Source organism: Paramormyrops kingsleyae, chromosome 13 (assembly GCF_048594095.1).
Source record: "Paramormyrops kingsleyae isolate MSU_618 chromosome 13, PKINGS_0.4, whole genome shotgun sequence".
In the NCBI taxonomy this organism is placed as follows: Eukaryota; Metazoa; Chordata; class Actinopteri; order Osteoglossiformes; family Mormyridae; genus Paramormyrops; species Paramormyrops kingsleyae.
In genome coordinates this window covers 24,442,561-24,586,739 of record NC_132809.1, presented here as the reverse complement: position 1 = coordinate 24,586,739, position 144,179 = coordinate 24,442,561, and the positions used below count along the sequence as shown (strand labels likewise).

Here is a 144,179-nt window from a genome sequence, read left to right as displayed (position 1 = left end):
AAAGTAAGCAGTTGTAGCATATTAGCAATTTAGCATTTAAATATTTACCGTGTCAAATTTTACTGTGTTACTTACAACTGCAAATAGTTTAGTGAATATTACCTTTTAAAACACTTGTGGGGACATTTCATGAAACCAATCATGCTCCGTTCTAGTAAATGAAAGCTAACGTTAATCACAGGAGCTGAAGCTGGTAGACACTGAAGAACAGCCCAGCACAGTTACATACATCCACAGACTGGGCGGTAATTGGCTAATTGATATATTACACAAGTCTGTAGTGCGGTACAAAAATTTATTTAAAATAGTTATGAAACAAATGCTTCACAAGTTAGTCATTATGGCACTTCCGGCAATGGAGCAATGGAGGGTCTGTGGTTATGTTTCCACTTTGAGTTTAGGCTTGTTTACCCAAGGCTGTATGTGGAGGTTTTCTGGAGTTTGAGAGAAAGTTGTACACATGCAGAGGCACCAGAGAAAGCACTTTATTGTTTGGTGTGGCAAGGTATAGTAACAGCTTCACTTTCCTGCCCACGATCCCACCGCCACAGTCACGCCCTGATGCATCACTCATGGGTTTTATTCCTGGCTGACACAGTCCTCATTTGCATTTGGGGTAGAAAGGAGAATGACGACTCAAACAATGGGCACATTGAGGGGCACCGGAGAGGGCTGGGGCATTTGCAAAGGGCCATAATGACACCAGGGGCAAAGTACACGAAAGCTTCTCCTCAGCCCTCACCTGTAAAGATAAGCAGGGGAATTGTACATCACTGAATATGAGGATGTAAATAAGCTGTCTGACTCCATTGGCTGAGATACGGAAGGGGCGGGGAAAAGGATTCAGCTCAGGCCAATAGAGAGCTTGTGTTTTCATTGGAAACCTAGATGAGGCTAAAATATCCAATCAGAAAAAAAGGATGAACTGTCAGTCTTCTTCCCCAACCCAACAGTTTCACAAACGTAATAGGTGTGTGAAATAACCATAAAGTAATTTCATGAAGATAGCAAATAATCGTGTCGGTTGCTTAAGGTTTAACAAATAGGGAACAGTGTGTCACCCTCTTTTACAGATAACTGGCAAGGTGGATATATTTAATTATTAAAATGGGCAGCAAAATAAGGGAAAAATGAAAAATAAATCAAATCAAAAATGAAAGATGTTTTAATGTGCACATATTTTAATGTAAATTATAATCTACAATTTCTTTATAAATTTATATGTTTATATTAGTTTTTTTTTTTGTTTGTTTTTGCGTTTTTGTCTCAAAATAGTTTAAAAAATCCTAGTTTGGGTGACTGATAATTAAAAAGGGCCTTTTGTATGGACGGATCCATAATCTAAAACAGCATAAGACTTGCCTGCTTGTAGTGACTTACTGACTGGATGCCTCCACAACCACATTTACCTGGGCTCCTGTTATTCCTACAAGTCTGTATCAGAACCCCTATTTATTCTGTGCCTGATGCAGTAATAAGTGTTTATAGAACACAGGATGAGAGCTTGAGGGTTTGATGTGTCTGAGAAGAAAGCAACAGTTCTTTCTTCTTTTCTGGCTGGTTTTATCGTTGTCTGCATCAATCAGCAATAGGACATCAGTCAATGATAACAAACGGACTCAAACAAAAGGACATTCTAGTAATGTTTGCCTCCAGAAACAGGCTGATATGACACTTACAGTCATGGTCCTCGTTTGAAAGTAGATGGGCTATAAGTTATACTTAAAATACACATTACACATATAATTCAATCATTCAATACAACTCACCACTAGTAAACTTAAAATTATTTTGTCTGCTGCCAGTCTGCTACATGCTGTAGTTGTATAAGAGAAGCATTACACCTGATGATGAAAAACAATCTATTTCAAATCGTTGCTGTTTACCAAAGATGGACATGGAACTAGTTGACTAGGGTTGCCCACTTGTACTTCTGTTAAGTGTCTGTCTGAATATGGCCATAACATCTAATCACAATGACATGATTAATGTTTATACAGGGATATGAATGGTGTTCTCATGGACATGTTTTTATTTTTAATTTTAATTGATGATGATGACACCTACTTCCATTTCGCATGACCAGAGCATAACAATAATATTTTCGAAACATTTTAAGCAGCCTGTGTAACATGTAATCCACAGAAAGATATGACAGAACAACAGTATTATTTATTCGGGTCAACAGATTAATAAGTGCAAATTATGGTGTACATTTAGAGCAGAGTTTTTCCTGATGATAAATGACATGTTTGTGCTGCTGTCATAAAAACAGGGTTGGGCTTAGAGTGTGCAAATAAGTCACAGCAAGTTACGCATCCGTGATGCCTTCCCATTGCAAAATCATGCACTGAAGTCTAGTTGTGTTGTTATTGTACACTGGATGGAAATTATGAACTTCTTCATAGCTACATCTATAAGTAATCCTTTATTATAAATCTATCAACTAATAGAGTAAGCAGGATTTTATAAAAGCTGAATTCTATAACGAAAGGCTGAATTTTGCCTTGTCATTTCTGAAGTGTGTCTGTCTTAGGTTCACTTAAAAGGTTTGTGTTTTGTGCACACAGAACCGGCACTATCAATTAATGCTGCTGCCATCCGGTAGGGGATGGGGTCTAAAATATATATGTTAAGAAGCAAATGTCGCCATCAGTCTTATTTTCCTTTTCGGTTAATTATATAAACAGAGAAGATGCGCCACCACTTACTTCTCCCTCTTTCCTGTTGCAGATGTGTGTGATTTGCCAGTGGATGAAGGGCATGGAGCAGACTACTTAATCCGTCTTTATTTTGACAAGACAAAGGACCAGTGCGTTCCCTTCGCGTTTAAGGGGCAAGGAGGCAATGGAAACCGATTCATCACTGACAAGATGTGCATGAGAAACTGTTCTGTGAAGGCAGAAGAAATCTACCCCAAAAATGGTGAGGAAGTGCTGGGCTCCTTCATTCCAACTCTAGAACACCAGATTGCTGATCTCATTGTATAAACATGTTCAACACTAGACAACTAGACACCCTCCCAGCTCTCTGAGGCTAATTCCCTAGTTTAGCTTTGTGAAATTTTTGTTCCCAAGGCGTTGTTTACATGGGCTTTTTGCACATTACTGTGTCGGTCATTTTCCCCAGCTAGCTAGCCATAGCTTCACGGGATAGAGCTCAGTGTCATGTCTATGGTGATTATGTGCAAAGCTTGTTGTGGTTGGGTTGTACAGGTCTGCTGTTTAAATTACACAGTGTGGGATGGATATATTTTTGCTGACTTGTCAGGCATTTTCTTTCCTTCTAAGCAGCTATATTTTGCGGCAGTCTAAGACTCACTAAGTTATCACAGCCACGGCTAGATAAAATCTTTACCGGAGCTGTTACCAAGACTACAAATGATTGTACACAACCGTTAAATTGATCTCGTCTTGTTGAGTGTGGGAGTCTATGAGAAACAGAGAAGTGTAATGTTATCTGTTGTGTGCCGTATAGTAAGCTAGGAACTTTCACCTGTGTCAAGGACTGACTGAAATAAAGTTTAAGGTGAGCCAGTGTCCCAGGATAAATGCTCTTTGGCTGAAAAACATCAGGCACTTTTCTTGCCAGGGCACAAATACATAGTAGTAACTCTTCATGAACAAATATACTTGCTACTTGAGATAAAAGATGCATCATGATTTATTAATGATGAACAAACATGAGATTAATCTCACGTTATTCATGACTTGTTCCTTCATTAGTTCAAAAGGTTTACAGAATTAACAGATATACTAACAAACATAGTAACCACTTCAAATAAAAGGTGTCACAATTCATTAATGATGAATTAACATGAGGTAAGTATGTAACTAAGACTTAGTTTGTGGTTAATTAATACTTAAGTAATAGGCAAGGCAAGTTTATTTGTATAGAACCTTTCCTACCAGAGGCTACCCAAAGTGCTTTACATTAAAAAAATATATATATATAAATAAATATAACTAATAATTAAAATATAACAAAGGGCTTGACATTTTATTTTTAAAAATATAATATGATAAAATACAAATAAAAACAAAATGTAAAAGACAAAAGTTAACTCAAATATTACTTAGTGTAGTACTAACTAAAGTCATCAGCAAGTAGAAATTTCAATGTGTCAACGGATATAATTGTCTCTACAGATGGGGCATGTCTAACTTTTTCTGGAATATTGTTCCATCCATGCATAGCACACCCTGTTTGCTTTTAACTATTGGCAGTATCAGCTGACCAATTCCTAATGATGTAAGACATCTACAGCGTCTATATTCTACCAACATGTCTGCTATACATTTTGGGCCTAAGCCATTTAAGCACTTAAAAACAAGATACAAGAAGCAATATTTTAAAATGAATCCTGTAACTAACTGGAATCCAGTGTATTGTTTTTAGTACAGGAGTAATATGTTCTCTTTTCTTGGTTTTAGTGAGCATCCTAAATCTAAATCTAGGTGATAAGCTGTGATAAGATCATTGATTAAAAAGATTTCATTATAAGAGGTCTAACATTTAAAAAGGGGTATTTTGAAGCACTTATCTTGTAGAGTAACAGTTTGAACAGGTTGTTGTGGAACATGTATCAAGTTCAACCAATTTATCTTATTAGGATGAACTCGTTTTCTGCTATTATCAACCAAAACTGGAATAGATGATGAGCAGGGTGCCACCCTGTAGCATTAACAGAGCACGGGACCCTGAGGATATCAGCAGTCTGGAGTTGGAGAGAAGATAGATGATGTAATAATATATTTTTGCCTTTGTACTTGAGAACGAGGAGTCCTTGATAGAGGAGGAGAGGGACGGGTCATTTTCTCCAGATATGACTGTCCAGAGGGACAACCTTGTACGTGCAGATGCCAAATCCTTGGGAATGTCCATGTGACATATAGGTGAGAGAAAGAGTAGAACCTGACAAGGAAGAGTCAGTGTGCTTTGTCTGGATGACATCATCACAGCTATCGTGGTGCTCTCCCTGAAACACATCCTTGTGTTTTGGTTGTTTTGGCTGTGAAGAGACACTTTGAGCTTGAATCGACGGCAGTTCTTCGCTTTTATCAGCAGAGAAAAACTCACAGAAGACTTCCTCATGTCCCTTGCACCATGCTGTGTCTGAGAGTTCCAAATGTCGCTGAAAGGTGTCCTGATGATCGTTTACAGATCGACGTGTGGCCAGGTGTCGGGTATCGGTTCGTGTTTGTTCCTTGGGGCAGAAGAGTCAAGTATAGTGAAAAAAAAATCTGTCAAGTTTTCACTGCAGTTCTGTTTAGTTGATAGTTAAAATTGTCTATAAAATGTAACCACTTCAGTTTGCACACTTTATAGTGCCAGGTGTTTTTTAGCTGAGGAGGTGGGAGAACATATTGCTTCCTCACGCTAGTAATGGACTGCTAATGAATGATTGACTTTTTAACTGACTAAGTGTGCTAAAAAGTTTGGTGAAGTCCCCTTTCGCAAGCTTAGATTCCCCTTGGCGGGCATCAGTCAAGCCAACATGTACAATAACACGCGTAGGATATCTGTTACAATCTTTGGAATCTCCTTTGTAATGTTCAGCGCTGTTGCATTATTTATGGAACGTGTCAGACTAGCTTTCTAATCCACATTACTAACAGCGTGGTCCCCCACGATTAAAGTGCCCGATGCCTCATCATTCTCAGCGGAACGGCAGTGCCTGCTTTGCCCAGTTCCACGGTAGCTACTGTTCCATCTATTTCTTGGTGAAATGCCACGAGGACGTTCCCCATATACATGCACCGTTTGTCCGTCTGATAAAGTAACCGGGTCACGCGGAAATTCTTCTAAATGAGTGAGCAGATCAAACCGATTTGGTAAAAGCGGAAGAGGAAACCCGCTAGCGATGTTAGCATTGTGAGCTTATCTGGCTACTGTATTTTATCGGTGTGTGGCATTAGCAGCAGTGACTGAGCTTCACTTTGTTCCCTGTGGAGATTACAGAGTCTGAAACTGAGAGTATCCCATCCCCAGCGGTTTTTATTTAGCTCATGAGTCACCGACCACGAAAGTTCTGGCTATTCTATGGGATTCTTTAGCGTTAATCTGTTTAAGGGAGCAGTAGCTGAAGCAGTGAACTCACCCCCTGGTGGTGTAGGAACCACAGCCACAGACTGAGTGTTTCTTCCATAAAGTGTGAGATGAGAACAAAGTGCTGATAATATCCTGGAACCCAGAAGCTCAAATCTCTGAAGTAGCATAGAAGAATTTGAACAACAGGGAGACTGTTACCGAATTTTCTGATAAAAAATCGTTACATGGGCTTTGGTCTGTAATTAATGTCAATTAAACTAATAAACAATAAAGTATTTTTAACATCAAGAAGAACTGATTGCATAGCTTGATATCATTATGTCCAAATGAGCAAAAATATATATTCGACAAGAAACATTAGGCTGAGGGACACGGTGGATCTTGGCAGACTGTGGGAGGCATGGAGCTGTAGAAAGTCTTGCTGTTCTTTTGCTGGGAAGAGTGGATATTATATATATATACAAAGTGAGTCAAACGATAGAAATGAGCTAGATGTGCCTCTTCAGGATAAAACGGTAGAAGTGTCATAACCAGAGTGCATGGTTTTAATGCAAGTCTCAAAAATCAGGTATTCATAGGGCCTTGTCCATGAAAACTTTATTAAAATATGTGATATATTCATGCTATGCACTAAGTCCACTCCATTCCAGTTGTTATACACCAGAAAGTCTAGTTTATAGATCATTCCTCCTTCGGTATACTGTACATACTGTAATGACAAACCAATTCAGTATAAGCGATTGCACAATTAAGTAATAGGTCAGTTCTCTTTCGGTACACACAGTCACACAGCTGGGTTATAGCTTGGTTTTGTTTTGGTACACAGAATAACACAGCTAGGTAGGTTATAGGTTAATTCTATTTCGATACACACAATCACACAGCTGGGTTATAGGTAAATTCTGTTTTGGTATACTACAGTCACACTGCTGGGTTATATGTCAGTTATGTTTTGGTATACACAATCACACAGATGTTTTATAGGTCAATTCTTCTTCGATACACACAATCACACAGCTGGGTTATAGGTCAATTCTGTTTCGGTATACATAGTCGTACAGCTGCATTATACATCATCCCGGCTCTGTTATACACCACACAATATAGGTTACATACTGTTCTGTCGTATGATATATTCATCATAATACCTATGTAATATACCATTTTGGATGTATTTTTAATGCATCTTTCTATGTTTGGTCTATTCAGAAACTAAAGTCTGCCGCTTCCCAAAGAGTGTTGGAGAGTGCTTTAGTCATTACTTACTATGGTATTATGATCCCATCATTGGGAAATGCAAGAACTTCTATTATACTGGCTGTGGAGGCAATGGGAATCGATTCATTAATTCAACAATCTGCGAGAATACCTGTGCTGGGGTTCATGGTGAGTTGCCTTAAAGTGACAGTGACATGGATAAATACATAAAGCTGAAGGCAGATATCTGAGCAACATATTAGCCAACATCCTTAATATATGCTATATTAGTCCAATTGACATGTGCAAATACACAGAAAAAGTGAAAAAGGGACACATTGACTATTCATATATGATACTGTATGTATTATATACATCATATATACTGTACCAACTGTAAAAATCTTTTTATATTATATTAATACAAGGCTGCATGTTTTGACTGGAGACTTGTACCCTTTTTGTTATATGTAGATTTGTCCAGTTCTGACAATCTCAAGCCTGAGGATGATGAGAGTGACACACCAGTTGGTAAGCAGACATGTTCTTATGCCTAATATAGATACATTGAATGTTCTGAATCCAGTTAACGTGTAATTCATCTTATAAAGTTTGACTGCTAAATAACAGTTGTCTCCTTTCAGGGTTAATTATTGGAATCTTGCTGGGTGTTCTGGGAGCAATAATCATTATCATAGTGGTTGTAGTTTCTGTGAAAAAGAAGAAGTAAGTACAGAAGATTGTGCAAAGTTCAGAGAAATGTGCAATTTATTATTATTATTCAATCCTTATATATACGTATAAATAGTTATTTTATACACATACTGCATGTACTGCATACTGGAAACTGCAGCTTTATATATATATATATACTTATTTCATTTTTGGAAAGCTTAAAATGATAAAATGTATGATGTGCTTTTCTATAATCTTTTATTGTAGAGGCAATGGTGCGTCAAAGGTTAAAAAAGATTTAGACGTGCCTCTTAATGACAGACCTGTGGAAGTATCGTAGGCAGCGGCTGAAGTGCACGCAGAAGCGTCCCCCGTCATCCCTGCAGCCTTGCCACAGCACCAGTCGTACACTGCACCAGTGTCAGCAAGCAGCTTTTCTCTATTTTATTATCTGTATTTGGTCGTTATTATCTTGAAAACCAATAACAGGCAGCTAATTTAGCAGAAACTTTAGTAGTAAATCTAGCGAGTGATTTAGTAGTAATTAGCAGTAGTTTTAATTAATCATGCTTATAATCACATGTTATCTGTTTTCCATGTAAATGTTAATAGCTACAAGCAGTGGTCAAGGGTCGGGTCATGGTTCAGAAACAGAAACTGGACCTTTTCCTTATATCTGCACAGTCACAGGTTGATAGAAATGGTTTCATACCACATTTTCAAGAGTTACTCAACTGTATCTTCTCAATTAATCATTCAACTACCACTAATAACCAAGGTATACAGTGCTGCATGGAAAACAGTCCCCGACTGCCCCAGAATGTAATGCAGCAATTCAGCTCTGGATACAGGAGGCAGGTAGAATACTGTAAGGTGAACATTTTTTAATTAAACTGTCTTTTTTAAGATTAACTTTATTGATCTCTGTTTAACTTCATTGTCCCTGACTGTCTATCTGTGAAAACCTAGGTGTATGAATTTGGTCGTACAGAGGAGCCTTGGGAATAACTGCTGAAATACAGCTTGACAGGCTTATGATGCCATGCTAAAGAATACATCCACATTCTAGCCAGGGGCTTATAGGTGACATAGGCGATCGCCTAGGGCACTATTTCATCAGGGGGTGCAAAAGAGGGGGTGAAAAAAAAATCTAAAGATATAGCTCTGTTGCATTCTTTGAGATTACACAATTGAATATTTTTAAAATATTTTTCTTGTAAAACTGATATGAGGTATCTAGTTAGCAGCCAGATGCCCTGTGCTACTGTAATGTTTTTAATACAAATCAAATTACAACATTTATTTACTGCTGCTCCTGGGGGGGCAAAACACCCAAGGGTGTCCCTGACACATCGGCTATGGATTTTAGCATTGTAAACGCTAAGGCAATATTTTTATATTGAACAACATATAGGAATAATAAATAAGTTTAATAATGTGTAATGTGTTTTCCTTTGTTTTCGTGCAAAAATTGGAGGGGGTGTGTAATGAAATTTTTCTTTTCTCCTATTATATACAGTATCCAATCCTCCTCCTATACATTAATGTTGCTTAGCCTTAATTTCAGCCGAAGCACTTTAAAAATAACATCAAGGATCCATTTTCAGCCAGCATAGATTTTGCAGCGCACGTTCACTCACGCACATTAGCAAGTCAGGGATTCGCCTCTTTGGTCTGTCGGAGGATTCCTGCATATGATGGGGACCCCCTGCAAACTCCGCTCACATGGTGCGGGGTCAGGATTTGCACCCTGAACCGGGGAGGTGAGCGGCCGCAGTCTCCCACATCCCGTTGCATGGGGTGCATGGTCTCCCTGTGTTCGCTGCAGGTTTCTTCGCAAGCTGTAATGCAAAGTGGTGTCTCTGATTTGTCCATTGTGTGAGTGAGAGTGTGTCCGGTCCTGCGATGGACTGACACCCCTCCCCCCCCCGGGATAGGGTGCTACCTTTAACTGGATAACCACTATGGTAGATGTGTGAATAACATAAATGGGTTTACTTAGAAGTACTGCTAAGTCAGTGTTTGACATAGGCTCCCTCCCACCCCCAAAATCAATGGATTTTTATTCAAAACTTACTCACTTAAGGCCCCCTCCTTCTGGTTAAACCAAGACAAGACATTTTGATACAGTTGTTTTTTCCACTGCTCAACGGGTTTATACAATACTGCAGTTACACTAAGATTAAGATTCTAATGCAGTTCTTCCAAAAATGGCCTGTGATATACTAATAAATTGCTAAATAAATTACAATCCATGTTTGTCACTGAGACAGTAAAATGCTTATATTCCATCTCAGTACCAAAGAATAGCTGGTCTTTGGTTATGATTAAAATTGCAATGCTTCTGAATGCCACTGATAGCCTCCTTTTAGCTGAAAAATAACGCAAAACTTTTACCTTGATCAGAAAATGTATTAAATCCTGGCTGCTTATAAAGTCTTAAAGACAAATAATAAAACTGAAAATTTAAAAAGAGATCCCAGCCCTAAACTGAGTTTAATTTATTTTTTTCTCCCTACATTGTAGTAAGAAATGTCACTCCCTCCCAAAACTGTAAGTGGGGTGGGGGGGGGGGGGGGCATAACAATAGTAATGGAATAAACGCTGTTTAATTTGGGTAGGAAAGCTTTTGTTTCGGTGGCCTTTGGACACCGTGGTACATCTATGATGTGATTATAATTAGTGTTTTCTGGGCAGATCTGTGAAATTGCTGTTAAATTATAGTTTGTAGCTGAGAAATCTATGTGCTGTTAATGGGAAGGACAGGGCAGTTAAGGATCTCGTATCACTAATGTTTACCAACTATCAATATGCCAGGAACATGATCGCTTAGCTGTCACCACGAGATTAAATTACTTTCTATATTTGTCAACAGGAACATCATTTCTGCCACCCAGTAGTGTTCTGCCTCTATTCCAAGCTGGGCTGGAGACATAATTTAATAGAATATGAAGCTTCATATAGACAGAGTGCAATTAATTATGGTTCTGTCATGTATGTGTAATGGCTCCCTGATACAAGCTTAGTTTCAAATCCAGCTATGTTCAGTACAGTCCTAATAAATAAAAGGAACAGCACTCTGCTGCAGTGAAGGGTACATAATAAATGAAGTAGATATTATGCAAAATAAATGTGCTAATAATGGTGTAATGATAACTGATAATTATATTCTGAAATGAATAACCCCCATTGGAACGAATTATGAATGACAAAGACTTCAGACAGTGGTGGGCTCTCAAGATGTGGAAGCAGAGATAGATTGATGTGACAGAACCAGGATTCTATCAGCACTCTTGTGATTCCTTTTCCTTCCCCTACATGTGTTCTGTGGCTCTTGCCAGGCTTATGAATAACGTTCTTAACGTGTTGCCTGACTAAATGAAGGTTAAATGAAATGATAATGGTAGAAGACTCAAGAGTTCTTAATTATCGACACATTCATGTGCAAGCACGCAGTGCCAGGGGCATCGGATATAGGGGGAATATCCCCCAAAATATTGGCAGACCCCCCCCCCCCCCACTCTCTTCCCAAAAAATAAGTAAGTACACAAATAACAGCGAGTTCCTTATGTTTTAATACGAATATGCACATTACTGAGGCCAATTCGCTGTGCAGGACTGAAACATATAGACCGACTTGACAAAGACTGTACTTCTGTATCAGGCATTTCATCTCATGGATTAGTTATCTTTTATATATTTTTTTTGTGAAACTACTCAAAACGGTATTAGTCTTATTTAAAATGATAAAATCTTTATTATTCTAAAATTATTTTATAATCTTTCTTACATCGCATCCATTCGCGATATGACTATTGCATGTGTGCCCATTGGCCCATTGCAATATCACAAAATACATACTGCACCCCCACCCCCCGCCCCCGCTGCCACCATGGCGAATTCAGTCCCCACCAATTTCCTTTCAACGCCACTGCACAGTGCATTGAAATCCCGTTTCCCTTGGGCCCCCTATCGTGCTACAAAAATACGAATTCAATAAATAACAGCAAACACCAAGGGCAGCTATTATGGCTCAAACACAAAGACCAGGAAAATACGCAAGCCAGTCCTTCTCTGCCTCTTCCTCACAATAATAAAAGTCTGCTTTACATCGTAATCAGTTGTAACTGATAGCATGAGGGCGACAGGCCCTGTCCCTACTCCGAGATAATTCACACCCTCCCCCAGCCTCACATGGTACAACAAGAAACTCCCACCCTATCCAACTAGCAGTCACATGTCTGCATTAACCAAACAATAATTATAAAAACAGTAAAAATGATCGATTTCATTATTATTCACAATATTTAGATATATTCAAACCTGTTATGGGTTGTGCCCTAGCTTGTGGCTTCCCACAAAATAAACAGGAAAATTATTTTAAAAGGAGTTGAAGATGTTGTGCCACAAGATGAAAATACGAAAAGAAGATCCAATTCTTTTACAGCGTTACAATTTTGTATTGTGGCTCATGTCTGTCACCTGCTGGTCAATAAAATTAATGTTGTTTCTGCGTCAGGGAAGCCTCCATTTTTTGAAGATTTATCTGTAGCAGTGATGTCCTGAACATGAACATGCACTTTGTAGGTCCATAAAAAGTAGCGTCCGTCACAAACTCACTCATTAGGATTTTTCCAATAATTTCATACAACAGAGCTGAATCAGACTTACAAAATAACCGCTATAACACTTCACATATTCAGAACTTGTTAGTACATAGTCCAGGGAGGATTTACCAGAATGACCATCCTGACTGTTATCATGCTCAGACAGTTGGGACACCCAGAGTACACCTCTTCAGACCAAAGCAACTAAGCAGATAAACACTTAGGTTAGGGGGCAAAAGCAAGAATTTGTTCTGTGGAAATGTATTTACTCAAGTAATTTTACAACGTGATACTCAGCTCAATTATTATTGCACTCCTGAAAATGTGTGCTCCATTCATTTCACAATAAGAGTGCTTTTGTTAACATTATGCTTTAGCACAATGAAATTGTTTTGACACCTCTTCTTGTGCAGCACAATGACAGTACAAATGGAAAATAGAAAATCACTAGTTTAATACACAATAAAACAGGAAAATCCAAATAAAGCGCAGACAATGGAGAGCAGCGCTTGTGTCAGTTGCTATATTATGTACAAAGTGGCCTTATACAGAAGGAAAGCAATTAAAAATTAAATACAAATCTACAACAGCAGTGTGTGTGTATTGAGTGCCTGCAGGTTTGGTAAATGACAGTTCTAGGAGGGTCCAACTATGCGTGTAACACTACTTGAGAGGCCAGAAGGGTTTTTGGTTTGGAAGGGGTGGTGAAAGGCACAAATCTGGAGAATCCATTTCTCAGCCTGGATCTGAGTGCCCTGAACTGCTTTCTGGACGGCAGCGGGTCAAACAGATGATGACCTCGGTGAGTCACGTCTCTGATGAAGTTGATGGTTCTCTCCTTCATTCGCCTAGCATAAACAGTGTCCAGGTTTGGGAAGTCAGCCCCGATAATTCAATGGGCGGCCTTCATCACATGATGCAAGTCCTTATACTCTACAGCTGGGCTGCTAGCATACCACACTGTCAAGCCGCAGGACAGGATACCTTCAATGGTGCTGCAATAGAAGTTGATCAGAAGTTGATGAGGTATATGGGCCTCTCTCAGTTTCCTGAGAAAATATATGTTACATCTATTTACCTCGCAGGTCGGAATTTGGAACTGGGAATGACATCACACCCAAGTTAACCATCTTCCAGTACAAGAAAGCCACTTAGGAATACAATGGATCTGTTCCCAAAAGCAAGATTTCTTGCTGAGCTGGACCTGTCAGATTTAAGGTACTCCAGTATAAATGGCTTTTTTCTTCGTTCACTTACATCAGACTACCTTAAATCTGACACGTTATCCAGCTAAGCAAGAAATACTGGTTTCTGAAGCAGACCCCAGTTCTAGCCAGGCTCATTGTTAGCTATTGTTATTGTTATTGTTATCAGTTGATAGCAACACATTACACGGTGTTTTGCACATACAAACACCACAACATGGCCACAGATAGTGGTTGGGCAGTACTGGGTGTATGACCAGCTCAATGAAACCCAAGTAAGACATTATTGCTAATAAACAGAATATAATAGCTTTGCGTATTTTTTTGATGAAGGGCACAGCCATCTTGAATTCTGAGGTCAGGGTTGCAGAGGTTCCTTCAACTTTCCACGTTAGAATTCCAGCTTCAGGGAGCAGTTCAGTTGAAATGGAACGCAGTAACAGCCGTTGTTGGGCTTTTCCCACCAAGTGAGTGGTGTTAACCATGTCAGATCCTTTGCTATGTAGATTCTTAGGAACTTAACACTCTTCACACATTCCACTTTGTCATCATGAATGTGGAGGGGGAGACGACCTTTTTTATTTGTTGATAATTTGTTGATGTTTAGGACCAGTTTCTTTTCACTGTGCCCCTCAGCCAGGTGTGCAACCTCCTTCTTGCAGGCTGCCTCATCATCTGAGATCAGTCTGACTAGCTTTGTATGATCAGCAGATTTTACATGGGTATTTGATGGGTCATGGGTGAGAAGAGTAAAAAGCATCCGGCTCTGTACACCTCCCTGTGGGGAACCTGTGTTCTGGATCACATTGGATGAGGTGTGCATTTCAATACTGGTTTGGGGTCACATATACAGCCATTAATGGCATTTTAACATTAAAAATATCAAATCTAGAGAGCAGTGTGTGTCAACAATGTCCTTGGCTGAGCACCAGCTGTTATTAATGTAACACATGAGCCGCCTTTACTTCTCTTGGAAAATAATGATTATAATGCAAAAATCAAACCATCTGTGCTCATAATGAAAATATTAAACTCGTTAAAATAGTAGAAGCACAAGGCTATAGGGCTGTAAAGATACAGACAGTTAGGAGATAATGTGACGCGTGTGTGTGGCATTATTGACTAAGTCATATTGCATTATACCAAATAGGCTCTCTTGAAACTTCATCCAAAGAGGTTGCAGTATGTTCTTGATCAAGTTAATTATGGAAGATCTAGGCATATCTGGAGACTGTTCAGCTGTTTCACCACTCCATTATGAGAGATCATGTAAATCTGTGCTGCTACATTTTCATTCAGTAATGGCGGTATGTACCTACAGTATAATGCAGACACACGTCCCTTGCATAGTTAATGGTGAGTCACAACAGTAGTCACCGTAAGACCAAACGATTCCTGTTGACTCAGCTGTACTTGCCGGATAACGGCACATACGCAGTCGTGCCTTCTCTCATCTCAGGCCAAAACATGGGCCTTGAGTCTTAGCAAATCCTGGCTGAAAACATGGACCACCAGGAAAGTAATGACAAACATTTGTGGGGTGCTGGCCGCCCTTACGATTAGGGTAGTAAAGCTGTTCATTTGCTTGCAGCATCTGTGACTGCATATCGTCATGATCCTCTGTGAGAATGGCATGTCTGAGTTAGCGTCTTTGTTTTAAGGCACCATTGGTACAATGTTCAGGGAGAACACGTTTCTACTTGCTTCTGTGATTATAGCAAGGGAACACAAATTGCTCTGCCAGGTTTGGAAGCAGTTCCGTAATCAAACTGCTGAGCTCTCTCCATTACACTAGTCTGCCTGTCTGATTACGTCAGCCTGTCGACAGGACAGCATGCGAAAAAAAGTATGGTTCTTGTATTCTGTATTCCCCTACACTTAATTTTCTCCATCCCACCTACATTATTATTATTATTTCTGTATACCTTTGTTTTCTTTTTTCCTTTTTTTTTTTTCTTTCTCCCCCTCTCCCCAAGGTGATTAATGTCTGTTATTGTTACGATTGTTGTTTCTGTATCCCCCCCCCCCCTTTCTTATTTTTATTTTTTATAATCACGGTACTAGGACCGGTGAGTTCGGAGCGGCCACACTCTTTACTCTTGAATTTAATGTAAAATAAAGTTGTCCTCCAAAGAGAGGGGGTGGTGGTGGGCAATAAAAAAATTAAAAATAAAAAAAAAGTGTGGCTTGAGATCTCCCATAGTGAGCTTGTAACAATCTTTCTCACTGGCTCATTTTCGGCTATGGCTAGTCTTTTAAGACAATTTAATTCCAGCATTAAATAGGATTCCACAATAATATAAATGTCCCAGCCTACGTACATTTATTTCTAACATTCTGATGTTCCTAATGAATAAGTAATCTCATAGTAATCGCTAAGCGATCATGTTTCTGACATATAGGTTTCTATCGAGAGCATGTAAATGTCGGTTGTGAACAGTCTGCGTAACAAGAGTATTGGATCATTTACTTTAGCTCTCAAATCATTTGCTCTAAACACAATGTGACGCTACCAGTCCCTAAGGTTTGTATGACTCATAAAAAAAACAATATTTTTGCATGAAAACCTTCCATCCATAAATTCATCTTCTGTAGCTGCTTATCCTGTTCAGGCTCATGGGGGGTCTGGATCCTATATCCCGGAGGCGCCGGCCAAGAGGGAGTGAACAATCCAGGATGGGGCGCCAATCCACAGCAGTTGCATAAAATCTCAATTATTAAATGATTTTATTTGATCTGTCTCTCTAATACTTTAAATGCGGGAATATGATTATGATTTGGGATACTTCCTTTTTCCTCACAAGGAGAGAGTTCTGGTGTCTTTTCTGGTAGAACTTCAACTTCATGCTGTTTTCTTACTTCAGGGTCCCTCTTCTCTGTCTGACTCACTCTTGTCTTCACAGTACAGTTGCTCTGATTTGCTTTTTTTTTTAGCTTCACTTTGTCAGTCGTGAGTTCTACTCCAGAGGAAACTCCTGCCCACTGCCGTCCTCTGAATCTCACCTGACTGTTTTCGCTAAAGCTGGCGAATGATTCACAGACTGGTTTAAAGCCCCATGCCTGGGGTTTGTATTAGGGCACAGAGCTGAAAAGCAGCTAGTAGAGATTTACTGTAAATCCATCTGCAGGAAGCCTTCCAGCCAGGGAAATTGTACAGTGCTAGCATGCTTTCAGAGAGACTCTGAAAATGTGTAATTATAAACCGTTTGAAAGGTATGAGGTTCCATATAGGATAAAACCCCTTAAAAACAGAAATATTTCCCCTGGTGAAGTAGAAGATGCTCACCATCCTGACCTTTACAAGAGCTCTTAACAGCCTTTTATTCCCTGCTCTTCAAACACCTTAATCTTGGGCCCTGGAAGCGGGAAAGAAGAGCCACAATTTCCGGGCAGTCAAACAGCCACACCCTCACTGGAGCCAATCAGTGACGCAGATATGCACGTGCTATTTTAGACATGGCCCACTGACCTAAGATAGCACCAGCAGTTGTAGATGTGTGCTTACCCTGGTCAGGGTTACCTGCAGCTGACCCGTGCAGGCAGGGCCCAAGGCTGGGGTTACCCCCTGGGCAGGATGCCAGGCCGTCATCGGGCACATACTGTACACAATACAGGTAACACCAGTGAGCCTAACTGCATGTCTATGGACTTTGAGAGGACGCCTACAGGACATGGGGAGAACATGCAAACTCCACACATAGAGCACAGATGGGATTTAAAAGCCCTTTGCTGGTGGTGTACATTAGCAGCGTTACACCCCAAGCCAGAGTGCGGGAACAAGGTTTATTTTCATAAAATGATATTCTAAATTGATCAAAGTACATATTTTGAGGAATGCACATCTGCGCAATGTTTTGTTATAAACAATCTTTTGCACAGAACCGGGATTCTGCAATCCCCTGTCGGAGGAGAGACAGCTGTTGCCAGCCACCCACAGGGCCGGCGTAAGAGAATAAGGCAATCGTCATTTTCCCGTCGGTGTTAAATGTCCGTTACCGCTCTTAGCAGCACATGCGACTCACAGCTGCTCCGAAGAGCCATTAAACTGTGTAAACTACACTCACAGAATGAAAAATGGGCAAAAAATACTCCAAAGGTTAATTTGCGCCCAAAATATCTGTGGTTCATTCTAGGATGTTTGTGTCGGAATTTACCACACCACTTTCCGCTAAAAATCACTAACCGTCACATGTCTGGTTATGTGGGAGGTACCACTGCTGTGTCTTTAGGTTTGTTTTTTTGGGTGAAAATAAAATTAATTTGTGATGGCATTTTTCTACTACCAAAGTATATCAAGTTAAACTATTTCTAGTGGTGTCTTATAAACATTCGCATCACATTATTTATGCAGTCGCATTAGATTATTTAAAACATTCCAAACATGCAGCCAAAGTTATACGTAGGTCTGGGAAGCTGGGAGAAGCCCCTTGAACAGGAAAGATAATGCAAATAACTTTTTGGCAGGTATACCTACACATATGTTGAAGAGAAATCAACTTAAATGTGAATTGACATTTTGATGCTATCAAAATGTTTTTGAGGGTTTCCTCCCAGAGCATGAAAACATGCAGATATTCTTTCTGAAATGAAAAGCCCACTTCCCTTGAAAATCGCGGTCTTCTAAACATTTGCCCCTGCTGCTGCCCCCCCCTATCCTAACAAGCTCCTCCGGTGGGGCAGCTGAGACAGATTGCAGGGCCCTGTGTCTCACACATTTCCATTTTTGACTTGGCTGCCAGTTGTCCTCCAGGAATAGTCATCCTTCTCCCGGCCTTATATGTGCAGAGGGCTTCTCGGTGCTCCTCTGCTGGGATAACACAGCCAAACCACTCAACACAGACCGCTGACACGCTGCCGTACCGTCTGCCCAGGCCATCCTCCAGTCAGTACGACCACTACCTGCTCAGCATGCACATCACACAGCTTAACCGTGAATGCTTACTCCACCTCTTCTCCTTCCTGGACAAGGATAGTCGCCTGAGCTTGTCGCTGACGTGTCTCCACCTCAGAGATGTCTTTCTGGAACCAGGCCTGTGGCCCTTGCTGCGTTTCCACTCGCCGGGTGAGCTGAATAAGTGTAACTTTTTGTTGGGGGCCTCACTGCGCTACCTGTCCATATGCTGGTACTCCAGCAGGGTCAAGGTCTGCAACATCGAAGACTGGATGAAGACCACTTTTCAGAAGGACATCTGCAGCAGACATGAGGGGCTGGTCAGTGCATTCCTGGCTCGCGTATGCAAAACGTGAGTGCACACACCTCTCTAACCTTCACCCTGCTGTGTGAACTTCCTGTCTGGACATGCAGTTTGGTCCTCCTTCATTCATTCTGTTTTCAACTTCCTGTTTGATCATTTGCAGGTATTTTTACTTCATATTGTCTGCTTCATATATTATATTTTCATGCCTGCACATTCACAGCTTTTGTTGAAGCTACACTGCATACTTCAGTGTTATAGGGATGTAACTGTTCACTGGGGACAGCTATTCCCAGGTTCCTTCCATAGAAACTCACTGTCTTTGGCTGGGCAACTAGTGCTATTGATGTGGTGACATTCCTCTTCTTTTTGGGACACAACAGTTCTCTTCCTGCTTATTGCCCAGGTGCTGGGAAGAAATAACATAGTGAAGATATTTTATTTTTCACAGGCAGATGAAGCCAAGAGCAATTTTCTGATCTTCCATATTTAACATAAGTCCAGTTCATGCAACAAACGATGTGATTCAATTTTGTGTTGCAAATGTCCCCACAATGTGATAAAAAAAACCTGCCATTTTGACCTTGTGGGGACAATTTTTCAATTCTGTGAATGCAATAAAACACCAAAAATAGCCAAAAGTCTTGTATTTTGTTTGGTTACTTATGGTTAAAGTTAAGGCGGGGTAGGGGTTAAGGTCGTCATACTTGGGATTAGGATTTTGCCCGTAGAAATGAACGGATGGTCCCAACAGAGACAAAGATACCTAATTTGAAAGATTTACTCATGCTGATGTACCAAGGTAAAGCTAAGTGTCATAAATCTTCCTCTGTTGCCGAAAGCTGTGAAAAGCACGACTTCTTATCGATCATATAACATTTTACTGCCTCCCATTGCTTCATATACACATATAAACGTAAATGAACCTTGCACCAAAGGTTAAGGAGGGGCATTTTACACCATTCCTGTACAATTATCTTAAGCCTGTTAATCCGGTTTTGTTCAGGAGTGTAAATTCACCCACAAACGCTGACAGGCTCGTGTCAGCTGTTCTTGCAAAGCCAGCCCCACCCAATATCCTCAGAGAAAGGTGCTCTGATCCCTTCAGCAGACTCACGGTCCAGACCTGTGACTCTGTGTATCTGTCTCTGCAGCCATTGGCTTGGCACTGCTTTACGATTGAGTCCCCTGGGTATTGAATGAAATGAGCAGGATAATCATGCATCATGAGTTCTAGAGTAGTTTGCAACATTTCCTAATGGTTACTTCCTTGGTCCCCACCATGTTATAACTGGCAGTAATACCCCTGCCACCCCATGTTTTTCCATCAGTAGTAAAATGCTTTATCTAAACCAGAGCAGGAAGGTAGCATTCTGTTCAGACAGTCCTATTTCCCACCACTAGGTGGCAGCATTGCCACTGTGTGATCCTGCAGTACATGCATGCACCTGAAACAGACACACCCATTAAGCAGCACTGACTCATATTATACATTTGCAGACGTTTTTCCAGGGGGAGTTAAAACCTTTCCCAGTGTTTAAATAACGTTACAAAGGATGATTTAACAATTTTTTCTTAAATACTGATTACGCAGTTTTGCACTTGATCTTGGTGTTCTTTTTAAATGCGACCCGCTTGGTATAACTACTTATGTCCTGTTATGTGCTTCCAGGTGTCCAAACCTGACCTCTCTGACACTGGCAGGTTGTGGTCACATCACAGACGACGATGTGGTTGGCGTCCTACGGAGCTGCGCAGCCCTGCGCCGTCTGCGCCTGGAGAACTGCGTGCGCATCACCGACACTCTGCTGCATGGCATCGTCACCTACGGCTCTGCCCTGAGGACCGTACAGATCGACTTCTGTCGTAACGTGACCCAGGCAGGGTTACAGGTGGTGGCGTCACAGCGGCCTGCGATCCAGCTGAGCGCCGATAGAAGTGCAGGGATGATACCCGACTGTCTTCCTCAGGATAGCCCTCGGGACAGGCGACTGAGGCTCAGCCAGCTCCGGGAAGCTCCCAGGACAGTCAGAGGAACTCTCAGAGGGACAGGCAGCGGGACAGTGTGAAGGACAGTCCGAGTCATAGACAACAGGCTACAAATTCAGTGGCACAGTGAGGGGGACAGAGCAGAGGGACAGTACTAAGGACAGACACTGGGACAATGAGAAGTAAAGGCACTTTGAATGGGGAACCTTGAAAATATCCATGACAGACAAAACTAATACATACGCAGTGGGACAGGCACTAGGACAAGGGGAAGGATAGGTAGGGGGACAGTGAGAGGGACGGACAGGAAATGAGATAACCGCAGTGCCATAGGACACGGAGGAACACAAAGTCAACAAGCTGGAATATGGCCGATAGTGAGAATTATCCGTTTATGTTTGTGTGAAGCATATTTTTGGGGACCATGAAGAAAGAAAGCAAATTGATTAGAAAATGGATAATGTTGTCAATATACAGTTATAATTAATTGCCATATTTTTACATATTACTTCAGTTCTTTTTATTACTTTTGTATTTTAAATTGAATTCCAGGTTTGTTTTTCAGCTGTAGTATTACGTTGTGTTTAACTTTTTATAACATATAATTTTTTAAATAAATATTGAAAGCCTTCCACAAGCAGGTATAGGAAATTGATGGATGGATGGATGGATGGATGGAAGGACAGAATATGTCTTTTTCATGTTATTATTTTATCTGTGCCATTAATCTCATTGTTTTTGTCTGGAGATACATTTGTTTATTGACCTCTTGTTGCCCAATTATGGAAGTAATGTGTTAGGTTGTGTTGAGTCCTAATTTAACTGGGTGCAGTGGGCAGGACACTGTCCAGACGTAATTCCAGTAAAAACTATGGGCACTATCTGTTGGGTTTTACAGTGAGAAGTGATGCAACTCCAGTAAAAACTGGGGCACTGTCTATCAGGCTTTACTGTGAGCAGTGATGTAACTCCAGTAAAAACTGGGGCACTGTCTAGCTGGCTTTAGAGTAAGTAGTCATGTAATATCGATAAAAGCTAGGGTACTATCTGGTCGGTTTTACAGTGAGCAGTGATGTAATTCCAGTAAAAGCTGGGGCTCTGCCTAACTGGCTTTAAAACCTGGAGTTCTCTGAGGGTGCCAGACAGACCTGTGAATAGACACACTTCATGCAAGAGAGCAGCAAGTTTGAAAATAGCTGGGATGAGGTCTACTTTGCCAATTTTGGCTGCTTGTGCAAGCAGGGGTTCTCCAGTGTTTGGGCCTGCATGACATTCCTGCTTCCCAAAGCAAGGTCTGATCTTAACTGTGCCTGTTCCTTCAGAGACGCTCTTCATTAGGCTTCATTATCAGCTTTCAGTAGATACATATGTGAAGTTTCTGATCTGCAAGGGAAATAATAAGATATTATAGTTCTGAATAACTGGTAGTAACATAGGATAGATAGATAGATAGATAGATAGATAGATAGATAGATAGATAGATAGATAGATAGATATTTGAAATTCCATAATCAATTCAAATTACACTTGAAACATTTGAGTCAAATTCCCTGTTCTAAGCTGAATATGTAAAAGTCCAGATAGAATAACCAGTAGAACATGCTTAGCTACCATTGGCACTATTTGTGAATGAAAATGCACTTATTAATTATATCAATTTTTTAAATGATTTTGGAAATTGTCTACTCACAGTTTAAAGCCTTCCATGCAAGACAATGTATACCAATCACATAGATACAGCTATTGGTCTTTGCCAATGTATACCATTCTCATTGATACAGCTATTAGTTTTGTCAGTGTATACCAATCACATAGATACAGCTATTGGTCTTTGCCAGTGTATACCAATCACATAGATACAGCTATTGGTCTTTGCTAGTGTATACTAATCACATAGATAAAGCTATTGGTCTTTGCCAGTGAATACCAATCACATAGATATAGCTTTTGGTCTTTGTCAGTGTATACCAATCACATAGATATAGCATTTGGTCTTTGTCAGTGTATACCAATCACATAGATACAGCTATTAGTCTTTGCCAGTGTATACTAATCACATAGATACGACTTTTGGTCTTTGTCAGTGTATACCAATCACATAGATATAGCTTTTGGTCTTTGTCAGTGTATACCAATCACATAGATATAGCTTTTGGTCTTTGTCAGTATATACCAATCATATAGATATAGCTTTTGGTCTTTGTCAGTGTATACCAATCACATAGATATAGCTTTTGGTCTTTGTCAGTGTATACCAATCACATAGATACAGCTTTTGGTCTTTGCCAGTATATACCAATCACATAGATACAGCTTTTGGTCTTTGCCAGTATATACCAATCACATAGATATAGCTTTTGGTCTTTGTCAGTGTATACCAATCACATAGATACAGCTTTTGTTCTTTTTACTGAAATAAATACCATTGTACAGAAACTGTATTGGAGGGGTTCCTGCCGTGGGCCTCTATCCATTTAGGGTCAGTTTCTAGTAAAAAAACATTAAGAAGTGCAGTTACAGTCAAAGCACCTGTAATGTTTATCCAAAGCCAGGTGTAAACTTTTATTAGTCTGTACATTTTAATGTGCCAATTAATGTTAACCCTAACCTGACTACTCCTGTTACGGCCACACTGTGTCTTTCTCATGGTAAACTTACTAAGTATGTAAACTAGAGATCAACTAGATACCCTTTGACCCAGTTTCAGTTCAAATTCCATTCTTTAAAAAGTCACATAATGAACAAAGCCACCAGTTCCGCAGATTTCAAAACTCAATTGCTTAATTTGGAGATGCCGATTCTGCTGCAACAGCTTTAAACTTAAAGTTTAAAGTTGCAATTAATCAGTATTCAATGGAGTTAGAATTGCAGTCTGTACATTTGGTTAAAATGCGCAGATATGACATTGCAGTTACACTGACATGATTTATTTGTGGGCGTTGATCTGAAACTCGTTGTTATGGCATCTCACACACTCATTCCTCATTATAAAAGTTCAAAGGCCATGGAAGCTCCTGCCCAAACTCATAGCTGGTGATTGACAGGCAAGATTCACGTTTGATCTTATTTCCTGACCCTGTTTCTGTGGATTATATTTAAGCAACGTGAGTAATGCATGGCTGTCTTTGTGCACCAACACAGCAGTTGCATAGTGTGTGTGTGTGTGTGTGTGTGTGGGTGGGGGGGGGGGGGGGGGTCATGTATGTATTACATTGTGACATTGCATTATTTTAAAAAACTAAAAATGCCAAAAGACTTGTATTTTGTTTGATAACTTAGGGTTAACGTTAGGGCTGGATAGGGGTTAAGGTTGTCATTGTTGGGATTAGGATTTTGCCCATAGAAATGAATGGGTGGTCCCCACAAAGATATGAGTACAGGTCACTGTGTGTATGGTCATGTACAGTATATATTACATTATGGAATTGAATGTCTCCACAATGGGGTAAAAACCTGCTATTTTGACCTTGTTGGGACATTTTTTCCAGTTCATACAAGGGGGATCTCAATTTTATAAAAAAAAATCTGTGACTGCAATCAAAAAACTAAAAATGTCAAACATCTTGAATTTTGTTTGTTTATGGTTAAGGTTAGGGCTGGTTAAGGTTGTCATTGTTGGGATTAAGGTTATGCCCATAGAAATGAAAAGAGTGTCCCCACAAAAATAAGAAAACAACACTTGTGTATGTGTATATGTGTGTGTGCGTGTGTGTGTGTGTGTGTGCGTACCTGCATGCATGCCTGTGTGTGTCACAGCTTGGGGCCATGGCAGGTCGTGGTTCTGGTTCTGTGGCACCGCCAGCACAAGCTCTGTCACGTTGTGAATGGAGGGAGCCGTACATGTCATCAGCAAACCAGTGGGGATCTGGCAGCACAGCACAAGCACAATCATTGTAATTCTGATCAGACCTCAGGCGGAGAGATTCTTTTGCATTCACAAAGGGGAGGCTCGTCAAGCATCTATTTTGAGTCATAAAACCAGTCTGACTCATAAAAAATAGCCCACTCTCCTCTTATTAATTTTCATACGGGGGTCAGAAATTACTCGTCATTTTTCACACATGACAGCATTTGTGTTTTTCTGTGAACAAAAGCAGAGAAAACAAAATTGGCAAAATCCTTATTCCAACCTCTTAGTTTCAAACAAAGTCCTTCGACAGGAGCTGAGTGAACAGAAGCCGGAGCTGATGGTCTCCCTTTGGATGCCGAAAGGGGGGGGGGGAAAGGCACTTTGCAAACACAGCCAATCAATGTCATTGATTAGAATTTTTAGATTTGAATGATCTATCATGGATCAAACTGCCCATAGATGTGCACGTGTGAGTGGTTGGTGTGTGAGTGTGTCCTGCGATGGGTTGGCATCCCATCCTAGGTTGTTCCCTGCCTTGTGTCCATAGCCTCTAGGATAGGATCAGAACCCCCCACAACCCTGAATAGGACAAAGGGTGTCAGAAAATGGATGGATGGATGAATGGATGGAAATCAAGTTTAAGGAGACGCTCCCCCAGTCACTGCCTTTTCCTGAAGAATGGGCGTGTGTGACGGTCATCCAGAATTGGTTTCCAGATTACTGCAGTACTTGAAACTCAAGTTGAATTCAAAAGCTTGAACTAAGCAGATACGTTAAAACCATTTCAGTTATCATATTCATCACAGTCAACTGTGTTGAGCTTTCATGCATTAGGACAACTGCAATTAACCGATTTCCTTCTTCCACTTTGAATGGGGAACCTTGAAAATATCCATGACAGACAAAACTAATACATTTTGTTAGGGAAAGTGATACGTTTTGCATATGTGTCTGTCCAGTCTATAAATCCAGTCTATAAATCCAGTAAAAAATGGCGTCTGCGTTATTGTCCCTATGTACTTCCTAACTTTATTCAGTACACAGGTCAGTTATATTACTGATGGATTTGCAGACAGCATGCATAAAAAACAGCATTTTAAAGTAAATGTTCATTCCAGTTATGTATTAAAATGCTGCTTATTTTCAGCATCTACGAGTTTTCACAAAAGGGACGTGACAAGTCCAGTGATGAGAAGTGTGGAGAACTTCCATGATTTTTTTTATGAGAGTCTGTCGTGCAGTGAGAGCAGTGAGAGCAGTGAGAGGTGCCGGACGGAGGCGTAAATAACTGCATGATGGGCTGGCAAACACAGAGGAAATAGAACAGATGCTGTTTTCTACAGTATGTTTTCTATACGAATCTCGGAAGTGGACGGTAACCGGCCGTCGGTAGCAGGTGGTTAACAGCAGTAATCTGGGAGTCCTTGCCTCAGTGTTGAGGTACGAGCCAGTCAAGTAGACGGACATTAGAAACAAAAGGTCAAAATTAAAAAGCTAGTGAGGAACGATGTGTAAAAACATCAGAGCCCTTAACTTTAACATACAAGCTTGGCAGCGATATCCGGCCTGGTACCTATGCTTAACGCATCTGGCATCTGCCAACTCCTTAGCCTGAAGATCTGTGAGTGTAGAATTACAAGGAAATGCGGGCAACATTCTTCACACCCTCATAGCGTCAGGTTCCCCAGTTGAATACTTATGTTTCTGCATGTGGGGGGAGGGGAGGTGTTTATTTCATTGATGACAAATACAACAAGTAAGGTAAGAATAATGGTGTGACATAAAGCACAATTAAGTGAGCATGTGTATTCACAACATGTGCTACTCTGGGCCGTGCCTAGATGTTCTGAGCCCCCTGACAAAATGGGCCCTCCAACCTGATTTTATATATATTTTCACATATTCAAGTGCCCCTGTCAAGTGCTGACCCCCCCCCCCCCCCCCCCCAATCTGCTAGGGTATCTATGCCTCTCCAATGGCCCAGGCCAAATCAGATAGCCTTGGTCATTTGCATTTGATTCTTAGGTAAATCTACAACATTACCAAACACATAAATATTGTTCATCCATATTTTGTATTTTTGTGACCGTTTGTAACCTCGAAAGACAGAGATCAGGATACACCATGTAGAGGATCTTCTGAAGAGCTTCTGAAGACCCTGAGTGACTACGGTTCTCCAAAGGCTGTGGGCTGCTCAGGGTACTATAGGATCTACAGGCACTCAGAAAACAGAAGTTCATTGAAGGACCTAAGTCTTATATTAAAATAAAAGCAGGGAAACTGAGTGGAGATGTTAGGACTGGTCAAGTGCTCAGGGTGGGTTTCCTTGGCCTCTTGTTGCCCCAGTAGCAACCAAGATGGCTGAGAACAAACAGAAAGCCACTTTGTCCCTGTCATTAATGTTTGAGTATCTTGCACACACTATTCTGCAGTACAGTTATGTAACACTGTTCATGAATTAGTTATACCCCTTCATACCCTGTTTGGGTATCAAAATGAGAGATAGAAGCAATATGATATGATCGATGTTATCCAGAGTCTAGTCTATACAGGAGGTGGACAAAATGATGGAAACACTTAATAAAACATATCAGTATCAAGGAACTAATGAAAAGGGCTATCATTCCCGTAAATAGCTGATAACCCCCATGAGATGCCCTCCCCATCACGATTCATTGTGGAATGAGTGCATTCTTTAGTTTTCGCCCAAATGTAAACTTATCTAGAAGAAGGGTAAAAGATCAAATTATACAGTCTTTTTTTCGGGTTTTGTGCTCCTCATAGCCTCGTGAAACTCGTAATATGTAACATTTTTGTTTCGACTGGGTCACAGAGGTGCTGATTCAGTGATTCCACTCTGTTATGTTTAGTAGCTATTCTATTGTTGAATGTGTCCTTTTATCCACGTCAATGAGCTTTACTTTTCAGCTAAAACCTTTCCCTTTATTCGATACATCTTGTTCATGTTTGGCATATGCTGCCATGATGATAATATTAATATTCATATTAATAATATCACCGTTTTTGTCACTGTGATTTGGGCATTGAATTTTTGGCTTCTTTGGAACTCTTCGGATCACCTTGAAATGTTGCATTGCACGCTCACATATGGAAATGTTGACTGTCAGACCTCCTCTATAGCTGAGACATGCTGCTAAATGGCATTCAAGCCAATATGACTCAGCTGTTTGCAATTGTGCTTTAATTGCTTCAAAATATAAAGTCCTTTGTGGTGTGGTGCTTTTGCTGTTTTTCTCCACCACCAAATGTTCTGTTAGACTTGGACAATCGATCTCATCCCACATGAATCGAATAGCATATATGGATTAAAGAACATTATCTGCATTGAAATCCTAACCACATATCCTGGTCAGGGACATAGTGAGGCCTACAGCCTTCTCCCAGCTGTACAGAAGCTGTACACAAGGCTGGGGTGTAGGATACGGATCTATCACAGGTCACACACAGTCATGCATGTGTTTGGGCTGTGGGAACAAGCCAGTCTGACTCAGGGACAACATGCAAACATCATACACACTGTAGAGCTCGGATTCAAACCCTAACAGCTTTGTTTATATTGTTATATATGAACTGGCAATACATACAACTGATTTAAAGAAATCTTTTTCAGTTTTGAAGTGTGCCTTGGCTGCTTTTTCATTGCAACATAAAAATTTAATAATCTTCCAAGTTTTAAATGTGAGAAAAATCAGATTAATACTCAATAAGTAATAAAAGAGATGTATAATAGTGCAGAAACAGAAATTAACACTGAAAGACATCAATGATATTTAAATTACATTGTTATGATCATTGATGCTTTCAACAGTAAGAAGAAACACTGGCTCCAAGGAAACCTTTGACCCACTGCCGTGTTGCCTTGGCTCCCTGTCTTTGCCATGTCCAGCAAATATTTACAAAATGTCCCACACCTGAGATTTCTTCCATGAACTGCAATCCTTAGGGACACACATTGTAACTCACGAATGTTCCACACTGTCTACAAAGCTTTGTATTGTCAATTCATTAATTGTTTTGGGGAGCCCTTTTAACAAACAATATGATAATGATAACAATAAAGATGACAGGATTTTTTTCGTTTCCGCATATCCCATCTTGTCCTCCGCAGAGATACACACACATAAACAGGTGAGAACAACACTCGGGCTCTGAGCATTTATCTGGTGCCACTGGAGCAGTTTCCAAGGGCAAAAATCTTGCTTGAGGCCCCAGTGCTGATGCAAGTATTCTGCTGCCCACAGACACTGAGCCACACACCACCCAAAATGCATTTTTTTTTAAGTATGATATCATTTAAAAAACGGAAATCCCTTAAAAACGACCCAGTGCAATTTGAAACTTAAAAATAATTTCAGTACATAAATTTAACATTAATAAACTATAAATAAGAAAACTATCCACTGCCATGGTATCAATTTACAAACCCATCAGACCACATTCATTCTTCCAATCTGAATATAGTGACCTTCTTCCTGATTTTATTCTGCCAAAGTTGTCCTGATAGATAATATTAACAATGGAAGCAGTTTTTTCATCCCTGCTCATTCACCTGTGTGACATCAGGCGAATACAAAATAAATGCCCACTTCATTCAGTAATCAGAGATGAGGTGAGTTGCTGTGTTCTGATGATCGCATCGATGGAGGCAGGGCATGTTAAGAAAGTTGCATGTAGGAGACTGGATCAGGCCAAGATGTTGGATCCTATCTCTGGTACTGTCAAGAGTCATATGTCTAGATATAGTTGATGATCAGTCCAATTTTTTAATTTCCCAGTGGCTGGCAGTGGCTTGTTTTGGCCTGGGGCGCATCAGAGAGCAGAGAAGTGGGGCTACTGTTCCCTGTGGATGAAGGGAGGATCTATTTGTAGAGCTGTCTCTGTAACTGTCTTTCACAGCATCCATCGAGGCTAAAGGAAACCAGGAGAGAGAGGAAAACCAGAGGGCAGTGATTGCTTAATATGGCTGTCAAGACAATTAACAGACAGTGTCTTTGCACTGATTAGTTCCTTAACCATTAAACAAAGAGTATATACTGGTACTAAGCTGTGCTAATTTTAGAAGTACATTGATCAAGTGTGGGTGTGCCTCTCTGTGATCCAGCTATTAGTTAACCCTAAACCTTATTTCTTGTGAGCATTGCTATGGAAGGGTGTAGATTTGGGTTCGGATGGTACCAAATGCTACCAAAATTGTGGGAGTGCCATGTGAGTTTAGGGGTGTAGAGGGTTCAGGGCTGATTTGGTCCCTGCCAATGTTGTAAAACTGTGTCTTTGCTGTTTTGCCATGAAAACCAAGTTGTCATCAAAATAAAACCGAACAATGAGCTATAATGCTTAATGCTATGGTGATACATGCCAACCATTCTTCGTTGATGATCTTACAGAGTTCCGCTTCATTCAGTAAACAAAAAAAAAATGATCAAAACAAGGAATTGGGCTTGCAGTCAGCTAAGGAATGAAAACATTGGACACTGGAGGATTAAAAAAAACAATGTCTGGCCTAATGAATCCCAGTTCCTATAAATGCTCATGGGAGGGCTACAGCATCTCAAGTTTATGCATCCAGCACGCAGTGTGGTGCTGTGGACCAACTCATACACATGATACAAGTGGACTAAAGCTTGAATGCAACAGAACACCTGAAAATCATCACCAATCAAACACATCCCATCATAACAGTAATGGATATTTTTCGGCTAAATAAGTCCTGAATGGTTCCAAGGATAAGAAAATGGATTCAACTTAATGCAGTGGCCTTCTCTATCCAAATGAACATCTTCTGGGTGAGATGGAACAAGTTATTCAGGGTAGCGATAGACTACCAGCTAGTACAACTGTAGGAAGAATTTGAATCAACATGAGCCAGCATTTGACCCCTGTTGTCCATTCTCCTTAACCTGAGGACAATAGGTTACATGATGCTATGATGCCCCCTATTTTCTACACTCAGTGTACAACTCAACTTCTTCTTCACTATTACATATTTTGCAACAAAACATCTCCACAGCTGTTTTTACACAGATGATAGATAGACAGACAGACAGACAGATAGACAGATAGATAGGTGGATATTTGTCTCCAGTATCTCAGCTATACTGCTGTTAGACTACTACCAATCTACCCAGACCCACCCGCAGACAACTCACGCCCCCCCCCCCTTCATAAAAACCACTTGCCAGCCAGTTGGCAGACCTCACCAGCTAGGTAAGTTCTGGGTTTAGGGCAGATGTACAGAAGTCAGGGATCAATCTCATTCAATATCTCCATTTACATTAGAGTACATTAGAAGGGTTTGCCACACTATTGCAGATTATAACATAAAAATATATATTACTGTATTTAATTTATTTATTATTGTTTATAGAATTTTGTCTATTATTATACCACTTTTAACAGTACAAGTGCTTTACATAAAACTAGATGAGAGGAAAGATTTGCAGACTAACAGTGTTGGTCATCAGGGGCTCATTGAGGCCCTACCAGTATTAAAGTTTTCAGCTTTGGGAGCTTGAAATGAGTGTTTCCAGCATACGGCTCCACGTGTAAACACAGCAAGGCATTCCTGGGGCCTGCTGGCTCCTGGGCTCCTTCTGGGCTTGCAGAAATCCTCTGTGTGGTAATGCACACAGAAGGCCGCACAGCTGTGTGTTACCACCCTGTGCACAAACACTCTGAACTCACTGAACCCGCAGCAAGGGGGCCCACTGCAATTAGGCTCAATGGTTTGCCATGAATGTATGTTAACAGTGTCAGTGAGTGCAAACTGTCCTAAGGGTGACCTTTTTCACTGTGATACTTTGAAGAAGGTTGATATAAACAAGACAAGAGGCAGAAAAACCTCTAAAACATAAATGTTGAACAAGTTAATGAGTGTGCTATTGATGCAAAATAAAACAAATTCAGGTCAAATCCTGATCAGAGCAAAACCAGTATAACCTTAAATAGATCGCAAAAGACCCTAAACAAAATTTGAAACATGGGGATGTTTGTCAAGAGTATTTATTTGATTTATAATGAAAGGCAGTTGTTTATTTATACGTGGGATAACAAGAAGACTTGTATTCGACCATCTAAGTGGGGATTTTAAACATTAATCAATTCAGTTTATAAGGCAGGTGCTTGACCTTTGAGCTCATTACATCGGGGGTCTGGGCTGCCAGTCTATGGTCCGTATTCCACTGGGCCAGGGAATGCTGGAGGTTTGGGGAGGGCTTGGTTAACTTCCAAAAAGAAATATTTTCAAACCACGCCTTTTTTTCAAGGCCCCCTGACATTTGCTGTCCTGATATCATCTGAAAAGGAAAGGGAATGGCTGAACCTGGCCCACCAAACCCATCACCCCCCCACCCCACCCCCAATCCCCGGTCGACAAGTTTTACCAGTCTGTGAAACAATGTATGCCGCAGTTGGGAATCCCTACCTTATAAATTAAACAGGAGAACTTGGAAGTCAGTTCTCTACTTAACAGTGAAGGGAAGAAACTGCAGGGATTATATGTCCATACATCTACTCCTAGTAAGATTTCTAGCTGCTGCTTTTTGAATAATGTGCAGCGTTTGCTTGCTGACAGAGCATTACAGGAATCTAAACTACGGTACGCGAAGCATGTCGCTTCTCAGTGCCTTAAATACCAAAAGAAAAGTTAAAAAGCAAAAAAATTAAAAAAAGCCTTATCTTGGCAGTTTTTCACAGCCATAGATTCACACCTTTCTAAAAGATCACCAAGATCACGTGCCAAGCTAGGCAAAGGTTCAGACCCTCGGAGCTGAGGGCTGAAATTATAGCAGTGCTCCTGCCGCCAAACAAAAGGAATCTCAGATTTCTCCACAATAACTGGTAGAAAACTTTCACTCCTCTAAGTCTGGACTTCATTAAAGCAGTTGGCTAAAGTGACAATATATGAGGTGTCATTATTGTGTAACTGAAATCGATATGGGCAATCGATGCATGCAAGTTCCAAATAATCAGTGCATAATCTTAACAGCCTAAGGATCTCTTTCACATCATTGCCCATGCAAAGAGAAGATACTCCCTTCCCTATTATTTCACACATAGATGTTTCATCATAAATGGTATCATTTTGTTCATTTTGTTTGCATATCAGAGATGATGTTTTTTCTTGTTTTCCTGTGACAGATGGAGCTCAGTATGATCGGTGTGAATATGGTTAGTGCATAATACATAATTGCTGTACTGTGTGTTGACAGTTGATGGACAAACAATGGACTAAAAACTAAAAATCAGAGCTAGAAAAGACAATATAACATCAACAGAATAGAAACGTCTCAGCTCCATTTGCCTCTCAAAGCAGGAACGATACGATTTTTCTTGGTTAATTAATAAATAAATTGGTTAGGCAAGTAAAAAACAAAATATAAAATTTACAAAAAATTCTTGATTATCAGTAAAATAATGTCCACAAGGGATATATGAACAACCACGATGTTCTGGACTCAGCTATTAGGGAAAAATCTATGCTGAAAAACTTCAATGCAATAATAATAATAATGATAATTGCAATAATGCAAACCAGGCATCCTAAAACAGCATTTTCTGTCTTGTCAAACAGACAATGTTTCTGTTAGGGCTAGTGAATTCGACCTCTAACATAAAAGCAGTGCATGGAGCCCTCAGTTCACGGAGCCCTCAGTTCACGGAGCCCTCAGTGCATGGAGTCCTCAGTGCATGGAGTCCTCAGTGCACGGAGCCCTCAGTTCACGGAGCCCTCAGTTCACGGAGCCCTCAGTGCACGGAGCCCTCAGTGCACGGAGCCCTCAGTTCACGGAGCCCTCAGTTCACGGAGCCCTCAGTGCATGGAGCCCTCAGTTCACGGAGCCCTCAGTTCACGGAGCCCTCAGTGCACGGAGCCCTCAGTTCACGGAGCCCTCAGTTCACGGAGCCCTCAGTGCACGGAGTCCTCAGTGCACGGAGCCCTCAGTGCACGGAGCCCTCAGTGCATGGAGTCCTGCTCCATTGCTCCATAGTCTAGTTCCTATGCTACTGTGCCCATTGGAGGAGCTTTCAATGGTGGACTCGATGGGCTTGATGCCCTGTGTGTCGTGACACGTTACTCCTGTGATCAGCATCAAAATTATCTGCCATTTATACCACAGTAGCCCTTCTGTTGGTCTGTACCACTTAGGAAGCCTTCATTCACATCCCGCATCTCCGAGTCCTGTCCGCCCACCACCCAGTTCCAGGTTCGTGGTTGTTCCCTCCTCAGACCACTCTCAGCAGGCACACTCCACAAGCCTTGCCAGTTCAGAAATGCTCTGATCCAGTCATCTGGCTGTAATGGTATGACCCTTGTCAGAGTCATTCTGGTGGCGACCTCTGCTCATTGCTTCTGCATTCAACACGTCAACTACCAATTCCGATTGTCAGCTTACCGTGTAATACAGCCCAGACCTTGATTTAACTAGATAGTAACATTATTTGCTTCACATGGTGGTGGTCGTAATGTTTTTGCTCAATTGAGTATACTGTTAAAAATCTAATCTGTGTGTATACATGGGTGAACTGATTATTATGAAATACATTTGAAATGCACATATGATCCTGTTCTGTTTAATATGTGCACTGACCACTTCGAACTTTCATAAATTGTATGTAATCCATCATAACTTTTTGGTCACAATCAAACAGTCATACAAATCCAATCACAGGACACAGACTGATGTGATTTTTCTTGTGGTGGAAACAGACTAAAGGGTCTCTGTAAATGACATACTGTATACCCCAGTGCAAGAATTACGCAATATTTTGTTGTGTGTGGATTCCAGAGCATGCAGTTACATAACTCTGTTATAGTTTACCGCAGGTCACATGGCTGATTCAGCCCATAGTAATCCAGCTAAGCTTGTCTGCTAGCTTGCAGGTCCTGACCACAACTGCACTGTGCTGGCAGATGTCATCAGATGAGGTTTACGTCAAGGTATGTGAAGCGTCATGGCCAGCAGGGAACCAAACCCGGAATGGAGACAGAATAACAGAGTGAATAATTACGATAGATCAGGTAAATTACAAAAGTACCTGCATTACATTTTGACTAAAATGAAGAAACAAGCATATATGGAGCTGATCTGGAAATGGAAGTATTATGTAGCATGTTCATCAAAGGCACTATCACCTCCCACCTCCATGGGGTCAAACTCTGCCCCCATTCTTTATGTGCAGAGTTTGAATCCCCAGGGTTGATCAAGCCGTTTTACAAGGGTATCCTCCTCTAGGCCGAAACACGTGATTTGGCTGTGACTTGGTACAGTGAGTATATATGTTTGTGCTCTGCAATGGATTGGTGTCCCATCTAGGGTGACTTCAAGCCCTTTGCTTCCTGGGATAGTCTGCAGACTCACCATAACCCTGTACTGCACAGCATTCACAGAAACCTTATAATGCAGTTATGCCTGCTCTAACTAATGGAGAATAGACCAGATGTGCTGAATAGATGGCTGAACAGCAAACTATAAGCTGATTGTACATGTCAGATTCGGTATTAAAACTTCCTCCCTGAGCGAGTTCATAAATTATGCAGGAATGTTGAAGCAAAATACTGTATTGCTCAATTGGCATTTGAGTTCAGTTTAATACAGCATTGTGCAGCTGGGCAAAGTTTTCATTAGAGATGCCACATAATCATTTTTTCTGGTCCAGCCCAGATATAAAAATTTTGAGTGTTTGCCGATATCAATACAAATCCAATATTTTTTCTCCTTTATCAACCAATAAGCAGTAAATTAGGTATCTGTATCAATACATTTAAAATAACATGGCAAATTATCTGCATTTAATGTTGTGGTGGTATGAGTATGTTAGGGTTAGAAAAATATAATGGTCATCTTGCTCAAACAAAAAGCTTTGCCACAATGCTACAGGCACGTCACGCTAAGGCTACCAGCATTTTCGCAATTTTCAGGCTAGACCCATCTCTGGCGGACAGTGCTGGAGAGGCAACTCACAAAAGTAATCCATTAAAGACAGAGGTGGAAAGGTCAACCAATTGAGTATATCGAGTCACAGTCACAGAGTACTGAACTGGTTGGTTGAAACACAACCTTGGTCTGGACTTTTACTTTCTGGACCTGAACTGTCCACCTCTGTCTTAATGGATCACTTTTGTGAGTAACTTGCCCAAAACTGCTGATGGAAAAGGATTGGTTCCCCCTTCCATATCCAATCCCAGTTTTTTTTTGCTGGTATCGACCCGATACCGATAGTTGGTGTCGGATCGGTGCCGTCTCTAGTTTTTATGAAATACTTTAGAGCTTAATATCATTCCAGTGTTAGTGAAGATTGGTGAAATGAGGGTGGATTTGAGTGACTGAAGGCGATGGAAGCTACAGGGAGCCGCCCCAGAATGAGGACAGCGGCACTGACCTGTCTGCAGTAGAAAGGCACAGTTTCATCTGAAACAAGCTGCAAAGCCATCAGCCACTGGATGAGACACTGGCTGCCCCACTGCTTCCACCCACAGACACTTTTCCTCCAGCACTTTCATTCAGTGGCTCTCCCAGGTTGTGGCCTGTGACTCATTACAGTGCATATGTAGATTTTTGTATATGTAGATGTGAGATGATGGTAAAGATATGCCCTTTACGGGGTCACGCAGACACACACAGACACACACATGACTCAAGCATCATCTGTGCGAAAGACAGCATGGCTGAACAGTGTGAAATCCCCTCGTTTCATGAATGAGAACAAGGAGCCCTTTGGATCCAGTCAGGCTGTATGCTCTGAATCATTCATAATCTCCCGACTGAAACATCAAAGTGCAACTTCCATCTGTGCCTCTCTGCAGGCTGCGGCAGAGAGTGGAGACCGCATGCGGCGGGAACTGGGGTTTTGTATGGATATCGGGAGGTGGCGAGTTTACTTCAAATCCACCCCCACTCCACACAGCGTACAATTTCACTGTCTGTCAACAGCAAAAATGTGTCTGTGCTAAGACATGTGAACGTCTGCGCTGGCAAAGCGATGCTGCAGTGTCGGCCGTTATCTCAACCTTCAAACAACCTAGTTGCGAAACTGAATATATTTCCTCACAATTTAAACGCAAGCAGGTATGTGCCGCACTAAAATTTGAATTGCTTTTTGGACGTGCTTAAATACACTGAAATCGATCTAATCTATAAACATACATACACACACATACGCAGCATATATATTCATAAACATACATAGATATAGTGTGCATTTATTAGTAAAAGTGCGGGTAAAACCAATGGGGAGAACATATGACATTTGAAACTTATAGGTCAGATAGTAAAAACTACATGTGTCAAATATGACTCAATTTCCCAGAATCTTTAACAAGGGCATCCAAAGTGCTGAAGCTTAGCAGAAGGAGACAGGCGTGCAGTCATATCCCTCCACCAGCTGAGGGACTTCAAAGAGTGCAATAACCTGGTAAGGGTATCAAGCTGGGACCAAGTATCAAGCAGAATAATAGGTCTGTCAGAAATGCAGCGCCTGCAGTCACTAACAGCAGTAAGACCACTGCACTGAAAGAGCTGCAATATCTTTTCTGAGACAGGAATCAATCTATTCTCAAATATTTGTTTACAATTAACGGGAATGATATGACATAAAATGTTCTCAATTTTTGGCTTATGATCTAGCAAATGGGGGCCGAAGCTGGAGAAGCAGGTGCTGAGGTGGTTTGAGAGGTATCCTGCTAGGACCTGACTCATTAGTGCTGCACACGTCACTCTCGCGGGCCTCCCGCCGTGCCGGTTGCTCGCTAGCGTTTTCACACACTACCTGCTTTGCTGAAGACACCACATAGAGCCCAAGGAAATAAACCGTCTCCTGTCTTCGCTTTGATATGCGGCAGCTGCTCTGTGCCCGTTTGTCTGATGGCTTTTATGGCATCGCACGAGGGAAAAAAAACCTTGCACGTACATCAGATCAGTTCTAAAATAGGGCTGATTTCCGAGACCAGGAGAATGATATCACCTAACATAGGTAGATATTTATCATCAATTTTCTCTTTATGGAGCTTACTGTAAAACGATACCTGCATATAAGACAAATAGGATGTGAATGCAGTTTGTGCTTATTTGCAAATACAGGGAGAGGGAGAATAGTCTCTTTTTCCCGATTACATTTGCAGTTTCAGAGGCTAAGAGAGGGAAAGTGTTTGTATGAGGGTGTCTCCTACACACTGTCACGTTTTATTGCGATAAGGCGCTGACTAAACCCACCAGCCTTGCAGTGTCCGTCGCTCCTTTCACTTAAGTGCCACAGAGATGCAGCGGAGGTGGTCTGACTCATCAATGGTGTCCCCTTATACACTCTTTCCGCTGCGGCCATTCACCTTATCTTGGCACGCCGATCACAGAAGAGATGAGTGATAGGGAGATGCCAACTTCACTTCCTTTCCAGCTTCTTCAATTAAAAATAGAAAGCTCAGGGCTTTCAAATTACAAGCAAGCACACAGAGTGCCAAAAGGACTCCGTTCAGAAGGAGCACAATGATCAGACTTAGTCAAAAAAAGCAGGCCACAATTCTGTGCCTTGGAGAGACTGACAGAACCCCATATATAGTCAATACTTCTCTTATCTGTCATTCATATGTAGTGCAGCTTGTATTTCAGTCTTATTATGACATCACCCAGGGGAGTCAGCACTGAATTATTGAAGTTACTCCCATTCCTGGTTGGGAAATTATTTAGACTGGCACCAAATGCTTATGGTTTGGGGCCTGGAAGAGGCCCGCAAGATATGTTTGTGCTGTGACCCAGATACCTGAAAATGAAGCTTTTTCCTCTGCCTGTGCAGTGTCCCGGCGCTGGCTGTGAAACGTGAACACAAACAGCAGCCCCACTCTGGAAAGAAGTAAATAACTCCCTGTGCTGACTTCTTCAGCGTTTTTATGCACACTGGAGCCAATTTAATTTTTACAAGAGCAAAAAGTACGAGGGGCACATATGTTGGGATCAGCTTTCACTGGAATTTTACTGGTGATTTAAAAAGGAAATAAGGACATGCAATTTTTCTGAAACGGTTACCTGAGCTGTATCTGGCCATATCTTAAGGCAAAATCCATACTTTTCAATGAATTCTGGTGATCTTTTTGATCTATTCTTCCATCTTCCAACTACTTTGCAGCATAAGATTGATGTGAGGGACAATTCACATTAAACTTATTGAGCGGACACTTCATCCAAAGCAACATACTTTTCTGGGAATGCAGGGTCAGAACATCCCAGAACCGTTTCATTGACATCATGACTCTGACTCTGACTCTGCCTACCCCAGGAGCTGAGCCACTTAACCCTAATCCACTATGCCCCCCCCCAATTTAGTCCATACTGGAGTGTTTGATAAGCAGTGTGGAATTTTTTTCCATAGGCAGACATCAACTCTGGCTGGGATCCCAGTCTATTGCAGGGCACATGTACACATGCATGCACTCTAGGGCAAATTAGATACTTTAATTACCCTAAAGAGCATCTCTTTGGAGTGTCTGAGAAAATGTGCACAAATTCAGGGGTAACATACAAACTCCACACACAAAGTGCCAGATTGAAGCCCATATTCTTGGAGGTATGAGGTGACAGAGCTACAGTATCTGATGTGCCGCCCCAGTGCTTCATCCAGACATCATAAGGTACAAGGCAAGGGACCAGCATAACAATGCCAGTGTATTGCCAGAAAATTGATTACCAATATAAGTAATACAATACATAAGTTGAAAGTTCTATCTGCACCAGTTTTATCAATAAATAGTGTTATGTGATGCTAGGTAAATGTCTTGTCGTGTTAGAAAAAGTGGTCAAAATAATGAATTCTGTCAATAAACTATGTGCCCAAAAAGGAATTATTAAACCAAAGCTTATGGCCAAACTTCAGTGATGTTACATCACTTTAATGAGTGAATCACCAGTGGGGTATGAATAGCTTATTACAGTATGTAGCCAAGTTGGGCCTGGTTATACTATTTGGAATTTCTGTGATTCATGGGGCCATCTAAGTAGAAGGGAATCTAGAAAATTAGAGAATTGCTACTTGCGTTAGGAATTGTGAAATGACCCCTATGTTGCTTGACATTGTCAGTTTCTGGCTTACCTGAAAGGGCAAAGTTTCATGGTAAATTTGACCTCTCCATCAACCATCCTCCAATAGCCTTTCCTGGTCAGGGTCACAAGATCTGTTTACACATTTACTGTTACTGACTATTACTGTAATTACAGTATATGTACTAGTCGAAAATATGGACTATTTGTGATCTTGATTTATTTAGACAATAAACCCAGAGACGACTTTGATTAAAATTAAAATTACATGGACCAGAAACCTCTGTATTTAAATAAAAGCTAACAGACATTAGTTCCCTCTTTACTTTAATGTCATTATCTCTGGAGATCTGTTCTGAATTTGATCCAATTAGAAAAACGAACCTATGCAGCTATAGACTTGCTCTTCTTTGCTACTCCCTCAATCGGCAGCCCTGTTCCCCGACACTTTCCTGCTCAGATCCTTCCTAACCTTCCCTTTCTTTCCAGTCTTTCCAGTTCTGAAACGTCCCAGACTTCATGCCATTTTCACACCCCCTTTCTTCTCATCTATTGTAAAATATTTTTAATTACATCATATATCTTATTTTAAATTCAGTTTATATATATATATATACACACACACACACACACGCGCAGGCGCTCCTTTACTTACGAATGAGATACGTTCTGAACGGCCGTTCGTAACTTGAAATGTTCGTAAGTCGTTATTCAACATCATTTTAAGGGTATACACAAGTACAAAGAACTACGATGCTGGGAGTACGCACGCTACGCTGCTGCACGGAGGGAGTAGCGGCCAGAAGGCGTACTAGGCGGGAGCCCAATGAACACAATTTGGACTTACAGTCCTCTTCGTTCGTATGTCTGAAAGTTCGTAAGTAGAGGAGCATCTGTATATATATATACACACACCATGCTGCCTAAATACTAGTAACTCAGTTCATCTCCGGACTTTCTAATTAACATTTTCATATGACGTTATTTACCTTACTTACGCCTCTTTAGTACTCCTACATTTCCAATTACTTTTTTTCCAGTGAGGAAGCCACATAATACAGGAACAAGGCTGGGCTACACCGAGTCCATCACATAACATAATCATACACTATGGCCTGTCCTGAGACAACAATTAGCTTAACTACATGTGTTTGGTCTGAGGGAGGCACAGGGAGAACATGCAACTCCACACGGGCAAAGCAAAAGTAGGATCTGAACCCCCACGAACTCCACTCTTTGACTCCCATTGCCATTCCATTCATCTTCACAAGCTAAAAAAAGGAAAAGTTTTCTGGGGAATTCATTGGGACAGATCCCAAAGAGCAGTTAGCATTCGTGAGTAAAATGTTACGTGGGTTATGTTCTAGAATCTAGAAGCATCAGGTTCGCTGGACGGATGCCTGCAAATTGCCCAGTTGTTGTGATCATGTATGCATGCATGTACATTTGTAGGTATACATATATATATATATATATATGTATGTAGGTATGTTTTTAATATTCCCCAAATCTGGGTGTTAAACGTGATCATCTTCTCCCCTTTGTGTGGGTTCCATGCTCTCTGGTTTCCTCTCGTGGTCTGAAAACGTGCAGCCTGGTGAAATGTTGACTCTAAAATACGCATAATGTGTTACTGTGCGTGTGGGTGTTTGTACAGTACATCCCATCCAGGGGCTTAGGCTCCATACTCTACATGACCCTGTAAAGGATATAAAATTGGAATAATGGCAGATAGATGGAAAGTATACATATCCATCAATTATCATCCATAAATCCAGTAAAATTCAACAAGGACAAGGACCAAACAGTGTTGTTTCCTTTTATCTGGACCCCATTAGCTCTTCTGATAGCCTTTCTATTAAAATTACATAATTGCTACTTCAGACTACAAAAAACATTAAAGCAGCCAACATGCCATATGATGTACAGCATCTGCAAAAGTACTGATGGATCGGAAAGATTGTGCTTGGGGAATAACAAATTACATTAAACAAACAAACCATGTGTTTTGTATTGTCTTTAAATCAGCATTTTGCAATTTTTAAATACACTATGCCCGTCCGTGATAAAAAATACGTTATTGCGTGTTGTGTAACTCCTTATCTTATAAAAGTAACGAAGTAAATTGGACCTTCGATTTGCAGTCGCAGACTTGCAGCCGACCAGCTGCAGTTGAAACAGTTGCACAACGAAGCTTCTTGGAGCAAAGCCACTCCTTCCATCCACGTGCTTTTCTAATTTGCATAATATTCACATATACGTGACCACCCGCCCAATCACACTCAGTAGTGAATGCCATTTGTCAGATTCGTAGCTTAAGCGAGCGAATCGGAAGGCAGCTTGGGATTGTGCCCGCCCTCCCAGACACGTTGCCCTGGGAGAAGTGACACGGGTGCTCCAAAACTGGGCTACATCACCGAAACGGCCGCGCCGGTCATGATCAGTGTTTTACCCGAGAGCCCAGTGTTTTTGCGCTGAACAAAGGGAAGTGCGATTCACTCACTTCTGGTAAGGAATGACACCATTGAACTCTCATCCGCAGTCTTTTTTTCATCCGCAGCGCAGATTTGCTGTAGACACTTGTATTTAATAGGAAGAAAGCAGTCGGGGTTCATCTTATGTAACATTATTCTTATTTTAAATTCGGAGATTCGTTTTGACTTGACCCGGGATGTTCTCCTAAAGCAAGCGTGGCGAATAGAGAAAAAAAGCAGTGCAGCCCCGTGTTTATTGGTTTTATATGCCGTAACGTGTATAAGATGGTGTTGGATGCATGTTGAGAGGAATGTTGATACAGTTGTTTCGGAATTCCATTATAATATAGCTGATTGGGTTCAAGTTGCTGTGACCAACACGGCGTCTGTCCTTCCGCAAACACTGGACTACATTTCAGGACGCATTGCATTTATTCTTTGCGCGTTTAATATGGATATTGACTGAAGTCGTAACTTTCTTTGTTCTACATATTCAGAATGTTTGCATTCTTTGTATGTTTTACGGGATGTGGAGGAATCTGTTTAGGGCCTCATCCTCATTACTACTTAGTGTAGGTGTAAAACCCGTGATCATGACAAAATTAGCAAGTTGCACCGCATATCTACAGACGTGTTTGTGTCTTTTGAAATTGATATTATTATTATTATTATTATTATTATTAATACTGTTTTATCAATGTGTAAATTTTAGTTGATGCAGATAACAGTAATATCTACTAATTTTGTTCTGTGTAGTACAATTATTAAAACCATGAACATTACATGTTTGTGTCTTTTGAGTTTTTATTATAAATGTATTACATTATTGCATGGGTATTATTGCGTGTGTAGGTATACTTGGTTTGGTGTTTGGGCCATCTGTTGAAAATCAGGCCTTTTGGCATATTTGCAGATCTACGACCCATTCTGATTATAGCAGTTTCAGATCGTCTGACGGTTCCCCTTAATTAAAGCATTTTATTATTCATATTTAAAAGACGTTTAAACTAATCAATTATTCTATAAAAAATCAACGATACAATGCTATTCACGTTAAAATATTTCTGTAATAATTTTATGCATATTATTTGAATGGGAATTAGTATCATTTAGGCCTAGTAATTACGTCACTGTTTTATTTTAGTCTCCCCTTTCCTTTACTTGTTACCTTGTGGGTAAAGCGCTAATAAATGTTCATTCAATCGTCGTTACTATTAAGTAATATTACACGAGGCTTGCCAAAATCTCATGCAATCTGTAAACGTCACTAGGGCAATGAAGGAAACCGATCAAAAGTGCATTTGTTGCATTGCAAGGTATTTCTATAAAGACGTTTGATATTAATCCTTTATTGTGGCCCTCGATGAAACGGGAGGAATTAAGAACTTTAGAAATCGACAGGAAAAAGGATGCCTATACATCTAAGTGAATATTAAACACAAATGCATGCTGGGCTGCAGTGTGGAGATTCCACAAAGCAATTGTTTGACAACCTTCAGTTAATACGTTTCAGCAGTGAGTAGACTTTCTGCTGGATTAGTGTACAGTAAGTTAAACTGAGGGTTACGTTTGTAACTCCGTTACATTGCACATTAACAAGTGCTTGTGCGCCCTCTAGAGGATTCTGGTCCACTCAATTTGCACTTCAGTACGTGCAAATTTCAGTTTGCACGTACTGAAGAAGAGGATGCAACGAAGGTAACACGTTGGCTTGGACAAAAGAAATTCCATTCATATTTGCAGTATGTTTACATATTCTGAAACATACCTACCTATTACTTACAAATGAATTTATTATATGTAGCATAATACATAAAAGCTGAGTAGTTCATTAGGTGGCACTGTTGCTTCGTGTACCCAGGTTTGATGGATTTGAATCCTTCCCCAGCTGTGCATGTGGAGTTGAGTCCGTTTCTGCCTGATACTTCAGTCTCCTTCTATCATCCAAAGACATGTAATTAGACTAACTAACCTCTCTCAATTACATGGAATATGACAGTGTATGTGCCCTGTCATTGTTTCAAGGTGATCACGAACTGCATTTCACAAGAAACGCATTTGTGAGTATTAAGTCATTGCTATAATTAGAATAGGCAGTATGGACATAGGTATAAAGTACTGATTGAGTATGCATTGTGAATCATTGATTTGATGTGATATTCAGATCTTCATGGTTCTCGAGCAAATGTCCAGTCAAATTCCTTCTAAGTGAGACCTCACTTGTGCAATAAAAACCAATTCTGAATTGTAGTCAGTGTATAGGAGACTCAATATCCACTCTTCCCAGTTGTGTACTGCATCGGCTTGGCTCTTTTAACACAGGTAAATGACAAGTTGCAGTACATTTACTTTGATCTTTGCACATTTCACCAACAGTAGGTTTAAAAAAAAGCTATGAAATGTAAATTCGGTCATGCTGATGTCAAGCAGTTTAGGAGGTGCTCAGCATCTCAAAACGGAAGTTGAATCAAGTAATCTGTATTTCAGCGTCCAGCAAAACTGTATAATGGAGAACATCAGTATTCAATATGAAGTATTTCTTGCACACATGTGATTATCTGATCCAGTCTGTCTTATATATACATCAGTTTTTGAAAATGGCAAGTGTGTAAGAGTTATTTGGTCGAGTAGATAGAGATTCACTTATTCATTTGTTGGGAATGAAACATATGTCTTTCAAACATAAGTACCTCTAATTAATATAGCTACTGCATTCATTATATCAGCCATGTGCCTTTAAATTACACCTGAAGAAGTATTCCTTTCAGTATCATTCTTATTTTCCTTTTTTCCATTATAAGATTTGATTTCTTCATGTCAACACTGGCAACAAACTCAAAGATTTCAATATATTAGATTTAATTGTAGACATAAACATTTAGGATTATCTTTGCACTAAAATGTGCATCACCTTCCCAAATCCTACAATACCGAGTCAGGACTGCAGCTCAACGGGGAGTGAATTATGAGTTTCACAGATAGTGAAGTGAGATATGGATGATAACCCCTTAAATGAAAACCAAAGTATCACTCCAGATAACTGCATTTTATGGATGTTTAACATTTTCCAATTCAGTTTCCTCTTAACAATCAAGCTGTTTCAGGTCTCCCAGCCTTTAGAATTACATTTCAACAATATCTTCTAGTGAATGGGGGAAATTTGTATCTTTTCTTCCCAGTCTATTGTTTGTTTCTTTCAATTGTCGTCATGATCATGATGTTACGGTTTTCCAGTGAATGAGAGGATGCGTGTTTTTGTACTGCATCCTGTTATTGTGAAAATTAGTGACCCTAGAATTAGCTTTAAATCAAAATGTGTATCGTGAGCTTAATGCTGTCGCAAAAGCTGAGCGAACAGGCGACTGAAAACACACAGCTGAACAGCAGCAGTTTGCTAGGACCCGTTTATCCGTCTGCTTTTCAGAAAGGCAGAGGTGTACGCTGAGCAGAACTATGAGCTTCGAAGCAAATTCTTGACATCTTGAATGTTTGCGTTGAAGAAGCCCCATGTTTTTCAACCGCCTAGCATGCCTTACAGTGACGACTTGAAGGTTTTATATGCTCTACCCTGTCTATCAACGATCTTAGCTGATAAAGATCTTAGCTTCTCAGTGGAGAACTGACTGCTAACAAATGGTTTACTTGTACAGGTCAGTGATGGTCACCACAAGTTAGAAGCTGAAGCGAAAGATGTCCACTTCAGATTCTGACTGTTCCATTGACTGGCTGGCCAGTGACGAGGATGAGGATGAAGGTGCTGGCAGAGCTTTGCTTCCCCTTCCAGAGTCAGGGGGCAGCTGTGGGGCTCACAGCTTCAACCTGCGGCACGCGTCCGAAGGCAACTGCGACGCGGAAGGGAGCCCTCGCTGTGACTCACCCTCCAGCCATGCTGACTCCTTCCAAGCATGTGACTCACTGCCCCTGCCACACCAGGGAAAGCACCACTCCCTTTCCCCAAAGTGTCCAGAAAAGCCGTCGGGTATCCAGCCTCAGCTAGCGCGTAAGAGGCCCCGGACCGGTGACACGCTGGAGCCGGGGGGCCGCCAACCCCCTAACGGGACAGAAAGAGATGAGCTGTTTGCAGACAAGGTACGTCTCACTATTGAACAGGACTCACACCCTGTGGGAACAGCATCTAGGTCTAGCAGAAACAGAATCTCCTCAAAGCCCCCCTCTTCTCATCCCTCTATCCCCTTGAGTTTAACATGCATCCAGTCCCCCACCTACAGCAGAAGATGAATATGTATAAGGACTGTAGCCTGGAGGATGAAAAGGAGAGTACTTGATATTTCTGTCCTCATTAAGCATTCATTCTACCAGTGTGATTAAAAGAGTTATACAGAGATCAAAATGGCATTGTGAAATCATGATGAAGTCATTGAAACAGACTCCTGGTTTTACAGTGCAGAGACCTGCAGTGCTTTATTCGTCCGCTGTCTTCGATCCTGAATTCTCTGCGATGTGGAAGATACAGGGAACGTGAGTGATTCATCCATTTCTCCTGGCTAGTTAAGCTGCGATCCAGCTCCCACTCTTGCTTCCCCCGCCTCTCGCCCCCCCTTTAATATTCCACCACGCAGACGTCAATGATCTCAGGGCCTCCTTTGTGCGCTGAAAGCAGCGTCTAACAAAACAACATCCCAGATAACGTGAGTGAAGGGTCAACAAGGTGCCATCAGCTACATGGTGTTTGATGCGACGCCGTAAAATAACTAGCAGTGTTCACATTATCTTAATTGTCATTGTTGCACAGAAAATAGATGAGTGTCCCGTTAGTGTATTCAAGAAAAACTTTCAGAAATTCATTCAAGTCCCTGAACATTGTCTGATTGATGTAAGCTATTTAAATGTTTATTCATATTGTTGAGTTGTAAGAAGCAGTGTTCCCGGTACCATACATATTGTACCCAACCTATTGTCTAGAATAGCTTTCCATACCAGTGACCAGACCAAGTAAATGAAAGGAAATTCTAGGAGAGAGTTCAGTCTGGGACTGGACTCGCATCAAAACACTGCATGACGACTGGATGACATTTGACTATTGTAGTGCTTCTGGGAACCCATCTGGCTAATTGTCTTGACCACATAGAGTGGAATCGATGGGAGTGCAAAATTGCCGTCATTAAATTCAATCCTCCTTTGTAGGTCTCAGCAGTTTCCAGGAGAGCACTGCTATAGACAGGCTCCAGAGGATAATGGGGATTCTACAGAACCCAGCAATGGGGTAAATATTGTGTTCTCCTTCATCCACCACCTCACTCTGCAAGCTCCGTGAGCCATTTTACAGATTAGTGTTTGGATATGTAGCCGTTGGTTTTGGTTTGAATGTGATGGCTCCTTCCTCACTCCCCATGTCGGATGATGCATCGCAACACACTACTGTAGTTGACAGGGAACCAAACCAAGGCTCAGACACACTGAGATATTTAGTGCAGATGTTGCAAAGAGTGGAGGGTCTTCGTAAACATGTACTAACCTCTGATAGTCTGCATTCATTCTCTCAGTTGTTCTTATTGACACAAGACCGTCAAAATAGTCAGAAACAGTGTGCTGTAGTTGAGGTCACTTATGGTACTGCAAGTTAATGCAGGGATAAAAAGACAAGAACCTTCACTTGTATTTATTTTGGAAAGATGGGAGGTTCTGATTTCCAGTCTTGGTTTTGTTGGTAAAAAAATGTTTGAAATATTCCTTTTTCCTCAGTGAACGTTACATCAACATCCTACTGAAAGTGGAGGAGTTACTTAAGACCTGGTTCCCCAACATAAAACCTAGAAGTGAAGTCTTTGACCAACCTGAGCATACCTGTCTTCGGAAGAAGCAGAAGGTACCTGTTTCTGGGCTGTCATGCTGCACTTAAATAACAGGACATGGAAAGGGGGAGCAAACAGGAACCTCTGAATAATCTCTAAAATTAAAATACAAGTTATTTTCAGATTGTGTTCATAGAAGTAACCAAGTTCATTGAAGGTTTGAGATGAGTGACTTTTTTTTTTTGGAGCAGCCTCTGAAGAAAAAAGTCTAACATATTTAATTCTGTTTTGTTAAATTGCCCCTGTTCTGTGTGTGTGATGAGTTTGCATGTTCTCCCTTCGTTACGTGGGTTTCCTTCATGTAAAATGCAGATACATGCCTCTAAATTGCCCATTACTGCGTGCAGCCTGAGACAGACTGGTATCTGCTATGTCATGCCATATAACCAGACAATGATACAGTAATGATTTAAATTCATCCATCCATCTTCCATCCTGTTTATCCAGGACAAAGTCACAGGGATTTGGGGAATATACAGAGTGTGATGTCAGTCCATTGCAGAGCCTGTACAAACACATTATGTGCAATTCACCTAACTGCATGGCTTTCGGCGGTGGGAGGAACACAGAGTAACAGAGATCACTCCACACGGAGTGACACAGGGCGATTACAGTAAAATCCAGATGCATGACTATTAATAATCCCGACTACGTATCTGCGCTGGATATTACCGGAACGCCATGCACCTTGTAGGCGGAGCCTGCATGTCCGTTATAGCCGAACAAAACTACAGCTAAAAGCGGCCCTGGGGACCAAATTGTTTGTCCGCTATAAGCGAAATTCCGTTATATGCGAGTCCGTTATATCCGATGCTTTTTCTGCATGTTCTTAAAGGCGCACGGCCGGGACCAGCGGACCTCGTCTGTGATAGACGATATTCCGTTAAAGGCGAGTCCACTATAACGGGATTTTACTGTACTCCACACAGAGTGAACCAGGGTGATTACTCCCCACATAGCAGAGGGTAGGGTCCAAACCAAACTCTGGCAGTTTGAGGGTCCAGTGCTACTCACTGAGCCAATCAGCTTGCAGCATGCTGATGTTTGGTCTAATTCTGTAACTTCTTAAGAAGAATCCCAGTTTAAAACAATGAGGAAGAACATTAAACTCTGTTTTGATCTCGTACAGCTTGTCTCGACCAACACTGCCGTCGGCACCGCAGAGGCTCACTCCGCCTGTCAGTCCCTGAGCGTCCCAAATACCATGGCAAGCCCCTACTCTGCCACCAGCTTGAAATGGCTCCACGTGTCTCCCATTTGCTCGCCGGGCCTAGAGCCGGGCCTCATGGGGCTCCACCAGCGGCCGCCACGGCGGGACGATGACGCCACGCAAGACAACGCCGTCTCCTCCAGCAGCGACGCCAGGACGGAGTCGGCAGGCGGCCGGCCGCCCCAGGGCAAGATCAACGCGCCGTGCTTGGAAAGACTGCTGAAATCCACGGAGAGCATCATAATGAGCAAAGGTGCCGGAGGCTCGAAGAGCGGCAGCTGCTAGCACACGGGGAAGGTGGGAGTCTCCGTGCCGACCAAAACACTTCCAGTCTGTGGGACACGCCGGATGAAGAAGGACAGGAACGAGATCACTATGCACGAAGGCGCTGGTGAAAATGACAGACACTGAAGCTGATCCTGTCTTCAAAGTGCACATCTGGATCCCTTTAATAATTTTTTTTTCATATACACTCTCATTGTGCTCAAGACCATCTTGATAAGGATGAGAGGACTGCACGAGCCAATTTCCCAGCCTGGCTGCATGACTGCTAGCTGCATCACTGCATGCAGATGGGAACCTCTTAAATATAGGAGGATGAGCCTCATTATCTGTGACCAGGAAAAGGGAATCGTGAGCATGTAGTAGGAATGAATAGAACATTGGAGCACTTCTCTGATGCGTCCAAAATATTCATATAAATGTGATGTATGGAAGTTTTTTTAATTCATGCCGAAACTGCGGAGTGCCATGACTGTTACTTCATCAATACACCGCTACTTAAGATTCGGATGCAACACTTCTACCTCAGATTGACAAGGTGCCTCACGAGTACCTGTAGCAAACACCCGGTCATTGAATCGTTGGGTCTGAAAGTCCTGGGTGCGATCCCAGGTGATGGACCTTCCATTATCGTGGATGAAATATCTTCTTACCAAGTGTATGTAAAAAAAGCTGGTCAGTAGAGTACACCCATGCCTCAGTTGAAAATAAATGTTAAGGATACGATAAGGCTGCCATTTTGTGTACCACGAAAATGATTACATTCTTATCCGTCGCTATTTGTGGGCATGTGTCATAACACTAATTCTGTGTGACAGAACTAGGCAATGGCTTACTGAGCTAGAAGAGATGGTATATCACTTAGTGTAAATATGTGAACAATGTTCCAGGTTGTTAATTTACCCAACAAAGTGGCCTTCAGAGTGTGATATTTTTTACTTTGAGAATAAATGTTGTTTTGTTTTGGCGTACAAAGTGTTTCCTCGTTGTCTGTTGGTCTACTTTACGTCAACAGCCCGTCTCAGCAACCTTACATGGCATTAAATAGGAAATACTGTCACCTAATTCTATGGAAAATTTGGAATGCATTTGTGTCACAGAACTTAGCCTATAAACCCAATGTAAATGTTTCGTTCTCCCCAAGATACACTCTCAGACAAAAGGATACAAACTACAAACCTACAAGCTTGTCACTGGGGCTGTGCCCTCAACCGTCTGCCAATTGTCCCCTTAGCTGTATGTAATTGTACCTTTTAAGGTACAGAAATGGACTCTGAGGAAGATTTCTGTACTCTTGATGGTACATGTTGTTTGTACTTTTAGAATGTTTCTGAGTCAATTTCTGCTCCTTAAAAGTTACAATTACAAGGGTACTGCCCCAGTGACAAGCAAAGGTTCACATCTTTTCCCTTTTTTTCCCCTCAGAGTGTAGTGAATAACATAATTCATAATAAATATATTTGAATAAACCATTAAACACAATAAAAGAAGCATTATTTTCTGGTAAATATATTTTATTCATATTATTTCTGTGTATTTTTGTAGTGATTCAAATCGAATGTAAAAGCAGAACAAATCAGCAAAATCATTTCCCTTTAGTATTTTCTGACGTTATGTTGGCTATCCCCCACTGCGACGAATGTAAGAAAAATAATTCTAATAATACTGGATTCAGGTTTTACTGTTTAAAGCTAGGACAGCGTTCACCGCGTGCACTGTGTGCTAAATAAAATTCTTTGAATTACGTCAAACCATCCAATACATGTCATTTCCAATGAGAGTATATCTGGTGACCTCAAACGACAATGTTATGGCGTATTCTGTTTCTTTCATGTTGCATATTTCATGGAAACGATCGTGTTGATTTAACCCTCGTCTATGCACTCCTCAGACCTGAACATTAACATTAAATGTTTATTTAGATGTCAAATATAGTGAAGCTCCCCGTACATGTTAACGATATAAGCCTGTGTGAATCATCCCAAACGCACATGCCACCTTCCCATATTTTAAGCGAGGTTAGTTTTTCCTAAACCGCGTTGCCAGTGTTATTCTTGCATATAATCTACGGATGCAAGATTATTTTTTTTTATCTATTACACTACCTAGCATAATGTGCAAATAATTAATATTTATTATCTGATTTCCTAGGATATTTTGCTTAGGTTAATTTGAAAAGAAACGTGCACAAAGCTTTTTTTTTTTTTTTAAACAGTTAACATCCTACCTTTTAATGCATGTGTACAATGTGGCGCCGTTTGCGGAGAATTTCCGGAGTTACCGTAAAAACTGCACTGGCGTAGGATCATGAACATTACGAGTCTTATCCTTCCATCACCTCACGGTGCGCCGCGTGGTGGAAGTGTTGCAATGGCTCATCTATGAACAGAAAACAATAAGCCCACTGAAAAGGCAAGCTGTTTGTATATTTTAAAAAAGTACCATTTTATTCGGCTCTTAAAAATCCACGTTCATATAGCCTGGAAAATTGTGAATTGAACCACGCGTAAAAACTTTGCAATGCAAAGTCATATGGATTAAACGGGATGCTTATTAAAATCCATATTTATAAGAAACCCTAAAAAAGACTCCCTGACTGTGTAGTTAAGAAAATAATATTTGCAAAGATCTAATCGCGGCTGGTGATGGCCTCACATCAAACACGATAATTCTGATCAGTATCTCCTGAAAAATGCAGTGTGCTTGTGAATATGTTTTTCTTTGCACAGGAAGGAGTACACCATAGTTCTAAATAAAACCCTGCCATAAGACGAATGTTTTAAATGATTCTGTTAGACCGACACTTTATAAAATGTATTAACTGAGAGCATTTTTAAGTATTCTGGTATTGTGTCACGGTAACCATCACTGAAGTCAGTGGTGGTTCTAGCTTGTATGCAGCCCTGGGTGATGATTCCCCCCACCCTAAAGCCACCCCCACCCCCCCAAGCAAAAATGGTGTGTTTTTACTAATTGCATTAATACTGGAGAAAGGCAGCGGTGAGCTTTGTGATAGATTCTCCCGCTCACCCTACCTCGGGCTTCCAGTGGTGCGACCTGAGGTCAAGCCCCCCCCCCCCAACCCCTCCTTCTCAGTGGTAGCCTGCTTAGGTCTCAAACTATAATCAGGGCGCCCACTCCGACACGGTAAGTTGACCCTCACGGTGACATGATACCATTGACATGATGTGAAAATTAATGATAAAAACCAGTCACGCAAATGTCACCATTCCGTTTTTGTTTTTGCGGACACCCTGGGCAGCCACCCATGTCGCCCATACCTAAATCTGTCAGTGACTGAAGTCACATTTTAACACATTTACTTCTGACAGACTGTCGCAGCTACAGCTTTCTGTACCGATTTTAATTTAAAATACAAATTACCGATACAACAGAGGTTCGGTTTTATTTGGCGCTTTTAATAAAAATGTCATTGAGTCTTTTAAACTGTGATAGGTTGTATCCTTTAAATTTAAGAAATTGGGATTAATGACATTGCCCCCCCCCCTTTGAGGGAGGACTGCGTTGTCGGCTGGTGAATTTATTAGTCGTGTTGATGTTTTCAGCCCCTTTTGCAGAAACAGAACTGAAAAATACACGCTAAATACTTCCAATAAAACATCTGATACAAATGACTTGACCAAAAACATTACTGATTCACCTTTACCAGCAGAGGAAATACCACAACCAAATCAACCTTTGTATGAAACACCTGCTGAATCATCCATAAAAAAGTAGTGGCACAGGTACTGTTAACTATATAACATCATATATAACATCAAATCTAACCAGTTGGTCAGTGGGATCTACTGCAGTAAAGGAACAACACACTAATATTTGATTATGAACCACAATCAAATGTTAGTTCATAGTTTAGCACTTGTCTCGCATACATCTGTGTAGTTTTTTGTTCAAACCTCCCAGTTGTGATTAGAACTTTGATTAGAGCTTCCTCTTGTGTGTGTGTGTGTGTTTAATTTTTTCCATACATTCTGCTTCTGAATATCTTTAGGATTTGTACTTCTCATGTTTCTCACAAGTGTGGATATTTAGGTCAGGAAGAAATATGCTCGGATCCTTGAAGAATTTTTCTGATATGAACATTGGTGACACTTCATGAAATGGAGATTATACTTTGATATAATATGCGATTCGATTAGTAGTTATTGGAAGCTCCATCACACTATGGAGATGCAACACAAGCTAAGAATGACATTTCTCTCACCATAAGGCTGTTTTATGCTTCAGGTGATATATTACTGAGCCTCTTTCTGATGGGAACTTTGTTACAAAATGTCTTGATATATTTTTTAGAACATATCTCACGTATAGTAGTAATTCAGCTAAGTGTTTAGACTGTAATCACAGCATCTTTAAATCAGAATACTCACCGATGTGGTTCACGTGTTACAGGCCTGTGTCTGAAGTAAGTGACTAATTATCACCAGACTGTAGGTGGAGAAATGTCACTAAGACACTTTCCTGTTTTGATGTTACTTTGCTTCTTCACTGACATCTTGGGGTGACATGATGTTACAGATAGTCCCACATGTCCAAGTCTGGGGTTCCTCCCACTCTGCTCTGTGGGGGTGTGGAGTTTACGTGTGCTCCCTGTGTGTAAGTTCCCTACATGTGTTCTGTTTCCCCCCTGAATGGTAAAGCTAGGTTCACTGGTATGTCTAACTTACTCATTAGCAAACTGCCTGTGATAGACTGTAGTCCCATCTTGGCTGTACTTGTGCCCCGTGGGTTCAGAATAAGCTTTAGGGAACCCTAACCAGGATATATAAACTCCAAATACCTGAGTTGAAAGGCCTGATGAATCTGTTGCAGAATCAGCCCTAGTTTAATAAGGTTTACTGCTTCACAGTAAAATAAATCTAGTATCCATCCATTTTTGATACTATTCCATCCTATGCAGGGTGGCAGGGCTCTGGAGCCTGTCCTGGAAGCTACTGGCACAAGGCAGGAAATAACCCAGGATGAGTCACCTACCAATGGCGTAACTTTGTCTGGAACATTGGGGGGGTTGAGGTCTCCACCCATTACAGGGGAAACATGATTATTGGGGGGGGTTGTATTAGCTGTTTTGTTTTATTGGGGGGGGGGCTACAACCCCCCCATCCCCCCCGTAATTTACGCCCATGCCACCAACCCCTTTGTGGGGAACACACATGTAGCCACACCCACAAACAGTTTGACAAATTCAAATCACCTTATGTTTTTGGATTGTGAGGGGAAACCAGAGAACCTGGAGGAAACTGCACGACATCACATGGAGGACGACAGACACGTGACCGGCGTGGAGACTTGAACCATGGTTGGACACCGAGCCACTATGCCATCCTAAGTGTGCTATAATATAAACTGGTTTATTGCCAGCCTTCAACCCACAATGGTTGGAGTGCCTAGTTCTCTGGTGCACACTCAGTCCATTCAGCTACACAGTGACCCAGGGAGCCATGAGACTACAACAGGAACTGGGAAAGATGCTGCACCTTAGGAAACACAGAGAAAAGAACGAGATGACCAGCGACACCTGCTGGCCAAATGGTTTAATGATGGACGAGGCAGGGACTGATCCTGACAATAAACTATAAAAATGGATCATTCTGCATTCCAACAGCCACTGTATTTTGCACCTGATATGAAGTTTAGGGGCTGTCACTGAGCACAGAATGCTTCTGTTGTGGATTGGTCCCTTGAAGGTCTATATGACATATACAGATACAAACAGTGCTGCTGGATGGTGATGCGTGATGCGATTCTTGCAGAACTTTTTTGCTATTTGTTATAATTCAGCAAAGAATCCATCACAAACCAAAGGTAGAGCAGTATTTGAATATTTTACATGAAAATCTCAGATAAATGACGAACTCTTGCAAACTTTTTTTTTTAATGTGAAACATAAATTTTGTGCCCTCCAAAGTACTAGGAATTGTTTTTAACTAGAAGGGTATTATTTTGATTAGTAAAGTTCTTTCACTAAAAAAAATAGAGAGGTAGGTGGGTTTTTCCATTGCACCTTTTATGAGCCAATTTATCAGCCTGTAATATACATATATACAGTAGCCCCCCCCCCCATACACCTTCCAAGACCTACTGCAAATATCCAAAACGGTGGATAACTGATAAATTATGTACAGTATGACATTACCAAAAATAAATACGGTAATGATAATGTACATCTTACATTATTATGTAGTACTGTACAGTACTGCATAATACTGAAAGGGATTCTGACATTTTAGTGTAAATTAGTGTCAAGAAACAATAGAGAAAATGAAAAATGTCATGTATCAAGGGATGATGAGGGCAATTGAGATCGTGTTTCTTTACAATCCTTCAAAGGAGGAAGGAACAATGAAAAAACATTGTTACACATTTTACAATAATGTTTCTTTGGACTGTGGTGAACCGCAGATGACTAAAACCTAAACAATATATATATATATATAAACCACCTGCCTAATAGTGTGTAGGTTTCCCTTGTGCCACCAAAACAGCTCTGATCTGTTGAGACATAGACACCTCAAGACCTCTGAAGATGTCTTGTGCTGTCTGACACCAAGACGTTAGCAGCAGATCCTTTATGTTCTCTAAGTGGCCCGTGGGGCCCTCATGGATCAGGCTTGTTTCTCCAGCACGTCCCACAGATGCTCGATCAGATTGAGATCTGGGGAATTTAATGGCCAAATCAACACCTTGAACTCCTTTTCATGTTCTTCAAACCATTCCTAAACATTTTTTGCAGTGTGGCAGGACATATTATCCTGCTGTATGAGCCCCCTGCCATCGGCAAATAATGTGGCCATTACTTTCCTTCTTCCAACACATCAGCTTCACGAACTGACTGTTCACTTGCCTAATATGTACTGCCACCCTTGTTAAGTGCCATTGCAATAAGATAATAAATGTCATTCACTTCACCTGTCAGTGGTTTTAATGTTATGGCTGATCAGTGTATATTACAAAAATGTATATACACACAGACATGCACACAGACACACGCACACACGCAAGCACACACACAGACACACAGGTTTGTAATTATATCTTTGTGGGGACTATCAATTCATTTTTATGGGGAAAACTCTAATCCCAACAAGATGACCTACCCAGCCCTAACCTTAACCTTAAATAACCAAACAAAATATACTTTTGGCATTTCTAGTTTTTTGATTGCAGTCACAGATCTTTATGGGGACCTGAAAAAATGGTCTTTTATTAAAAAGGTATTTATTACATTGTGGGGAACATTTGGTCCCCACAATGTAATATAAACATAATCCACACACACACACACATGTACAGTACAAACACAGATATATAACAAAATACTTACATATTACATATTTTTGTTACGTACAAACATTACGTACAAAGATACTTTTCTTATATCATACTTTTCCAGGTCCCGTGCTGCGTGTTTTGTTACATGACGTAACAATGTGGTGAATCCAATGTGCAAAAACAACTAAGCAGTGATGGATTCAAAACCATGAGTCTAACGGGTCATTCAGGCTTTCACTCTCTAAACAAGCACGCAAACGAAAAAAACCATACAGTGGGTTTCCGCCGCCTGTACGGTTTCCTGTCAGTGAATCACATGTTGCCTGTGGAATAAAACTCTTGCAGATTTTTTTTTTCCCTTTCCACTCATCTCCAGGAAACTTTCTTTCGTATGCAAACATGATACATGTGTTCTGTCGTTACACAAGGACACCAATTTTCCGAGAACACGGAAAAGTAAATGTCACGCAAGTATATTACACAATTCTGAGCTGTACCTCAACAGAAAGCATTTCCACCCCTCTGAAGTACATCCGTGAAGAGGCGAATCATCACAACTTATTATTCGAACATCATCAAAATGAGATTATGGTCACATCATACATGCCGAAGACTCTCAAAAGGTATGTGTATCACCCGCTCGCGTTTCTTTAAACTGTAACACTGTTTTTATTATGCTGAAAAGGACCTGAGCATTTTTTCTTAAATGATGGTTGCAAAGTAAATTCATTATCTTTTTAGGAAAAGAAAATTTAAAAACGTTTTTTTTTATTTATTTAAATGTTTTCTTTGATTTCTTTGTAGCATTTTTACATATTCATGCTTGAATAATAGTAAGCAGTTTAAGATATGCAAGTATAAGATAAATTATACTATTAAGCTAGCCTATTAACTTATAAATTAAATCTATTACTGTATGTTCTTATTTTTATTTTCAGGACTTTTTCACAGTGTAGAACTTAAATTTGTTGTACTGTGTTGATCTATTAATACACATTGAATTTCGTACATTAATTGTAACATTATGAACCGAACTGTGTACGGCAACTACAGTATAACCAGTTTTTTTTTTAGTTTGATATCTTCAGGCTAGTGTCTGGCTTTATGTCTGTGGCTGCTGTCTAAGGGCTCGTAAAAAAATCTTTTATTTCTTTTCAAATGAAAATTTTAATATTTGACATTACATATTAAATATAAAATTTAAATATGGTTTGGTTGAATATATTATCTATAATAGGCAGGTACTGAAAGAAACTGAAAAAAAAATCTCACCATTATAACCATTTTATCAGCCTATTCATACTGCAAGAATACTATAGTACTTTATCATAGGTAAAGCAAGAGATCCCCTTATGGGTATTCATCACACAGTCTGTCCACCACGGACAGGGTCTTAGTTATTTGAGCACTTCTCCCCTGACGTTGCCTTTCTTTCCTTAGAGACTCCGCGCCTCAGTGGCTCCAGCCTGGGACTTCAACGTAGGCCTTTACCAGAGGAAATCCCGATGGATGAGAAGGGGCCAGTGGCTCAAACGTTTCGCAGGTGCCTGCTGTCCAATCTGAAGGTAATGTGCTTATAAGCGACACTAAGGGCTAAATACCAAAAGCTCACCTCTCTGCCTGTTGTTCACCAGTGATTTCATGTGTGTGGGTCCTTCAGACACACACAAAAGCAACTTAAGATTTCATAATTTCAATTGACTTTGAAGAATTTGATCGTGACTATTGCGTACTTGTGTCTAACATTATTTGTGTATTTTGATGATTGTGAGTTGACATATTTTGATGTCTATGTTATTTCATACTGCATCTTTTTATGTTTTATTGTTAACAATTTTTATTAATTCTAGTATTCTAAAATTGTCTTTTTATAAAGTATTTTGAGCTGCCTTTCTAAACTAAAGGAGCTATATACAAATAATAATAAACTGATTACTATAGTTTATAAATAAGCCATTTACTGCTTTTAGATTAGCTAATGATCAAGTACCCAATACCTCAGTATAAATAACCATGAACATATATCATGGATATATTATTTATTCATAATATTTATTTGTTTATTTACCACATGTTCATAACTACTTATAGTGCAAAATATATTAAACTATGTACGACCTGCAGGCAGTGTTCATAGGTACTGGTTCTCTTTCATGGACACATTAACTGACAACAAAGTTTAATTAAAGCCCAGTTTTTATTCCCTGTTGGTAATAAAATGATGGTAGTCAAAATCAAAAGGAACCTCAGACAAAGGAATATGAACCAGGAAAATTAGCTCATCGGAGGATCACCTGAACTATCCCCTAAAGATACATCAATGTGAGACGAATGTCGTAAGTAACTTCATTCTGATCTCTGCCTGCCGCACAGGAGAGCCGAGGGCCGACGGCACCAGCAGCGGCCGCCCTGTGTGGGGACACTGCTTCCAGACTCCAGCAACTGGCCCTGAACTGGTTTACGGGCACACACGCTCCTCTCCTCCTGCACGGCGACAGCTTCCCAGCCTGGTTCCAGGGGTTCATTAGCAGGAGGTAAGAGAAAAGAACTCCGCAGTGGATGGAAGAGCTCAGTTTGATGTTAGCAGTGTGAGAAACCCTCCGAGGTGCATTTTACTCAGTTTTATAAGTTACATCCTGAGACCCCTTGAATATTTCACATTCATTTTGCATGAGCATCACTGCAGTTATGATAATGAAAGGTCAATTCTCTGATGTACCATAAATATTTCTATTAAAATGACAAATACGCTTATCTATGCTATGATTAGGCCATAAATAATCATTTTAAATGGGATATTAAGGGGTATTCAGTGATGGGTTGGTGTCCCATACTGGGTTGTTCCTGGCCTTGCACCCATAGCCTCCTTGATAGGCTCCGAACTGAAGCGCTTTCCGAAAACAGATGGATGGATATTAATGGGTACTTAAAATAGATCAGTATATAATTTAAAATGCATTTTACACACCGGTAACAGCTTGTTATTTGTTTTATTTTAGCAGTACTTTCTTTGATTGACAAATATGTTTGGAAAATGTTACTTGCTTACTGGGAGAAAACAAATTTTTTTTATTATATTTGGTTCTTTATTTAGAATCAATGAACAGTCTCAGATAATAGTATAGAGCAGCGGTCACTACCTGGACCGGAACAACTGAATCCAAACTGTGCGATGTCTAATATTCTTGTATATAAATATTATTTTTAATGGTAGTTTTTTCTTTTTACCCGTTTAAAAAGATCATGTTATGGTTTTACTTAAACACACATAATTTAATGTGTGTATCCGCGTATTCATTGTAAAAGTTACATTAGGTTATAAAAGCATTTAACTTTCGGTGAGAACAGGACAGAAAACCACAGGAAACCACAGGATTCAAGACGGTTAATAAATATTTATGTTGAATGCTGAAAAACGCGAGTCAATGTATTTTTCACATAAGGCCATGAATAACATTCGCAGGCCTTCATTTCAGTACGACCTCCAAAATTAGCGATTGTTCTTGTTTTGGTGTTTAGATAGATATAGTGGAATTATTACCATGTTTCATATGTAATAATATTTGGTTAGTTACTGGGGTGTTTTTTTTTTTTAACCAGAGCAAACTGTGTAGTTTTTGCAATAAACATTCTTATTTAATAATATGTAATAGATTAAATGAAGGAATTAAAGTAGAGGACTGTGTATAAAGGAACATGACCTGGGTTAGAAGTCCAGATTTAGACCTGTATGTTACCATGGTTTTTAAAAATAATTTATTATTTTTATAGGGATGCTGAAAACCAGCTGAAAGACAAACCTGTGGGGTGTTTTCTCATCCGGCTCAGCGACAAGGCCGCCGGATACATTCTCTCCTATCGGTGAGTTCCATACTCTTTCTATCCCTCCAACCCACACAATCCTGCTTTTACTCTTTAAGTCTGTAACCGTCACCTATACAGTGATGGATCTTCGACACTTTCAGGTGTTGAAATATGTAAAGAAATACTCACTGGTGATTCATGCACTTGGAGACTTTTGACTTGGCTTGATCTGACTGTTCCAGAGGGCGCGATCGATGCCGTCACTGTGTCATCACCCAGAACGAAGTGGGGAAATTTATTGTTGTAGGAGACACCGAAACACACAGCACCCTGTCCGGCCTGATCAAGTACTACAGATCCCATCCGATTGAGCCTTTTTGGGAATATCTGACCTCGTCCTGCCACGAGGTGAGACGGCCTGTTCTTCACATACTTCTGAAGAATGAATGCAGTGTTTCGGGCTGCTAAGTTCCTAACAGTGAGTGTGACATCTACGCAGTGTTCCACTACTGATATTTACGACGTGGTCCAGCCCAGTGGACCGAACGACTTCCCCACTAACTGGGCTCCCACCGTGCCCCCCAGGAGCAACAGGAATCCTGCTTTAGCCTCTAGATATTCAGAACAGCCACAGGTAATTATTCCCTCATATATCTTTTGTTATTCAGGCCTTTGCTAGTTGCTGATATAAGTTCTTGCTCCAACACTGTGCTGTTTCTGTATCTCTGAAGCTGACGGGGAGCTCACCTGCAAAATCTCCAGTGGATGGTGCTCTGGAAGAGAGGTGTACTCGTAAGAATCAAGTTCCACACACTAAATTGGGGCAGAACCCGGCATCGGAAAGGATTCAGCCCCCATTGGCAATCAGCGGTGGTCCGCACAGAGTTGAAGCAGTGCAGAGGAGGGTTCGCAGAGGCCACCACGCAGGTGGTTCCAAGCAGACTGAGCAGTTCCAGTGTGGTACGGAGACTGTGTACTCAGAACTGCAGGTGGAGGACCACAGCCAGAAATGGGTACAAACCAAGCAGCGGCCTTACAAACATGGCAGCTCGCCCCGGGATCTATCTTTATTAGACAGAAACACAGGAAAAACAATGAACAAACTCTGCAACAGTCCAGTGTTTCAGAAGACCAGAGGACGTCTCGAACAAGGCCGGAGATGCACTGACACTCCCCTGGTCTGGCACGCACTCCAGCATGACAGTGTGATCTACTCCACAGTGTGTCACCACCTTACTCAAGGCAGTACTCATGCTCAACACACCTACGCGCAGGACTCAGAACCGGGCTACCACAGTGCTGCCATGGCAACGCAAATGAAACACAGGAGCACCTTTAGCCCAAACCCTTAGACTCCTGCTGGGAAAAATGAAGCTGGCATTTGGCAAAATGATACTGTGATTATGACCACGCTAGGGACTCATACTCTTTCCAGAGATAAAGTTTCTAGAGGACAATGTACACTTAGAATGAACTAACTAGTCTTGCATTTTTGTTCCTTCCTGCGTTGTTTTTTACACACTATTCCTACAGTTAAATTGAGTTTTGAAGATGCATATGTTGAATGAATGGAAAGTTTGAGTTTGTGTAAATGTAAAACTTTAGCAATATTTATTACATATTTATGCATGTAAATCATTAGGACAGCTGGGCTAGAACAGTCGTTGACACGTATATGTGAGGAATTTTCATATTTAGACTTTCCTTGTCATTGTAAACTTGGTGCTTTATTTGTAGAAATTTATGGACAATGTTTCACTAATTTATTTATTTTGTTTATCACTGTTAATGACTGTGAGCTATATTATATTTTGTCATGCAATCAGCGATTGTTTGTATTGTTACATATTACACATATTCTGAAGTTCAATTCTGAAATGAATTTGTCAAGTCAAAGCGTGCTGCAGTCCTCACATGCCGGGAAGGATGGAGGACACAAGAGCAGGATTATGGGGAAATGTAGGGACTTTACTGAAATCAGAAGAACCAGGGTAAGAAACAAAAGGGATCATGCAGGATCAAAAACACTAACACTGGGGAACAGGTCTGAACACAGACACAGCTGGGAGAGACATCAGTGACAGAACTAGGGAAGACAGGACTGGCAGGCACTTATACGCTGGGTTAATGAGGGAATAAATGGGGATCAACAGGAGGCAGCTGGAGTGAGTTAACAAGGGGGCAGTAACAAGAGGAAAGAAACACAGAACAGGAGCGGGTCCTTAGAGCCCTGCTGGGGGGGGGCAGGTATGCAGGGCGTGACAGGAGTAAACAAAATGTTTTTATACATAGATTACAGGACACACAGGATTCATGGCTGTAAAAATGTCCTGGGTTGGGATGGCAAAAAGAACCAGGTACATATAATGGTAATAAGAAAATCAAGGAGCTGAGGTGGGGGAAAAAAATTTATTTAAAACTGATGGGTTTTTGGACCAAAGGAATCAAATGAACTGGACTCGATTTCTGGTCTTGAAAATTGCATTTAATCTACACTGAAGTCGGTGTTATGGGTGTTGAGGCAAACGCACAGTAATACAGACACACAAGGAGCAGGCGGAGCCAAAGGATGCAGTTAAACACAGTAATCTGACTCTCCATCGCTCCTCCACAGTGGCTAAAAGGGCAGTCTGGTTTGCTGAAACAGCACATCATTTCTGATGATATCATGATAAGAAGGTTTCCATCTGTCGCTCAGCATGAACACAAGCATTGTTATCTCCATGATCATCTGAGTCAGCCCTAGTAGCATTCTAGATGCATATTCGAAATTTAATGGACGCTGAATGGTAGTTAAAAATAACAGCAGCTTGAATGGATGAACATAACACAGACCATCTGTGAAATTCCAGGGCTTCGTGGACATTTATCATTACATGTCAGGTGTGAGGGGAGCAGAGAAGTTTGGGGCGCCGAAAGAGCCTGCAGCAACTACTGATGGTTCAGCTTTATTTTACTTGTGGGAAAAATGTGTGAATATGTGATATTCTGCAAAAATCACAAGTCCTGTTCTCTATCTCAATATTTCAGAATCCGGAACATTGTCCCAAACATTGTCACAGTGCTACGGAAGTTTTGGCCATGTAGGGTGCAGACTTACACTTTAGGTATGCAATTAAGTGTTCTACTTCAGTGGAAGGGAATGTGTGTGTGTGTGTATATACTGTATATATATATTTTTTCTATCACACACACACACACACATATAAATAAAATGATCCATACTCCATACTATTGCAATATATTTAATATATATTATTAGATAATGATATATATTATTTGCAGAGAAAGTGGAACTGCAATGGACATGATCAGTATGGATTATTTTCCACTTACCGTACTTTTTATGTTTATTATCCATTCATTTTACATATCTGATTTTATCCCAGCAGAGAACCAAATTATAGACAGAAATCATCAATCTTATAACCACTAATCCAGTATAGGGTCAGAGAGAGTCTGTAGCCTATTCCAGGAAGCGTAGGTTTGAAGGGGATCGGCAGGGACAGGATGCCAGTCCATCATAGTGCTCACATACATCTACACACTATCGGTAGTTTAGAGACACCAGTTCAATGCGTGTCTTTGTACTGCTGCAGTAAACCTGCACATACAAAGAACAGGGGCAGGAAGTGTGAAGTAGTAATATAACAACATTGTTGGGGGTTTTATAAATGCAGACTGTGGTTTGTTATGACACCTTGTGTTTCATCTGGAGGTGCATCAAAAAAATCAGTGAATTGCCAACCACAGCCTTATTAAGGGCAACACCAAAAAAACTGAGGGTGTATGTAATTAAAGGCTCATTTACATGCTTCTAAACAACTGTAGAGAGAGCCCATGCTTTTTAGGGCTAGAGCGTCTTCCACTGAATGATACAGAAAGACATTTTAATTGTCACAGCCAAGAAGCCCTTTTCAATTTATTTACTGGATCTGGAACCATTGAACCATTTGGACCATAATAAAGCATGCAGATCATAAGGCTTATAAGTATGCATGCAGTTTTGTCTTTCTGAATAAACTGAATGGTGCTGCAATTTAAGTGGTCAAGTGTTTATTCCAGTGATGTCATAACTCCAGTGGTGCTTTCAAATCAAATCATTAAGCAAACAAGACTCATCATTCAAATAAGCAAAAACAAATTAGATTTATTGAAAGGTTAGCTAATTGTACTATATCACATCAAATGCTGAAAACGTGTTCATCACGGGCACGACTTTCGACTCGAGAGTCGAGACAGGCAAAAGTGGTAAGAGGTAATTCTAAAAATGGAATATAGACAATCGCTGAATGCATCAGAAAAACCTTCTTTTGAGTAGAGATCAGTTGATCGCTGTGATTGTCGTCATGTTACTGCACTTTAACGATACCGAAAATGACATCAGTCAGCAATTAGCAGTAGGAAAATGTAATGCAGTTCCCATACAGGAAACATCTTTGCATAGCTATCAAATAACAAAACGGTTACTTTGTATACTTCTGCTGTTTTGCTGTTATGTCCTTTATTAAGGTGTTAGCAGTAGAATCTCTAAGTTTCACTTTAACAGGTATTTCTGGAATCTCACAATTGTGGGACATGACAAACAAACAATTAGTTGTTATAGCAACTGAGAACACAGCAGCACAGCCACCTGGATTACCGTATGTGCCAACACTATGTATTAGAAATATGAAGTGACTCGGATACGGATGTCAGGTTTTGTTCAAGAACAAGAGCCTGAATAGCTACGCAAAACCAGATTGTCTGAGGGAAAAGCATGTAGCTTGTTGTTTTCCTACATTTTATTTCTAAATCCTCTTGGTGAATTATGCAATGAATGAATGTCTGTGCTTTGTTCAAAATGTATATTAAGAAAGACCAAAAAACCTGCAGATTCAAACTCTCTATATTTGGAATAAATTTTTACAAAAACATGGCAGCTGAGGTAAGAACTAGAGGAGTAGTGTTTCTTCAGTTCAGTGTAGTAGCTGGACTAGCTGGGCTGTATTGTGGCCCCACCTCTCAGTCACAGGCGACACAAGATCTCATCTGTCATGAGAGATGTGGGCTGAGATCCGTTTCAAAATCGTATGTGGAAGGTTCTGCAAACAAGTCAGAAACGTTAGTTGCATCTGATGTGGCTCACTGATATGTTTTAATCATTTAAGTTAACCTATTAAACATTATAACCTAATAAAAATGTCTGGCTGAGATTGTTTAGTTTCATGTTTAGTTTCATCTGTGTTTCATGTTTACATTAAAAAAAAACATCCAGTACCCTATTTAGCTTGTTGCAAGTATAACAAAATAACCTGTAGTACAGCATATACAGTATATACTCTGTTTAACGTAGACGCCTGAAAATACATTATGTCTCTGAATGTTGTATATCATTTCCTCATCAAAAGGAAACTTATACATCTACAGCGGGGAAAATGAGTATTGAATGTGTTAACGTTTTTCTCAGTAAATATATTTCTAATGGGCTATTGACATGAGACTTATTGATTTACAGAGGCCCCAGGAACCTTCAAGATTTCAAACCAGCCGCGTAATTTAATGACCAGATCAATTGTGAGTAAGTAAGCTTTTAACAGAACAGGCTTTGTTTCTTTTTTTCTGGAAATTCTGATAAATGGTATCAATCATAATGCTGTGAACAATGTCATTGGCTCGGCACTTATTGATGTCTGAACAGCATACATTCTACTTCATCGCAAGAGGTAATTAGCTCGTTTCAAAAGCCCAAAATGGGCTAGTAGTTTTAGAGATATTCCTGCCACATTTACCTCAAGAAGTCAGGAGCCCTAGAGATTATGTTCTCAAAGTCAGCAAAGGAGAGTTTGCTGTCTCCATCCAGGTCTGCTTCCTTGATGGCTTTTTCAGATACAAAGTTTATCTCCACAGGTATCAGATCGTCTCTGGTTAACTTAGTCAGTGTTTTCTCCAGGTCCTCTTTGCAGATGAAATCATCAGTGTTAAAATCTGCCCAAATCAAGAAAACAATGTTATGTAAACTTTTTGTGGATGCTTTTGGTTGACGTTTTTTAAAATATACCATTTCCACGTAGAAGGTACAGAGAAATACTTGATTAAGAAATGCAGCCTCAGTTGAGAATGAAAACTTTTCTTACCAGATATTTTGAAGGTGTAAATGGCCTTGAGTTGTCTGGGAGCCATTTCGCTGAGCACAGAAAACATGTCTACAAAGTCATTGAAGCTGAGGTTGCCTAATCCATCCTCAGAAAATGACTCCACGATACGATTTCGGAACGGGTTCGCCTCCAGAACATAACAAATGGAAGAGCCCCCATTCTGCTCACACTGCTCAGGGTCCAAAGATGAATGACAAGCTAGTGTAGAGTAATGGTAAGCCATTAAACAGCTCAGGGACACCTAGTAGAGCCACAGTGCTGGCCCACAAACCCTGAAATGCTATATTTTATAACTGCTAATGTACTGGTTCACTTAAACTAACCACTTAGTCCTCAGTGACCTGGGATGAGTTAGATCCAGTTTCAGTGAGCAGAGAAATAATCAGTCTGGCTGCTAAGAAGCGAACCTGATTGTTGGACCTGACATCATTACAGGAGAGTGATGACACTGAGAAGTAGCATTATATTAACCCATGCTGATTCACAGACTGATAGCTAGCGCTGTCTGCCATTCTGAATTATGTTTCATCGGCTACAGTTAATTACTTTTTGTCAATTGTTACGTGCCGTAAGTGTTACGTGCCGTAAGTTCAGGAGGATGCCTACAGGTTCTTCGGACGTCCTGCCCGCTCGCCAATTGGTCAACTGCTCCATCGACTCCGCCCTCTGGACCTGACCCCGCCTTCCTTGCCTTCGGAGCAGTTTCCGGTTCGTCGGCTGAAGAGATTCGTCCCTTCGTCTGCCCGCTACTTGCTTCTCGCCTGCTTGCTCGCTCTTCGTTCGCTTTGCTTTTGTATGACTGCTTTGTTCTTGACTTCCGATTTTCGCCTCATCCCTTATTGTACCTTCGCCCTGGTTTTGACTGTCTTCTTGGTTTTGAACTCTCGCCTGTACTTCGACTTCGCCTCTTTGATCTCCACTCTGGATACCTTCGTTTCGATTGTATGTTTGCGTGTTCCACTAGGTGTGTGTAAGGAGTGTCTGCCTTTTTGTTTAATCGTAAACGCGGAGATTATTATTTGTTTGGTTAGGGAGAAAGGTTTAGGCATTGTTGTTTCGTTTCACCCTTTTGTGTTCACTTAGGTAGCTTAGCTTTATACTCGGTAGATGTGTTTTGTTTGTTTCTTTGGCCTTTGTCACTCCTGACGTTCGTTACACCTAGTGTTTGTGAAAAACTATTAAAAAAAACTATATAAAAAGACTCCCTTTGTGTCCCGTGTTCCCTTCTCCTACTCCTGGTTGTCTTGTCCTTCCCAATCACTTTTTTAGGCTCCAACCCTAGACTGGAGCGTAACACAATATAAAAATGTGTTTCCGGCATACTTGACATAGAAAAAGGTTTTTTGGTTCTGAATCTACAAAGTATCCTGCTTTCAGTTACAGAAGCCAAAATCCATGTTTTCAATTCAATTACAACAATAAAATAATAATGAAGAATAATAATGAAATCCCAGATGTATGATACTGATAAATGTTCAGTTTATACGGAAGAGGATTAGGGCCACCATGAAAATATTATTTGAATTCTGACTTTAATCTCAGAATTCTGACTTTTTTCTCAGAATTCTGACTTTAATGTCAAAATTATGACTTTTTTTTTCTAAACTCAGAATTCTGAGAAAAAAGTCAGAATTCAAATAATATTTTCATGGTGGCCCTAATCCTCTTCCGTATAAATGGGACACAGTAAATGGATCGAAATTACATTTCTTTTTTTCTTTTTTCTTTTTTGCAATTCATTTGAATCTCCTAGTTATTTTGAACAATCTGTCCTGGGAAATTGAGTTGGTCTGATGAGTACTAGAAAGCACATGTCGCATATGTATCAACAAGTTTATTTCGTAAAATGGTAAGAGGTGAAAACTTATTTCCACCACTTTTTTTTGTGCTGGGTGAAGAAAGATTTTAGCAGGAGAGTTACCCTCAGTTCAGGCATCTTGATGATGACTGCAGAGGGCAGTTTAGCGTCTGGGTCATCGGTGTAGTCTAGCGGCATGACACGTGGAGCAAGCTTGTGGTATCATCCATGTAACCTGAACAACAGAGAGATGGTAATCAGCTGACTTTGGTTATGTCAATCCAAATGTCAGTTACAGAGCCGGAGGTTGGGTGGGTTTGCAGCTATCAAATAAAGAAAAGACATTTAGTGGTACGTAGGTTGTTAGTAGGTAAGTAGGATGTTACGGGTAAGTAGGATGTTCCAGAAAATATCCATAAGATTAAATGCAATAAGCCATTAACTGTGTATTGATTCAATGTTATATTGAAACAATGTTATTTCCTTAAAATGAAGTGGATGATGAACACAGAACATAAAAGTAAAGGGTCAAAATATAAAACAGAACAAAAATCTAAAACAGCAACAAACACATAGACTAACACAACAAAATAGAATGTTTTTCCTGTGTTCCATTACTAATTGGAACAGGCTGAAGGCTCTTTAGTCTGCTACATTAACTGTTTATAAACCAATATATTCTATATATGAGAACAAGGCTTTGACTACTGATGGTTATGTGTCATTAATTCATAGGAATTCCAAGGAGGGCCTGAATTGTAGCCCAAGGTGAGGAACTCTGTCAAGCTAATCAGGCGTTTTTTCCCTGAAAACTGACATAGTGCTGTGATCCACATGGTTATGCTTCAGTTTCTTGGAATGTATGCATTGGTCTCTATAGATTTCCAAGTCAGATTTCATCTCAGGATGTAATATGATTGTGAATCTAATCAATCAGTGTGTGTATAGTAGTCAATGTCATGTTTTACTCATTTAAATATGTTTATATTTTTATAAATACACACTACCATTCCAAAGATTTTGCACACAACAGGTTTTTGCTTCATTTCCATTTATTTCATAAACTGCAGAATAAAAAAGATTTTTTTAATTCTTGCTAAGCATTGGATAGTTGAGTGAATGACTATAAATGGAAAAATAATTAAAATAAAACAAGTTTCCTTTATAACATGGAAAGAGTATGTAACAGTGCATGTCTGACATGCTATTAACTGTTTGTGTGGTGATGGCATAGTCAAATTCTACGCTGTTCTTTAACTTTAAATGCACTAGTTAACCGTTACATCCTAAGAAACAGTGCAGAATTTAATGTCCCTTGTAGAAAGAATGCTTCAAATTTTCTCCGCTGTTGTAACTGCTAGAGGAGGTAACTTTGATGAATCAAAGATATGACATTTTCTAGCTAATAAAGGTACTCAGATGGTGAACATACTGTAAATATTTTTGTTAGCAAAGAATATTGAGTTTTCTTGGGTCCTTAAGAATGCTTCAAATTTTCTCTGCTGTTGTAACTGCTAGAGGAGGTAACTTTGATGAATCAAAGATATGACATTTTCTTGCTAATAAAGGTACTCAGATGGTGAACATACTGTAAATATTTTTGTTAGCAAAGAATATTGAGTTTTCTTGGGTCCTTTCCCAGTAGTCTGTCAAAATGGACGTATGTTGGAATTTGTATATACAGTACAATCTGACAACTTATAACATGAAATAATAGGTTTCAAAAAAGCTATTATATTATGCACTAAATTTAATGTAATGTAATCTCTTATCAGTAAAAGTTAATCAAAACATTATGCTGGTATTATAGTTAATGGCATGATGTTAAATGTGGAATTAAAAAGCTATACAAGAAAGGGAAGACAGAAGAAGGGAAAAGGAAGCAGATTATTATGTCAATGGCAGGAAAACAACAGCAGGCTGGAAAACAGGCTTATGAAAATGGACAGATAGCGGACGTGAGGAGGACAGGATGTCCAGCAGCCAACAGAGTGGGATGGGAACAGCAAGCTGGGTGGCAAAGAGGAGCGGCAAGGCAGCAACACATTAAAACAGAGCAGATGTCATCGGAGAGTGAGTAAGCCTGTTGGTGAGTGTGGGCGTTCCACAGTGGGGCTGAAATGAGAAATGAGTCATGCCCTAAAAAGTCATTTCAAGCAAAATGCCTGCAAGCAGAAGAGTAAAAAAAGGTCTTTAAGGAGAGTTTTTAGCCCCGTGACATTCCATGAACAGAGCAGACCTGAAGCTACGGTCCTACTACAAACCTTACTGTCTATTTTCAAAGTTACCCAGAAGTAACACAAATGTTGTGCACAGACACTCAGTTTGTCTCTCACCAAATGTAATTAAATTCCCCAGATGCCAATAATTTTGTCATGGTGTTTCTTAATTAACAATTGGACAAACAGAAGATCGGTTTGCGGTTTGCCAGTAGGCAGTACTCCTTTGATGTTCTCATCAGAATGTTACTTCAGAATAATTCAACACAATAACTCATTCGCTGCATGTATGGGGGGGCTGGGGAAGGGGTATGTTTGTCTGGGCTCTGTACTGGATGGGGCCCAGAATTAGTCATTTCTTAAAGTATAAAAAGCGAAATCTACCAGGGGGGTCTCCCTCTAGTAGGTAAAATCTATCACGGGGGACCCCCAATTTCGGTATCAGCCAAGGTCACCCCCCCCCTCCACCTCTGCTTGTGAGAATGTACTAAGGGGGGGCTTCTCCTCCCCCACCATCCACCTCAACACCAGGGTACAGGCCTCTGCTTTATTTACTCCACAGTCATGACTGTATCCATCCACAACGGTAACAGATACATACAGGAAGCATAATGACCCCTGATAGCATTAATAATGCCAGTTGCTCCCTAAATAAATAATACATAATCAATAAAGCAAAATGATTTAACTTACTATTCTGCATTAATAATCGGACTTTCCCAATGCAAATATTTTAGATGTATCCTGAGTTCATCCCAAATTGCACACTTATTTTATCAGCGCGTTCGCTTCGTGAACTTTCATGCCGATGCACCGATGCGAATCCGTGAATCTTACTATTTCTACTTATGACTAATTCTGGGAGCTTTGCTCTACAACTTTAACAAAGATACCAGGTACAATATTTAATAATATCAAGATATTTTGGACAATTATTTGGTTCCAACTTTGGGGAAGGCCCTTTTCTGTTTCAGCATGACTGTGCCCCAGTGCACAAAGCAAGGTCCATAAAGACATGGTTGGGAGAGTTTGGTGTGGAAGAACTTGATTGTGGCCCACACAGAGCCCTGACCTCAACCCCATCGAACACCTTTGAGATGAACTAGAACGGAGATTACAAGCCAGGCCTTCACGTTCAATATCAGTATCTGACCTCACAAATGCTTTTCTTGATGAATGGGGTAACATTCCCAGACGCACTCCAAAATCTTGTGGAAAGCCTTCCCAGAAGAGTGGCAGCTGCTATAGCTGCAAAGGGGAACCAACTCCATACTGATGCTTATGGATTTTGAATGGGATGCCAGAAAAGTACCTATAGGTGTGATGGCCAGGTGTCCCAATCCTTTTGTCCATATAGTGCATATATGACCAATACTCTGTAACACCAAAGAGTTAGCATTCAGCAATTTTCCCTACCTATCACAGACACTTGAATTGCTACTGCTATCCAAGCTATGCAGGAACAGACCTACAAATAGACACTCTGTGATAATAATCCATAAACGAGAACTATATGTTCTGCTCACTCCTCCAGATCATCTGACTCATCACTTGCAGATCCTAATCTGCAGATACGACACTGAGGCAGAAGTGAAGTGGCAGCACTCCCATGTCGGTCAAAGTTACTCACCCGAGTGGTCCTGCAGGTCTCATCCATTAGGCCTCCCATCCTGCTCCCCCACAAGTCACACCAACTTATTTGTTTACCCTTGTAAGCCAAGCTCCATACATTCTGACCTGATAAATAGGAGGACTATCCTCCATACGGTCATGCCAGTCCAGCAAATCAATGGGCAAGAATAATATCTTCACCCACAAAGCAGAATACAATACGACATGTTGGACATTGATACTTTTGAGAGATCTACCCGCCACCGGAGCCTTTGAAGTCCTTTCGGATCAGTGGCTGAGCTAGGAAATTTTCAGTGGGGTGGCCAGGGTGGGACCAGAGGTATGAATATAAGGTATGTAGACAATAAGGGAATATTTAAGGTACCTAATCACTATAACTCTACATTGCTTATAATTCAGGCAGTTGCAGAATTATCAAAAACACATTTAATATATCAGTTTCTAGCAGGTTAAGGTAACAAGCTCACACTAAGTACAAGATCCCCAAAATTCTGCCTTACTACTGTCCTGAGAGCACTTTTCCCATTAAAAAATAATTTTAAAACATTTTCTCGTTATATGAATTTGTCTAAACAAATTTCAAGAAACTATGAGTATAATTATGGGTCAGCATTATGTGGAATCAGATGACAGCATATTAGATAAACACACGGCAGAAGCCTGGGACATTTATACTTCATTACCTCCCCAGTTAAAGACGCCATTGTATATTATTCAAGTACATGCTAAACAATGGCCAATGAATGTAATTGTCAGATACTGTATCTCACAGTAAATTCAACAGAGTTCAGAACTGTAAAAAGTGAACCCGCTTGCAGCACTGTGATTGTACTGCATTACCAAATATCAGAAATCTTCTGCTTGGGACCCCGTGCTGCAGACCCCCATGAGAGCACAAAACGTGAATCATTTCAGGAGGTGACATGCTGGCATATTTTTAAAATGGCTTCTTGTTTCACTGTGACCTTTATATAAAGACGCTATATTAAGGCAGCAGCAACCTGTATATTTTTGTCAAGCTTGTTGGAGATTTTAATTCTAAACATTGCCCACCATTAGAAATTGTTATACAGTGTTAAATCAATTCCATAACTGCTTGCATTATTTTCTCAATGTGGCAATGACATATATGGCATTTATATATGTGATTATAAGTGTGCATACACAGGATTGTAATTATATCCTGTGGGGACTCTCCATTCTTTTCTATGGGGAAAACTCTAATCCCAACTAGACGACCAAACCCCTACCGAGCCCCAACCCTAACTATAAGTAACCAAACAAAATACGAGACTTTTGGCATTTTTAGTTTTTGTTAGCATTCACTGATCTTTGTGGGGACCTGAAAAATGGTCAAGTATCTGTCATACTATGAACGATTGATTTTAGCAGACAGTTAGACAGGAGCAGAAAGGGTGTATATTTAAATGACTGTTACAATCCCACTTGTTAGACCATTCATATGGCTCTTTAGTACTCCTGTACATTGAAGAAGGAACGTTTGGCTTACTCAAAAACAGAGTTGATCATCATTGTAGTTTTCAAAAGCAAAGTAAACGGTGCCTGCCGCAGCAATCTCGAGAAAGCAAAACCCATGGCTGGCTGTTCCGTCTTTGCCTTGGGCTTTCATTTACACTTATATTGTAGGCCATTTATCAGATACAGTGTACTCTGCATCCGAAGATGTGAAATGCAGTTACACACATCAAGTTCACAAATCCTTTACATAGCGGGCCTCGGATTTACTTTCTGATTTATTGACTGTGTGCGCGTTTGATCTTTAATGGCACTTCTGCAGTTTTTAGTGAATCATATTTAAATATTGTCATTTAAAGGTCAGGTATGCTTCAGGGTAAGTTACATACAGGTCACTGTACGTTTGGCACATTTCGGCTTCCTGTTTATTAGTCGTAAAAGGAAAATATTAACCATCTTCTTTTATATCCTGTATTACTCAAAATGAACGGCTGGTTAGATATTCTTGGCAACTTATCGATATCTGAAGTTTGCTCAAAAGCAGCATCTATCATAATACTTAGACATTCATATGATTGCTGACAAAAATGTTTATTCACACCTCGGTGTTTCTGTTTGTGTCATTTGTGGTAATTTCGGCTTACAGATACTTAACATTTAGCGCGATAATAATGGAGATAACTATTTCTATATTAAACTACAGTACAACTAATATCAAAAAATATTACTGAATAACAAGACTAGACAATGCATACATTTAAGGCAATAAATTATTAATCATCACATGAGTGGAACACATTACAAAATATTTTGAATTTAAACTCCTTGCCTTCTCTGAATGTGTTTAAAATTCTCTTAAACTCTGAACTTAAAGAACAGGTTCATTGTTTCGTATAAATAAATTTTATTATAGGCCTATGTATAGTTTGAGAATTTGTCTGTGTTTTAGTCTGTGTTCATATATTAATCATTTCTGTATGTATGTATATGAAACTTTTGTCTTATTTTTCTTATCTGCTACCATCTTGGCCAGGACTTCCTGGAAGAAATATTGTATCTCAATGGAACCTTCCTGGTAAAACAAAGGATAAATAAAATAAAATTAAATAAATTAACTGAGGATAACAATGGTTTAAACAGGACAATCTCCCCCTTATCTTAACTAGCTGATATAGGTCTAACTGTTCATCAGTAAATATGGTTGATTACCCGTCTTAATGGAGTTAATTTCTTCTTATTCAGATTCATCACATTGTTAGTGAGAGGCGTCCTTTGTATCTCAGGCATTTTTGTTGTATAGTTGGACAGAGAGAGAGAGAGAGAGAGAGAGAGAATTACAAACGTGTCTAGAAACAATTCGTCGGTACTTATGAAACAGTCGAAATCTGTAAGATACTACTGTAAATAGCCTACTAGGGGTGTAAATCATAGCTTTCCTGGCGATACAATATCGATTCCTTAAGCCAACGATTTGATTTTGTTTGATACCTCAGAAATTCCCACGATACGATACGATACGATTCGATTCAGTTCGATACTGGGGTTAATGGTCGAAATGATGAAATTTCACACAATCCTTTACGTTTCAATTAATTGAAAAAAGGCAAATATAATTAGCATTTTATCATATTTTATTGGGAACTGTAAACAAAATCTAGTGTAGTCAAGTATGTCCCATAAAACAAAGCAAAATAAAGTGCAATAAGGTAAAAATAATAATAAAAAAAAAAAACATTGCATGGAGAGACATGTAGAATGAGGAGGATTAGCATGACTGACTTCTGCGGTGAAACAAGTATGTCAGTAATCTTCTTTGAGAGGTTTTTTTAAGAAAAATGAAATGGTCATCGTGTTCAGGAGATTGTGTGTTCTGAGCGTAGCGTCCTATATGTTAACTGCCGTACTAAACACACGCTCTGAAGGTAGGCTAAGTCATAATGATCTACCTACTATAAAAATGCAAATCATATATTTATGTATAAAAATATTGAGTATTCTTTATTATTATTAGGCCTATTATACACTTCGAATATGACATGGTGAAGAAAAAAAAACCCTCCTTCCATTCCGTATGGAAGTGGTAGACTTTTGGCTTCTTACTTGGTCCATGCAGCTCCCCCATTCATTTTTATACCCTTCCTTAAGTTTAGTAGAAATAAATTGGAGGCTAACTAGGCGACTCGGTAGCTTTCTAGAGTTTTGCAGCAGCTGGCGCGGTTGAACGCGTCATCCATCCTCTATTTTTTATGCCATGCGATCTACCCACACTTCCTTTGCGATCGACCAGTAGATCGCGATCGACGTATTGGGCACCCCTGGTGTAGATCATGAATACGTCGGAGTGGATCATGAAAACAATATTGGAACCGGCGAGAAAAGAAAAACGCTTGCATCGACATTTACGTCACGTTGATGCAAATCGATGCATTTTTACACCTCTAGTAAATACACAACATTTTGCCGTCCCAGAAACAGTGAATGAATTTCCTGTGTGCAACCACAGCGCTGGGACTGGAAGCTGTCCAGTTCAGCAACGTCCTACCAATCACCATAGAGCCGTGCAATTCAGACCAAAACGCAGCCACAGGGCGGCGCCACTGCATCGTCTAACCCAAGACGTATCAAAATGCACATAAAGTGAGTGTAAATATATCTCATGCGCGCCGTTAATTATATCCCAAAAATAATTTATTACGGCAGCAAGCGAATAATTATGGAAGCCGAGAAACGCCATGAACTATTATTATGTAATTTCCTTGTAATAACGGAATCATTTTCTCGAAATCTCGAAAAAGCAAATGATTGGAGAAGCTCTTCAGAACAAGAACAAAATATCATAATGGTGCTGGCAAATAATGTCATCAGACTCATAATGTACAGAGTGTTAATATACCCATTATTGAACAGATTGAAGCAGAGAGGGCTATGTTCAGTTCTGCTTGAGAGGAACACAGAGTATGTGAAAGGTGTGCCACGTGCATATGTACAACTGAAAATCACTTTACAGCTCTCCATAAGTTGATGATGTCATTTCTTCCTCCAGCAATGTTTTACTGTGGGAACCAAAAACACAACAATGCTGTATCACTGGAATTTATGGAATATATCTTTCTGACAGCTTGGCTAACTGTTTTGCATCGGGTGGCTAACACGATGATCACACACAACTACATCTGTCTATTTTGACTAACAAGATAAAAGCAACTCAAAATTACGCCAAATAATGACAATTGTATGAAACCATTCGCATATATGAACTAAACATTTGGAAATTTGTGTGAAGCGATGAGAAACGAGAACAGACTCATTCAGAATCTTGGAGCTCAGGAGCAGACATACTGACAAGATATATAAGCATTTTGACTCTCATGGTTAAAATGATGCTTGTTGTACTTTTCATTTTTGTGGCGCTGACAAATTCTTTAGTGAATTGTTTTGGGCCCGTACAGTCTTTGGCAGCTAAACCATTGTGTTTTGCTGTATGCATAAATTATTTTGAGAAATGCTCTTTTTGTCTTGAGAAGTTAGGTATGTAGGTATGAAAACTCCAGCATCTCTTGTGGGCTGAGTCTTCTCCCTGAGCTATCAGCCATGCCATGACTTCTCAAAGCCTGGACATACTTCTCCGCACGTGGGCTGTGTTTGGGCATCCGCATGTGTAATCCAGACACTGAACCGGATGACACAAAAGAGGATCGGAGACTGGTGAAGGAAATAAATACGACGTGACAGAAAAGGCTGGTGAGCAGGGCTCAGACTGTGTCACTGGTGGGACTTGATGCAGGATGTCAGCAGAATCATCATCACTCTGACTGAGATCCTCGAGTAGGATCTTGCTGCACACATGGCTGGAATGAAAGGGGTTCCCTGGGGTTGCGTTAGTGGGGCATAGTAGTTTTCGTAAGTAATTGGAATATGGCCCCTTCCATCTTTTAAATCTCTTTCTTTGTCCTGAAAGGCCTCGCGTCGTATTCCTACGGCATCCTGCACCCGGCTGACCCCTGCTGGTTGCCACTGGGATGGGAGCAGTTGCAGTGGCAGAGGATGTGGTCAGGGGCTCAGATTCCGGCAGCCTGGTGCGGCATTTCCTCTGACGGCCTCCCTTACTGGTATTGGTTGTTCCTTTGGCATTACCAAGACAGGGCACGGCGCATTTAATTAAAGTGAATCCCTATGTAAGCGTACAACAAAACTATATTATGTATAGAATAAGAATCAAATGAGGAATAAAAATAATTGAATGACAGCAAAATTATACAAAATCAAAAAATCAAATGCAAAAATACAAAATATAAATTAAAAAATTGTTTTTCAATTGATGGCCATTAGTGACAAACAGATATCACACTTCGCAGTCAGAATTGCACATTGAGAAAAATACTGCTGTCTCACTGGACAGAAAACAAATGCTTGGGAGACTTATGCGCTGATCTTGGATTGGGCCATCTGTGTTTCAGGAGGGGAACTTGACCTATAAAAACACACTAGTCAGTGCACAGATTGCCTGATATCCAGAACATTGTTTGCAATAGTGAAAAACAACACTGGAAAGGTTCATGTGCACCAAATATAGCAGGAAACTCAGTCCAAACGCTGGCATCAACAACTGACTATTAAATCATTTATATATCTTATGCTTTTGATAAATTGCATTATTTCTTCACTCTCAAGGTACCTAAACTAAGATTTTTGCTTTTTGTGATTTACAATATGGGGACATATTCAGCTGTTATCTTACCATTTGATGATGGTTTTCTGTGAAACCACCAACACGCCTTCCAATGAGGAAGCAGAGTCTGGGGACTTGGGGGTGGACTCCCCTATCTCTGGGGAGTCCTTATATACTTTTTAGCAGCATTGAATGTAACAGCACAGATTTAAAAAAAATTGCAGTGATGTTGTTAAAAATTGTCAGCACTATAAACAGTCAGGTTGACATGTGAATACTTGTGGAAGTGTGGTGAGTTTATGGAATATGGAATAGATTAGTGATGCTTTATCCATCCTCATGGGGAAATTCTCTTTTCGCCTACTCCATCTGACTCAGACACAAAGACAGGTAAGAGCAAGGTTAATTAAGGGTCACAGTGTTGGGTCACCCAGCATGCAGTGGCCCTGGAGCGATTGGGGCCCAACAATGGCATCATTCTGTAGCCCTATGATTCCAATCAGCAACCTTCCAATCACAGGCACAAAATCCTTACACAACGAGCCACACTGCCGTGTTTGTTGTTTCTTGTTGTTTCCTGTAAGGCTGGGAGTTTATTTCCTGTGGTGAGATCTGCTGTTCTCAACATTCTTTGGAGAGCCTTCTGGTCATGGGTAAAGAAAATGCTGTAGCACACAGTAATACGCTCTCTGTTGTACACTCCTAAGTTACTTCTAACAACGATTTTTCAGAAAGAAATTTCTAATGAAAAACAAAAAGGTCTGATGGTAACTGCGGGTTCTTCAGTACATAGTTATAACACGTGCTGGTAAAACCATTTAAAACGTCAGTGTAGACGTCATAGGGCTTTCTTCCATGCGTCCCGCCTTCGTCATGAGATGACGGAAGGACGTGATGACGTAGGACGTAGTGACGGCACGTCCCTTTGTTGGCTCTGCGGTGACCGCTGTTTGTGTTGTTGTGTCTGTCTTGGGGGCTCTGCGCTAGCTGTCTGTTCTGTGCTTCGTTAGCTGCGTGTTCCGCGTTGGCGACCCATAGAAATCCTCCCGGTGATGGACTCCGACGAGGGTTACAACTACGAGTTTGACGACGACGACGAGGAGGAAGGCAGCGAAGAGAGTGCGGAGGGAGAACCCGAAGACGACTTGGAAGCTGAAGTCGATCCCGTTGTAGCTGGTGGTGACCGAGACGACTGCGGGGAGACCGGGGGGAGCGGTCTCAGCTCTGGTCAGGATGAGGAGGACTATCCGTTTGAAGTGTTAACCGCTGAACAGATACTACAGCATATGGTGGAATGTATCAGGGAGGTCAACGAGGTCATCCAGGTGAGGTGCCTTCGGGCAAGCTGGCTACAGGAAAGCCCGGGGATGCTGGGGAGTCAGTAGGCCACATTTTATGTTGTATTAAAAGCAGGAGGAATCGGAGCTGAAGCTTGATTAACGGTTAGCTGTCTGCACCCCATCTCTGTTTAATATTGAGAGATGTCACACGAAAATAACGCTCTGCCAGGTCCGAAGAGTTCTCCCAAGTCTCCTACCTGTAGAGTAGCTTTTTGGCATTGGTATGAGTAGCTTTTTAATCGGGTCTCTGTAATAGTTAATGTACCTGACTTACCTTAGACGTATCCACTACTTAACCAACGAACCATTTTCTAATACCTTAAAATAACTGCTCAAATCAACTTAATGCTTTTAACATGGCAACTTAAATTTCTGTTTTAGCGTCCGGTAATTACATGACTATCATGGCCAAGATTTGTTTGCTTATATTCACTTTTCCTTTTTTGCATTATAATAATTGTTTTATTTTCATTGGCCTGTTGCCAGCAGCTGTGGCCAAGAGTGAAACTTCATGTATTTTGAATCTTTAGACGGCATTTCAAAAATGATGTATTTTCACGTTTAACATTAAAGGAGGAATTTCTTATAAAACAAAGAAACCAACTAGATGAAGATCATCCATGTATTTTTTTTAAAAGTGTGAAACTATGTTGCAAGTCTAACTATATGATATTTGCACACCCTTTTCAGCACTGTAATTATGTGCCAGCAAGTACATTCAGTCCAAGCAGAGCAGTTTTGAAATAAGATGAAATGTTGTTCCAGTTGGGTCCTGTAGTGTCTTACCTCACACTAAGTAGTTAAGTGGTCATCCGGACTGTACCCCTTCCTTGTGCCTCACATAGATCCAGCTACCCTTGCAACAATGACTCTGCTTAGAATAAGATGTTGAAGCATAGATGGATAAAATACTCATACTCTTTTAAGGAATTACTCTTTACAAAGTCTGTGTACTGCATGGAGCCATGTCAAGAGTTGGGTCTGCCTAGGTAATCTTCATCGTGGTTGTGTGTGGTCACCATTTAATCTATATGTGCCAGGACTTGTGCTTTACTGAGCTGTTGATGCTGGCAACTTCTGGCTAACTCAAATGATATGCATAGTAAAGTTGTAGTTTATTGCAGCTTTGGAATATGAAAATCATGTTGCATATTGAGTAAATGCACTTAACTCTCTGGTTAATTGGGACAGTTGCAACAAATGAAATGAATGTTAACATTTTAATCTAAAACTTAAAAATATCTTCTTTCACATGCCGTAAGATGTCTCCTGTCTAAATGACTTGATCATGAGACACAGAAGTGAATTGGTGGCTCTCATTGTACTTGGATTTCTCTGATATTTACTCATGGCCACCCGATAAAAACTAAATGTGCATCCAGTATAATCCTGCTTTCCTTGGGATGGAGTCGCTAACACTAAACCTCCTGCTTATCCTAAATAATAATTATGTATATATTTTTTTACAGAATGATTAGTACAATTTCATGGAACATCCTTTGATCTAGGTGTCATCGTGGTGACATCGTGATGAGCGTGTGCAGAGAGTTCATCTCTCTGAAGTGTTGTGGGATTGGTCTGTGGTACTTAGAAATTTCTTCTTAGTTCTGTTGCTTATCTGTGTTTATGAGAGAAAGGATTTGATATAAACAGTTAACACTGGAATGGCTTAAATTTCAAACCTGCCTCAGGTTTGAAATTCGTGGTTATGGCGTTGAAAGAGGACAAGAGTCACCTTATGACTTTGTGACTCCTTAATGGTATGAGACTGTTAGGGTGGGCAGGTGATTAGCAGAAATCTGAGGAAAACAAGCACCACCTGTGATTTAAGCAGGCAGCATGTTGATCTGCAGGTTAGGAGTCTGTGCTCATTGAAATTCTATGACTGTCATACTGATGTCACTCTTGGTTCTTGAGCAAGGCACTTAACCCCAGCTGCTCTAGGGACACCCTGACCACGCTCTCTGATCTTCAATTGTAGGTCCCTTTGGACAAAGTACTCCGCCAGATATATTTAAATACAATTTCTATGGCTGTGAAAATGTACCATGATGTATCCACCTGGTAATGGTGATTTCAGTTGCATCGATTTTGGAGTGTTATAATCAATTATTAACCAATCACAGTTTTTTTAAATAAAGTGCAAGCACACCCAATTGCAAAATTTACCAGATAAAGTGATGAGTTATGTTTTCCCAAAATAGCTGTAGATCCCCAATCAGCTTCCACCGCACATGTCCTCTCTAGACTGAGGATTGAGATCTGTGTTTTGGTGATGTTACACCCTTAGGCAAATGTTTAGCCTAACGGCTGATGCCAGTGGTAACTCTTCGGTGGCTTATAATAGCGCAGTGAGTGGGAAATTATTTGATGCTCTTCACACCAAATTAGATGTTTGGATATTTGGATTCCGAATGGTGATACACTGGACTAAAAGGTAGCCATATTAAAAACATTTCAAGTAGAAATCAGTTACTTGGGTAAGATGATATGGCTAATCACATGAAACAGCGACATGATGTGTGACACAAGCTAGTGGGAATGCAGAAGCATGTTATTCAAGTTCTGTCAGAATCACTTTCTGTGTTTTGGTCTGCACCATTTTAATCTTAGTTGTTCAAACACACAGAAGAGGAATACGCCCCCATCCCTTTTATCTGAATGCTACCTTTAGCATGGGAGTGAATATAGGAGTTGAATTGGCTGTAGGTGTGGAAGTGTTTGAAGACTTTGTTCCATGTTATGGAGCCAAGGGGATAGCATGACACAATATGGATGTCGTGACTAAACCTAAAATTACTCAGACCCTACGTTTTTTTTTTTTTGGGATGTTAATGCCTCCATTCTGTGAAGGGTGTAGCGTTTCGGGACAATTATAAATGTCAGCTCACTTGGGAGGCTGCCACCGCTTAGCAGGCCTCCCCCAGACTTTGGCAGCATTAAGACATCAGCTAAGGGGGTGTAATTCCAGCCTCTCCACTTGCACAGGACAGTTACTTAAAAGCCAATCCTTTCAGCTGGCACTGGGTTGGTTTGCAGTGTTTTCAATAGCTGCGTCACTGGAACAAACTGAGCTGGGGGAGATGTGAAAATCATGCCCAGCTGGCTAAAAAAGCTTTAGGCTACCAACTTCTGACTGTGATGGTGTTGTGTTCTGCTATATAGAATCTTTTGTAAATAATGGAGACTGAACAGACTTTTTAGTTCATTGGTCTGAACTTTAACAATAATTGTTTTTCTAAATGCAAGTTGGTATTGAAGGTTAGGTTTTGTCCACCTATTGGCTGCTGCAGACAGATCTGACCCCGTGTGCCACCCCTTTGAGGACACTTGTAGCATGTTAGAGCTGGGCAGTCCCAGTACTGTAGGCCAAAGCACTATCTAACTGCATACTGCCGCATGCAGGACAGGGTGCGGCTTGCTACCAGCGTGTGGTGATTGTGATAAATGTGCCTGTGATAAACAGCACTTGGGAATATCGCTACAGGTTCTCTGTGTAAATTCTGACGTGTGAGTCTTGAAGACACTTACTGCCAGGTGCCAGATCCTGACGTCTGCTCCAGAAAGCCCAGAGAGAGGGTCGATTTAGCACTCCCTCCACGGCAGCTTCCTGAATTACTTCTGTAATGTTCATATGATTAAATGTCTTTAGCTCTCTGTTACTTATTTTGCTGTGTGTGTGCGTTTATAATGGGTGTTCAATGTATTCTTTCCTTAGACGTTATAGTGCTTCATACTCCATTATTACGTCAGCTGTGCAGTTTCTCATCTTAATTAATTGCACATTCAACTTGCTGAAGGACGCCCAAGTTTGTCTGTCTGTAAAATTTTTCATCCCTGCTGTTGGTTACAAAAAATTGCAGTGAAATTAAAGTACTTCTGCTACTGTATTTGAAGATCCATCCATCCGTTTTCTGAAACTGCTTGCCCTGTTCAGGGTCATGGGGGGTTTGGAGTCTATCCCTGAGGCTACAGGCACCAGGCAGGGAAGAACCCAAGATGGGGCACCAAACGATCGCAGGGCACACTCACACACCATTCACTCCCACATGCATATGCCTCAGTAGTTTTTGGACTGTGGGGGGAAACTGGAATACCCAGAGGAAATCCCACAATGACACGGGGAGAACATGCAATCTCCACACACATGGAAACCTGGCGGAGACTCAAACCCAAGTTCCAGAGGTGGGAGGCAACAGCACTAACCACTGCACCACCGCACCACCCCTATTTGAAGATCATAAACTCATTTCAGTTTTTGTTCCAAATGTAAACATATTTAAAAATATATGTGCTCTTTTTCCACCTGATTATTGTGGTTGAAAGCCTCATATTATATCATTGAGTTCGGACTTGCAAATGTGTGTCTGTGTTTTCTAGAATCCCGCAACAATAACGAGGATACTCCTTAGCCACTTCAACTGGGACAAAGAGAAGCTGATGGAAAGGCAAGTTGTCACCATATGGCTTCTTTTGTTTGTATGTTTTCAAGAAGAACTAAATCTGAGGGCTCAGTCACTTATTATAAATCTATGCTAAACTCGTCTCCTCCTGTCATCCTTTTTTGAACAGAATTATTTATTCATGTCTTGCTCAAAATCTTGTAGTACAGTCACCACATGTCACAAATGTCAGCCCTTTTCACAAATTCTGGTTGATGTGAATATTTGCTAATTGATAATGAAAGTGTTTTTAAAGGTTCTTTTGGGAAGACCAAATAACTTTTTTGTGAAAATTTTGCAGACTTTAGATCAGACTTAAGCAGCCATCCACTAACTTAGGAAATGGATAAATTCAGTGGTAAAATGTGTACAAAAGCCTGTGTTACAAGTGAAGGTAAAATACTTGAAATAAGATGGTTATTGCAAAAAGGTTGTTAAAGCAGTCATGTCAATCAGTTAAAGTCCTTGGATTTGTAGAAAATACAAAAAAAATGTTTTTGTCTTTGCTTATAGCTGGGCATTTTATATCACATCTCAATATTATATTCTGCTGCCTGTTGACCCATAGTACTATTGAGTCCTGATATGCTTCAATGCTTACTTTAAAGTCTTGTGCTAGTCATTCTGTGTGACAGCTCTAAGGCCCCATGGTGAAATTACTCTGCTGACCCTGCGATTTGAACATACAACCTGTTTCTCCTAACCTGTTGGCCAACCAGGCAGCTTGAGAGTTGTTAGTATATTACATTGAAAAACTATTGACCTATTAATCAGTTTACCAAATAAAAGTTCTATCTTTAAAGAAGATTAATATTACTGGTGACTATCGTGTCAAAATCAGTTTGTCATACACGAAGATGTGCATAGTGGGAGAAGGGAATATGATCCAGGATGGTTGAACAACAGCAAATCATGATGCTTAATTAACCAGAGAATTTTAGGTCGAATAATAAGCAAAGATGTCTAGGGAGGTCCAAGTTGGTAAACATGAAATCAAGGCACAACAGATGAGGAGGACAATAACGTAAGATGTTACAGATGGGATTTACTGCTTAGCTCCCAAAGTCATCTGTGGTCAGGATCCATTCTTCAAGACTAAAATTAAAAACCTTTAAATTGTACATAGTTCATCGGTAGCAGTATGTAGCGGCTTTTTTGTCACTGAAAATCCTTTGAATGATGTAATAGTACAGCAATTATGATGTGACCAAAAGATGAGGTTTGAACTGAAACAAGAAAGTGAACTGTGGATTCACCTAAATTCTAGTTATTAATCATTTGCCGATTGTATTCTAAAGAATTTGATCACTTATTTGATTTTGTAATGATTTGAAATGGATACAGAACTCTGAATGGTGACTTCCTCTCTCTGCAGGTACTTTGATGGGAACCTGGACAATCTGTTCTCAGAATGTCATGTTATAAACCCCAGTAAGAAATCTCGGACACGCCTGGTGAACACAAGATCCTCGGCACAGGACATGCCTTGTCAGATCTGCTACCTGAACTATCCCAATTCAGTCAGTACCTCCTGCTGGACATCTTTGTTGCTTGTGTGCTCCAGCCATCCTTGGTTTTAGTGCGGCTGTCACACGCCTTTGCTTAAATAAGAATCATATTTGTAGTAACCCCAGAAGACAGAGTCCAGACTGGGTATCTCTAGATTCACAGTCTTGCTGCCATACCCTGCTCATTTCAATTTCTGTATATTGTGTTGTGATATGTTGAAGAAAGGTTCATCTGTTATATTTACTGTGGGACATTAGAGAGTGACTTTTCATACAAATCAGCAGACTGATCTACCAAATCGGTGCATGACTAGCCTAAAGGCTTGTTCATCATCAGAGTGAATGTTATCAGTACTCTTAGTAATCCCATGCAGTTTACTGGGGTCCTGAATTATTTTTATGTGAATAGTCTCATTGGTTTTCATGTCAGTACTTTGTTTATATTCCAAGATTTAAACAGGGCTGTACTACATACCAGCTAAAGAACTGAGAGTATGCTGTTCATTTAAGCCTACTCTTTTCTGCACTTGTGTGGATGCACACGTTTATGTAATGGTTCCTTTACAACATGGCACCTTTGAAAGCATGCATGTCCTGGTCATCTGTTGCTTCAGTTTTAATCACTTTGAATGGCCTTGTAGTGTAGTGCAGTGTAGGGCTGCCACTAACGACTATTTTTTGATCTGTTGACTGATTTTTGATCTGTTGACTGATTGATCTAAATGATTAATTTTCCTCCAGAAAATCAGCTTGACCATTAAGTTCTTCCAACTGGAGTTGGAATTTAAATCTCCCTGAAATTCGAATTCAATTCCAATTCTGTTCTCCATAGTTTTTTTTCCAATTCCAACTCCAGTTCCATTTCCTGATTTGGACTGGAATTGTTGAATGCATTCCGGAATGGCCCCAACCCTGATGGACATTATTTTTGCCTACAATTCAATAAGCAGACAGTTTGCCTAAAATAGTAATATGCACATTGAACCGCCCAAAAGTTAGTCATCTGTATAAATTTGGCGTATCCTTATGCTTGTTACATTTGGTTAGTGGAGCACGCCATTCGCTACTGTTTTGGTAAATCATGGAAGCATTGAAGTGGCGATGGGGAAAAAAAACAGCTCAGTAGCCATATGTCACACCCCGCTCCGTCCGCTCCTACTGTGTGCCACGCCCACCTCATTACCTCCTGTTTTACCCTGATTGTTCTCACCTGTCGCCTGTTCCGTTTACCTAGTCTCTTGTATTTAGTCCACGTCTTGAGTAGTTTTCCCCAGATCTGTCATCGTCAAAGTCCCATGTGTGAGTCTCCGTCTGCTTTGTACCCCAATAAACCCCGTTTTGTCCGTCAAAAAAAAAAAAAAAAAATCTGTCACGCTTCGCGGGGAGGGCGAGCAGGAAGCAGGCGAGCGAAGCCAGGCAGTCAGGGTAACGGGGTTTATTCGGAGGCAGACGTACAGGTACGGACACTACACATGACAATACAATGACCAGTCTGGGGTACATCGACTAAGACACGGACTAAATACACAAGACTAGGCAAACGAAACAGGAAACAGCTGGGCACAATCGGGAAAGCACACGTGGATAATGAGGGGGCGTGGCACACACTAGGAGCGGACGGAGCAGGGTGTGACACCATAACTTTAAAAAGAGGAAATAATGCAGTTAAACAAGGTAGAAGACGTTGGTGGTGTGGTGATTTTGCAGATTAAAGGCCGTCACGTTTTTTTTTTTTTGTAAATGTAGTTTTATTTTAGTTCACAAATTTTCTTTTTATTGTCTGTTTCAGTTATAGCTTACAATAACACTAGTTCCAACAAGCTCAACGCACAAAGAACACACACACGCTTGCACAGGCAGTCCACATAGAATAAGCTCAGATTCTAGCCTAAACATTTTCACCAACAATTCAGTGGAAATTCTACGTAAGGTAGCAGGTAGGCAACTTTCTGGCTTTAATAATTAGAAATTACAATTGTTTGCTTCAACTATTGTTCACCTTATAGTAAAAGGCCTCGAGGAAGTAAAGTACATATCAAATATTGCAACAACCAAGAAAAGACTTCAACATTTTCTCAAATTTCACACTCTTCAAAATGATCCCTTTTGCTTTAATGTCAGCATTACAGACTCTTGACTTTCTTTCAACCAGCTTCCTGATGTTGCCACCTGGAGTGCTTCTCCAACAGTCCTGGAGGGGTTTCCAAGGCTATGTACAGTGCCAGTCAAAAGCCTGGACACACCTGCTTTTCCTTCAGTTGTCTGTATTTTAGTTATGTTTTTCACCTTAAAGTAAAAGGCCTTGAGGCAATGAAGTAATACGCATCAATCACTGCAATGACCAAAAGAAGTGCTCAACATCTCTAAAGTTTGTCAAGTTTTGGACTCTTCAAAATATAGCCCCTCTGCATCAATGATCGCATTGCAGACTCTTGGCATTCACTCAACCAGCTTCCAGATGTCACCTAAGGGCTCCTTAGCGGTTGGTACTGGACAAGATTCTGTAAATAAATAGGAGAAAACTCACAAATGTAACACGTTTCACAAACAGACAGGAATCAATCCACAAATATGCAAAACACGTTTACACAACACAATTTTAAAAATACATCTTTGTGGATAGTTAAATATTTGTGGGTCACGGTACATATTTGCAGATTGTCTTCTGTGGCGGCACAAATAATAAAGTCCAATAAAAACTTCCGTACAAGTGCCACATCCCATGTGGTGGCGTGTAACCTTGCAATCTGTCATCCAAATGATGAAAAAGTGTTGCCATAAATAGTATTTTTGCGACACCATGAAATAAACCATAGAGGATAACATGAAACGATAGACGTTTTTTTATTTCGTCATCCGACACATATCGTCATATCACACAGCCCTAGACACTGTTGTAAAGAAACTTTCCCCGTGTCTGTTGGTTTTTGTTATGATGGCTCTGAGTTTTCTGCTAGAGGGTAGAGGCTGGAAGAGATGGTGTCCTGAAAAGTCCTTAGTAGCTATAAAATGGGTGTGTTATATTCTGTCTAGCAGGAATTTGCAATGTAGTTTTGAGCAGAAAGTTGAATGCTGATGTGTCTTTTTTTAAATTCACTTCATAATGCTGTCCTAAAAATCAGGGAGACTGAAGAAGTTGTGATGTTGTCTCCCTGATTTCTTTTCTCAAAAACACAGCACTTCTGTTCTTGACTGGTGTTGCCTGGATACTCTCAAATGAGTGATTGGTCGTAAGAGTGCAGCAACAACATAAAACCTTTTTTTTTATTATTTTTGCCAAAAATGATGTTGAAGAAGAGGTGTGACTTGAAGACAAGCAAGCGGGATCGACCCTGGAGGCCATAAAAAGTATCAGGCCAACATTTTGAAGCGTGGGCAGCGAAGTGTTCCACATGGAGAAGTGTTTTGTTACTGGAGGCCCTTGGTGTTGGAGCGTTTGGGTGGATTGCCTGTTTGAAACCACCAACAGTTAGTGTCCCCCTTTTCTCACAGTATTTTACTGGCCTGGAGTGCGGACACAAGTTCTGCATGCAGTGTTGGAGCAATTACCTAACGACCAAAATCATCGAGGAGGGAATGGGCCAGGTATTTGCCTGTCTCTTCATTTTTTCCATATGTGTGCATAACTTTAGTAGAGTTAGGGTGAATCTTTTTGTGAAGAATCTGTGCACACTTAGTTCACTTTAAACCATTGTGCTATGTTTTTCAATAATCATTGCATGGTGAAAAAATCCTATTTCGTTTGCATCATAAATCGAACCATTATGTTGATTTACATTTGCCTGATACGTTTCTTAACAATTTCCCCCCTTTCAAAGACAATTTCCTGTCCTGCCCACAGCTGTGATATTTTGGTGGATGACAGCACTGTCATGTAAGTGCATCAGTTTTAGATTACTGTCACTGGGAGTTGATAATTCCTGCTAACTTTGCGGTAAACTCTTCAAGTCACCTAGGCTGTCTGTATTAGCGACACTAAATAAATTTGTACCCAGCTAATTGAATTTAACTTATGCCCAATATTCATACCCAATATACTGGTTTTTTTCCTTTCCATAAGTTTTCCTATTATGTTAAATGTCAGACTAAATATGCCATTTTAAACTGCACATGGAATATCTTACCTGTTGCTAAAGTGCTATTTTAGAGTTGAGCACAGACTGCATATTCCACATATGGAGGGCGTTCATGTTACTTTTCTGATATCTGCTTTTTGCTTGGTACTGGTGCTGTGTTTAATCGGCTTGACCCACTTTGGTCTAATCACACACTCAAGCATAATGGCGTCTTGTATTTGGTAGACTTCTTTATTTCCTTGAAGTAGACTAATTCATGTAATTTTCTGTAAAATCCATGGCCATTTGATAATTCTGGACGTGTGTTGGGTTTCTAAGTCTTAGTTTTTGAATTATACCTGCAAAACTTAGAAAGTAGATATTGTCATTTTTATGATAGTTGAGAATTGTCTGTTATTTTCTGAGATACATGGCCGCTGTGTTTGTATGCTGCTCTCTGCTAATCTGGAGGATTTCTGCATTACATGCAGTTTTTTAATGGAGAGTTGCACTAGGCCAGTGGTCTCCAACTCCGGTCCTGGAGAGCTACCGTCCAGTAGGTTTTCTATCCTACCTTCTGATGAGCCACACTAGTTCTCAGGTAAATACCAGGGCCAGGTGTAGCTCATCAGAAGCCAAGTAGGATAGAAGACCTACTGGTTAGTAGCTCTCCAGGACCGGAGTTGGAGACCCCTGCACTAGGCTGTATGTAATCTTAAACTGCAGAAGTCATTTTTCACTGAGGTGCATCTTTTTTTTTTTATAGGCGTCTTATAACAGATCCAAAAGTGAAGTTGAAATACCAACATTTAATTACCAATAGTTTTGTGGAGGTAAGGTTACTGTTCAATCATTAATGTGAATGAAAATTGGTAATATGTGTTGTTAGGCTGAGTGATGTTAGACTTATGGTTTATAGCAATAGATTACTTTTTCTGAAGTGCTCCTTTAAAACAGTCATGCTATTTTAATTGCTCTGTGTAATACATCGAAATAGTTGAGATGACTTTTGAGTAGTACCTTGTTGAAGGGTACCCCTGTGGGGACCTTCAACAGTCTTTGTCATTGACTTCTAAGCTGCCACAAACACACCTTCTGCTGTAGTCCGTCATGGAGCTCTCCTCTGTTCTCCAGTGTAATCGGCTGTTAAAGTGGTGTCCCGCACCAGACTGCCACCATGTGGTCAAAGTGCAGTATCCCGATGCCAAACCAGTAAGGTGCAACTGTGGACGTCAGTTCTGGTAAGCGATTTTCCATCTTGATTTGTGGCCATCGTTAAATTATAGCTTTTGAGGGCATGTGGAGCTCAGGCCACATTGGAATCGCCGGTAAACTCACCTGGTACTGCAGGAAAGATGCTGGAATAACACCAGTCAACATCTTATACAGCTGATTTACCTTAACCTACACAGTCCTGGGTACAGCAATGGCTCGTTTACATCAGTGCATTTGCCAAACGACTCCCTTCCATTTACATAAGTACAGGTATCCGTCGACTTGCGTCCATATTTGGGACCAGGTCCGCTGGACACAAGTCAGTTTGGGCATGTCTCAGTAGTTATAGGAGTGAGGCAAGGCATTAACTACTGCACTATAATATTCACACAGTGCTCTATAGCAAATAATGATGTAAATATAAAATCACAACACTTTATAATGAGAGTTGGCGCTTAAATTTCACAAAAAAAATTGCACTACAAAAATCAAAAGATACGCGAAGGTAGCAAACGTTGGAAGCTGAGAAAGTAGACGGCACCTGAAGCTGCAGCGAAATATTTTATTGTACAGTAAGTTTCTTTTTGTGTAGTGAAATGGCACAGTACAGGTGCTGTATCTTTATTCTATCTGCTTACTGTATGCATACTAGGGATGGAACGGTTCACGAAAAAAATCCGTCCCGTTTGGTTCGCTTATCTCTGTTCGGGACGTGTGTATCGTTCGGTTCAGCGCATGCTCAAAAAAGCTTTCGCCAATGATCTTATGAAGGGGGCCAGAGTGCAGCAGTCAGGTCAGTTGTGGGAATGGCAAGTGACAAATGCGGGATCATTTCGGATTTTGTACTAACTACGGTGACGGTGTTAAGAAAGTGCTGGATAAAACTGCGTCCATGTGCAGGCACCGTGCAACACGTGTTGCTTATGCTAGCGGCAACACGTCCAATATGTTGGCTCATCTACTCCCTGCTGCTTTTAAACAGCCTCTCAGTGAAAAGTCAAAAGCAGGGCAAAAGCCATAACTAAAGCGTTGGGATGTTTCGTAGCTAAAGATATGCAGCCTTATGCCGTTGTGAAGCATATGATTAAAGTACTCGAGCCGCGGTGTAATCTAACCTCCCGCCGACATTTCCGCAACACGGTAATTCCCAAGCTTTATCATGAGACATGACGAGGAATTATCAAAGAGTTGCTGTGGATGCAGATCCACTTGCATGGTGGAAATGCAACGAGCTTAAGTATCCTCACATTGCTAAGAGGGCACAACGGTACCTCGCTGTCCCACGTTTTCTCTACAGCAGGGGACATTGTCACTGCCAGTAGATCTCGTCTCTTGGTAGAGAATGTGGGCAAACTGATCTTCTTGCAAAAGAACATGAAAATAGAATGAACGGAGCAGTGTTGTGTTGAAACAGTGCAGTGTTTATTGGTTCGCTTTATGCTGCATGTTATATTAATGGTCTGCTAATTTGTTTTTTGTTTTATTTTTTAGACAACACAGTGTCACTTTAGATAAGAAACAGCTGTATTTCAAATACTGCACTTTAACTTCTTGTGAAAAAACATAAAAATCTTTCCATTAAAAACTGATAATCAAGGAATTTAAAATTTGTTATTTGTGTGTTGATTTTAAAGAAATGAATGTCTATTGCTGGTTGGTCTTATGCTTCACTTTATGGTGATGGCCTTTGCCTATATCGGTCACAAAAATAGTAAAGTCAGAGTTCTTTTGTTTGCACCAGTTTAGGGGTCAGAGCTTTAAGAGCCATTTTTCTCTTATTTTCTCAGACAACTTTTGTAAGAACCACAGCTATCCACAGTTTAAATAAGAAAACATATTCTTTTAGTTAAGATTTGACAGTGAATAACTATTTCTTCTGAGCAAGAATTTAAGGCAAACAATTAAAAAAATTTTTTGCCAAATAAATGAAAAGCATTTTGAAATCAGCAATGTCTCCCCATTTACTGTATAAAAATCGCTCCCAGCTTTAATCTAAGACTGTCAAAGTGACGCGCCTGATGCCAAACGGCCTCATTCTTTCAGTTTTTACAGGACTGCGTGACACGTCCTTGAGAATAACTGATATTTTATAATCCGTAAATGGTGGATTATCTACTGCTGATGTATGGTATTCTTGGAGTGTTGAGAAAATAGAAAAAAAAAGTGAACTGAACCGAACCTAAAACTGTGACCTGAAACCGTGACACGAACCGGAACGTGCATTTTGTGAACCGTTCCACCCCTAATGCATACTGTACTACAACTTAGATATGGACAGTGGGTCATTATACTACTGGCGGTGCTGCCCATTCTCTTGCATCTGTTATACTAAGCGATACACTGCTGACGTCCTACTGCGTCCGCTTTCGCGTGTATCTCAGTCAGTCTGTATTATTTACTATGGACCTCAGGGGTAAATGCGATCAGGTGATCCTCAGTAGGACATAAGCCGACAGATACCTGTACGTTATTGCCCATCTGTAAGGAGAGGTATGAGGTGGTGTGTGCATTTACTTGCATGAGAACGCTACTGAACTGTATATAGGTGATACTCTGTGTATGTGCCTTTCAACATGAATCTTTTGGCTTTTATTCCCTTATCGTAGCTTTAATTGTGGAGAGAATTGGCATGACCCTGTCAAGTGTAAGGTATGTAAAATGTGCTATGATTGGGTTACAGAATATTGCAGTTGGGTATGGCGCTAGCAATTTCCTATTGTAAGCAGTAAAAGCTGAGTCAGCTAAATGCTGCAGCCGTGGTGGACAGCTGACCATGATATTTTTATATTCCTGACTTTCGAGACACTGTCTTCACTTCAGCTTTGTTCTCAGAGAAGCATCAGTTTCTGTTTGAACAAAGATCCGCTACGCAGACAGCTGGCCCCTGAGACCTGCCTTGTTAAAGGAGGGCGCTGGACAGCTGACGGAACACTCTGAATTTCATGTTTCAACACATAAATTTACCTAGTTGGCTATTGCTTAACTCTTAGCCCTGTGGAATTATGCAGGTTTTAACCCTGTTTTAAATGTCCCTCTACATTAAGTTTGGTTTTGCGATTTGGTAGCCATGGAAAAGCATCTCAATCCTACCAAGCACTGTTACAAAAATATGCCACCTTTATTATAACATCAGCAATGGCAGCCATGCCTTGCACCTTGCTTATGTTTCTCTCTACTGCGCTTCAGCCATGGTGTCCTCCATTAGGAGCACAAATGTGCCGTTAGCTTACTCACCGCATTGGTCTACTGTTAGGCTGTTAATATTGGCGCTTTTCCACTGCCGCCAAGAACCGAGACATACCCGAGCTGTACCACATACTGCCGGCTTTCCGTTGCAAAGTACGCAGTTGTAACTGCACTGACATGACCCTGCTTACTAGTAGGGCCAAAAACATGACCAGACTGAGCTGACTGCATCACCACCATCTGACTTGTTGAAATGCAGGAAGAAAGGTATATTCTATATATCATTCAGTATTATTAGTATCGCATATTGCGATGTATTGATGCATTACCGATAATTCAGAATTTGAAAATTTCCAAACTCCTACTTTAAAAAGTACTACAGAACAGCTAAACAGAATGGATTCGTAATATAAACTTATGAATGCGAATGCTAATTCTGCTAGCGTCTGATGCTTGCATGACATGGCCATTCTCACAGGTGTGCTAGAACATTATGAAATTAGCACATAGTAAATCAGAATGTACACTGTGTTAACAGTATATAAGCATCACTTTGGTTTTAAGTCATTATCACTTTTCAAACCTGGCAATGCCTTTACGAGCTGGAACCGTGCTGTGGGGGGGGGGTCGGGTACGGCTCGCTTCCTGCATGCCAATGGAAAAGCGCCATATCGTTAATTTACTTTTATCAATAGGAAGTTTTAAAGTTGTGGATTTAACATGTTTAATTCATGAGCAGAGAACATCACCAGGTTTTCTTGTTCTTTATGATTTTACAAATTCAGGAATATATTGCTGGTCATGGCCTAGTTTTTATTTTAAATTGCATCACATAATACCTGATATTACCACATATGATTCTTTCTCAGTAAAGAATTGCAGTAATGTACTTGAACGACTGGTGATAGTCATCAATTTCAATTTTAGGTTTATTGATGCTGTCGCCGAAGTTCCCTGGCTTCAACCTCACCTCGAATATCTGGCAACCTGCAACTGGTGGATGCTTGTTAGATCTGCAGGCCGCATTGTGGCGGCCTGCCAGAATGCCTTGGCTCCTCCGTAGCATGATTTGAATTCCTGCTCCCGAATGCCAATGGTCAGACTGAATCTAGTCTGAATCGAGGGCCTATCTTTGTAGCTGTAGCCTGCCGTGGATCTAGGTGCTTTTTCAGTACTCTTAGCTGACATGTTAGCTTTTCAGTTGTCCCCTAGGGAGCTTCTGTGCTTCACTCACTGTGCAGGCCTTTTCTCTCCCGCATTTTTTCTGCAGTGGTTGAGGAAGTGGATTAAAAAGTGCGACGACGACAGCGAGACCTCCAACTGGATTGCAGCAAACACCAAGGTTCGTTGCCGCAGTGTTTTGAGGTTCCTGCCTTCCTGTGGCTGTGCGCCGCGGCCTCACTGGACCCCCTTCCTTTGTAGGAATGCCCCAAGTGCCATGTGACCATCGAGAAGGATGGGGGGTGCAACCACATGGTATGCCGAAACCAGAACTGCAAAGCAGAGTTCTGCTGGGTGTGTCTGGGTTCCTGGGAGCCTCATGGGTCAGCTTGGTGAGTGTCCGTTGACTCTCTGAACATCTTGTATTTAGATCTTACTTGTCAGTTGTGGCAGAAAAGTATGAGCAACTTATGAATGAAAATGAATACACCCTACTCCAATTATTTAGTTTTTTCTTATTTGCGGTCTGTACGTTTTATTAATTTAAAAGGCCTTTTGTCCTAATTTAAATCACACAGTAAACCATATGAATGCATCCATCCATTCTCTGTACCTGCTGGAGTGAAACCATTTTAATTTGAAAAAGTGTTTAAATGACAAAACTGAAATGTTTTCATTAATTAAGTATACACACCCCCTGTGTCAGCAGCAAATACAGCTGCCAGTCTTTTGGGGTAGATTTTTACAAGACTGGAATCCCTGGATTTTGGTATCTCCCCCCTACACCTCTTTGGAGATGCATTAGAACTGGCAGAACTAAGTTGGTTTTTGCTGATGCACTGCAACTTTCAGGTCATTCCAGAGGTTTTCAGTTGGATTTAGGCCAGGACTTTCTTGGACACTTTCAGAACATTCACCTTCTTCTTTGCAAGCCACTGTAGCTCTGGCCTTGTGCTTTGGGTCATTTCCCTGTTAATATATTTGTATCTGACCGTTTTTCACTCTTTCTGCAGACTGTCAGGTTCTTCTCCCAAATCTTCCTCTGCTTGGCTCCATTCATCCTCCCTTCGGTCCTGACACCTTCCCCTGTCTCTGCACATCCCCACAACATTATGCTGCCGTCACCATGCTTCACAGTCAGGATGCTGATGTTTCGATTATGGGCTGTCTTGAGTTTTCTCCAAACATATCATACATTTATGGTAAAGTTCTGGTTTTGTTTCATCTGAAACAAAGCCTTCTGAAATTTTGTTGCAAGATCCTTTAGGTATTTCTTGGCTAAAGCCAGTCGCGGCTCCAGGTGAACCCTTTTCAGATGGCTTTCTTCTTCCCAGATGCGTGCGATATCTTTGATGTTGTTGTGCAATGCACGTTTTGGCATGTGTTGGCATTTACACTCTGTAGGTCTTTAAGCGTTGTCACTGGATTCCAGGTGGCCTCTCGAACCAGTGATCTTCTGTCCCAGTCACTTAGCTTTGATGGATGCCTTGCTTTTGGCACAATGTGTGAGGTGCTATGCACTTTCCATTTCTTAATGATCGACTTAACAGGGTTTCTTAAAAGGGTATCTTTTCAGGGTATCTTAAAAGCCTTAGAAATCTTTTACATCCATCACACATGGAAGGTCTTTGGAATCCATGCTGTTTTCTTTGTGCGTGACTTGCCTTGCAGTCTGAAGGACCGTAGTAAACAGCTGCTTTTAAGTTTATTACAGTGATACAGGCGTTTGACTGTTAATATGTGATTTTTTAAGGCAATTTCCTATTTTTGTGATAGTGGTCCGAGGACGGAAAAATCACAAACCTGTAACGGTTTTGGCCGGGCAGGACTGCTCGATGCGGGATGTGAATGAAGGCTATCCTGTGTGGTGCAGACCAACAGAAGGGCCACTTTGGCACGAATGGCAGATAATTTGTTGCGTATGAGGCTGGGGGAAAGATTGTTTGTTAGGTTAAGAGCATTGTTAAAGTGGGAGTGTTTATTTTCCTGTTTACTGTGAATTAAACCCAAAATTGTGTTTGCGGGTGTGCTCTCCGTCGCAGTCTCTGTCTTCATTGTAGGCATGGAAATCCTCAAATCACTGTGAGGGCATGAAGCTACATGATAGACACCACTGATGCTTTTCAAAGGCAGATCCTTTAATTAATGTCCATAGACTGACGTTCTCTGTGTTGTAGACCGGTCATCCAGAAATTCTGAGGTCTCATCACCTTGGATCGGTCACATGCTCTCATATTATTTTCCCCATTTTTTTAGGTACAATTGTAATCGTTACAATGAAGATGATGCAAAGGCTGCGCGAGATGCACAAGAGGTACATTTTTAAATGGTACCATGGTGTCATGCAGCCCCTTGGGCCGCCTCAGTCGTGCATGTTTGCCAGTGTAGCTCCCAGTGACCGCATTGCTTCCCTAAGCCCCCATATGTCCTGCAGCGCTCCAGGGCCGCTCTGCAGAGGTACCTCTTCTACTGCAACCGCTACATGAACCACATGCAGAGCCTGCGCTTTGAACACAAGCTGTACGCTCAGGTCAAGCAAAAGATGGAGGGCATGCAGCAGCATAACATGTCGTGGATCGAGGTGCAGTTCCTGAAGAAGGCCGTGGACGTGCTGTGCCAGTGCCGCTCCACGCTCATGTTCACCTACGTCTTCGCGTTCTACCTCAAGAAGAACAACCAGTCCATCATCTTCGAGGTGAGTTGCAGCTCTTCCTGATGCTCGCTTCCTGGCACCCCTGTGTCAGTACTTCTCTGTGAACTATCGCCATCTACCGCACCAGACATTTTGTTCTTGAAAATTCCGTATCACTGTTTACTGCACCAGATACTCACCACCACAAAATTTTACATGCCCTCAACCATTGGCATAAAATTCAATGCACTGTATTGCTCTCGTCATGCTACTGTTACCATATGACATATCTTTAACATTTTGCATTCTACTTGTTTAAACTGATTTAAGAGGCCTCTCTGAATTTACTCTTTGTTGGTCATTGAAATTGCTGCTATTGGACTTGAAATCCTATCCTAGCCCATCTTCTACACAACTGATTTTTTTTAAATTGGAACAGAATTTCGCATCACCGTACTGTCTTGTGTAAGTGACATGACAATAAAATCCACTTGACCTGGACTAGTAGGCTTTTATGAATGAATGGGGAAAGGCCAAGTGGCAAGTTTATTTTTGGAGTTCAGTCCATCTCTCTCCTTTCCAAGTGCTAGTGTGTCGTGCGAGTACCTCCTGTTTTATTAACTGGACCAATGCGTTTGCTCAGTTATGTCGCTTGTTGATTTTTGTGGCGTCTTGAATGCAGCCACTGACTTCCACACTTGCTGTGCTGACACAGAACAACCAAGCAGACCTGGAGAATGCGACTGAGGTGCTGTCCGGCTACCTGGAGAGAGACATTTCACAGGATTCACTGCAGGACATCAAGCAAAAGGTGCAGGACAAATACAGGTCAGCACTGAGTGTGTTTATCGGGGCTGTGATGCTTCAGGGGCAGGATATCCTGCCCTCAGTGTCCTTCATATATCATGCGTGAGCTTCTTAGTTTTTTCATCCAAAAACAATATGATGAACCTGGTTCACACCAAGAACATTCCTGCAGAATTTAAAATGCACAGATTGGATTTCAGTGTCTGATGATTTTTCTCTGCAATTTGACTAAAGTCTACCCTGGCACTGCAAATGTTTTCAAGTCAAAACTGCAGATGAATTTGGAGTCTAGGGTTTACTGTTAAAAAGTCTTACAATGTTAGCTCCTTAATTTGAATTGGATGTTTAATATCCACCAGGTGTCTTCTAAAGCGAAATCTACGGTTGTGTTCAAAATAATAGCACTCTGTTTAAAAAAGTTGAAGTTCAAAATCCTTATAATAGCTTTTATTTCCATACATGCAAATGCATCTGGGAACACTGCACATTCTATTCCAAATCAAAACATGAAAAAAAAATTGATCAAATTTGTGTTATTCCTTTACAGAAAGTGAAGAAAAGGGAATTCTAGACTGTTCAAAAGAATAAGTGTCTGCATTCTTCTTTACAAACTCAAACATTCACTGTATAAACTGAAAAATGTTTTGACATTTTGCTTTCCTTTGAATCACTGAACTAATATTAAGTTGTATAACCACTGTTTATGAGAACTGCTGCACATCTGTGTTGCATTTAGTCGATTAACTTCTGGTACCTGTGAACAGGTATTCCAGCCCAGGATGATTGGACTACATTCTACAATTGTTCTGCATTTCTTGGTTTTACCTCAGAAACATATTTTTATTGTGAGCTGAAATCAAATTTTCTATTGACAAGAACCTCAATCTTGTTGGTCTGGAACCAAGATGTTGCTTGTTTACTGGTGTGTTTGGGGTCATCGTCTTGTTGAAGCACCCATTTCAAGGGCATTTCCTCTTCGGCATAAGGCAACATGACCTCTTCAAGTATTCTGAGGTATTCAAACTGATCCATGATCCCTGGTTTGCGATAAATAGGCCCGACACCGTAGTATGAGAAACATCCCCATAACATGATGCTTGCACCACCATGCTTCACTGTCTTCACAGTGTACTGTGGCTTGAATTCAGTGTTTGGGGGTCGTCTGACAAACTGCCTGCAGCCCCGAGACCCAAAAAGGACAATCCTGCTTTCATCAGTCCACAAAATGTTGTGCCAGTCAGTGTGTTCTTTGGCAAATGGTGTCCTCTTCAGCAGTGGGACTTTGCGGGGGCTTTTTGCAGTAGCTTGGCTTCACATAGGCATCATCTGATTGTAACCGTACTCACAGGTAACTTTAGACCTTCTTTGATCTACCTGGTGCTGATTATTGGCTGAGTCTTTGCCATTTTGGCTATTTGATCGATTCGAATGATTTTCCTTTTTCTTCCACATCTTTCAGTATTTGGTTGCTGTTTTAAAGCATTTGCGATCATTTTAGCTGAGCAGCCTATCATTTTCTGCACTTCTTTATATGTTTTCCCCTCTCCGATCAACTTTTTAGTCAAAGTACACTGTTCTTATGTACAATATCTGGAACGACTCATTTTACTCAAATTTTCAGTGAGAAGTGCACTATAACCAGCATGTCCCTTCCTTAAATAAGAGCTGTAATTGATAACTGTTTTTTCACAGAATGAATGACCTCACTAATTGAACTCCACACTATTATTTTGAACACGCCCCTTTCAATTAATGATTCAGTTACACCGAATCAGCAGCATGCTTATCATTACTGTTGGGTCTGTTGGCTTTCTTTTACTCTACTACACCTACTAGTATTTTATTTGCCATGTAGAAATATAAATTCTACCAAAACCAGTCATTGATCAGATTAGTGATTGGACTGCTGTTATTTTGAACACAACTGTATCTGCATAAGATGTTATCGTGTTATGTGTGACTTTCGAAGTGTGTTTCAGTCTCACAGCTGCCGCGTGTCTTTGGCCCTCAGATACTGCGAGAGCCGGCGTAGGGTGCTGCTCCAGCACGTCCACGAGGGGTACGAGAAGGACCTCTGGGAGTACATAGAGGACTGATCACGCTCCCCAAGTCGCAGGATCTCGTGAGCGACCAGCGTGCCGATGCCGTCTGTCGGGTGGGAACCGGCCCGCAGTGACGGAGGCAGGGCCACCAGCCAGACGCGGCTCCCAGAGCCCGTACGACGGGAACCTAAACTACGCTGAGATTAAGGCTAGAATATTCAAAATAAGAGTTGCAAGCACTATTGTTAACACCAGAGAGGACTTTATAGACATTATACAAAAAAATTTGGCCATTTAGGCTGGTATTTTAATATCTTCCTTTAAAACTCCCTTCCCATCCCCTCTACCCCCAAATGGGATTTAATCTGTTAGTTCCCAGGTTCACACCATTCAGACTAAGTGCGTTTTGTGTGAGGGAAGTGGACTTTTCCTGCAGAGCTTTAAGTGTCCCAGACACATCAGCTGTCCACGATGATGATTTTGTCTGGCCTGTTGAATGTTAACTGGTGTAGAGGCAATATCTCTCTTTTTTCTTGTTTAAAAGGGTGACATGGTGAAAAGTTAATCAAACCCATATTTTTCACTTTGTGTATAAACACAAATGCATGGGAGTCAAAAAGGTGAGCGTGCATTTTTAGATGAGAGGAAATGTGTTCTTTACTGAAAATGCTGTATGTTCACCATGTAGTTGAAATATTTGTCCCCAAGATGAGGCACCAGGAGCAGCTGACCTGCTGTCCTCATGGGCCAAGGGCTCTCCGGGCTGCCCGCTTGTCTGCCAGGCTGCCCGCTTGTCTGCCAGGCTCTGCCAGCGAGCAGTGGCTCCGCTCCTGGCAGCAGTCAGGATAAGCTGTCTCACAGCTTCTTGATTCGGTGCCCTGGCTGGCTGATGACAGTCAAATATTAAACTGTGATTTAAAAAGAATAAAACTTGTGCCCTTCCCTGATACTCTTTTAAAAAGTATGCGAGTTAAGAGATATACCAACTGTTTCAGGAGAGCCATACTGAGTGATATTCACTCCATATTTTCCCCTCAGAGAGTAGGTTTAACCCTTTATATCAGTGTTTCCCAACCCGGTCCTCAGGAACCCTCAGTCGGTCCATGTTTTTGCTCCCTTCCAGCTCCGGGTAAAATGTGGACTGTCTATGGGTCCTCAAGGACCGGATTGGGAAATACTGCTTTATATCTTTAAGGGTGTTTAAAAAAAATTTCAAGATGATGCAATTAAGCTGAACCTAAGTGACTTTGTGTGTTATGGGAAGAGGTATCAACAAATATTTTCATCATGGCGTGTTTTCTTGAACAGGATTTCTCAGAAATTAGGGGAGGTGTTTTTCATAATTCATAGAAACACACTAAAATTTAATTGATCATGTAGAAAATGTGCCAACTTGTGCTAAAGAGATCAAAATGTATATAAAAAAATAATTCGAATGACTTTTTATGCTGTAAAAAATGCTATTCCTTTCAGTTTGGGGTGATATGGAGCCCACCATTCGCTTAAATGGCGTTTCTCTTCAATTAGGAGCAGTGCTTGCGTTCATAATCCATAAAAAGAGCCTTAAATTTAATTGATCATGCAGAAAATGTCCTAGCTTGTCCTAAAGAGATCAACACACAGACACACACACACACATATATATATATAGATATGTGGCAGTGGTGGCTTGATGGTTAGGGAAGCGCACTTGTAATCGAAAGATTGCAGGTTCAAATCCCCCCCCAGCCAGTCACCACTGAGGTACCCTGAGCAAGGTACCGTCCCCAAGCACTGCTCCCCGGGCGCTGAATTAGCTGCCCCCTGCTATGTCACGAAAGTCACATATGGGTTAAATGCAGAGGACACACTTCGTTGTTGCGCACTGTGTGCTGTGCTGTGGTGTGTTAACAATGACCACTGATCACCAAATTCTAATATATATAAATATATATATATATATATATATATATATATATATATAAATATTTTCAATTGACATTTGTATCCTTTAAAAAATGTCGTGCCTTTCACACTGTTGGTGGCCAAATTGACCCCCCAGGAGTTTCTCTGCAGTTAGGGGTGGTGTTTGTGTTCATAATCCATAAAAACATCCTAAAATTTAATCGATCATGTAGAAAATGTGCCAACTTGTCCTAAATGGATCCAAATTTATGCAAAACAAAGATTTTCAACTGGCATATATATATTTTTTGTGCTCTAAATTTTTTTCTATCTTTGGTACTGTTGTCAAGGTAATCCCAGGTTATTGTAACATACTCCAGTAAGATTACAAAAAGAACTGATTTATTTATTAACAATGACAGTATGAAATCAAAATATGCAGTTATATTATTATTATTGACATTATTATTGAGGAGAGAACTTGCAACCTTTCTCAGGACATGGTTGCCAGAATAATCGCACTTCCCATTTCTGCATCCCAGACACTGCTAGTAGTTTCCTCTTTAGATATGAACACCCTGACAAAGATCACGCATCCGAGGTAGGCACTGAATTTGTTGCTGAATTCATGCAAGTTGCTGACAAACCTTTGTCTCCTCTCCAAATCAGTCATTTCTATAATTATGTTTTTAAATGATCTTGGAATAAAGAGCTGAAATGACGATGTAATGTTGGGTGCTTGAGAAATACACAGCCGCCTTGCCCCTAAAGTGGATTTTGAATATGTGCTCTGCTAGCAACTTGCCTGGACCCCCTTGCATCACTGGTTTTGAGGGCCGACATATTTCTCCATTTTTAGACAAAAATGTCTTCCTCCTCTTCATCAAAATCTTTGCTTTCTTAGTCTTCTACCTTGCTGTCCTCTGTCTCCAAACCGTCCACCTATTCAATTAATGCGCACTCCATACTTTCACTGGCCAGCAGATCAGCCACTTCTTCAGCCGTGTACCTTTCCATCTCCCCCACCAAGAATCAACTGAGGCTGTAGACAGGTTTGGCACTTGTATTGGACTCTGTGACCACACCTCTTTGCTTTTTGATACATGCCATATTTTGAAAACATGTTTATTCTGTTTTATCTGGAATTACAGGCCTGTCTGAGAGCAGTCTCATCTTTGGCCATGGATCTAAAATTTGCCTTGGCTTCCATGGCAATAGATAAATGTATTACGCTAAAAACAGTAACAATCTAACACTAATCACAGTAAATGAATAGTAAAAACTGACCCCAAAGGCAATTAAAGGTACAACAGCATGCCGCATATGGTCTTTTTTATTTTAATAAAATTCTCTTTAGGACAGGTTAGCACATTAAATTCTAAGGAGTTTATGGATTTGGAACAAACACACTACTGGTGTAGTGCACTAAATACAGAGAAAATGTATTCAAGTGAATGTGAGGGAGAGAGGCAAGGGAACCTGTGAGATGATTACAAAATTTATTACAGCTTTACAAAAGTATGTTATTTGAAAATGTTTGTCCTAAAGAGATCCAAACTTAATAAAAAAAAAAAAAGCACAAGTCATCACATTTTAAGCATGAAATTTTTATAGAGTGAAAACAGCTATTTTCATTTGAAGTGTTTGTATGGAGAGTAAAGGGCTGAAAATGGAGGGTTGACCTCATCCTATTGTCAAAAAAGGTGTTACGTAATGTGACAGCTCTTGGTTTTGAAATAAGATGCCATTATAAAACTTTTCAAATTGGGGTCAATAGGACCCCAAATGTTTGGAAAAACTGCTAGTTAAGACATCTGCTTTGCTGTTGCTCCTCTAGACAGTGGACGGCTCACGCAGTCTTGATCTGGGTAACCATTTGAGTCGGGAGTGCAGCTGGTTTGTTGCAAATCCGTTTATTTTATATTTTAAATTTTGCTGAGAAAAGATAAGTGCAGTATTTTAAACTCCTTTTCAATGGGACAGTTTTTTTCTTCCCCTTTCACTCTTATGCCCCAGTCCTTGTCCTTTGGTGTCTGATAAATGTTATGAACACAAAAGCGCCACAGAGGAATCATGCCAGAGGAATCAGCCCAGGTTATGAATGGGCTCTGACGGCTCCCACACCCCTCGTCTGACCCCCAGTGCAGTGGGGTCCTTGCATACGCAGCCGACAGGTTGGCCTGCATTTCAGCTGCATTCTGGGAGCTACTGATCTGTTGGCTTTCTTGTGTTTATAAGTGTTTTTACAAACAGCTGTTCTTACCAAAAAAAATGTATTATTTAAATAAACTATCATGGAAAACAACTAGTCTCTGCATGTTGTGAGTCATTGGAATAGCAGATGGTATTCTCTGTGATATTAAAGAGATATCACAGTGAAAACTTGCAAAAGAATCTGAGGTGATACCTTGGAATGATCAACCCTCTGCCTTTACGTGGAACTTGCTCTTCATCCTTTGGAAGATGTGCATTTTTAAAAGGTGTGTTTTTGAACGTTAACTGGTGTAGAGGAAATCTCCGCGAACAACTCTGCTCCTATCTCTCAGCGGCACATTGGGTCGGCAACCTGCCTGAAGCTCGAATCTAGTAACTAAACTGCATTAGACAAAGAGCTATCAGCTAGACATTATTACGCAGTGCTGCTCAACCCATAAGGCGAAAAGCAGCTGCCTGGATCGCCATCTTCTGATGCTGTATGTGGTCTTCATGCATGGGGTCCAGCTTGCCTTGGGATCTACACGGGCTTCAGCTGGCATTTGTATTAACGGCCCCTTTCTCCAACGTGTAGGAATTGATGTTAATGAGTGTTGATTTTTTTATTGTGAGTTGTTTTTGTAGTGCTGCTTCCCTCAATGGGGTTAAATGGCATGCGTCGTTTTGGGTCCCAGCAGAATGTCAGGCTTTCACCATCTGAAGCCAGTGGATTTTTATTTCTTTTTCCTTTTCATAGTGCTCCTCAAATTATATCACCCTCTATATAAGCACACTTTTTATTTAACTTTCGTTTACAGATCATACCAATTTAAAAAATTGATCTAAACATGGCAATTCGGTTTCCATTGCATGTGCTTTATTTGTGCCACTAGAGGGAGCATTTGAATTAAAAATGAGTGTTTGAAGGCAGTCAGCTTTTAAACCTAGAAGATCATTTGCTGAAGACCATTAATATAGTATTGTGTTTTAAGTCAAAACATGAACCATCTCTATTGATTATGGATGCATTAAATATGATCAGTTACAGTGGAGAAAGTATATAGCGAGCTAAATTTATACACACACAATGAATTAGAAACAAAGGTTTACAGGTATCCTTAGATGCTTCTCTGTTTCAAGTAGAATCCTGCATTTGTTACAATATTTGTAGTACTACTTTCAAAAAACTACACTGCTCAAAAAATTAGAGGAACACTTCTTTATCAGAGTATAGCATCAAGTCAATTGAGCTTCTGGAATATTGATCTAGTCAGTTAAGTAGCAGGGGGGTTGTTAATCAGTTTCAGCTGCTTTGGTCTTAATGAAATTAACAACAGGTGCACTAGAGGGGCAACAAAGAGACTCCCCCCAAAACAGGAATAGTTTAACAGGTCCCTTTTTCCCTCGTCATCTTTTCTGACTGTTTTTTCATTAGTTTTTGCATTTGGCTACGGTCAGTGTCACTACTGGTAGCATGAGGCGATACCTGGACCCTACAGAGGTTGCACAGGTAGTCCAACTCCTCCGCATCAGTACGTGTCATTGGCAGAAGGTTTGCTGTGTCTCCCAGCACAGACTCAAGGGCATGGAGGAGATTCCAGGAGACCGGCAGTTACTCTAGGAGAGCTGGACAGGGCCGTAGAAGGTCCTTAACTCATCAGCAGAACCGGTATCTGCTCCTTTGTGCAAGGAGGAAGAGGATGAGCACTGCCAGAGCCCTACAAAATGACCTCCAGCAGGCCACTGGTGTGAATGTCTCTGACCAAAGGATCAGAAACAGACTTCATGAGGGTGGCCTGAGGGCCCGACATCCTCTAGTGGGCCCTGTGCTCACAACATGGCACAGTGGAGCTCGACTGGCACTTGCTATGGAATACCAGGATTGGCAAGTCCGCCACGGGTGCTCTGTGCTTTTCACAGACGAGAGCAGGTTCACCCAGAGTACATGTGACAGACATGAATGGGTCTGGAGAAGCTGCAGAGAACGTTATGCTGCCTGTAACATTGTTCAGCATGACCGGTATGGTGGTGGGTCAGTGATGGTCTGGGGAGGCATATCCATGGATGGATGCACCTTGACTGCCATTAGGTATCGGGATGAAACCCTTGGACCCATTGTCAAACCCTATGCTGGTGCAGTGGGTCCTGGGTTCCTCCTGGTGCATGACAATACCCGGCCTGGTATGGCAAGACTATGCAGGTAGTTCCTGGAGGATGAAGGAACTGATACCACTCACTGGCCCCGACGTTCGCCTCACCTAAATCCAATAGAACACCTCTGGTACATTACGTTTCGGTCCATCTGACATTGCCAAGTTGCACCTCAGACTGTCCAGGAGCTCTGTGATGCCCTGGTCAAGATCTGGGAGGAGATCCCCCAGGACACCATCCGTCATCTCATTAGGAGCATGCCCAGATGTTGTCAAGCATGCCATACAAGCATGTGGGGACCATACAATCTACTGAGTACGATTTTGAGTTGCCGCAATGAAATTTTGGCAGAATGGACTAGCCTGCCGCATCATTTTTTTTATTTTCGGGGTATCTTTGAATTCAGCCCTCTGTAGGTTGATAATTTTCATTTCCATCAAATGATGTGGCATCCTTTCATTCCTAAGACATTACCCAGTCCATATCAGTTTAGATATCCAGCATGATTTTTTTCCCCCATTGAGATCTGATGCTTTTTTTTTTAAGCAATGTAATATTGCTCTAACAACAGTTGGCAGTTATAATGTTCTCCACCTTCAAAGTCAGTCTTTTATTGAAGTGTGAAGTCCACTTTGTGTAGTTGTGTTGGTATCATACTCGTTAGTCTGCAGGTCTGCCTTTAGTTTAGATGATAGAAAATCCTCTGTAAGTATCTGGTAAGAAGCCACATTTCAAAAAGCAGTTGACTATTTATTTTACCGGTATTCTCTATATATTCTCTTCCAAATCTGGATGTGAGACTAAAAGACAAGGCCTGTAAAAGTTCCTCTTCTTGGTTCAGTTCCTCTTTGAGATTAACAGGTTAACAGTCCACTGGGTGGCCAGAGAATCACTTCCCTGCCATGTTCATATTATTTGATGCTCACTCAATGAATTCTAAGGGGGGGAATTTCATGGGAGTTGGCTTTTTCCTAGGTTGGTAGAGATTTGTTGCAGGTTATCAAATTTCTGTTGTCTATACCTGTGTTTTGATTTTACACGATTTGAAAACATCTTTGTGGATTATATTGGGGTTCTTAAAGCACTTTTCTTCACACTTAACTCCCCTCAGTAAAGCAAACACTACTTCTGGTTTATAATGAAACTCTCATTATTCAGGGTATTGTTGACCCATCACAATGTGGACTGCAAGCAGATGACAAAAAAGGACTGTGCATCCAAGCACTGACGACTGGAATCTTATGAATGTGAGCCTAATGGCTTTGGATGAAGTAGCAGTTAGTGACGTATCTGACTGAAGGCATTTGGGGCAGCAATACACCCAGTAACTAACTCACTGGATTTCATAGTCCTTTCCCCCCATAAGCACCCAAATGGAACCTTTCTTTAGATATATTTCAGAGATTTAGTGTCTAGAATTGATGGCTGAGGGTGCGGGGTGCTGACTGAGCATATAATGAACTTCCCACCAATTTTCAGTACTTGCTCTGCTGTGATTGTTCTTTCCTAACAGTACAAATATCACTGAGTCAAAACACAAATGTCTGACAGTCACTGGGTAATAATCTGACTGCAGAATATCTCTCCGACCTTGTGTAAATGGTGCTTTATCTTGGAGATTCCTGTTTAATACCTCAGCATTACCACCTTGATTTTGCTTATTGAAGTGCAATTGTGGGTGGCAGAGTAGTTAAGGGCTGGCTAACACCCCCAGGGCTCTGTGTCTAAATCCTATCCCTGCTCTGTGTGTAAAGTTTGCATCTTCTCCCCATGTCACATAGGTCCACCGAGTCCTACAGACTTCTGTACTTTGCCACGAGTGTATGCTACAGTGTATGTGCCCTGTGATGGACTGGCATCCCATCCAGGATGTACCCCAGCCCTGTGCCCTGTGATGGACTGGCATCCCATCCAGGATGTACCGGCATCCCATCCAGGATGTACCCAGCCTCATGCCCTGTGATGGACTGGCATCCCATCCAGGATGTACCCAGCCTCATGCCCTGTGATGGACTGTCATCCCATCCAGGATGTACCCCAGCCTCAACGGGTTGGACCACTGTTCCTGTGATCAGAAGGTGGCAAGTTGAATCCCGTGTTTGGCAGAATTGCAATTTAGCCCTTGAGTAAGGCCCTTCACTCCCTGAAAAATTCTCCAAGGGTGCCAGATACAAGGCCTGACCCTGTGCTCAGACTACAAACTCCAAACCAATATTGAGTCTGTGTGTTTTGGAATTGAACAACTGTAAAAGAAACGTTAAAGAATAAGAAGGGTTAAAATCTGGAGAATGTGTCACGACTGTAGAATACAGTTTCTGGGTGCATTGTACAACTTATTGGCTGCCAAAACTGAAACATTTGTTTTCTGAGCTCATGATCATTCTTTTGTGAATAGAACCCTGTAGAATGTCTCTGTCTTGTGTCAGCATTAAAGAGATCCACCCAGTGATTCTGACCTGGGCGTACCTAATTTAGTCAAATATAAAAGCATGCAGAAAGGTAGGTGGCAGCACAATGACTCTGGCATTAGAGGTTCCAAGACTTTGCAAGTTCTCCCCATCCTTGTTCAGAATGCCCACAACGTGTGTGTCCTGTCATTAGACTTCCATCCCTCCCGCCACCCAATGGGTCCTGGGATAGGCTACATGCTCACCAGAATCCTGTACTGGATAAATGATACAAGATGGATGAAAATGTGCAGAAAAGTTCAGCACTTGTAAAAGAGTGAGGTCTTGCTGAATGAATTAAACTCAGATCACTGAACTACATTAGAGCGTGCATAAGGTAGTTGAGGGCGCTCCACAAAGAACTCATCCACAATTCACTTTGCATCTTTCTCCATTTATTAAACTCGTGAAGCAAATGTAAAATTTCTCAAAGTACTTAAAAAAAGGGCAGCTATAATGAGGTATTGAATGTTAGGATCCATTACTTTTACAGATCAAAATGTTTCCATTTTGTTTTATACTGTCATGCACAAACAATTTGAACCAAAGCAGAAAAAGACAACCAGCACCAGTACACAAACGACTGTTTCACAGAACTTCAAACAAAACATACACACGCCCCCAAAAATATAAATGGAACTCCTTAGTCCTCCACCTTAAGCCAGCCTTTCTTGTAGTCCATGAGCAGCTCCAGGTAGTACTGCCATTCTGGCTCACTATCATATTTCACTTCAAAGACTGTCTTTAGCGGGTTAGGGTGGGGCTCATGAATCCTCACCACCTGCCCCTTGTACCATACCTCCGATTTGTCCTTCTCCTCATACAAGTGGCAGATTCTCTTGCCCACCAGCTCAGGGTAGTGGTTCTTTATGGCTCGCCGTGCGGTTCGCACAGCTGAGCGCAGCACCCACCTCCTGTGCTGCTTGTTGTGCCCACTGGATAGGTAGGAACAGTACTTTACCTGCACTAGGGGCCGGCTCATGCACAGGGACTTTTTGGATCTGTGGTGCTGCATGGCCTTGGAGGAGCTGTATGTGTACCCTGTGGCTCCTGGGGGGAGTCCCCTCTCATCTTGGGCCTCCCCGGCTCTAATCCTTTGAGAGCGTTCTTGGTGTCGTCCTTGTTCACCTATTATCTTCCTCGCGTTGATTCCAGACTGTCCACAATGTCCCGTGTCACAAATGGGCTGGAACCCAGAATCATACTTACCAGAACCTGTATCAAATAGAACCTTCCTCAACTTCAGAATCATTCCAGAACGGACCCTTGAACTTGTTGATGGCTTAGTGGAATCAGAGGACTGGCTGCGCTCTGATATAGTGGAGGTTCTATCATTCTCCATGTCACTGTCTCCTGAAGAAACCTCATCGGACATCACGGGGCCCCATGCCTTGTCGGGCTTCCCCTCCACAGCCTGCTCCAGATCAGAGGATTCCTCCTCCACCTTGATCTGTATGTTCTCCATGCCTTCTTCACAGGTGCTCTGCGTGCTGTCCCCATTCTCACAGAAGGAGCTCACAATACTCCAGTTCTCAAATTTTCCAGAAGGTTCAGCATTATTCTTCTGTTGTATATTCTCCCCAGAGAACAGCCTTTTTGAGTCACTCATTCTCCTTCCATTTCTTTTCCGTTTTTTAAGAGAAGCTGAGTTGTTCAACTTCTCAGAAGAACTTGGTGTCCCGCAGCCTGTCCTGACATGGGACCGACAGGACATATCAGTATCTTTTCCCCGAGATGGCTCTTTTTTCATAGAGTCTCCGAGTTCTGTCCCTGAAAAACAAAAAAAAAAAATCATGTTACAAAATATTTAGCACCCTCAACATGTTGCGAATTACACACAAAAGTCGAGTTCAAGAAAAAGCAAAAGCAATCCGTGTTCACATAAAAGAATTTTTCCCAGGTAATGAACCAATTCAATAGAAGAAACATAGATTACTGCTTCATAAGACACAGTGGAAGCAAATTCCAGTCCTACAAATCAGATGCTTTTCAGGGAACAATCATGACAGGTTAATTCCTTGTACTAACACTGAATATTAAATGCAATTCAAAACTGCAGAACAAGTGCTGACGGCGGTGTAGCCTGGGCCCAAGTCGTGGCCACTTCAGCTTGACCGACAGGTTGCAGTGCTGTGAAACCACAAACATGCGCTTCTCCGGGTGATGTGAACTATGTCTAGTGCCACAGAAGCTGAATGCAAACAGGCAGTGTGCAGACTAATAAAAGAGAGGCTTAAAATTACTGGCTTTCAACTGACCAGGACACTGAGATTTAAGTGTTAGACAATTAGTAGTACGTAGTAAGAGAAGAGCTGAACAGAACTACACGTGGTTTACAGTTCAAAAACTGGAAAAACACTCAGAAGCAAACCCTCATTAATCACATCACATGTACAACTATATGCACTCAGTGACAAAAAAAAGTTAAGCACCCAGAAGTAATGGTCCGATTTAGATGTAATTTGGTACACGTGCAAACCAGCAATGGGTATGTAAATGATTCTATATGCAAGGAGCTGGCACGTCTAGTCACCAGACACAGAGGATGCCCCGTAGGTGCATTAGACAGCATTATCAGCTCTTGAGTTTGGTAGGGGTCGCATTGTGGGTTTGCATGAGGCCGGGCGGTCGTATAGTGCAATTGTCCAGCATGTGGAGCATGCAGATGTCAGTCACCCGATGTTGGAACCAATGAGCATGTGAGGGCACCCACAAACATTGTGAAGGTTCCGGTTGCCCAAGACAGATCACACCAAGGGAGGATCATCATATTATGTGCCAAGCATGAGAGAAACCCAAGACATCAGTGCCTGCCATCCAAACACAGGTCTCTCTACAACACCCCGCGTAATCCCACACGTGTCTCCATGACTGGCATCAGCTGGACTACAGGTTCACCGTCCCATGCATAGGCTGCTGTTAGCACCAGTGCAGAGACGGCTGCATTTGGAGTGGTGCTGTAACCGGGAGGCATGGACTGATGACACATGGCGTCGTACCATGTTCAGCGATGAGTCTCGGTTCTGCATTACCACGGATGATTTGTTGGCAGCACCCTGGTACAGTCTTTCAACAAGACAGCGCCCGTCCACACATGACATGTGTCTATGGACTGCCTGTGTCATGTTGAGGTCCTCCAATGGCCAGCCAGGTCCCCCGATCTTTCCCCAATCAAACATGTGTGGAATCAGCTCGGACGTCAACTCAGACCCAGTGCCAATCTGCAGGATCTCGAAGGCCAGTTACAACAGCTGTGGGTCGACTTTCCGCAGGAGAGGATACAACGGCTGTACGACTCCCTTCCGCACCGTATCGCCACATGTATCCAGGCCTGGGAAGGTGTCGCACCCTACTGACATGGGATCAGCAGTGTGCCCATACTGCCAACTCTGTTGTCTATTTGATCTGATACCACAATCATTGCAATACAATCATGACCTTTCACCACGTGCAGATTAATTTAATTTCGACCACTCTGTTTGGGTGCTTCACTTTTTTCTCACTGAGTATATGTAAATGTGTCAGTTCTGAGCTCAGCTCTGTGTCTGTGCAATTCCCATTCGCCCTACGTCTGCCCCCACAGTCCCAAAAACCAACACGCTGGGCGGACTGGGCTCATGGCCTGTGAAGAACAGACCTGCCATCCAGGGAGTCTCCTCCCTTAGAGCCTCTAGGACTACAGCTGCACATCCAGCTCTGGGCTGTGCTTTTCACCTCCCCGCCTAGCATTTGGCTTTAAGGTAACAGTGATCCGAACAGGATAAAAGGTAACAATACACACCATTTCTATTATAATGCAGTGTATTTATTAATCCAAAACAAACGTGTGTGCAAATCAATGTATTCATAAGATTTTCAGATGGGTATAGCAAGATGCTGGTACAGATTACAAAGGACAGCTACAGTGTAGACTTCAAGCAAGCACGTCTACTTCCAATGCCAGTGTAAATTACCACAGAAGTGCATTTTACCACAGGGAGATTCCATATTCAGTAACGTGATGCCACATGCCAGGAAAATGTAAAATACTGCTGTAACATCATCATCTATACCCACAAAACCGCATAGGACACCACAGACAATACAAAATAATGAATTAAGCAAATAACCATAACAATGTTAAAGAGTACAGAATAGGGAGAGAACCAAATGAGAACATTTTTGAGAACTTAGCTGTTTGAGGTCTAAATGCCTAACTGAAAATGGGAGTACAGCAGCTGTATTCCAAGGCAGGGACACTTCTGTGGACCCATGAACAGGAAACAGGATGGCAACGATGGAAAATGGGATCTAAAACTTGGGTGAATCACCAAGGAATGGTTTGATTTTTCCATCCGTGAACAGTGATGGCAGGTCCTTAGGTAGATAACAGGGTTCCCACCATTGCAGAATGAACTCGTTCATCATTAATGCTGTCTCCATCTCGTCGTCTTCTCAAATAATATTCCGCTGGCACTACATTTTGCTTCCTGGATTACTCATGTTAGTGTCTTTAAACTGTCTAAAAGAATGACAGAAATGAAAATTTCACAATATGAACACTTCAGCTCCTCCTACGTGTTTTTCGTACTGAAGCCAAGCGTTTTATTTGGGGGGGGAAAAAAAAAAAAACTGCCCATCCAATGTTAATCGTAGTGCTGACCACTCGCTAGGTAGTGGGCTGGTTTTTTTTTTAGCTTGCTATGGAAAGCGAGAGAACAGGAAGTAGATACCTGAGCTGTCTGTGGGGCACCAGCAGGTGTAGTAGAATCTGTAAGAAATAAATGGGATTTAAAGTAAAATTAAATTACATAATGGCTGTTTGACTAAGGGATTAGGAACAGCAACAGACTACATACAAGCAGCCTCTGTCCAAAGGTTTGACATACTTATCTGAAAGTTTACAAGCTTCATGCTTTTGGGGGATGATATGTATTCATCCCAAAAAAAGAACACAGCCGCTTGGAATACTCATGTCAGCTGTTGCTTGTAACAGTAAGGTGTTTATTTACATTACACCAATGTTAAACTGTCCCCTTATGCTGAAATGAATGAATGAACGTGTGCAGAGACATGATTTTGTTACGTGCTCATAAGCACAAGGCAGACATTCATAAATGCTTAAAACTACACTGAATTTGTCAAAGCCTGTGCAAGAAATGACTGAAAATGCAGATAAAATCTGGCAAGGCTGTTTAGATCCCAGATCAACATTTTTGAATGGTTGAAGGTTTCACACATTAATTATACAGACTGTATGCTTGTCCAGAGACAACAGATATATAAGGCACAAAAAAGCTGAAAGGCAATGATGCATGTTAAAAATAAAAGCATCAGGAAAAAAGCCATCCGAAATCTGCATATTACATAATAATAATAATAATTAGGAGCTTAGCTGAAAGAAAATCCAGAATTTCTCTATACATAAATTGTTGAAATTCTGAAACCTACACCTTGCTTGGAGAATTACAAATCTGAAATAATACATAAAAGAATATGTGGGATTGAAACTGCTGAATAATTTATGCACATGAAACATTGGGTGACTTTACATGTAAGCATTTTGAATGGTAAATGATCTGGCTTACTGCTTGGTGTCTTCTAGCAGTAAAATCTGATAATAGTGATCTTACCTCCCTGTTTTACATTAAGTCACACCATCACATTAACTGGAAAACTAAATTCTTTTAGGCAAGATGGATACAAGCAGTTGACTAAATGGGAATGTGGGGGTCCAAAGACTGTACATCCTGTACACAAAATGTGGTTTCCACGCAAACTGAATGAATCACGTAAATCTAATGAATGCTTATGTAAGAGAGGAAAAAGTGGGGCGATACTTCCAAAAACTACCGATACAGTGGTTGGGACCAACAAGTCAACACAGAAGGGCAACAGCAAATCATCACCAGAGTTCTGGTGTCATCAGAAGAGACCGAGATATCGAAAAGATCAGGGGCCTGGGGCTTGACTTTTTTTTTGAAGGAAGATTAGCATTGGGGCTAAAATACTCAGGGCTAGGTTTAAAATACCTGAAGCTACAGCCCCGAGCGATCAGATCTAACGATGCCCATGGTAAGGACATTTCAGACCTAGATTCTCCAGAAGAGCTGTGGTGCATAAACCACTAAAACCACATTAAAAAGCCCTTGCAAAAAGCAGTGAGCAAGAGCAATGTGGTCTGAACAGCTTCAAGATTTTATGGACATGTCCAAAATACAAAAGGTCCAATGTCCAATGCTGCCCTGCACATACTTTCCGCATAATCCCAGCTCCAAGACATCTGTTCCATTTAGTCTAGAAATTGGAGTCTGACTGGAGTCTGTTGTACATCAATACATACATATACTGCTGGCAAACACAATCATACTCCGTTCTACAGGCTAAGGAACATGAAGATAAAGTTACAGGTTCAGGTTTCCTCTTCAATCAGCATGAACACAATTTGTTCTACGCAATTTCTGCAATTTATTCCTGTAGCCACATATACTAATTACAAATGAAAATTACAGATAACAATGTAACAAAAAATTCAACAATAATGTGTGATTTCCACTGTAATATTCTTAAATTCTTTTTTAGAATTTTTTGGGACTTTTGAAGCATTTTCAGATTGCTACATGAAGATTCCATTCTATAAAACTTTCATATATTAACAATTACAATGTACATGAAAACAGGCATGTGAAAGTCCCAATCAAACCAATCCCAAAAACCATTTTTTTCTTACATATATTTCAGGCAGGTCACAGGGCATCACAAAAAGGGTTCCTTTATGCCAAATAAGGTGGTGTGAAATTCAGAAAGGCAGTAGGCCAGAAACACACTAACTTCTGCTTTCGGTCCATTTTAAAACCACGTTGACTTCTGTTTCAATAAAACCACAAAGAGATACAACCAAGGAAATGCTTTCCAGAATACATATAGGGAGAAAATATTTAACATCACAAATATTTTTTCTATACAAGTTAAATGGCAGGAATAATTCTTACCATCACCTCTATAAGATTCGTCTATGTTTGTAGAAAATTTACTTTGTATAATCTGTAAATAAAACACTACCTTTGGCTTGGATCTATTTGGGTTATGGCTGTAAGATGACCTAAACATTGGTTTATAGCACAAGGGAAAAACTGATGCAAGATGTGGGACGATGACTGCCACACACAGCCTACAAAGGAAGTAATAAAGATATGATTATAACTGTGATGGCTTACCCAAGCGTTTGCTGACACACACATGGTAGAAAAGGTTCAGCACGTCTGGGTAAACTTCAGGCAAGTGTTTGAGGGACAGAAGCCTTCGGAGCTTGGAGGAGCAGGCCCGCTTCTGGAGCTGGGCTAGGTGGCGCTCCTCCGAGAGTGTGGTGGGTCGCAGCTCAACCCGGCGCTCCTGCAGTACCTGGTCAATGAAGGCACCAGGCACCTGGGGGAAGAGGCTCTCCTTCACAATGAGCATGGGGATGAATAGCATCCCAGCTCGGACAACATGAGGAAAAGGACACCGGCAGTTCGAAACAAAGCTCTCCATGTGACGGATGACCTGGTGGAACACTGCAGCAGTGTCATTACACTTAAGCCATAAATCCCTGACTTCTACTCCCAGGAGACAGGAGACCCTCTGGGTCTTTGTGTGAGATGGAGCAGACAACCCTCGATCTTTATTGTCAAACCAGGCTCTGAGGTCCAGTTCTGGGGTATGGGAGACAGACCTGGAGATGAGCCTGCAGAGTGACTGATGCAGTTCCATAAAATGGTGGCGAGGGCGTCTGGAGCTGTCCAAATGGGAATTGGGCTTCGGTAGTGGCTTTGTGCCCTCAAGGCCCTTGGAGTCTGAGGGTAAGTCTGTGGTATTACTGCAAGGAGCCCTAAGTGTGTCTGGCACAACAATCTTGAAAGCAGATAGTTTAAGATATTCAGGTGGAATGTGCTGAAAGCGAAACTTTTTGTCTGAGGGGCTGAAGGGTGGCGTTGAAGGTTTTGGGGGCGTCTGCATAAGTGCAGGGTTTTTGTCCACCTCACAAGCACCTGCTGTTCCATGACCCTCTGAGGAGGGTCCCATATCCTCTGAACCACCGGTTAACGTTTGGAGCTTGCAAGAGGATTCATGGGAGTCACTCTTCTTCACACTTAGATCAAGCACATCATCATCTGGGGAGCTTGAGCTAGTCCGTACATCAGGTTCTTCTTTACAGATCTCCTGGAGCCCGCAATGCACTCCCTGATAACTAGTCTGATCGGTTTTAAACGAGTCATTTGTAACTTCCTCTTCATTTGGCTCAACTTTTATTTTTTTGGATTCCCTTATATTGACTGCCTCCTCTTGAGAAGACCATGAGTTACCAAAGGAAATTAATACATCTTTAGGCATTGAAGCTTGCTGTGCATCTCTCTCATTGATCTGTATATCAGGTTGTATTCTGCTTGTACCCAATTCTGGATCACCACGGTCAGGCACATTTGGTGCAGACAGCATTCCTGTTGCTTCCAGGTAAGCTTTATAAGGGGCCAAACTAAACACATTGTTAATAACCGGCATTGGAGGTGATGAAGGTCCATCTACGAGTTTCTGGTCATCTTCATCTGGTTTCCTAGGACTCTGCACATCAAACAAACCATTGTCCTCTTTCTGATTTAGGGTATGCGATTCAGAAGAGACAGCACGGCTTGTTTCAGATGACTGTTCATTGGTATAAACTCTGACACATGAAGGGTGAGGGCCTGAGTCACCATTAATCAAATCGGTTACAGCTCTCTCACCCCGATGCTGGCTAACAATGCTGTGAGGAGCCGTCACTTGTGCCCTACTCAGTCCACCATCCAGTACAACTATAGACTCCTGGCTGTCACTTCCATGATCAAACCGAGGCAGTACAGGATGGAACGCACTGGAGCCAAACCCTTGTCCACAAAGTGCCCTTGAGGGAGACTGTAGTTGTGCTTTTAGTAAAGAATAGTCCTCTAGCTGTTCAGCGAATGACACAGTAGAGCCTGGCCCATCAGAAAATGCTCTCTTCTGTCCTGGGCTTGTATGAGTTTTGTAAAGTTGATACGGTGGAACTTCACAATGTTGAACAAATGAATGACTTTGCTGAGTGATAGGACAAGGAGCTGGAATATTACTAAAAACTGAATGAGGTACACGATATGGCCCTGAAGGATTCTGGATGTGCTGCTTGCTTATGGAGCCCAAAGGGTCCTGCCGATTACTCCCACCCCTGTCAGAATATTGAGCACTGTTGGCAACTTTTGTTCCTCCCTGGGGATAATAAAAAGCAGGATGTGGGGGACATTGTGGATGGCTTGGAGCAGGAGGAGTGTGGTCTGGGTACAATTTGGAGGAGACACCAGAGTGTGGAAGGGCTGAGAGTTGCATCTCTTCATAGGTGCATGGAATAGACGATGGCAGGCTGTGGTACATTTTGGAAGGTAATCGATGATATGGCTGTCCGGGGGGGGCTAGCATAGAGTGGGCCGAGTCTGCATATGGAAAACGACTGTAGTTTTGTTCTGCAAAAGCTGGCATCCTAGTTGGGCCTGTGGGTCTCATGGGAAGGTAGCCATCTAACTGGGCTTCCTTTAATGATTGCCTCCGACTGTGTTCCAGCTCCAGGACCTTTCGCTGCATCAGTGCTTCCTGATCTTTCCTTTGCAGGATTGACAGAGGACTACACTGTAGCATCCACTCCTCGTCACAGAAAGGGGGATGGATCCTTGCATCTCCACGCTCCGTGCTGTAGGATGGTCCTGAAGAACATCCAAGTTCTGCACAGCAGACATTGCGACCATAAACAGGCTTAGGGATAGCTAGGCCAACGGAGGTTTCAGTTTGAGGAGAAACATTTGTACCTTCCACATTTGTCTTTTTCACAGCAACAGGCGTGTGGACCCTGGGTACACCTGGACTGAGCTTCTCAGGGCTTCTGTCATAAAATGGCATCTTTTGTTGTGCTGCAAGCTCTTTTTGTTCCATAGGAGGGCTTTTCTCCACAGGGAAGGCCATATGCTCGGTCCTATGAAGGATGTGATTGGGTAATGCCCTGTTTGCACTTGAAGGGAAAAATATAGGATTTCTGCCACTTTGCATACAAGTCCTTGAAGGATTCCAATGGGCTGAAAGGTCCCTCCTCTCTTGCCCACCGAGGCACATGGAATAGTAAGCCCCACTGTAGTTTGTAGGTTCCTCATGAGCATATCTGGGCAGACTTTGTGATGAGGGAAACCCAGGAAGAACTGGGTCCCCTACAGATTTCTGTAGCCTTGGCATCTTTCCATGGGCCACAAGGTCCCTGCAGTTGGAGGCTGGTTTGCTGCTCATCATGATTCTTTAAAATGTCCGCCACTGCTTACTGTGGTATCCTAGTCCCTCTTCTGGCAAATTCTGTAGTATTCTAGTAACTGTGGTGACAAACCAACAGTGGGGGGCAAGGAAGGGGAGACAGATGTTAAAAGAGAAGCATATCTACATTACCTACATAAGAACTATACAAACGAGAGGAGGTCATTTGGCCCATCGAGCTCGCTTGGGGAGAACTTAACTAATAGATCAGAGTTGTTAAAATCTTATCTAGCTCTAATTTAAAGTTTGCACTACGTTATCAGGAAGACTATTCCATACTCTGACTACACGCTGTGTAAAGAAGTGCTTCCTTAAATCCAGTTTGAAATGTTCTCCCACTAATTTCCACCTATGGCCACGAGTTCTTGTATTTGAACTAATGCTGAAGTAACTATTTGGTTGAACAGCATCCAAACCTGTTAGAATCTTATATATAAATATTACCCAAGCCTACTTCTAAACAGGTCATTTTAAAATGCGCACGATACAACACACAACAGAAAATGAGAAGTGGTGCAGGACACTGATATTGTTAATACTGACCAGAAGGCAGTCGGTTTTGGCAAGAAGACATTCGTATTGGATACTCGGTTCACTCCTAGGTGTTTTACAATTCTCAAGGCAACAGTTTCCAGCCCCTCCTAGTGGTCAAGCAGCATGATGTGCTAGTATTTATTTCAAAGTGCTTTTAACTTCATTCAGCTATAAAACACACTTTTAATATATGGGCACAGAGTGGGCTGGAAAAAAAAGTGAAGCGGCTGTCAGTTGCCCATCCCTGTCCCAGACTGTTCAGTTTCCAACCTACCTCCTCTATTCCAAAAGTTTTTAAGCTGTGTAACATGCTGTAATATACTAGTCATTTAGCAAAAACAATAGGATGTTTGAGTGAAAACACAGATAACCCACTTTGCTCCTTTACAGAGAACATACAATCAAAATGAATAGTTTAAAAACAGATTTGATTTGCAAAAAGCTAATTTCCAAATTACAGTACTCTCAAATAGCTTGAAACATTCTGCTAAAGATGTAGATCTCTTCAGATTGACCTCTAATCTATAATGAATTGTGATTCACTCATTCTAGAGCTAAACTTATGGAATTATTTCTTTATTCTTTCCATCCATTCATCTATCCATTTATTTTCCTGTACAGGTTCAAGCAGGACTTGGAGCCTATTGCAGGCACACACACATATACACAGCATGGGCAATATTAGACAGACCAATTCACCTATTTGCATGCAGGTGGAAACACATTATGGGGAGAACATGCAAAACACACACACACACACACACACAGAGAGAGAGAGAGAGAGAGAGAGAGCAGAGGTGGGATATGAGCCCCCAGCACCTTTATTTTCCATACATATTTTGTTAACTAACTTATTTTGTAAAACTAGAAAGTCATCAGTATATTAATTCTGCTTCGGCTTTAACGTACATATTTGTACCAGAAATACACTTTCAACACCAGTAAAATAAACATGTTAATTTATCATCCTGATGGGGTGTTCTTCACACCAAGTGCCCCTGGTGTTACTTCCTTTGCACAAGGGGACCCCTAACCACATACCCCACTCTAAAATAAGTCTCTAGTGTCCGTTGGATGAAGGAAGGTGGGGTAGTGGGGCCTCATATCACTTAACAGGTTTCATACGCCTGTATGTCAGCCAGAAGACCGTAGAGCACATGGCATTATTTTTCAACCACAAAACCCAAAGCACGACACCGAGGCCAACTACATACTCTGTCAGGTATATACTTAGGCCAAAGCTGGTCACACTAGCTTTAAGTACACACACGCACACACAAATGCAGTAATATTTAACTGCAGGTGGTACAAAGCTATTGAAAATATCTCCAATTTCATTTCAATAAACTGTGGCATGAAATAGTTCTGATTTGTCTCATTTATTTTCCACAAAGAATCTAATCAATCACTTTTCATATTATTTCACATATCTTGGCAATAATTATCGATGAAAACATACATAAAATAAAATTGCAGGTAGTTAAATGTACAAATTATTCATGTGAAACTCATTGCTTCAAGCAGAAGGTTGGACTTCCATGAGAGAGGAACTATTTAAACAAAGCAGCAAACAGACAGACAGATTAATCCAGGCCCATTAACAGTTTCACACAATGCCAACCGCTGACCGCGGCCCCTCACACCCACTCCTTTTTGCCTCCTAGTCACTTATCAGCATCCCCCTGCTGCATGTAGGTATAAACAGCATTTTCAGCTGGAGAAATTAAGCCACTTCCTGGAGGTTCTCTCTCAGTGGGCAGAAGAAACCTAGACTTGACGATTGTTCTCTTCCCAAACTCACATACAAAGGCTAACCTAAGGTCATTCCACAAGCAGACAACCTCAGAGCCGAGGAAGGTTTTCTCAGTATTACAACAGCCTTAACTGACATATGGAGGCAATTTAAATCATGGGCTACTACAGAGATTCACAAGGGATCTGAATATAGGCAACAAACTGTTTGCAAGTTTATGTCACTTACTTTTTCCACTACCACTGTGAATGCTGAATATGTCTGTATAATAAAGACATGAAAGAGTAGAACTTTCTGTGTATTACTGGCTTAAGCTCATTGTGTATATCAGTACCTGTGACTTAGATGAAGACCAGATCACTTTTTATGACCAATTCTTGCAGAAAACCACAAAATTCCAAGGGGTTCACACACTTTTTACTTTGACTATAATCTATAAAAGGAATAATAATTAAAATAGCTAAGCTAGCCAGATGGGCTATGACAGAATAAAAATGCTTCAGCGAAAGACTCCCTGCACCATAAGTCTGTACAGAACTGAAAATTAAAAAAGCCTGATCTTAATCCAGCTGACTAGCAATGTAAGAATTGCATGTGCATAACATGCGATCTTGGTATTAATATCACACATCCCTGACCCTTATAATATACTAATTTTTGTTTTAATTCAGTATAAAATGCCCCACCTCGCGTTGTGATGTTTAGTGCTGGTACCACTTTTTATACCAGCGGAAAACCAACACCTTGAAGTGCCGTACTTTTCGTACTTTCTCAAAGTATGAAAAGTACAGTACCTGGTGCAGTGGAAAAGTGACCCAAAACACTGCAACACTAGGTCTAGCAAAGAAAGCTAATGTGGTCCGGTACCACTGTGAACCTGGTCTCTTTGTGGAGAATTTTGCACGACTACAGCAAAACAGCTACTGTTGTGTATTCTTTCGTCCAAACCAATCAGGAGTCAGGACCCACTTGTGTAGATCTTCAGATTCAGTTTTTAATTTGCAACCACAAAGTTACAGTTAAGGCTGGACATCCTGCATGAGTGTCCAATGCCAGTTTATACACATCTTTTATATATATTCTTCTCTTTTTCTCTTAGCAGACAAATCTTTGTCAGGCAAGTCCTACAGCACCTTATCTTCGCTTCCCAGTCTCCCCGATTATTTTCTTCCCCAATTAAGCCCAGGTGATTCATGCCTCCGTGAGATAAGACTTGTGGTGCAACTGTCCTTGGAAAGTTTGTTTTATACGACAAAAGGCCTCGATGTCTCCTCGTGATTCCAAACAGGAGCACAGGTGGCTTCCTTCCATGGTTATACGTTATACTGTATATACTGTATATACTGTTATTAATGGCACACAAGGTTGTAATCATCAGATGTCATAAGATATAGTGGGGGCCAATACAATGCTCAGATACATCATATCTATATAAGCATGCAACGCAGTAGCATATGGCATGAACTCTTAAAAGGTTATATTCCTCTACAGGCTATACATTAAATCAATGTTTTCTAAGGTTACATTTTCTCTACGTATTACATGGCTAGTACTTATTGGGAAGTATGGATTATAAAGCTAACAAACTTTGTACTTCTCTCAGTGTAGATTTGTTCATCACAAATGAGCTAAATACATGAACTCTGCTACATAAGAACAAAAACTACATCATTACATATATATTTAACAGTACAAAAACCAACTATTGCTGTAACTATACATGTATTGTGTGCCTCAGTTACATTACTTTTTCGGTTTACTACACAATGAAACACGTGACTACACTAACACAGGCAGAACTGAAATTCACATGTAGATAGATATTCAGCAGAAAAAAACATTATGCTAATTGTTGCCATGAGCTAGTCATACCTAAAGCTGGATACAGTCAGTCATAATCAGCAGCTTGGGAACATTTTGGTTTCCCAATGAATTGCAGCAACACTGAAGAGAGAATGTGGAAAGAAAAACTGTTTCTGCTTTAAGTTGTTAGATGTAACAATGCTTGTGCTACAACTATATAATTACATGCTTGGTGGGAAAAGGAGTGTGGGTGACAGGTTCACCATGATGTCAACTGAAGGTCCTTGAGACTAGTAGATCTAGATGCCCAAACCTAGGACACTATGAAATGGGTTAAAAGGGAGCATCATCTGTACTTTGTTAAAGTTAGTTTCTTTCTTTGATGGACAGAGAACAAACATAGAAAGGACAAAGGGATGACTAGAAATTAACATATAAAGCATGCACGTATTTGGCCCACAGAGACGGAATTGACTACGAGAAAGAAAATGGATTTAGAAGAGCTTGCTATAAGACTAGAGAGATATCACTTATGCATGTATTCTTAGTACCAAGTCAATAGCCTATGTAGAGTGGATATAAAAAGTATATACACCCCTGCTAAATGCCAGGTTTTTGTGATGTAAAAATGACCATAATAAATCATTTCAAAACTTTTCCCACCTTTAATGTGACGTATAACCTGTACAATTCAATTGAAAAACAATATACATAAAGCTGGTTGCATAAGTGTGCACACCCTAAAATTACAATGTGTAAAAGGGATCTCATTGCTGAAAGGTATCAGTCAGGAGACGGTACAAAAAACAACTTCCACAGCATTAGGTATACCATGGAACACAGTGGAGACAGTCAAGAAGTGGAGATATGGGACAACAGTGACGTTACCAAGAACTGGACGTCTTTTCATCAAATTTGGTGGGACAAGTTGTCAGAGTGGCTGCAAAGAGGCCTACAGTAACACTGAAGGAGTTGCAGGAATTTCGGGCAAGTAATGGATGAGTACATGTGACAACAATCTCCCATATTTGCCATATGTCTGGGGTATGGGGTAGGGTTGCAAAATGGAAACCTATTCTTACAAAAAACATCCAGGCCCAGCTAAATTCTACAAAAACTTAGATCAAGTCTCCCAAAAGCGTGTGGAAACATGTGTTATGAACTGATGAAACCAAGGCCGAATTTTTTGCTCACAGTCCCAAAAGGTATGTTTGGCACAAAAACCACACTGTGCATCACCAAAAGAACACCATACCAGTGAAGCATGGTGTTGGCAGCATCATGCTTTGGGGTCGTTTTTCAAAAAAGCATTAGTTTAAGGGTGTGCAAGGGGTGTGTCTAGCTTATTCTACGTTTTTTATATTTTCCCCCCCAACAGATTTGTGTTTCCAATTGAATTGTTCAGGCTTTAGGTCATATTAAAGGCAGGAAACATTTTGAAATTATTTATTGTGGTCTCATTTTTTACACCAAAACAACCTGGCATTTTATCAGGGGTGTGTACATTTTTGTACCTACTGTATTATTGACACTCCTTGTAAAGATTTGTAAAAAGGGTTAGAAAAAAATCCACCTTTTGGTGAAGCAGCTTCATGTCACACTGAATTTTTTTTTAGAAAAATCCAACCTTTCATTAACATACATTTATTCCAAGAAAAAATAAATAAATAATTCTTTAACAAAAACACGTGCCATGACTATTGGCACCCCTGCTTTCAATACTCTGTACAACCTCTTTTTGCCAGTATAACACTGAGTCTTATGGAAATTTATAATATGGTTGGAGAATACCAAGCAGGGCATCTGAGTCCATTCCTCTTTACAGAATCTCTCCAGATCATCCAGGGTCCTAAGCCATCTCTTTTTTTTTTTTTTTTTTTTTAAACTAGTGTTAAAAAATAAAATAAAATAAGAGCTCTGGTATAAGATTGTTACTCATATCGGCTGATACCTTCTTCAGGTATCGGGATCATATCAGCACTGAAAAGGTGGGATCAGTGCACCTCCAAGGATTAATATTAAAAAAAGAGTTCTTGTATTTGAATCGGTATTGGCAGTTGTGTGTCTGAATCAGATCGTAACTGAAAAAAAATGTCCTTAAGTTTAGGAAGGCGACAGATTTAGTGACAAACACTTTCAGAAAAAAGGATTCCGCGGCAAACATTAGTTACGACATTTACAATTAACATAAATACATGAATACACGTACAAATTTGCACCATTTAAAGACACATGCAGTGTGGCTGCTGACTAACCCTACAGTGTCACATTGTGTGGAACAGTACATTATGTATGTTTCTAGTAGCCAGGTAATAAACTAAAATATATCCAAATAGATTTACATCTTTAAAATATAAACTAGATTTCAAATGGAAAAAAAAAAATTATAATAAGAAAAAAATTGTAATAAAATTGCCACAAAAACACACACAGGTATATGTTGTTGCAGTACAAATGTATTGAATTTTAGCTTGTAGCCATTTCAGAGTCTTCATAATCCTGTAGCGAGGAATCTTATAAATGGCGGTATTTCTGGACAATTCAGGTCAGCAATTCTTCAAATCTGCTAGCCAGGGTAGAAAAATTATTTATATTCAATCTTTGTCGGACTTCTTTTGGACTTTGTTACTTTTTCCCTAGCCAATGAATGCTTGAGGTTAGTTTGTGTCACTGAGTGGGCGCTCCACAAAACTGGGTTGGCGGTATATTGCCTGCAAAAGAACAAATGACTCCCTATACCTATCACCTTGCCAAATGTTTAATATTTATTGCAATTTTTGTTAACAGAGTCCATCTATACTTTCTGATTGTGTGGCTTTACTTATCATTTATTTTGAATATTTACCAATTCCAATGTCTGAATATTAAGAACAAAAGAACATAAGAAATTTACAAACGAGAGTAGGCCATTCAGCCCATATTCTTAAGAATTAAAAGTTGCTCTTTGAAAAGCTGTCTTTGCATTACTATAGTATTATCATTAGAGCAGTGGCATAAAATGATCTTACAATGACAATAATATTGTTTATCACAATTATTTCTGGGACAATTTATCATCCAACAGAAGTAGTAGTTATGACAGACCTAATGGCAGGTGAAAAATTTATTTTTCAAATTTTGCTATCAAAAGCAAAATTTATGCCCCATTATGCAAATTAGGGGCGGGTGATATAGCCTCAAAATATCACGATATTTCAAGGAAATCTGCGATAATAATATTTATGACGATATATAAAATAAAAATACTGAACGTTTTACTGGCGATTGAGCTTGAAAGCAGCAGCATTTATTAGTACAAACAAAACGAAGGGCACGTTCCATCCGTTTTTTTCCAATGAACTGCTGTCACTGATGACAGACAACTTAATTTGAAGTGTGAATCTATTGCTACAAGGTGCCAGCTGCACCATTATAGTGCAATAGTATTAACACAACATTATATACACTGACACAGCAACAAGTCAAATGTAAGCACAAAAGTAGCCTACAGTAGATAGTGTTTTCCCTGGAAATCTTAAGTAAAAGTATAACATAACTGCTTAACACTTTAGTTTAACAATAACTAAAGTAACTTAACCTTGTAACTCTCCAAGAGCATGCACGATATCACAGAAAAAAATTGACTTCAAACTGTAAGTACAAATGTAAACAAACAGCAGCAATCCAAACTTTCAGTCAAAATGTAAACACTCAGTGCTTATAAAAATAAAATAAAATGCTGTCAAAACTTAAAATCGCATCCATTTTTGGATTACCTTCAGATGAGATAGAATATCAGTGCTGGAACTGTTGTATTGCCTCTAATTTCTTGTGTAAACACAAGATGGATATACCCTGAAATGAGGCAAGTTAGAATGTCACTTTAAGTCTGGGCTGCACCAACATGGTTTAACTATTAAACCGGATTCAATCAAGAAATCAAGATTTATCTACTAATCCTATTCCACCAAACTTTTAACCTAGTTTCAATTTAGTTTACAATTAATTCTGGTTAAATCTAAACATTTGGTAATCTCAATTTAATTTCCACTTAAACCTAGATTAAATTCAAGTCTGACGCACCAGTGAATTTAAACCTAGTATACAGCTGGATTAGCAGTCATATTTAAACTATCCCTTGAGGAGGACTACATTACATCTGTTTCAGTTTTATTGATAACACAGTTACATTTCTTTGCTGAATGGGATTGAAGGAAAGAGTCCCTTGTAGGAAATGGGAAGGCTGGACTAGCTATCATGCACAGAACTGAGAGGAACTCTGCTGTACCTCCAGTTCTCCAGCTTTGCGTCTTTATGCTACAGGGAGTTTTCCGATGGGTGACAGGGATCTTTTCGGCATTCACAAGCCCACAGTCTGCCAGTGCTTTTATGTTGCAAGAAAATTTTTCTGGAATCAGAACTTCTTTCTAGAACCAGGTACTTCTGTCACATTCACACCACAGGAACTCAGCCCTATTGTAGTTCCTTGGAGGCAGTTCCAGAACCTTTTGTAGTACCTAGTCCAGATTTTGTACTTTCCCTTCGAACACATACTACTGGAGTGGCGATATACAGTCATAGCTTGCTGACTGGCTGCCTGCAAGCAACTTGGGAGTTTTTTTTGCTCGCATCTCCAAATTTCTGCATCTGAAAATTCGATCAAGAACCAATATACTGTTGTCTAATATCACTGGTGCCGGCAGTGAAACTTGCCAGCACAAGATAACTTGCTAAAAAGCAGGCTAATGTTACATCGTTTTTTTTATTCTGCGGAAAATGAAAGGCCGATCTCGCTGGGCAGATTTCATAAGAATCATGAACATGGCTGGGTCATACAAGTAAAATATGGATAACCGGCTGTATCCTGGTTTGATTGCGATTGATCGATTGCTTGGCGGTGCAGTTTCATATGAAATTGTGTGTGAAGTTTAACCTACAAAACTATATGTGTCTCCGATGCTAATTTAGCATAAAGGTCCCAGTTCCTTCCAAGGATCAGTACATTCATTTTGAATCAAGGAGGAAGAAAAAAGCTGAATTTTACAGGAGAGCAGGTTCTCCTGCAGTAACTGGAGCTATTGATTGCACCCACATTTTTATTACTAACCCAGACTACTTCTCAATTAATGTCCAAGTTGTGTGTGAAAAGTAAATCATCATAACTCAGAGTAAATGTGTGGTAAAAGTAGCAGTTTTTTTTGTTTTTTAAGTTAATCAGACATTTGTGTTAACCTTAGGGCCATATTCATTTAATCTAGGATGCATTGAATTTGACATTTAGTCAGAATCCATCATGGCGGACATAGTATCCAAATTATTCCTATTTTAATCATTTTTAAACTAGTTTAACTAATTCAGGTTTAAAATTGACATGCAATATGTCTCTAATTCTAAACCAGTTTAAACCTAGATTTACTAACCCTAGATTAAGTCTAAACCAGGATTAATTTAATCCATGCTGTTGCATTCCAGCCTAAGAGTTAACTAGCCATCCAGCGAGAATGTGCAATATTAAAATACAAATTTCTGAAGGATGTTAACTGTGTAAGACTTCCTTGATCCAACATCGTGACAGAGCGTGAAACTGGCTGTGCAGAGTGGCGAGCAAGCGGGCGTTGTGCAGACGTGAGCATGTAGGAAGGGTCAAGCGAGCGAGCCAGCGTCATTTAGACACAAGCACGTAGAGAGGGTCCAGCAAGAGCATTTTAGGTTTGCATGTTCTGAGACTAAAGGCTGGTTCACACTCCTCCACACAAGCGCAACACTCATGTATCCACTCTGCATATGTGTACACGGAAACGTTCATAGTTCTCCTGTCAAGCCACGAAATTTGCACATGTGCAAAACGTGTTGTATTATTATTAATATAATTGATTATTCTGATATTCCCTGCACACGTACCACAGAGAAACAATTCAAGTCTGCACACACATGCACAAGCATTTAGGTGTGACAGTTTTATTACCTTGTAAATAGTCAGGGTTTGCAAACTACCCCAATGCTCAACAAAAGCGTCCATGTTGGTGTTTAAAGTGGACGCTAGCAAATCAATCATGCACAGTTTGTCCAAAGCAGCGTGCACACCACCATATACACTCACCTAAAGGATTATTAGGAACACCTGTTCAATTTCTCATTAATGCAATTATCTAATCAACCAATCACATGGCAGTTGCTTCAATGCATTTAGGGGTGTGGTCCTGGTCAAGACAATCTCCTGAACTCCAAACTGAATGTCAGAATGGGAAAGAAAGGTGATTTAAGCAATTTTGAGCGTGGCATGGTTGTTGGTGCCAGACGGGCCGGTCTGACTATTTCACAATCTGCTCAGTTACTGGGATTTTCACGCATAACCATTTCTAAGGTTTACAAAGAATGGTGTGCAGAGGGAAAAACATCCAGTATGCGGCAGTCCTGTGGGCGAAAATGCCTTGTTGATGCTAGAGGTCAGAGGAGAATGGGCCGACTGATTCAAGCTGATAGAAGAGCAACTTTGACTGAAATAACCACTCGTTACAACCGAGGTATGCAGCAAAGCATTTGTGAAGCCACAACATGCACAACCTTGAGGCGGATGGGCTACAACAGCAGAAGACCCCACCGGGTACCACTCATCTCCACTACAAATAGGAAAAAGAGGCTACAATTTGCACGAGCTCACCAGTCTTCAACTGGAAAAATGTTGCCTGGTCTGATGAGTCTCGATTTCTGTTGAGACATTCAAATGGTAGAGTCAGAATTTGGCGTAAACAGAATGAGAACATGGATCCATCATGCCTTGTTACCACTGTGCAGGCTGGTGGTGGTGGTGTAATGGTGTGGGGGATGTTTTCTTGGCACACTTTAGGCCCCTTAGTGCCAATTGGGCATCGTTTAAATGCAACGGCCTACCTGAGCATTGTTTCTGACCATGTCCATCCCTTTATGACCACCATGTACCCATCCTCTGATGGCTACTTCCAGCAGGATAATGCACCATGTCACAAAGCTCGAATCATTTCAAATTGGTTTCTTGAACATGACAATGAGTTCACTGTACTACAATGGCCCCCACAGTCACCAGATCTCAACCCAATAGAGCATCTTTGGGATGTGGTTGAACGGGAGCTTCGTGCCCTGGATGTGCATCCCACAAATCTCCATCAACTGCAAGATGCTATCCTATCAATATGGGCCAACATTTCTAAAGAATGCTTCCAGCATCTTGTTGAATCAATGCCATGTAGAATTAAGGCAGTTCTGAAGGCGAAAGGGGGTCAAACACCGTATTAGTATGGTGTTCCTAATAATCCTTTAGGTGAGTGTAGACACAAATTTAGTGTGCAGCACCCATTCATGCATGGAGACGTGCAATGACGTCAAACGCATCATAGAAGTTTGTGCAGACACGCCTGCTAGTACACGTGTGGAGAGGTATCAGCCTTATGGATTTAAACGCCATAAGCACGTGTTGTGCAGACAAGAACGCATGCAAGGTTATGTGCATGGGTTTTCAGACTAAACATCATAGGTTTGGGCTTGTGTTGTTGTGTGCTCAAGGGAACAAATGCATCGCCTCGCTACATCATTCATGTCGCAAAATTTATACCGGTGTTATCGTGGACGGCATGATTGCCCCAATGCAAATCTAGTTAAATTTCAAGCAAAAGTACCCAAGTTTTGAAAGAGGGAATATCCTTGATATACACAAGCTGCAAGTTTGCTAGCCATTATGTTTTATTCAGCAGACATTTTTGTTCAGAAAGTGAGTGCAGAGAAGTGAAAGGTTTACTCCAATCAGAAAGTTTAATAACCAGCATTATATCTAACCAATGTGCAGCACAGGCACTTTGTGGGTTAAGAACATCCAACTCACAGATAACTCATACTTACAAACTGCCTTAAATTACATAAAAATTGAAGTTAAATACAATGGTAATAATGACCACACACACACACACACTACTTTGTGACGCTCGTGAAAACATTGGGTGGCTTCTGCAGTTATGTACTATATTATTTTTCCGATTTACCTACAAATTCAACTTAAAGACAGACTCAAGGAATGGATGCACAGTAGTTCATAACCTGGGGACAGCCTGTTGTTCAAAACAATACAAATAAGTATTGTAAAGATGCATCCAACTAGGCTAAACTCTAGAAGAGCAGTTTTACCATTTTAGCGCAGACTGAAGTTCACATTAGTTTAGCATCATTAAAAAAATCTTCAGGTCAGAAACATACTACTTAAATAATAGATGCGGTTACACTGATTACAGGGGTTCACCACACAGAAATTCCTTTAATTCTAACAGCCCATCTTAGGAGTAACACTCAAATACATTTTAAAAAGAGTCTGAATATTTAGATGCATGCTGAAATGTTGCTGCCATGTTGCCTAGTGTAATATGTTTAGAAACTAATTTCACCATTTTATATCGCCCGTCAAATTAATGCAGTAAGAGAATTATTAATGTAACAAAATCCAGATTATGAACAGAACGAAACTATTCTATTAAAAACCATAAAGCACAGTGAGAACAAGCACACCATGGTTCAAGCACATCCCAGGTTTTAAAAATAAACCCCGGCAACACAAATCACATTTAAGGCCCACGTGCATTGGTCAGTTCTGCATTTTCAATACAAATGTGTAACCACTTCCTGAAATTAGAAATTTGTATGTTCACTCACTGCAAAGCAAAAGACTATTATGAAGTGCTCTAAGAAATAAGGAGGTGGCACAATTTAGACCATGAATATACAGACTGACATTTCTACAAGTCATTGAGAACTTATTTAATCGTCCAGTGTATGATTTTACAAATATCATACACTGGACGATTAAATAAGTAACTGGAGCAGCAGTTGAATAAAAGTTCTGCAGCCTCTCAAAACTGGACGTGTTTCCACAATTCTGGGCATTAGTGTACAGCTAATCTGTGCTGCTACACACAGGTTCTGCATCCCTCCATCTGCTCACTTCCCTTTCAGTACACAGTGGAATACGATTTAAGACTGTTCGTGTACCATGATATGCATGCATGACCTCAGCACATACAGAGAGCTAGTAACAGGTTAACAGAGGAACACATTCCAGAATTCTCACCTATCCAATATTTATTACCAATAAATGTTTCTACACCAGACCTCTAACCTATAATATAAAGTTCTAGTTACTCAATTCAACCACTTTTTAATAAAAAAAGTTTAATTTTTACAATATTGTTTTACAGCTTTGCCTTTAGTGTTATAAAAGTGATACTGTTTTGTGATGGGATTATTATGCAAAACAAATTTAAGCAAATGCAAAGCTTTAGGATAATTTGGTTAGTTTAGTGTCACACTGAAGCTGTAAGGCAATTCAAATTTTGGCTTAAGGTAGTTTGAATATTTCCCAAGGGAACACGATCTTTACCGGGAGCCTTTTTTACGTTTCCAGTCTTTTTCACATAATAATTTTTATGCTCGGTCTGTGGAACAGGTCAGTTTTTAATTTTTGAATGTATGATGAAAAAGTGAACTAACGGAGGCATTTGGAAACTACGTTATTACTGTATTGGGAGCATCAATACATTCACACGGCCGACGAGAAGGTTAATTGGAGCAGCCTCCTTTATTGTTATAGCGCCAGACAAAGTCATCTTGTTTCTGTAAAAGTGATTAACCCAAACCCCCCCACCCCCACCCCCACCAACACACCCCACCCCCACCCCCACACATACACACACAAATAAGGATCTTGACTCCACATTACTTGGGCGTTTTTGCATGAATGATCCAGAAATGATCCTTATGCAAATAAATGTAAAACGTAAATATATAAGCTGGGCTGAATGTATATGAAACTTTTACAAAGCTGTTATGAAGATCTCTATCTGGAAAGCAGCAATTAAATCAGAAGAATAAAACAGTTTAACATAGTATCTACAATAATCAAAAAGTAAAAGTAGAGCAGACTCGCTGCCAGGTAATGTATCAAGTCAAAGCAGTCCGAGTTTCAACAAGTTGTTACTTACACGTGCTTGACAGCTGAGAAAACAGTGATGGGCATGTTAAAACGAAGCGTCGATCTAAATACCTGGTATTACCGTATTAAGGGAAACTATGCTGCGCGGCTATCAAGCCATCCGAGCGTAATTTGCCCGATTTGCCTACCGAACCAGAAGAAAGGTTTCGTCCGCCCACGCTCCTTTCAAAGTCTTTTCAAGTGTTACTTTCGCATATATATCTATGTGCGTTCGTGTCATGTAGCATAAAGCCTTCAGTATAAGCTTCTCGAACAGCAAAACACATTCAAATCCCACACTATTCAACTACGGGCTTTTTCTGTCAGGATAAAACTAAACTGACAAAACGTTTATAAACCTACCGTTGTTTTGCTGCTTTCGAATAACACTGCCCATCTAAATCCATCAAACGTATCTTTTGGTTGACACTTAAACTCTGAAGCCACCGATGAGCCTCCAGCACAGGATCCCACATCCCCACACGCCGCTCCAGCCCTGCTCCCCGCTTCTCTCGCGCTCACGCCAAAACTCTTCTTTTTGCTCAGCGTGAGTTTACGGCTGTACTTAAAGCCAGCCAATTAGAAGGTGACAGGGGAAAGAAGGATGGTCTATTTAGAGAGAGGGGCGGAGACTAACGGTTATTGTTTTAAACATTAGCTTCATTTGTGAAACCCCGTACTGGACTAGGTAGAAGATGGATGGGTGGATGGATGGATGGATGGATGGAAATAAGCAAGCTTATATCTGCTTTTTGCTGAATTTTTTCCTCATAATGTTACCCATCATTTTTCCAGGTAAAAGACAGACCACCTGCTGGATCAGGAGCATTTTCAGTTATATATGAACGTGATGTTCTGTTGAGGTTTCTGCAGATGTAATAATAATAATAATAATGTACACTTTATTAATCCCCGTGGGGAAATTCTTTTTACGCCTCCCTCAACTTGCTCTTTGTAGAGCAAGTTGTCCGCGAAGGGCAGCCACCCGTAGCGGCGCCCAGGGAGCAAAAGTATAACCCAAACTGAGCAGGCCTAGCCTACTTTTTAGATGTGTCATTTGTACATACCTGCAGTTTATAAAATACAAAGTCAGACTTCACCTGGCTAACAATGCATCCATCCATCTCCCGGAGCTGGTATCATAAGGCTGGTTCTACAAAGTCAGTTTTTGAAGTTAAGTTTCAGCTTCACTAAGCCAAACAAAAGCAATCTGAAGTTAACAGTATCATGAAATGTATTGTCTTAAATTCCAAACATGTGCTTTGTGGTTTTGGTAATCATTCCCATTTTTATTATTCAGTATTAAATAAACATGTCACCCTTCAAAACCCATTTCATATTCCTTCATCCATCACACACACACACGCACCCGCTCGCACACACACACACACACACATGCACACACGCACACAGCGTGGGTATCTGGTCCAGGAAGACAACAAAGGCGTTGACATATTTTAGGAGAGCAACATCCATGTTTTTTTTTATAATTACACAATTCTAAGTGGAAAGGATAGAATAAATGGATTAATGACTATAAAACTAAATGAGATAGACATGGACTATAAAGCCATGTTAACACATAGAGAGAATGTAACCTTAGAAAACAACATTAAGTCAATATAAACAACATAACCTTTTTAGGAGTTTCTGGATGCACAACATATTGACATATTGACTAGATAAACATGTTTTTGGGCCTTGTGCTGGCCCACACTATATCTTATGGCATCTGATGATTACAGCCTTGTATTATTAATAACAGTGGGAAACAATATAATGCCTAACCATGGAAGGAAGCCACCTGGCCTCCTGTTGGGCATCATGAGGAGACATCGAGGCCTTTTGCCATATAAAACAGACCGTTCAAGGACAGTTGCACCACAATTATGCATCCTCGGGAGCCAAGTGTAACGTGCACAAGTCTTATCTCACACAGACATGGAACACCTGGGCCCAGCTGGGAAGAACATAATGGGGCGACTGGGAAGGGAGGTGATGATGCTGTTGTAACTTTCTGGTTGCAATATAGACTGAATCAACTCAAAATGTTGAACCATTATCTCACTACAGCGGAGATCGCCACTTTTCGTAACAGTTAATAAGATTTAGCACACATAGCGAAAGGGCTCAAAATGTAAAAATGATGGGTGGGCATCTCTGCCTGTAGACATCACAAGTCTGTGATTGATAAGTGTCACAGGATTTTCACGGACAAGCCATTTCAAGAGTTTGGGGAAGCCCAATCGTTACGTCAGGTAAAATACAGACTTCTGCTTTTTGATTGGTCCAAGCACCGCCTGAGATTCGTGATCCTGAAACACAACCTGCTCTGGAGCAGTTTCATTCTATGGCAGCGGTGGCCAATCTTATCCGCAAAGGGCCGGTGTGTGTGCAGGTTTTTAGGGTAACCTGTAGGTCAGCTTTTCAAACCCAGGTGTGAGGACTCTTCAGCCAATCAGTCCTCTAATTAGTGACCTAATTAGGGAGTTGCAGCGAAAACCCGCATACACAGCGGCCCTTTGCGGATAAGATTGGCCACTCCTGCTCTATCCCGTGAGTTACCAGCGTGATGCATCTTAGTTATCGTTACTTATCTTCAGTGTTATCTGGCTAAGCAAGGGATGTGGCTTTGTAATCCAGGCCCCTGGTCTTCATCTGCCCAAACAAAGGGTTTGTCTCTCACTACCTTTTTATTGCGATAGCAAACTCCAAACCCTAATTTTTTCATGTGATGCTCCTCAAACTCAAGGATGCTCTTGGTCCAGATGTGGTGCAGACAGACCATCAGTTAGCTGTAATGGTCCTGTCCCATAGATAGGGTTATAAATATTACAAATTGTTGTTCTGCTCATGAAGACATGCAACTCAGCGTATTCTGGAACCATGAATGAGCATTCTAATGGTTACTCAAACCTTAAATAGCATGCTATCCTCTCCTTAGAGGTCATTAAAAAGGTCATAAATGCCCCTACCTTTAACCATTATCTGATGACAAAGTAGTGAGGGGTAGTATGAGAAGGGCCCATAAAAGTGTTGATAGATTCCAGATTGTGGATCACATTCCTGGAAGCTCTAGACTAGTAAATAGGAGTGTAAAGAGCAAGGGGGTGCAAATATCAGCAAATCTCTACCTAGAGGCCTCAGACCATCCATCGCCTAAGAACATGCCACCAGCCGAAGTTCTACTTCTTCTCTTGGTACCAGCTTAGTGCTGTAAAGGTGTGATCCTTCCCATCAGGTAGGAACATTCAGTGATCCCGTGATGGCAAGACAGGACTTCTGGTGGCTTTTTCTCTGGGAGTCTTTATCCCAAATGTTATAATCGTTCATAAATATCAAATGTCTTATATAGATATATGATTAAACTCAGGCTCAGAAATTATGCAGTGCAGTATGTATAATAATACTTTGCATATATATATATCTCATAATTTCCTAGCCTGAGCCTGATGCCGGTAAGATTTCCTGAAGAGATCATTATATGAATATTTATCAAGCACAAAGACATACAAGCATAATAACATTATACTTTACATTACACGGCTCTAAATGTTTATAACTTGTTCTGTAATATATAGAGAATATACTTCATAGTATAAAATTAATAAAATGACAGTGTTAGATATTATGACTTTTATTATAAAACCTAGTCAATATTATAAGACGGTGTGTAAAATCAAATGAGTACAAGGAATCATTATTGTCACAAAGTCCTTTGATGCTTTCATTTCTCTCGCTTGTTGCATCATGCATAATGACTACATTGCAGCTGTAAGCAACGGATAATTGTCTCACCTTGGGGATTATAGCAATATTGTCTAGACAAGCTGGTGGCTTCGCCAGTGCACCAAGGCCTCCTGGGCAGTGTGCTGTACCTGTGAGGATCAGAATGGAAGGTTCTCTCTGCAGAACCACCCACTAGGCCCGTCTATTTCCCAAAAACCATGGAAACAAGCCTGGAGGCCTTCAAACAAGTGAAGCCCCAAGACTCACAGTGCAGCCCTACAATTAAGTACAGTCCCCTATGACCTTCAGGCACCTGAAAAATTCTGATAATGTTGTTCTACTAAAATCTAATAAACTATTATCAAACAAAACACTAATATAAACTTGATCAAACACAATGCAAATATTGTGCCATTGTTGATAGTAGTTTGCATAGTTTGTATTTTAAGTTCTTTTATGACAAATATATACCCAATAGAAAAAATGAGACATGCTTCATTCTCTGACACAACATCTAACACTATTTGTATTCAGGACCATAATATGAAATAGGGTCCCCTAAGTACTAAAGAATAGAACAGTTTAGTAAAATATGCATGCTGCAGTGAGATAACTATCTTATATCTTGCAAAATTTCTTTCAATAACTATGTATTATTAAGAATATTATTATAAACCGTTTCAACAGACTCAATAACTTGCGAGAGTTCTTGCAGCAACAGCCTTACAATAAAAACTCAAAAGCACAATGAACGCAAAGATTGCCGTAAACTCACCAGATAAAAAAACAATAGACACTATTTTATTTGATGTACTACCACACAGCCTGCATGTTATCAACCTACCAAATGTGGAAAGGAAAATCGTATCTGCTTAAAGTTGCTAGATGTAACAATGCTTGGGCTACAAATTTATAATTTTATGCTTGGTGGGAAAAGGAGTGTGGGTGGCAGGTTCACCATGAGGTCAACTGGAGGTCCTTGGGAGGCTAGCAGATCTGGATGCCCCCAACTTGGAAATTATGGAATGAGTTCAAAAGGAGCACCCTTCTGTACTTTGTCAAAGCGAGTTTATCTGATGAGCTCAGGACAGACCTACAAAGGATAAAGGTATGGTTGTGCAGAAACAATTACGTAAAATATGCAAGTAGCTGGGATATAAAGACGGAACTCCCGTTTTAATTGGAAACGGGTTTAGGAGAGCTTGGATAGAAGCTGAGGTATACTGTATATCACTTATACATATATTCTCATGGTAACGTGACTAGCTTTAACAATAATTCTATAGATTTGTCTATTGAATGTATCAATATTAAAATTATGATATAAAAAATGCTGTTTAAAAAGTCAGTTTAATCAATCGAGAGTCTTTTTAAAAATATGAACATATTTGTGTGTGTGTTTTATATATATAAAAAATATATATATAAAACACACAGCACAAGTGGCCAGAGGAAAACATGCATGAAGAGGAGGGGCTAGACTGTGGCCCAGACCCCTGTGCTGCCAACTGCTTTTACTGCAAGCTTCAAGTTTATGGGAAAGTAATAGGCGACTATTGTTTATTAAATACCCAAAGGATCATATGTGTTTATTCTGATGAATAATTGTAATAAATTATGAGGCTGAAGTCGATGGAAGCTAAGGTTCGCCTCCAAGGCCTGGATCTCTGTTTGGGGGTGTCTGCATGTTCATCAGTGTTCATATGAATCTCCTCTGGATAAATCCAGTTTCTTTTCACTATCCAAAGACATGGAGTTCAAATGGATTGTTGTTTCTAACTTGCACTTTAACACGTGTGCCAGTAATTAGTACCACTTAATATACAGTGCAGTTAAACTGCTGTTGAATATGGCATACAAATATGACAGCATCGATCACTCCAGACAATAGATAAATGATGTAGGTAATATGTTGCTTAATAAATACTATATAATAATAACTTATACTTTATTGATCCCCATGGGGAAATTCTCTTCATGCCTCCCTCACTTTACTTTCTGTAGGTGAGCTGGCTGTGAAGGGCAGCCACCCATAGCAGGGAGCTGGGGGGTAAAGACCTTGCTCAAGGACCTGCAGATGCACCAAGGCTGGGCTTGAACTGGAGACCATCTGATCGTAGGCACAGAGACTCAGCCCCCTCAAACTTTATGATGACTACAATGATGATTGTTGCATTAGATTTTATTATTTTTTTTAAATCTGGAAAATGTTTTACGTATTTATTAAATGTGAATATTTTCAAAATAATTTTCTGTTTCATTTCCAAACATGGTGCCTAACCACTGAGCCAAAGAGCTACCCCACCTGCCCCCACTGGGCTTCATAAATTAAGACTGCATGCTTTAGATTAAGGCTGCTCCTCTGGGAGGTGTCAGGAGGTTTCCTGTAGTAACCTCTCCATTCCAGATGGCTCTCAGAGATTTGCAACTTGAATACACCGCCCAAGACAAACATCACCAAGCAATCAGCAAGCTTTCATCTCACATAATCATGATTTGGACTCTGACTGTATCATAAAAAATCTTTTCTTCCCTATATTTGCCAATATCTCTTTCAATTGTCATACAAGTTCAGTGTTAAACCCCTGTGGGATTGTGGGTAATCGTCTCCCATGCTCAGTCTCAGTCGGTGTCTCCCATGCTCGATCTCAGTCGGCGTGCCTCACTCGTATAGTCAAAATTTAGTAGAAAAGCACCACCTGAATAAGGCCATAGCAGTGCGAACGATGAATCTGTTTAACGACAATGCAATATCACATTTTCGCGGAATCGAAAAGGAGGCAGAAGCGGCTGTCATTGGATAGGTTCCTTGTTAAAGTCGCACAAAAAGAAAAAGATTCCAGTAAACCAACAGATAGCAGTGATTCCGTTATAGTGGAAGTTGTCCTACAAAATAACCCTCTTCTTCTCTCTCTTATCTCCCTCATACCATCCATGATTCTTTTCAAAGGTAAAGTGTAGGATAATTTGTTTTATGTATTTTTACTTTATATTTTGTATTAATCATTTTTATATGAATATTTTTGGGTTGTGGAACGAATCATCTGAGTTTCCATTATTTCTAGTGGAAAATTCGCTTTGATATACGAGTGCTTTGGATTACGAGCACGTTTCCGGAAAGAATTATGCTCTCAATCCGAGGTTTTACTGTACCACAGTTTCCTTACCTTCATGTGATTTCCTGGATTCCCTGCTTAATGAACTATAATTCCTGTCTAATGAGCCTGACCTCTTGCTTTGTGATACCTACTTACGTTCTAGTGATCTACCACATACTTCCATGCCCCCACCCACTACCAAGTGCATGTATATTCTGCTTAGTGGCCTCCTGGTTCATTCTCAACCTTGTTGCTTGGAACGGTGCTCACAGGTGCAGTTACTCCGTTACAAGCAGGAAGGCCTTTAAAAAAGCAGTTTAATTATGAACTGCTAGAAGATGAATATTAACTTTGTTTTCTGTACATTCAACAACTGCGCTACTCCCATCCTGTGAATATGTTCAGGCCCCTTCCTGTCATATTGCAAGCTGTTGGCACAGTTGAAAATGGTGCCATTCGCTGTGTTTCATCTTACCTTGTGGGTTGTGCTTTGCCTGCAGGACACCAAAACGTAACAGCCAAAGTAGTGAAAAACAACATATGTAAGGACTCCCTAGAAGGGGTGTTACTGTGCTCTCGCTGCTCTGTAGGAATGTGTCGGGCACAAAACTTGGCTAGTAATGAGATTTTCTGTTTGCCTTCCTATCTTTGTGTTTCTCAAAATCTTGCCATATTTTTAGATGCCTTTTGTCACTGAAGGCCTTCACAAATACTGCATATTCAGCTAGATTCATTATTTGGGTCATATTTTCACTGTTGTACTTAAGAAGGTTGTTTATACATTGGCTTCATTTTTAGCTAGTCTGTCTGTTTGCCTGTGCCATATGTTCTTATGAAACTGTCCATATATTTTTGCTTGCATAAACTCACATGAAAGTGAAAGTAGATCAGGTTTTGTTGTTCTTTACAAGAAAAAAGTAACATTGTTCTTTATGTTACCACATCTCAGCAACCACTGAAACTTCCTCAAATTATCTTAAGTTAATTAACAAATTAACAAATTACAAATTACTGTTTTGATAAATGTCCTTAGATGTGTTTAGTACAGTATATGCTCTTCTTGTTTTATCCGGTTCATTTTGTGTTTAAATGTAAAAAAAAACATTTAGGTGTAAATTTTTTGGGGGCCGGGAACCAATTAATTGGTTTTCCTTATTTCTTATGGGGAAAATTCGATCAGAACCCGAACTTTTTAGGATTCGATCCGGAGTTCTGAACGGATTAAGTTCGAGTTCTGAGGTACCACTGTATATCGTGTCAGGTGGGACGAAGGACTCAAGGGCAGGTGTGGTTACAAAACAAAAAGGGGTTTCATTAAACTCAGAGAATATAAAATGGGAAATAAACCAGAGGAGAGGAGGAAGGCATGGCACAGGCAACACAAGGATACGACATCAGTGATTGGACTGGCTGTGACGGGGGTGACAAGCACATAGTGTGGCCAATCAGGGCCACACGAGGGAGGAGACAGGAGAGCTACTCAGATATGGCGAGCAGGACGTGACAATATAGTACGTAGTCATAGGCAGTTAAAGAAAATGTTTAAAGTTATTTATCTAGTAGTGTAGAGAAGCACATATTTGGTTACAAAAAATACCTTTCTTAGCAATTTTGCCTTACACTTCTGGGACCCGGGTTCGAGTCTCCACCATGGCTCCGTGTGTGGAGTTAGCATATTTTTCACGTGTCATCGTGGGGTTTCCAAAGCCCTCTGCAGGGGCACGTCAGTCATGTGTTGGTTAAATTTCACCACCAGGTAACTTAACAAGAAAAAAGTAACATTGTTCTTTATGTTACCACATCTCAGCAACCACTGAAACTTCCTCAAATAATCTTAAGTTAATTAAGTGACCTGGTGGTGAAATTTAACCAACACATGACATGACTGTCTATCATTGTCTAAATGTATTTTTACTGTCTAAATATATGTATTCAGCTTGTGTAAACATGCACGATGCTATCACAGCGAATGCGAGGCTGAGACTGAAGCTTTACCCTTTGTTTCCGCTGAGAGACGTGCCACGTGACTCATTTCCCCGCACGTACAAGTTATCTTAGGTCTGCGTTCACGGTTTGACTTCTGAGATTCAGACTGAATACTAGGTAATTTTTTTCCGAACTGGTTGGTTCAACTTTTAAGAAATTCGAGTTCTAATGAGTTTGAGAACTGAGGTACCACTGTATATCTCTATATTTGGTAATGAACTATACAGTTGGTTCTTGACCTGAAGTACGTTATGATGTAATAACATATTTCAACAATGACTTAGGATTGGTGTCAGCTTGTGGAGAGGCTAAGATAACTTGGAAAAAGTATGGCTGCATCAGAGTGAAGGGAGTTGCCACAGAAAAACAAAAAGGTTTTTCAAGCATAAGATAAAGAGGCCAGAAGGTTAGAAATCAAGCTTGCTAAGAAAGCGGTCGTCTTAACCCTGACAAAACTGACCTTGAGCAAAAACACAATTTCACACCAGATAAAATGACCTTCTGTTGAGATTATAGCACAATATAAAGATAAGCTAATGAGAATGCAGCTAAAAGCAGGCTCACCGCATGCAAGAAAAGACACAGCTGGAGAAAATTCAGCCAGTGGAATAAAATTACAGTGCATTTGGTTACTGGACGGAACGGGATGCAATAAAAATGTAGGGAGTTAAAAAGGGAGTTTTACTGAGATGGGGCTACTGTACAACCACACTGTTCTCATGAAGGGCGGTAGCACAACAGTCTCACTCATCCTGTAAACAGGACATCTGGCCTGTCTGAACCCTGCATATCTCTGGGTTTACCATGCTGATGACAGGACCTTGGTCTGGAGATACAGCCCCCAATCTAAACCCTGCCTCCCATCTGAATACCATGTCTTTGTCATTATAGCGTCTTTGAGGGGACGGTGTTCCACCAATTTAATAAGTACATAGAGGCAGGAATGCAACATTTACACAGAGAAACTGAGGTCCTTCTGAAATGTGCTGAAATAGTACAGGACTAATCACATTTCAGTATGGGTTTTGCACACGCACACACTGCAAAACAAAAAATTCCTACAAAAGCCCAAAGAATTGTAGGCAACAGGCTGATACCTTGTATGCCCTCTTACCCTGAACCTCCATATGCTGGACATACATGTAGGGAAATTGCTCTAACAAAATCTTTGATGAGCTCAGGACAGACAGGCCCAGAGTGATCAGAAAAATAAAAAAATATTTTTTTAATTAATTTTTTATTTATTATTCTATTTTAAAGTAATGGATTTTACAAGCTGGATCCTTTATCCTTTATGCCATGTGATTGCTCT

At 40.7% G+C, this 144,179-nt stretch overlaps 7 protein-coding genes across 9 annotated transcripts in view; 5 read left to right on the top strand and 2 right to left on the bottom strand.

Moving 5' to 3' along the window:
- Positions 1–8,835, top strand: part of LOC111843536 (thrombin inhibitor hemalin) — a 9,131-nt gene extending 296 nt beyond the window's left edge. The window contains exons 2-6 of the mRNA XM_023811195.2: positions 2,734–2,925; positions 7,261–7,437; positions 7,723–7,779; positions 7,893–7,974; positions 8,191–8,835. Coding sequence (XP_023666963.1) covers positions 2,734–2,925; positions 7,261–7,437; positions 7,723–7,779; positions 7,893–7,974; positions 8,191–8,263 — 581 coding nt within the window. The 3' untranslated portion in view covers positions 8,264–8,835. The remainder of the gene's footprint in view (positions 1–2,733; positions 2,926–7,260; positions 7,438–7,722; positions 7,780–7,892; positions 7,975–8,190) is intronic.
- Positions 8,836–18,508: 9,673 nt separating this feature from the next.
- Positions 18,509–21,556, top strand: fbxl22 (F-box and leucine-rich repeat protein 22). Its single transcript, XM_023811191.2, has 2 exons — positions 18,509–18,978; positions 20,603–21,556. The coding sequence occupies exons 1-2, from the start codon at positions 18,644–18,646 to the stop codon at positions 20,997–20,999; spliced, it is 732 nt and encodes a 243-aa protein (XP_023666959.1). The 5' UTR covers positions 18,509–18,643; the 3' UTR covers positions 21,000–21,556.
- A 20,590-nt stretch (positions 21,557–42,146) lies between these two features.
- ciartb (circadian associated repressor of transcription b) lies at positions 42,147–50,564 on the top strand. 2 transcript variants are annotated; one of them, XM_023811187.2, is made up of 6 exons: positions 42,147–42,318; positions 45,935–46,373; positions 46,688–46,763; positions 47,430–47,508; positions 47,988–48,111; positions 49,227–50,564. In XM_023811187.2, exons 2-6 carry the CDS (start codon positions 45,975–45,977, stop codon positions 49,590–49,592), a joined length of 1,044 nt encoding a protein of 347 aa, XP_023666955.1. In that variant the 5' UTR covers positions 42,147–42,318; positions 45,935–45,974; the 3' UTR covers positions 49,593–50,564. The 2 variants fall into 2 exon arrangements, with proteins under 2 accessions (XP_023666955.1, XP_023666956.1); XM_023811188.2 differs by lacking the exon at positions 42,147–42,318 and adding an exon at positions 44,037–44,344.
- A 6,635-nt stretch (positions 50,565–57,199) lies between these two features.
- Positions 57,200–62,545, top strand: LOC111843529 (uncharacterized). The gene is made up of 7 exons (XM_023811182.2): positions 57,200–57,505; positions 58,323–58,447; positions 59,256–59,416; positions 60,654–60,743; positions 60,929–61,094; positions 61,186–61,320; positions 61,418–62,545. Exons 1-7 carry the CDS (start codon positions 57,463–57,465, stop codon positions 62,036–62,038), a joined length of 1,341 nt encoding a protein of 446 aa, XP_023666950.1. The 5' UTR covers positions 57,200–57,462; the 3' UTR covers positions 62,039–62,545.
- A 2,265-nt stretch (positions 62,546–64,810) lies between these two features.
- Positions 64,811–67,392, bottom strand: LOC111843538 (calcium and integrin-binding family member 2-like). The gene is made up of 3 exons (XM_023811197.2): positions 66,803–67,392; positions 66,458–66,653; positions 64,811–65,770 (listed from the first exon to the last, which is right to left on the bottom strand). Exons 1-3 carry the CDS (start codon positions 67,044–67,046, stop codon positions 65,749–65,751), a joined length of 462 nt encoding a protein of 153 aa, XP_023666965.1. The 5' UTR covers positions 67,047–67,392; the 3' UTR covers positions 64,811–65,748.
- A 12,074-nt stretch (positions 67,393–79,466) lies between these two features.
- Positions 79,467–105,194, top strand: LOC111843527 (E3 ubiquitin-protein ligase arih1-like). 2 transcript variants are annotated; one of them, XM_023811179.2, is made up of 14 exons: positions 79,467–79,942; positions 84,338–84,405; positions 85,775–85,919; positions 89,400–89,492; positions 89,726–89,781; positions 90,729–90,795; positions 91,097–91,203; positions 93,784–93,826; positions 95,634–95,705; positions 95,786–95,916; positions 97,781–97,838; positions 97,959–98,219; positions 98,872–98,984; positions 100,975–105,194. In XM_023811179.2, exons 1-14 carry the CDS (start codon positions 79,670–79,672, stop codon positions 101,057–101,059), a joined length of 1,572 nt encoding a protein of 523 aa, XP_023666947.1. In that variant the 5' UTR covers positions 79,467–79,669; the 3' UTR covers positions 101,060–105,194. The 2 variants fall into 2 exon arrangements, with proteins under 2 accessions (XP_023666947.1, XP_023666945.1); XM_023811177.2 differs by having other exon boundaries at positions 97,941–98,219.
- A 4,864-nt stretch (positions 105,195–110,058) lies between these two features.
- Positions 110,059–134,608, bottom strand: c13h15orf39 (chromosome 13 C15orf39 homolog). The gene is made up of 3 exons (XM_023811171.2): positions 134,418–134,608; positions 116,877–120,056; positions 110,059–111,450 (listed from the first exon to the last, which is right to left on the bottom strand). The coding sequence occupies exons 2-3, from the start codon at positions 119,977–119,979 to the stop codon at positions 110,324–110,326; spliced, it is 4,230 nt and encodes a 1,409-aa protein (XP_023666939.2). The 5' UTR covers positions 119,980–120,056; positions 134,418–134,608; the 3' UTR covers positions 110,059–110,323.
- Between the last annotated feature and the right edge of the window lie 9,571 nt (positions 134,609–144,179).

What these genes read in the sequence shown, in the direction of transcription:
- fbxl22 (XM_023811191.2), top strand. Translation starts at nt 18,644, where the DNA reads ATGCACATCACACAGCTTAACCGTGAATGCTTACTCCACCTCTTCTCC. An exon ending in CTGGCTCGCGTATGCAAAAC is followed by an intron (nt 18,979 to 20,602) that starts GTGAGTGCACAC and finishes ATGTGCTTCCAG; the next exon opens with GTGTCCAAACCTGACCTCTC.
- LOC111843527 (XM_023811177.2), top strand. Translation starts at nt 79,670, where the DNA reads ATGGACTCCGACGAGGGTTACAACTACGAGTTTGACGACGACGACGAG. An exon ending in TCGAGGAGGGAATGGGCCAG is followed by an intron (nt 89,493 to 89,725) that starts GTATTTGCCTGT and finishes CCCCTTTCAAAG; the next exon opens with ACAATTTCCTGTCCTGCCCA. An exon ending in AAGGTGCAGGACAAATACAG is followed by an intron (nt 98,985 to 100,974) that starts GTCAGCACTGAG and finishes TTTGGCCCTCAG; the next exon opens with ATACTGCGAGAGCCGGCGTA.
- ciartb (XM_023811187.2), top strand. Translation starts at nt 45,975, where the DNA reads ATGTCCACTTCAGATTCTGACTGTTCCATTGACTGGCTGGCCAGTGAC. An exon ending in ATGTGGAAGATACAGGGAAC is followed by an intron (nt 46,764 to 47,429) that starts GTGAGTGATTCA and finishes CCTCCTTTGTAG; the next exon opens with GTCTCAGCAGTTTCCAGGAG. An exon ending in CTACAGAACCCAGCAATGGG is followed by an intron (nt 47,509 to 47,987) that starts GTAAATATTGTG and finishes CTTTTTCCTCAG; the next exon opens with TGAACGTTACATCAACATCC.
- LOC111843529 (XM_023811182.2), top strand. Translation starts at nt 57,463, where the DNA reads ATGAGATTATGGTCACATCATACATGCCGAAGACTCTCAAAAG. An exon ending in TGACCTCGTCCTGCCACGAG is followed by an intron (nt 61,095 to 61,185) that starts GTGAGACGGCCT and finishes ACATCTACGCAG; the next exon opens with TGTTCCACTACTGATATTTA. An exon ending in GATATTCAGAACAGCCACAG is followed by an intron (nt 61,321 to 61,417) that starts GTAATTATTCCC and finishes GTATCTCTGAAG; the next exon opens with CTGACGGGGAGCTCACCTGC.
- c13h15orf39 (XM_023811171.2), bottom strand. Translation starts at nt 119,979, where the DNA reads ATGATGAGCAGCAAACCAGCCTCCAACTGCAGGGACCTTGTGGCCCAT. An exon ending in GTGTGTCAGCAAACGCTTGG is followed by an intron (nt 111,451 to 116,876) that starts GTAAGCCATCAC and finishes TTTGTTTTTCAG; the next exon opens with GGACAGAACTCGGAGACTCT.
- LOC111843538 (XM_023811197.2), bottom strand. Translation starts at nt 67,046, where the DNA reads ATGGCTTACCATTACTCTACACTAGCTTGTCATTCATCTTTGGACCCT. An exon ending in TTACACCTTCAAAATATCTG is followed by an intron (nt 66,654 to 66,802) that starts GTAAGAAAAGTT and finishes TGATTTGGGCAG; the next exon opens with ATTTTAACACTGATGATTTC. An exon ending in AGGGCTCCTGACTTCTTGAG is followed by an intron (nt 65,771 to 66,457) that starts GTAAATGTGGCA and finishes ACTTGTTTGCAG; the next exon opens with AACCTTCCACATACGATTTT.